At 37.8% G+C, this 141,856-nt stretch overlaps 13 protein-coding genes and 1 pseudogene across 27 annotated transcripts in view; 6 read left to right on the top strand and 8 right to left on the bottom strand.

The window, feature by feature from the left end:
- LOC116009657 overlaps positions 1-6,632 on the top strand; it is a 6,817-nt gene extending 185 nt beyond the window's left edge. The window contains exons 1-7 of the mRNA XM_031248769.1: positions 1-173; positions 1,124-1,356; positions 2,595-3,216; positions 3,745-4,102; positions 4,360-4,454; positions 5,060-5,254; positions 5,900-6,632. The exon at positions 1-173 is cut by the window's left edge and continues 185 nt beyond it. Coding sequence (XP_031104629.1) covers positions 1-173; positions 1,124-1,356; positions 2,595-3,216; positions 3,745-4,102; positions 4,360-4,454; positions 5,060-5,254; positions 5,900-6,472 — 2,249 coding nt within the window. The 3' untranslated portion in view covers positions 6,473-6,632. The remainder of the gene's footprint in view (positions 174-1,123; positions 1,357-2,594; positions 3,217-3,744; positions 4,103-4,359; positions 4,455-5,059; positions 5,255-5,899) is intronic.
- Positions 6,633-6,738: 106 nt separating this feature from the next.
- Positions 6,739-10,478, bottom strand: LOC116009658 (alpha-galactosidase-like). The gene is made up of 14 exons (XM_031248770.1): positions 10,153-10,478; positions 9,593-9,651; positions 9,429-9,485; positions 9,271-9,305; positions 8,843-8,946; positions 8,600-8,734; positions 8,446-8,511; positions 8,167-8,250; positions 7,890-7,954; positions 7,653-7,735; positions 7,410-7,500; positions 7,269-7,318; positions 7,007-7,147; positions 6,739-6,913 (listed from the first exon to the last, which is right to left on the bottom strand). Exons 1-14 carry the CDS (start codon positions 10,383-10,385, stop codon positions 6,827-6,829), a joined length of 1,290 nt encoding a protein of 429 aa, XP_031104630.1. The 5' UTR covers positions 10,386-10,478; the 3' UTR covers positions 6,739-6,826.
- A 23,911-nt stretch (positions 10,479-34,389) lies between these two features.
- Positions 34,390-35,298, bottom strand: LOC116010997. The gene has a single exon (XM_031250484.1). The coding sequence runs from the start codon at positions 35,296-35,298 to the stop codon at positions 34,390-34,392; it is 909 nt and encodes a 302-aa protein (XP_031106344.1).
- A 23,111-nt stretch (positions 35,299-58,409) lies between these two features.
- LOC116007007 lies at positions 58,410-63,088 on the bottom strand. Of its 2 annotated transcripts, none has more exons than XM_031247564.1 (7): positions 62,910-63,088; positions 62,609-62,795; positions 61,944-62,277; positions 60,647-61,360; positions 59,585-59,778; positions 58,815-58,938; positions 58,410-58,702 (listed from the first exon to the last, which is right to left on the bottom strand). In XM_031247564.1, exons 1-6 carry the CDS (start codon positions 62,962-62,964, stop codon positions 58,827-58,829), a joined length of 1,596 nt encoding a protein of 531 aa, XP_031103424.1. In that variant the 5' UTR covers positions 62,965-63,088; the 3' UTR covers positions 58,410-58,702; positions 58,815-58,826. The 2 variants fall into 2 exon arrangements, with proteins under 2 accessions (XP_031103424.1, XP_031103434.1); XM_031247574.1 differs by having other exon boundaries at positions 61,944-62,196.
- A 6,749-nt stretch (positions 63,089-69,837) lies between these two features.
- Positions 69,838-71,282, top strand: LOC116010439 (probable aquaporin TIP3-2). The gene is made up of 4 exons (XM_031249852.1): positions 69,838-70,004; positions 70,106-70,268; positions 70,374-70,624; positions 70,758-71,282. Exons 2-4 carry the CDS (start codon positions 70,133-70,135, stop codon positions 71,157-71,159), a joined length of 789 nt encoding a protein of 262 aa, XP_031105712.1. The 5' UTR covers positions 69,838-70,004; positions 70,106-70,132; the 3' UTR covers positions 71,160-71,282.
- A 308-nt stretch (positions 71,283-71,590) lies between these two features.
- LOC116010438 lies at positions 71,591-77,698 on the bottom strand. 3 transcript variants are annotated; one of them, XM_031249849.1, is made up of 7 exons: positions 77,590-77,698; positions 76,647-77,117; positions 75,534-75,653; positions 75,374-75,427; positions 74,557-74,720; positions 72,518-72,694; positions 71,591-72,014 (listed from the first exon to the last, which is right to left on the bottom strand). In XM_031249849.1, the coding sequence occupies exons 2-7, from the start codon at positions 77,055-77,057 to the stop codon at positions 71,801-71,803; spliced, it is 1,140 nt and encodes a 379-aa protein (XP_031105709.1). In that variant the 5' UTR covers positions 77,058-77,117; positions 77,590-77,698; the 3' UTR covers positions 71,591-71,800. The 3 variants fall into 3 exon arrangements, with proteins under 3 accessions (XP_031105709.1, XP_031105710.1, XP_031105711.1); XM_031249850.1 differs by having other exon boundaries at positions 76,647-77,092; XM_031249851.1 differs by lacking the exon at positions 71,591-72,014 and adding an exon at positions 72,042-72,293.
- A 7,658-nt stretch (positions 77,699-85,356) lies between these two features.
- Positions 85,357-91,023, top strand: LOC116010421 (mitogen-activated protein kinase kinase 3). 6 transcript variants are annotated; one of them, XM_031249823.1, is made up of 12 exons: positions 85,358-85,565; positions 85,789-85,823; positions 85,935-86,089; positions 86,170-86,424; positions 87,316-87,534; positions 87,627-87,764; positions 87,912-88,079; positions 88,446-88,559; positions 89,033-89,140; positions 89,298-89,389; positions 90,206-90,568; positions 90,677-91,023. In XM_031249823.1, exons 3-11 carry the CDS (start codon positions 85,988-85,990, stop codon positions 90,564-90,566), a joined length of 1,557 nt encoding a protein of 518 aa, XP_031105683.1. In that variant the 5' UTR covers positions 85,358-85,565; positions 85,789-85,823; positions 85,935-85,987; the 3' UTR covers positions 90,567-90,568; positions 90,677-91,023. The 6 variants fall into 6 exon arrangements, with proteins under 6 accessions (XP_031105684.1, XP_031105683.1, XP_031105685.1 ...); XM_031249825.1 differs by having other exon boundaries at positions 85,671-85,823; XM_031249824.1 differs by lacking the exon at positions 85,789-85,823 and having other exon boundaries at positions 85,357-85,565; positions 90,644-91,023.
- Positions 91,024-91,880: 857 nt separating this feature from the next.
- Positions 91,881-94,858, top strand: LOC116009689 (UPF0426 protein At1g28150, chloroplastic). Its single transcript, XM_031248809.1, has 3 exons — positions 91,881-92,041; positions 92,124-92,243; positions 94,254-94,858. Exons 1-3 carry the CDS (start codon positions 91,994-91,996, stop codon positions 94,428-94,430), a joined length of 345 nt encoding a protein of 114 aa, XP_031104669.1. The 5' UTR covers positions 91,881-91,993; the 3' UTR covers positions 94,431-94,858.
- A 2,802-nt stretch (positions 94,859-97,660) lies between these two features.
- LOC116010363 (phytochrome-associated serine/threonine-protein phosphatase) lies at positions 97,661-103,269 on the top strand. Its single transcript, XM_031249738.1, has 10 exons — positions 97,661-97,998; positions 99,622-99,768; positions 99,852-99,919; positions 100,258-100,315; positions 101,292-101,402; positions 101,497-101,547; positions 101,927-102,070; positions 102,145-102,240; positions 102,335-102,406; positions 102,802-103,269. Exons 1-10 carry the CDS (start codon positions 97,918-97,920, stop codon positions 102,883-102,885), a joined length of 912 nt encoding a protein of 303 aa, XP_031105598.1. The 5' UTR covers positions 97,661-97,917; the 3' UTR covers positions 102,886-103,269.
- A 7,812-nt stretch (positions 103,270-111,081) lies between these two features.
- On the top strand, positions 111,082-111,801 carry LOC116008586 (annotated as a pseudogene).
- Positions 111,802-111,876: 75 nt separating this feature from the next.
- LOC116008570 (NDR1/HIN1-like protein 6) lies at positions 111,877-113,031 on the bottom strand. The gene has a single exon (XM_031248695.1). The coding sequence runs from the start codon at positions 112,720-112,722 to the stop codon at positions 111,991-111,993; it is 732 nt and encodes a 243-aa protein (XP_031104555.1). The 5' UTR covers positions 112,723-113,031; the 3' UTR covers positions 111,877-111,990.
- A 508-nt stretch (positions 113,032-113,539) lies between these two features.
- On the bottom strand, positions 113,540-120,566 carry LOC116008544 (alcohol dehydrogenase-like 6). 2 transcript variants are annotated; one of them, XM_031248694.1, is made up of 9 exons: positions 120,277-120,566; positions 118,095-118,278; positions 117,659-117,981; positions 115,128-115,210; positions 114,958-115,033; positions 114,798-114,859; positions 114,504-114,599; positions 114,228-114,389; positions 113,540-113,903 (listed from the first exon to the last, which is right to left on the bottom strand). In XM_031248694.1, exons 2-9 carry the CDS (start codon positions 118,247-118,249, stop codon positions 113,784-113,786), a joined length of 1,077 nt encoding a protein of 358 aa, XP_031104554.1. In that variant the 5' UTR covers positions 118,250-118,278; positions 120,277-120,566; the 3' UTR covers positions 113,540-113,783. The 2 variants fall into 2 exon arrangements, with proteins under 2 accessions (XP_031104554.1, XP_031104553.1); XM_031248693.1 differs by lacking the exon at positions 120,277-120,566 and adding an exon at positions 118,876-119,198.
- A 737-nt stretch (positions 120,567-121,303) lies between these two features.
- On the bottom strand, positions 121,304-129,354 carry LOC116009883. Of its 6 annotated transcripts, XR_004096861.1 has the most exons (14): positions 128,996-129,354; positions 128,444-128,496; positions 127,784-128,066; positions 127,614-127,688; positions 127,473-127,531; positions 127,244-127,379; positions 126,054-126,150; positions 125,894-125,960; positions 125,138-125,236; positions 124,020-124,109; positions 123,204-123,358; positions 122,133-122,234; positions 121,699-121,888; positions 121,304-121,570 (listed from the first exon to the last, which is right to left on the bottom strand). XR_004096861.1 is itself a non-coding variant. In XM_031249061.1 (13 exons), exons 3-13 carry the CDS (start codon positions 128,034-128,036, stop codon positions 121,777-121,779), a joined length of 1,245 nt encoding a protein of 414 aa, XP_031104921.1. In that variant the 5' UTR covers positions 128,037-128,066; positions 128,444-128,496; positions 128,996-129,354; the 3' UTR covers positions 121,304-121,776. The 6 variants fall into 6 exon arrangements, 5 of the variants coding, with proteins under 5 accessions (XP_031104921.1, XP_031104923.1, XP_031104922.1 ...); XM_031249061.1 differs by having other exon boundaries at positions 121,304-121,888; XM_031249063.1 differs by lacking the exon at positions 128,996-129,354 and adding an exon at positions 128,583-128,912 and having other exon boundaries at positions 121,304-121,888.
- A 9,505-nt stretch (positions 129,355-138,859) lies between these two features.
- On the bottom strand, positions 138,860-140,205 carry LOC116011416. Its single transcript, XM_031250977.1, has 2 exons — positions 139,588-140,205; positions 138,860-139,292 (listed from the first exon to the last, which is right to left on the bottom strand). Exons 1-2 carry the CDS (start codon positions 139,628-139,630, stop codon positions 138,928-138,930), a joined length of 408 nt encoding a protein of 135 aa, XP_031106837.1. The 5' UTR covers positions 139,631-140,205; the 3' UTR covers positions 138,860-138,927.
- Positions 140,206-141,856: the final 1,651 nt, after the last annotated feature.

Below are 141,856 nucleotides of genomic sequence, written 5' to 3'. Positions count from 1 at the left end.
TCGTGCTTGTATTTATTCTTGGGGCGCTGACGGTCGTCGGAGTTGAAGCTGCGGCGGCCGTCTTTCTTATACGGTGGTTGAGTCGAAGACTTTCCCGAGAAGTAGATAAAGCCAAGGTCTCCGCAGAACTATCTTCCCCGCCGGACCTCGATCCCTCTTACTACAACAAGCAGGCAGGTTACTTTCCTTACATTATCGTTTACCTTTAGTGAATTGTATTTCTTTCTATTTTTATACTTAAATTCTTTAAAGTAAGTGCAATTCTAAGTGATTTTCGCATGATTTCACTATGGTGCTTTTGTTGGTACTTACATGAAAGTTACACATGATTAGACCCTCTGAACTGATTTATTGAAGAGATGCTCTCGAAAATATGAGATTTTGTTAAAATTTAGAATCTAATAGTTTGTAAAACTGTTTATTGCTTGCTATTACTTGTATCTAATGTCAAGACTTCCAGGAGGATGAACTATCTGCCATCCCTTATGAAACTGAGTATTCTTCAAGGTCTAAAGAGTGCTCCTGCTTTTATGCGGAATTGGGCTGACTGATTCCCAGCAAAAGTGGGCAACAATGACACTTTACTTTTTGTCAATTTCTTGCTCACTGTGTATTTCTCCTTCCTGACAACATTGTATTCTCCCTTATGCATGCAACTTTTGGTTCTCACTAACAAGTCACCTATCCCATTCTGCAAAAGACAAATGATTTCATCCTTGATTGTATCCATTTAATCTTTGTACCTGCACTGCATTTACATATTGGATTTTAGCCTGTATTGAGAAAATTCTATCTTGAGTTGCACTTCTTTGGGCCTTCCTCTCTGTTTTAAGTGTATTCTTTTCATTTGATTTTAAACATATTATAGGTATTAGGCTACTTTCTGGGTGGAGTGTACCCAAACATTAATTACTTACCAAAAATCAGATCAAAGAATGATTGTCATTGCCATTTCTTAAGCATGAAAAAGTTACTGCATGATGAACAAGATCTTACTATATCAAAAATGTTGCCACCCCAACCCCAAACCCCTGCTCAAAGGAAGAAACTCACAAGTGATTTTGCAACATATCTTTTTTTTTTTAATAGACAAGTTAATCATATTTTAATCTTTTGTCTTTAGGGCATAGTGTGGATTCTAGATTTAGAAAAGATTCCAAGAGCTCCTGTGGACAAAGCGTTGGGACAGAAAAAAAGCAAGAAAGACGTCTTGGAGGTTTCACCTATCCAAAAATATGCAAAAATAAAGGACCATTCTCTCTTCCTATTAGAATCTGATGGTTCCAACACAGAAATTCAACTTAGGGGTTGTACAATTGCAGCTGTTTCTGCAACAGTCTTGTCGTCAAGAAAATGGTAATGTATTATTAACACATCTTATGGTAACATGGACTATGATATTACTCCTGGGGCTGAGGCTTATTTTTTAAGTAGAGAAATGCCTCCACCTCTTGCTAATTTGATTTGTCTTTCGCTGCCTACTTGGAAGTTGAATGTTTTTGTGTTAAAAAAAATATTCAGTTAGTCCTTTTTTAAGATTGAAATATACTCTTTGTTTGTGTGTGTGTGTGTCTAGAGTAGAACCTGGGGCTATTGTAAAATCCTGGAGAGTGACCTATGTATTGCTTACACGCTAAAGCCCCTCCCTCTACTTAGTTTTTGTTGGAAACAGGAACTGATTCTTGCTTAGATTTGAGGTTAGTATAACATAAATTTTTTTTTTCAGAAGATAGAAGCCAAAATAATATTTTTTTTTTTTTTTTTAAAATAGTTGTCAAAAGTCCATGCAAGAATGAATATCTATGTTACTTGGGAGTCTTGGACAGTTGGACTATTCTTTTAACCCCCATGTCTTGATGTCATGATGACATCACCCTTAGATCTCTCTCAGACTAGGTTAACAGATGTCCTGGAGATGGCAATATTGGGGAGAGAGCCTTTACAAACAGAGTGGGAGAAGTAGGTTGAGCAATAGATTTTAGTTTTGACAAAACTGTAAAAGAGCTAATCTATATATATGGATACACCAGTCAGATAGAGAAAATCAATTAGTATGTTTTGGACATGTCTAAAATCAATTCCTGTAACACATGAACCAATATAAAACTATCATTATAATACATTTGGAGAGTAAATGTAGCTTCTTTAAATGAACATGATTGACCTTTAGCACCTACCTTTGGAACCAAAATGTTAATGAACACTTTTTTAAAAATAAAACCAGAAAGAGTGACAGAGTTTTGTTCACTGGGTATTGCATTTTACAAATCTTAAGTTCTTTAAATATTGTATGAATATTTTTCAAATATGGAGGTGGGGAACAAATTTTAGTCTTAAGTAAATCAATTGCTTTTAGAACTTCTTAAATAATATTTTGGGGGTCTATTGGAGAGAAGTATAACAACATTGGGCATTTTTACTTTTTTCCTATGCTCCATGGTATTTTGCATGTTATTAATAATTTAATTCATGTGTCTCTCTGTGTGTATTGAAATGTTGCTTATGAATCTTTTCTGTTGTATCTCTTTGAATTGTAGGAAATCAAATATCTATTTGCAGTGTTGGCATTAATTTCTTATTCTTTTACGGTTCAGGGCAAAAAGGTACCCGATAAAGGTAGAAAGCAAATCATCAGCAATATACAAAGGAAGCAGAACATTTTTCATATATCTTGAAACATCTTGGGATAAGGAATCCTGGTGTAAAGCTCTACGCCTTGCTGCCTGTGAGGACAAAGAGAAACTTAAGTGGTTTGCCAAATTGAACATAGAGTTTCATAATTACTTGACATCACTGAATGCAGTGTACCCTTCATTTATGAAACCATTGTCACGCATTAATAATGAACTTATAGATAAATCAATGAAGTTTGATGGCTCTTCATCAAGGGTTCGACTATTCCTTAAGAGACTTGCTAAGAAAACTTCTAAGACCGGTGTAGAAAATAAGGCAAACTGTGTTTCAAACTCTAGCCAAGGAGCATCAACTGGCAAGCCTCTTGATTGTTTGACTGAGGAAATTGTGGTCCATTCATCACTGTCAATGCCAGCTAGATCATCAAGCCAGAGTCATGTGCCTGTAATTTCTGAAGCAGACCCTGACGATAGGATCTGTAATGATGAAGGAACTCTTTGTTGGAATTTGTTATTATCAAGGCTCTTCTTTGATGCTAAACAAAATGAGGGAATAAGAACTTCCATGCAAGCTCGGATTCAGGTATGTGAGTTTAATTGATGTTCGACCATGAGAATGTGGGTATACTATGTCTAACCATTGGTTTTCTGGCAATGACAATGTTGTTTCATAAAACTATAATATCAGGTTTGTTTATATTTAAAATTTTAAAATTTTAAATTTAAAAATAAAACAACCCTGGCTGGATACCTTAAAGAGAACTATCAGTTTCATGTGGTAGTTTATCAAAATAATTTGGCAGTTTTAATAAACTTTATAGGGCTTCAAAAGTCTAAGCACATGATGCCACCTTACTTTTTAGATTTTTGGAATGGACAAATTTTTAGTGGTAAAGAGAGAATTTAAGATTTACACATGGATTCTTTGTTCTGAGGTATTTCTCAAACTTTCTATATTGGCAAATCTCAATGCATCATATTAATGAAACTTTTCTCATATAATTAAAAGTTTGAGTGCATCATATTAGCGAAACTTCTCATATAATTAAAAGTTTTATTTTGTTTGTAAGTGAGCCTACTACTAGAATAATTAATGAGCTCTTTTTAATAGAGAACCCTATCCAATATACGAAGTCCCAGTTACATAGGTGAAATCACCTGCACTGCTGTCAACCTTGGTAATCTCCCTCCTTATATTCATGGAATGAGGGTTCTTCCATCAGACATGAATGAGGTTTGGATAATGGAAATTGATCTCGAGTATTCTGGTGGTGCAATCTTGGAGGTTGAAACAAGGATTGAAGTTCAAGATCTAGATTTACAGGAAGGACAAGGTACAAGCACAGAAACAAGTGATGTGGATGAGGTCAAATCAGATCTGCTAGAAGGTTTTGAGCACCTTGAAAAACACTTGAAATTGTCCGAGACAATTGATCACTTGAATCATAGAGATGGAGATTGCAGAGGAGGTAGGTGGCTAACATTTTTATCTTTTATTTTAATTTTTTTTTTCCTTTTCCTTTTTAGTAATGTACAGACCATATGTCTCCATTGTCCAATTCAAAACTAACATTAATTTGGTCATGACCAATTTCTGATTATTCCACATTTATATGTGCAATGGTGCTCCAACTATTGTATTTAATTTCTCACTTTGTTCTAGGCGTGACAGTCTTGTTTTAACTTTAAAGTGACTTGAGATGTATCAGTCATGTAAATTTTTCAGATGAGGCCAAAAGTACTGGAAGTACGACAAGTGCATCGCCTCAAGTTTCTAGATGGAAAGCTATCTTACATTCTATTGCCAAGCAGGTTTCACAGGTTGGCGAAAGTAGTTTAATATATTCTGATTTATTATTATCCTGTTCAATTTGTGGCAATTGTAAAAGGAAATCTTTAAGGTTATTTTCCCCCATATAAATTAATTGCAAAATATTTATAAGCTTTATATATGATTAATGCTTTTCAAAAGATACAATACATGGAAGCTATTAGCATGCACCTGATTTATTGTTGCAACATTTAGAGTTACACCAAAACTTAATTGTTCATATCAGTCCTTCAATATTCTGGTGACTGGTGCTCAACAAATGATGCTAGCATTAATTTCCATGGCCAATCTTATCATGAAGGCACCTAATTCATGCAAATCGGATACTTTATTAGCTTTCTGGAACAGACATATTTTGGGGTGTCCACCAAATTAGATCTGATTCTCTATTGAAGCAAAAGAAAATAAACTACAATAAAATTAAGGATTGTCTTCTAAATTGGTGATATTTTGATTTGACGATCATCTACATCCCAATTTTGGTTTATTGCTCTTTTATTTATTTTTAACTAAAAGTAGTCAATGCATGCAATTGCAATCTGTTGGTACACAATGTGTCTTACCACATAACTAACTCTTCAATTTTTGTGTGAAGGTTCCACTTTCTTTGGGGATAAGGGTTGCATCTCTTCGAGGAACAATTCGCCTATTCATAAAGTCCCCGCCATCAGATCAAATATGGTTTGGCTTCACCTCCATGCCAGACCTTGATTTTCAATTGGAGTCATCTGTTGGAGAGCATAGGATTACAAGCGGACATATAGCTTTGTTCCTAATTAGTCGGTTTAAGGTAATATATAATTGGCTCATGTCAAGACAGATTTGCAATTTCCTTTGCAATCACATCCATGAAGTACTGCTACACACACACACATGATGGATGACTGTTCAGAGAGAATTCTTATGTGTAACTGAGTGGTAATATTGGATTCAAACTTTGCTGCAATTAATGAATTAGTAGAAGTTTCTTTTTACTATGCAGAAATAATGAAAAACAGTAGCATAGTTATTTCATGGTTGAGGGGGAACTCTATGGCTTGCTTGATATTGAATGTGTGTTTATTGTGTTGGGAAAATTGAGGGAACTTGAGGCGTACTTGCATGAAATTTGACATCTGTTCATGTAGTTGTTTGCTTTCTTTATTTTTCTTTTGTTGGGAGGGGGATGGTGGTTGGTGCAATGGTGTGTTTTACTTTTCCATTCCAATCTTTAGGTAAGAATATATTTGAAATTGATCCACGTGATAACCGAATGGGTAGTAGTTACTGATGCTTCTTTTTGACTCGTTCTAGGAACGTTACTGTAAAAGTTATAGCAAGTATATCATTTCTCTGTTGCTTAACATTTAAAATAGATCATCTTGGATGGAAATCTATCTGCATCCTTAGCTTTTTCTAAGTTTGAGTAACATTTATCCTGTTGTAACTGATGTAGACTGCAATCCGTGAAACTTTGGTACTACCAAACTGTGAAAGTGTAAACCTGGCTTGGATGCTAGCAGAAAAGGAAGACTGGGTCCCTAGCAAAGTTGCTCCATTCATATGGATTAGTAATCAAGAAGTGCCAAGAACTGAGCAAGAGGAAGCTAAACATTTGGATGAAGCTAATAGAGAAACTGGCAGCAGCGATCAAGAGGGAATACAGGAAGGATCGAACAAGACTGGATCACCTTTACAACAACCACCAAATGATTCTTTGGACCCACCTTCATCATCTGCTCCTAAAGACCAGTCAACGATTAACAGTACTGTGAAAGAATTGCAAGCCCCTTTGTTGACTTGTGAAGAACAGCAGGAGTGTCAACGCAGCAGCTCAGAGAAGCTGGAATGTTACTCACCATCTCGACCACTGGAGGAACATCATATTGCAGAACCAAAACGAATGGGATCGACCAGAGCAAAGATGCTTGGGCTGAGCAAAAAAATGGGGGAAAAGCTTGAAGAGAAGCGACGTCATATTGAAGAAAAGGGAAGGCACATTGTTGAAAAGATGAGAGGACAACAGTAAACGAAAGAAAATACAAAAAGTGGAAGGAAGCCCCTTGTATGTTATGAGAGCGCTAACACATCTGATCCGATATTTGATAGGTAAATTGAGTTGTAATGTTGCAGGAAATGATGATTTATATCAACTTAATAAATTTCTTTGATTTAGAGTGCTTGGTTCACTTCTGTCTGACTTTGATTCTCTTAAACTTGATTGTATTGTGTGTTTCAGTAATATAATAACTTTAAAATCCAAATTGTATAGGATGGTTGTGGTGAGCACGCACATGAAAACAAAACAAACTTTATTGGATAACTTTAATTTGTAAGTTGTAGATCAGACTAGAATAATGTGTGTCTGGGTACAATAATGTGATCATTGTGGAGTAAGGATATAAAATTTGCAGCCATGGGCATAAACAGTAGCAGATATTTTTTGTTGAACTTGTGCCTGAGTTGAATGCTGCAAAATCCAAGACAAACAAAAACATGAAATTATTCCCAGTAAAGTCATATATGCATGAATGAATGAGGGCAGGAAAAAAAGGAAACTTACATCCCACAAATCTCGTGCTTCCACAACGGCCGACTGTTGGAGGCCTAAGTCAGACCAGTAAGCTGTAATGGTCGCCTGTGATGAGCCTCTATTCCATAGTATCACTGCTACTCTGTTATTGCTCAGGGGACCCGCCCAAACCTGCAATATTATTATTATTATTATTATTATTATTATTATATTTATTTATTTATTTATGGAGCTGAACTGAGAATTGATAATTGAAATTGAATACTACTAGTGTGGATTGAAATTTAATTACCTCCAAATCCCCTTCCTTCTTAACTTTTTTCCCTTGGACACCAAGTGCATCTGTGTTGCGTTTTCATTTTCATAAAAGTTAAGTTTTAAGTTTTGCAGGAGTAAGCTAGCTAATTAAGGTGGTATTGAATTCAATTCATACCTTGATTCACTGCAATAACCTCCTTATTGCTTAGTATCTCTAAGGTGGTGTTGTCTATTGATCGAACATCACAACCAATTATCAAAGGTGCCTATATTTCAAAAACAAAACAATACCCATTGGATTGAGAATTGAGAATTGAGATAGATAGCCTGCCTAGCTTAGCTAGTCTTTAATTAATTAGCTAGCTAGCTGCATTATATATAAATAAATTGTATGAATGAGTGAGATGTTTATTATTACTTTGGCTAAAGCCCATATGCTGAAATGAGAGCGATATTCTTCAGTACTCATGCCTCCATTTCCAACCTCCAACATGTCAGGATCTAACCAATTCAAATTCAAATTATTTATTAATGAATAAATCCTTCAAGCTAAGATTAACTCACGTAACATTGCTATTGCTATTGCTTGCCATATATACTAAGACATCATCAATATATTTAATTAATACATACATATATATATATATACACTTACCATTCCATGCTCCTGGACCAGCATAAGCTGCCCATTTGTCATTGATATCAGCCAGAGTTGTCATGCTGCAGCATGCATGCCAATATTAATGTTACCATATCAATCAATATATGTATTGAATACATTACATGCACTTTGGCAAATAGAGGGTATGTATGTATTAGGAGATTTCAGAGCGATGATGAGTATAACATATATAAATGATACTGTAAACCAAGCAATTAATAATATTTATGGAGTAAAAAAAAGCACTATTTGATTTGTCTTGCTATGATACCTTTCCCATGAGTCCTTAATGTCTCCTGTGGTTCTCCAACTATTGCCGATTGATGGTGCCCAAGTGGCAGGGTCTTGATCTCCCCTGTTTCATCCAGATTGGGAAATATATATATAATTGAATGAATATTGAAATTAGGATTAGGATTGAAAAAAAAACATACATGTGCAATTTTATGAGATCACATTATTCTCACTTCACAAGATCAGAGTTACATTATGTTGAATGAGTTAGGTAGCTTAGCAATTAGCATGCAAGATGGATGAGAAAAGAACTGACCATTCACACAAGGAATAAAAGATGGGCCTTCCGGAGTCGAGTAGAGCTTTAGACATTTTAGGGTACCTATTTCCCATTCAAAACACAAGCGAGCTTATCTGCCAGCTTTAGAAGAATTATATTAAAGTAAACACAGTCAAGTAGAGCTTTATACCTTTCCTTGGGAGGTATATTGTTATTGTAACAGTTGTCATACTTCAAATAATCAATTCCCCAAGAAGCAAAAGTTTTAGCATCTTGGTCTTCGTATCCTAATGAGCCTGGCATTTGTTGACTACATGTCTGAGTCCTGCAGGTACGCCCGGCCCCCACAAATCAAATGCAAATTATCAGATCCGCCCACAGATACGTACTACTTCCATCTTTTCATATATATAAATTAAAAATTTAATATTACCCAGCGCTGGAGTAAATTCCAAGCTTCAACCCTTTGCTATGAACATAATCTGCAAGCGCTTTCATTCCAGATGGAAATTTGGATGCCTTTGGAACAAAATTCCCCTGGGATCGGAGTCGCAGTCACACACTTATATTCATTCAATTTAATTCCCTATATTATTTTATTATATTTGCCGGATCGGATCGGATCGGAAGCCTTAATTAATTAGTTTCATATTCGCAAATCATCAATTTTAAAATAAAATAAATACCAACATACTGCCATGCATGCTATGCTAAACTCCATCTACTATACATAACTCCATCCAAGCTAGTTTGTTTATAATCTACTACGGATCGGAGTAGAAAATAGAGAAGGAAAAATATTATTATAATTATTATAATACTAATAATAGCAGACAGGGTTGGTTGGTTAAGTTGGTGTACCTGGGAATCTCTGTTTAGTTCGGCCCAACAATCATCTGAAGGAAACATTTCATTTGAATTTAAAACATTAATTAATTAATTAGCCCGCCCAGCAGGAGTAGTGATACTAATAAAAAAACGTAACATAACTGATGGATCATCGGAGTTTGAGGGGTTACCTAAATTCACGTATTCATAACCCAGAGCAGAAAGCCCACTTGATACAATTGCATCAACTGCATGCATGCCAATGCCATACAATACAAATCCCCCAAAATTAATTAAATACTTTTATACATAATACACACTCTAATCTCAATCAATCATTTGAAGATCAGATCACCTGTTTCTCTGACTAATTTTTCCTCAATGTTGCACGCGAAGTGGTTCCAACTACTCCATCTGCATTATATGGGACACAAATTAGCTAGGCATATATGCATATACAATTTTCTGGCTTATATATCTAAATATATCAATGGCAAATTATACTATGGACCACGACCCACATTGCAACATAAACCATGATCCATGCTATTTCTAAATCATTCCTATATATCAACTCTATCTTTACATACAAAAGTGATCACTGTACCATTTGATTTCAAGTATGCTAATTAATTAATATATATTTAGTCCAAATTAAACTCAAAATTCTATATATGTTAATTAAGCTAAGTGTGATCCGGCCAGGCCACTTTGAAATATGTTTTCCGGGCAGCCGTACGTGTGGCCACTCTGTTCTGTTTGATTCCCATGGCCGGGGATGGGATGGGATGGGAGCAATAATAAATTAAAGAGATTGAATTTTTTTAACAAAAATGAAAAGAATAATCATATATGTATATATAGAGTTAGAGTAGTACATATATATATATACTAGATAGATAATTAGTAGCTTACCCCATCTGAGGAGTGCGACCAAGTCCGTTTGAGATAAGACTCCTCCTCCAGTGCAGAAGCTCCACGGGATGTGAAGAAGACAAGGAGGAGTAGTTTGTTTCATTCTTCATCTTCATCATCCGACCAGATATGCTGCTAATATTAAGGCAGCAGCTCCATAATATTATTGTTGTTATAAATACTACTACAGATGAACATGATGAACCCAGCACCAATCTTCCAGATTGCCTCATTATGCTACCTTAGCTTGTTTAATTTGCTTGGGTCACCACTTTCAATTCAATTCTCTCCTCTCCATCTCCATCCATTATATATATAGCAGCAGCCTGCACCCCCGGCCTACCAAATAGTGGTGCCAAAAATAATAAACAGCCCCGGCCCCTATTCTTATTATCATTTACGGAGTGAGTATTATTTTACTTTGTTTGAATTTTTTGCTTTTTTTTTTTTTTGCATACTACCAACTCTATTACATTGCAGTATCTTTTCATAAAAGGAAGGGTTTGATGCCACTGGACTACAAAGTCCTTGGCAATTTTTTGCTTTTAATTTTATTTTATTTATTGTTTACTTTATGGTAAGCATGACCTAGACGTTTCTACCAAGGCAATCCATTTAACTATTTTCTATATTTAGCCATTGCCAATTTGCCATACCTCAAACTTCAATTCAATCTCATCCATCTGATGCACAAAGCAAGTCAAATTTGTGTGCAGGGATTAATTTATTATTATTTTTTTTTCACACGACAACGGTATCATTTTTTGTTTTTAGTATAATATTGTATATAAATCTCAAAATATAATATTATCTTCACAAAAAGAAATGCCTACTTTTATCTAGTTACTATATCAATTCTGGAGAAATAATTATTATATATTATGAATGTAGTGCGTGCTCTCGTGAAAATGGAGAAATTAGGACATGTCGGCAGGTCTACCATAAATGGGTGTTGGTTGGTGGATGGATATTTTCATGTTCACCTGCATTAATATGCTGCCAATATCATTCGCCAATCCCTACAATATCTCCTTACTAATATTACTATGCCCTACATTAATAATATTACTATCATATGAGCATCTTCATTCAATTGTGATTTTTAATTTGATGAGTTTTCCAAATGTGACTAAGAAAGTGGAGATGAGAGGTAAGAGAAAAAGAAAGAAAAAAAAAAGTGATCACAAAAAAAAATAATTAAAAATCAGACGATTGCACAATTTGCCCATCACGTGTGACCAAGGCGCCCCTATTTCTCCATGCAGGCCCCATAATTTCATACCAAAAGCCCCTCCTCCTGCAAGCACCTCATTTCTTCTCTCTTCATTCTCTCTCCTCCACATTAGCCACTCTTCCTCACAAACCTCACAAAGAACTACTAATGTAGATGTCCTAAAAATTTCTACAGATCAGAGATTCCATATCACATTAATTTACTGCATATAATTAATTTGAATATTAAATTTGTTCACCTCAGACCTTTTATTATTATTATTATTATTATTTTTTTAAAAAATTTGGTTAGAATAAGTCATTACCTTTAAGCCCGTGCCATACTTAAATCAATTCATGTTTGCACCAAGTCGACTTAGTTAAGAGACAAAGTACTACCCATATTAATTTTCTATACAAAAATGACTAAGGGATGAGAGTGAACGACTACTCATGCCAAACAATTTGAGCAAACGTAAATAAATGACATAAATTAAGGCATACATATTTAATATATATGTACAGAAATTCAGTCTGACATTTACTGCAAATAATTAAATTGAATATTTAATAGGGAAAATGGCATTTTTAGTCCCTGAGTTATAGCGGTAGTGTAGACTCAGTCACTGAGTTATGGTTGTATGCGAGTTTAGTCCCTCAGTTATTTGCGAAGTGGCGAGTTTAGTCCCTGAACATTAAATTTGATGAAAAAATTAAAAAATATTTAAAATTTGAGGGGTAAAATAGGAAATTCACATTTTATTATTCTTCTTATATCAAAACAACTTTTACAACATTATTTTTCACTTCTTAGCCTAATTATTTTCAAGATTTTTCATTTTTAAAAGCATTTTAATAACTTTCAAGTTTCAAATGACTTGTTAGGAACCTGACTCTCGTATAACACACTTAAAACTTAGCACAAAATAAAGAAATGCATGATCATGTATTTAGGTGTATGAACACACTATCCTAACAAGTTTTTATTTTTTTACTAAGCAACAAATGTAATAAAATTAAAAATTTTGAGATTGTTTTACACACTATCCTATCTCAAAAGTTTTAATTTTATTACATTTGTTGCTTAGTAAAAAAATAAAAACTTGTTAGGATAGTGTGTTTCATACATCTAAATACAATGATCATGCATTTCTTTATTTGTGCTAAGTTTTAAGTGTGTTATACGAGAGTCAGGTTCCTAACAAGTCATTTGAAAGTTATTAAAATGCTTTTAAAAATGAAAAATCTTGAAAATAATTAGGTTAAGAAGTGAAAAATAATGTTGTAAAAGTTGTTTTGAAATAAGAAGAATAATAAAATGTGAATTTCCTATTTTACCCCTCAAATTTTGAATATTTTTTAATTTTTTCGTCAAATTTGATGTCCAGGGACTAAACTCGCCACTTTGTGAATAACTGAGGGACTAAACTCGCATACAGCCATAACTTAGGGACTGAGTCTACACTACCCCTATAACTCAGGGACTAAAGATGTCATTTTCCCTATTTAATATGTTTAAATGTAAATGAATGACATACATTCAAGCATACAATCTACGTAAGATGCATGGCAATATCAATTTTATAAATATGGAATAAATTATTCCTTTGTCTCAACTAATTAAGATATGTAGAAAAGTAAGAAAACCATGGGTTCAACTTGAACATATCACGTATGGAATTAAATATACACAAGTAAAACAAGTACGTATAGAAACGATAAGATATACGATGATAACTACTCTATCAACGGACAACTACAATATGTTGAAAATTGGAATTAGACAAAAAAATAAAATAAAAGGATCAGACAAAGCATGGGTCAATACATATTTATATGTATAAGGTTTAACGTTGATTTCTCTGTCTCATCTCTTTATCTTTGGTCGACATTCGACAAGATAAGCAAGTTGTTTCCCTTCCTCGATATGTGTATGTATACACTAACTGCCCAACATGTTTCTTACCATTCAATACATGCATGCATTTAATTTTTCATCTTATCCACCTAGTTTGTATATATATGTCTAAAATATCATGTTCTCGATATCCTAATTAATCATATTTCAATATTTTATTGATTTTTAAGGGGGAAAAAATTCATTACTTGAAATGAATATTAAGTGAGGAGAAAAAAAATAGCCAATAATTTTTTTTGTCCCTAAAAATAAGTGAAATATTAAAATGTAATTGATTGAGATATTGGTTATGTTTGATAAAATAGTTAGCATATTCGTCAATTTTAGCTTGTTTGATCACTATTAGCTATTTGGCTTGGTTAAACAACCAATATGAGTGTTTGCTTAATTAGCTTTTTGTAACATCACTCCCATGCACTAAAATTCAAAAAAGCTGTTCAAAGTAATTTTTTCAATAAACTTTTTGAAAAAGTCATTTTGTATGTACGGAGTATTTAACTATTAGTTATTTACCAAATATCTTTCTACAATCTGCTAATGCTATCAACTAGTCAAACTTACTAACTCATCAATCAACTAACAACTATTTACCAAACACCCCATTAAGTGACATGGTGCCCTAAAGCTATACACTCCCATCTCAAGTTTGGAATATTAATTTTTTATTAATATTTTATACTTTTGTCATATTTTTATTTAATTAATTTTAATTGTGTCCATTAATTCGATCAAGATTCAAAATTTGAATTATCTTGTCTAATATAAAAATATTTTTATAATTAATAATAATCACACTAAATGTTGTTAACTAAATTAAATATTTTAGCATCGTATCACTTTGTAGCTATGCAAATCTCATTTTCAACTATATAATATTGTTTATGAGTATTGCAATAAACAATTTCTTCAAATTACAATATGACGGGAAAATCAAGACATGACTAACCAAGCTCAAGATCCTTTGTAAATATTGAAAAATCCAATTACATAGTTACGGACCTCAAAGGCTCCAATAAGCTAAGCCTTAAATGAGCTAGCATATAATGGGTTTTAATTGAGGAAGGAATTGATTGACACCTTATAAGCATGATGGTGAAGATTACACGGTCATCAATTTGTTGGTACATACAATCTAGGAGGATCAAGTTGCAATTTGAACTTAAAAGAATTAGAAATAAGGGTCAAATAGGCCACTGAACTATGCACCAAAATGCATTTAGGCCATCGAACTAAAAAATAATGCAATTAGGTCCCTGAATTACACAAAATCATGCAATTTGATCCAAAATACTTGTTTTACCTGCTTTGCCGGTTACCAATTTTAAAAATAATATTTTAAAATAATTTTAAATAAAATATTAATTAAAATTAAAATTAAGAATTAAAAAAAAACTTCCGGTCGGCGACCGGAAGTTTTTTTTTTTAATTCTTAATTTTTAATTTTAAATTTAATTAATTATTTTATTTAAAATTATTTTAAAATATTATTTTTAAAATTGGTAACCGGAAAAGCAGGTAAAGCAAGTCTTTTTGGATCAAATTGCATGAGTTTGTGTAGTTCAGGGACCCAATTGCATTGTTTTTGAGTTCGATGGCCTAATTGCATTTTGGTGTATAGTTCAGTGGCCTATTTGACCCTTATTCCAAAGAATTATTATAACATACAATTTACTGAAATTTTGATTTACTGAATTTGCGAGTCATGTGCAAAACAATTGGCTCATCAGTGTAACCTAGGTTTGTGTGAATGAATAATGGACCACTTGAACTATAAAAGTGATGGTTTTAACGGATCGAGTGACTTGCCAAAGGCCTTGTGGTCAAGCGGCATGAAGTGATTCTTCCAAGTAAATGGCTGTACAGTTATTTACCTCGTTTGTTCAACTATTGGAAGAACTTCTTCAGGTGGTGGGTATTCCACACCCGGTCTATTGGGACCCTTTGCATCGTTTCCAATTTGTAAGTGTTTTTCCGAACCACCTGGCGAATCCTATATGGTCCTTCCCAATTCTGTGCCAATTTTCCGCCTTGTAGGGGTTTACTAGCTTCCCTTCTACGTAAGACTAGATCGCCCTCCTGGAGGTCCTTCGGTCGTGCTTGCGAATCGTGGTAACGTTTTACTGTTCTTTGATATGCAGCCATATGTCGACCAGCCGCCTCCCTCCTCTCCTCCAAAAAACTTAACTCAACTCTCATGCTTTCGTCATTTCGCCCAGAGTCGTAACGCCCACTCCTCTCGGTGGGTATGGTGGATTCTAAAGGATTTCGAGCCTCGCACCCATATGTTAGGGCGAAGGGTGTTTCGCCGGTGGCCTTCCTGGGGGTGGCAAGTCACTTAGCAAGCCCAGTTTTTCATGGCCCGTACCCAATATCCCCATCACGAGTCCCCCACTTCCTTTAGGTAACTTGTTCCTAAATGAAGTAAGAATAAGTCTTCGAATCAGAATCGGACTATTCATGGAATTCCCAGATTTCAGGAACTACCCCCTTATTTAAAGCTAATCCTATCCATTCATATACCACATCTTGAACCCTAAGTCTCCCATACATTCCCTAAACCCTCACGCATTACTTCTCCACCGCCGCCGCCTCACGCACAGTCATACCACCCCGCAGCCGACCGTCGCAACCCACCACCACACCGCCGCACGGCCGCGTCGCCCCGCCATCGCAACCGCCGCTCCGCAACTGCACGGCCGCACCGCGTCACCCGCGCGCCCGTGTCACCCTGCCGCAACCGCACGGCCCCCCCGAGCCACAGCCGCGCCTCGCAGCCACACCGCCCCCTCAGCGCGTCGACACACCGCCGTCGCCCAGCCAGCGCCGCACCATCTCGCCATGCAGCCGAACTATGAGTTATAATGTCATATTATTATTATTGTTATATTGTTGTTATTATTATTAGTTGTTAAGTTTGTTCTAGTCTAGTGTTGAGTCTTGTGGCTCTCAGGGTTTATCTCTCTCTCTCACCTATTCTCTAGGAGTTACACTTTGTATAGTAGCAGGACTCTCTTTGTAATGTTGAGTTTGTGAGAAACTGAATACGGTTCATTCATCTGGTATCAGTTTAGCGTTAGGTACCTCCACCACATGTTTTTCTTCCCTTCCTAACCTCACCATAATGGCCAACCACGTCAACCACACCGCCGCCGCTGCCGGCGACGCCGCCGTACCTCCGGCGATCCCCAACCCGCTATCTTCCGCGCACCACTTCGTCTCCATCAAGTTGAACACCCGCAACTTCTTGTTCTGGCGCACTCAGCTAGTCCCGTTCCTCCGGGGCCAAGGGTTGCTGGGTTACGTTGATGGAGACCTGCCATGTCCGCCGGCAGTGCTTCCGACGCCAGGCGAGACCGCCGCTGCCTCCTCAGCCGCTGCAGCCGCCGCCGTGCCCAATCCAGCCTACGCCGCTTGGGTGCAACAGGATCAATCGATCTTTTCTCTCCTCATCTCGTCGATCTCGGACAGTCACCCGCCCGAGCCACGCCACCGCCGACCGCCGCTTCCCCTCGGCCTCCTCTCGCCTCACCGCCGCAGGACATACCCCGTCCCGTGACATCCAACGAGCCCATGATGATCTCGCCTCCCAACACCGGTTTTGGATCCTTCGGGATCCCCCGCTCACCCTTCACCCCTATGCAACCCATGCCTACGATTATGGACACCCTCTCACGCCCCACCAGACCCCTGTCCAACACTCCTCTTCCATTTCCCACTCAAGGCCGGAGCTTAGATCCCACGGTGCCTCGTGGCGTTCGGTCAAGACTCACGCAGTCAGAGCTAAATTCCTTAGATGAGTGGCTGGGGGAAGGGGTGCAGATGATGGTCCCTCGCGGTACTCAGAATATGGTTGAACCCCCTGACACCCGGGTTATGGCAGTCCACTACCACGCGATCCAGGGGGGTTTACAATTTCCACCCCACCCTCTGACGTCGGCGTTTCTCGCGAGCCACAACATTGCACCTTGTCAACTAACTCCCAATGGGCATAGGTTCATCACATGCTTCCTCACCCGGTGCCGGGAGGTTAAGGTAGCTCCTTCCCTATCCCTCCTATTGCACGTATTTCATGTGAACCAGAGCGGGTCCTTCCTCCACCTTCAACCAATATCTGGGTATTCTTTCGTGACTTCCCTGCCATCCTTGATTAAGAATTGGAAGGAGAAATTCGTGTATGTGAGCTACAATCCCGGGGCAGCCGGATATGGCTTCAGCACTGTCTGGGTTCAATATATTGCTCCCTTCAGGCCACCTTCTTACGAGGGCTTGGACGCGGACCGAGCCAAATTGTGCGGGGATGGCCCATCCGATCATCGGAGATATCACGACCCCACGCTAGTGAATCAGCTCAGCGACGGCCCTCCTTTACGTAAGTGCTCTCTGCCCCCCCCCCCCCTTTTTGTTTTTGTCTTTTTTTTTTTGTTTTTGTCTTACTCATCTCGTGTGCCACGCAGCCCCTGTCTCCAGTACACCTAGTATGCTCCGGGTGTACAATACTCGTGGTAAGCCCACTTCTTCACACACGCATTCGGACGATGAGGAGTCCTCAGTCGGCGTGATGGCTGATCCTACGTGGGATGGCGTGGAGTCTGGCGCCATTTTCTCTCCCTCTCGTGCGGCACCACCTCAGGTCATCACCATCAATAGCCCCGATCACGTTAGGGTCGATCGCCCCTCCGGGCCTCCTGAGTCTCCATTAGTTGAATACGATCCCCATGATCCCCTATTCGCAAGGGGCAACAGCGGAACCTCTCGTCCTAGGCCACTCCGTCCTTACCACCCGGATCATATCGACTTCATACGTCGCGGGGTACGAGAAATGGTACCCGCCCTGTTGGTCCCAAGGGGATGGGGTACAAGTCTAGAGGGGGGGGGGGTGAATAGACTTGTATAAGATTTTGCAAATCTTTTCAACCTCTCGTGTGTATTGAACTTAGGATGTTTAGGTTCGATACCTCACGAGGTGAAGACAAAGTTTTATGCGCAGCGGAAATGTTATCCCCTTTTAGTTAGCACGAGTTTGAGTTAGTTCGAGAAGTGCGTTTATATGCAGTGCAATCGAGAGGTTAGCGAGAGATAAAAACAGTAAGTAAATGCAAGAGAGATTTTTAAGTGGTTCGGCCAACCCGCCTACGTCCACTCTTCTTCCAGAAACTCCCTGGAAGGATTGCACTAAAAACTTCCCTTTTTAGTACAATATCGAGCGCTTGAGCTTTGATCACGAAGCCCGCCTCAAGCCTCAGGTTTTTCGCCCCGCTTCTTGTTACTCCACCTCTCGAGCACTTGACCTTTGATCACCAAGCCCGCGTCAAGCCTCAGGATCTTCACAAGACAGCTCCCAGGTTACTCCGCCTCTCCAAGGTCTTTCTCCCCGCTTCCAGCTACTCCACCTCTCGAGCACTTGACCTTTGATCACCAAGCCCGCGTCAAGCCTCAAGTTTCTTTCACTCGGACAGCTGCCAGGTTACTCCACCTCTCTTGCTTAATCCAAAGCAAGGTGTTTTTGGTTGTCACAGTTGAATGTAACAGACTCCAATCTGACCACAAGCTATCGTTGAATCAACTTCGATGTAGAGCAGCTTCGGTCACCTTCTGGATGTATAACAGTTTAAGCTTTGTAACTCTCTTGAAACACTAAGATGTGTTTTCTCGCTGTTTTGAATATCAGGATGATATTCCAAGTTGAGCACTTGCACTTGAACGTTTTAGACAGACACTTCTTAAGAATTTCGAACCTCTTTTCTTTTTAACTCCTTTTTCTCTCTTTTTCCTTTTTTTTTTTCTGTCTTTACGTCCTTATATATGAGAGTAGAGGAATAATTCCGTTGGAGGGAAAATTATTCCGTTTGAAATTTGTCTCCCATGCTGATCATGGGTCTTGCATATTTTCAGCATATTTCATGGAGTGGTGATCTTGTAACTTGAACCTCTTTGTCTTGTAGTGAATATTCCATAGTTCACTTTTCTTGAGTCCATGCTCCACTTTCGTCTTTTGGTAAAAGTTACTCTTTTTATATTCCCATTATTCCTTGTTTGTAGGGAATCAGACCACTTCAGCATTGGTGCACCTTTTGACCGTTTGTGGTGGAAATCTGACGTGTCATCCATTTCCGCCCATTTTGAAATCTTCACGTTCGGCACCTCTTCATTATTCCATCTCCATGATATTCTTCTTCTCCAGACTTTAAGTATGACCGTCATTCAGCTTTGTTGGAGAATTGTTAGTGTATCGAGACCAAGGTTGATATCTTGATTGCTTGATGTCTCGAACTCAAATATCGAGAGGTCTATCAAATATCGAGAGGTCTATCTCTCGAACTCTGTTTATGTCTCGAACTGGATAACTGTATCGAGAGGTCCTACCTCTCGAACTCTGCTTATGTCTCGCAGACCCTTATTCCTCCAGTGTTGTCCCATGCCTTCTTCTGATCTGTCTATATGATTACAATACACGAGACTTCTAAATTTACCTCAAGCTTAAATATTTTCCGAGTTGAGCTCAAAGTTACTCGGTTGTATTTTCGCTCTTGGTTTACTTGTCGAACTTACAGCGTTTTGCCTATGCGTCGAGACTCGGGGATTTCTACTTAACAGTTGGTATCATCAAAACCTATTACATGATGTTCCTAACAATTTCCCCCTTTTTGATGATGCCAACACTTATACTTACTCTATATGGCTGATTTGATAGAAAGAATTAACAAGGATTTTATTTTTCAGCGCATATGGTAAGTTTGACAACATACTCTACTAAACTATGAATAATATAACTCACGCAACACCCCCAGCAAAAGATATATATGATTATAAGAAGGGAATGTTTACAAAGTAGAGTTTAGTAGACAGGATTGAAAGAAATAAGACCAAGAACAACATAGATATCAATACATTGAAATGAGATGGAGTTTGGACCATGAGAGCTTACTTCTTGTTGGCTTTCCTTTTCTTGTTAATGGCTTCTCGTGTCTTGATGGGGTCTTTCGGATTTACCAGGCTTAAGTATTCATCTGTGACATCTAGATGCCTGTAGTTCCTGTAGGCTTTCCCCACGAACTCACCATCAATTACTCCATCTTTCCACCAGGCAATGCATTCTTCTGGAGACATATTGCTGTGTGTAGATATCCCAGTGATTTTCAGAAGCTTGAATATCTCCAGAGTCAGAATTTGTTCAGTGTCTTCTCTGTTCCCAAACTTAAAGTTTGTCATGAGAAGATCTATCTTCCTTTCTTCTTCTGACTGTAGTTCTTGTCTTTTTCTTCTTCTTTCTCTGTCCTCTTCTCTCCTTCTCTCCATTTCCAGTGTACGCTGTACCCTTAGGTTTTCTGCCTGTTTAGCATCCTCCACTGCTTTGCTCATGATTCTTGGTATTTTTGGAGGTGGTCCAGCTGGTTCACTTGCTGCCCTTTTCTTGCCCGTTGTTTCCCCCTTCTTTTTCTCTTTCTTTTCCCCCTTGTTGGCATCATCAGCACGGGAGAGGAGGATGAACATACCTTCGAAGATTGCTTGAAGTTGGGCAGGCACTTGGTTCGACAGGTCATCGAGTATGGCCTTCATCACATCCTGTCGAAGTTCACTGGAACATTGGAAGGCTCGAAGCTCTGCTCGCATCTCGGCTAATTCAGCCCTCGCACTTGCAGCCTCTGCTCGAGCTACAGCGGCTTCATCAGTGGCTTTCCGTGCTGCATCCTCGGCCCATATTGCCTGTTCGAGAAGTTCAGCATGACGGCCTTGGGATTCACTTGTGCCAGCAGCAGGCATTGCAGCATTGCGGACCACAGCGAGTATTCTTTCGAGCTGAGCCATCTTCTGAGATTGATCAGCCATGAATTGATGCATTTCGCCAATGAAGATTTCTTCGGCCTGTTGATCATAGTCAGAAGTAGGAGATGAGGATCGAGATGTACCTTTTGTCGGAGGGGACTTGGGTGCTTCCAGATTTCCACCCATGACTTGCAGATGCGAGTCCACCTCTCGATTTATTGTCTGAGGATCCACAGGGACACAGGGTTCAGAGCTCGAAGGTAGCTCCATGTCAGGTGCTTCCCGGTTTCCACCTGAGGGATGAATCACTTCTTGCTCCTCACCTCTCGAACCTGGAGCCTCAGCTTCAGCGACTGTGGAGATAGGGTCAGCCAGAGAGGGTTCTTCGGTATTGGACGCTTCCCTGTTTTCATCCAATAGAGGTTCCCCCTTAGCATCACCTCTCGAATCAGTGCTGGGAACTGTGTCATCTGCTGGTGAGGTTGGAGACGCAGTGTCGACAGGTGCTTCCTGGTTTCCACCGTCGATGTTATCATCAGTACTCCTCGAACTAGCAGGACTTGGGGCATTCTGCTCAAGTTGCTCATTGTGTTGCTCTTCGGTCTGCTCTGATGAGTCTGGGATGATGATTATTTCAGGAGCAGTAGTAAAACCTGGCAGTGTGAGCAACGGAACTTCACCCTCTCGAATTATCTGTGCTTCATCTGTAGTGTTCGAGGGTGTGGACGCGGGTGGTGGCAAAAGTAGAACGGTGTTGGGTGCCACTTGAAGTGCTTCAGAGGTCTCGGATTCACCTCTCGAAGCTTCTACCTGTTCGTCCAGAGCAGAGTTGCTGACTTGGGACAGTGGGATTGCGGCTGTTGCGATATCATCGTGAGCAACCCCAGAGGTCTCTCCTGGACCTCTCGTGAACTCAACGTTCTGTCCCAAGGAGATGGCAGTGGCGAGCCTGATATCTTCTCGAAATTGTGCATCAAGTTCTGGATCCTCCTCAGGCTCAACCTCGGTTTCTTCAGCTATTCCTTTGCCCTTATCAGTTCTTCCACTGTTCAGTTTAGCCACTCTTGTTTCGTGGGCAAGGTCTAGGAGATGATGAGCTGGGATCTCGGAGATGCCCAACCACTGGAGTGCAAACTGCTCTTCTGCCTCCATTTCGGCTGCTTGACTCATCAATTGAGTGAAAGAACTGGTTCTCCAGTTGATCCACCTGATCACCCTGGAGAAGTCATCAAGAGTGGGTGCTTCCATTGCCAACTGAGTGGAAACTTCTTCATATAAGTCATCCCGCCCATCAGAGATGATTTCAGTGGCAGAGATTGCTTCGTCTATCTGAGCCGTGATCTCTCGACTATGCTCCAAGAGATCATCTCCCATCCTGACTGTGTAGTCTGTCTCTCGAACCATCTCACGTGGTTCTTCTGCACCCCCTTGTACTGGATCACTAATCCCAGTACCTTCAACCTCTCGAGCCATCTCTCGAGATAAACCAACAGAGTTAACATCTCCTTCAGCATCATCACCAGCGTACAGACCGACAGAGAAGGCTGCTGACAGGGACCTGGTAGGGGATACTCTCTCAACCTCAGTGGCCAGTGTAGCCTGAGGTTCCCCCTGGGCTTGTGCCCTGTCCTCAAACGGTACTTGAACAACAGAGGGTGTTACCTCTCGGATCTGGGTGACAACAGCAGTTTTGGTTTTCCTAGCCCTCTTTGGCAGATGAACCCTTTGTATCAGTACATCGAGAGGTTCATCATCAGAATTCTTTCCCTTGGTTTGGGCTTTCCTTTTGCCCCTTCCTTTTGGCTGTGAGGGAGAAGGTGCAGCCTTAACACCTTTAGTTTTGGGGACTAGAGATTTCGTCCTACCCATATAGGTATTTCGATGAATCTCTTTTCCCTCCCTCAGTTCGAAGCCCTTCAAGCTTAAGAGAAATTGCACAACAAAGCCGAAACCAACCTTTTTACTGATCGATAGGTTGGCGTTGGAGACTGAGCGCATCACTTGCTGTTGAAGGAAGTTGAAGATAATATGTGCCCAGTCCAGCTTGTTGTTGTTCCAAATGGCATGGAGGATTTTGAGGAGGTCTAGACTAACCTCGTCAGTTCCGGACACCTTGCCGAGCACAAACTTCATGATTAGGTCGGCAGCGAGAGCAAACCTCTCCTTTAGGTGGTACTTGCGGAGGGCAGAGGATGCTCTGGGTGGTGCAGTCGCTAGTCGGATTTTCTCCCAGAAGGCTTGCTTGTCCAAGTCGTAATCCGATAGATGCTTGACTGCTTCCTCCGATGACGCGAAATCAAATGCCGCTCTGAGGTCACCTACAGATGTTGTGATGGGAAAATCATTAAAGCGGCTTTCGATTTTACCCTTCGTGACCTTGGCATTTGCGAACCATTCTGTGAAGTCGAGGGGGTGAACGGTCCCGTAGTCGTGCGTCATGTATTTCATCAGTCCTGCTTTCTCAAACTTCTTCAGGACTTTTTCCGCCATTTTTGGATTAGGGGAGTTGGTGATGAAGCCATTTCTGTCAAGGATACTCCCCGCCTTGACTTGTTTGATCTGAGAGCGAATGTGTAGCAACTCCCTCTGATATGCGTCGGAAGATGAGGTTGATGTAGAGGATTCGGACGCCATTGATGAAGGTTAGATGTTTTGGAGGGAATGTGTACTGCGTTTAGGATTTGGGGATTTTGGGTAAACGGTTTTAGCTTGAATCCGGGTAAAGAAGAAGGATTTGGCTTTTATATCGTGTGGATTCGGGTTGGATATATGGGTAGGGTTGAGAGCTTGACCCAAGGAAGGATACCGGTTTTCTTTAAGGAAGTAAAAGGTCAGAAATACCCCTAGTAACGGTCAGCGTATATGAAAAATAAGGGTATTTTTGGTAAATTAACAGAGCGGTTTTAGATTCAGGATAGTGGGGTAATAAAGAAAAGTAACTATATGATCATGCTCCCACTAATCAAGATAACTCCCTTAAGTGCAGAAAACCGCCAGTAACCGATGACCACGTGGCTAGCATTAATATCCAAAGTTAGCCGTTCCCTTCATATATTCGTTGAACTTATCGGATTCACCTCTCGAAGGTGAATTGTCTTCCACATGAGTTTAAGGATCTTCCCCCTGAGTGATTGATCCCTAAACCTCCTTATTCCTCCGTCTTGATCTGGTTAAGGATCTTCCCCCTGAGTGATTGATCCCTAACCCTCCTTATTCCTCCGTTCAGAGATATCAGTTTGTTATCTTTCGAAGTGACCTCTCGAACTACCCTTCTTCGAGACATAACGTATATAGACAAACTGATCGGGTGACCTCTCGAACTACCTTTCGAACATAGATTGCGAGAGAGACAAGTTTGATTCATCTAAAAGATATCACTTGGAACATATCCTTAAGTTCATTTAGTGATTTCCAGATACATTACATATGAATCAATATCCTATTAGATTCCTTAGAAACTTTTGTTTGGCCTTGGTCAGCCTAATAGGAATCTATCGTTAAAGCAGAAACTAGCCATCTAAAGTCCTATTTGTCTAATAACAGAACTAGGGGTGGCTATTCCCTTTTCTTGTTCTCCTCTCCGGAGCTGCTTACTGTAGTTGGGAGTGACCATCTTCATCGCTAATCCTCTTAATGTCTTTGGATTAGGTATGATCATCCCTTTGGCTGCTGCAGACCTCAGAAAGTCCCATCTGGTCTTCCTCTCCATTTCCCTTGGTTCTCCATTTGGTTGAGGAAGGCCCTTTTCCAGAATGTGCAGCAGTAGGAGTCCCCCTTATGCAGGACTCTTCTCCCGATTCCAGTATCCCATCGTTGTGGATCTCCTCGTATTTGGGGATCCATTCACCTTGGATGGGAATAGGATTCTTGCTTGGATTATCAGGAAGCTCCGTAATCTGTTCACCCTTCGTTGATTCTGGATAGTTTTCTCCTTGAAAATCTTTGGACTTGACTGCCGGTTTCTTTCCTCTATAAAAGAATGGAACATCATCTTTTCCTTTCTTTTTCTCCATGGGAAGTTGATGATATGAACTTCTGAAAGAAACCCTCTTATTTATAGCCCAATAAGGTTACCACTGTTGAGTCACGGGATGCAATATGAATGACCATTCAATGCTTGTGTAACTCCAAAGCTGCCATAAAGTTGATGAAACCGCCCCTCACATGCGAAACAGTTCATGGCACTAAATACAAGAAGATAAGATTTGACCATTCATTCCAATTCTATCATTCCCAATTCTAACCTTAGTTGAGAGAATCTATTTTCACATAATGCTTTTGTGAAAATATCTGCTAGTTGCTCCTCCGTTGCAACATATTCCAAAATAATGTCCTTCCTCTCAACATGGTCTCGGATGAAGTGATACTTAATATCAATATGCTTTGTTCTAGAATGTAACACTGGATTGTGGGTGATGGCAATAGCACTTGTATTGTCACACATGATCTTAACCTCCTTACACTCAACCCCATAATCCAGTAATTGTTGCTTCATCCATAAAACCTGAGCACAGCAACTTCCAGCTGCTACATACTCTGCCTCAGCGGTGCTTGTAGCTATCGAATGCTGTTTCTTGCTAAACCATGAGACAAGTCTTCTACCTAGAAACTGACATGTCCCTGATGTGCTTTTTCGATCTATCTTACAGCCGGCAAAGTCCGCATCTGAATAACCCATAAGTTCGAAAGATCCACCTCTCGAATACCAAAGTCCAACACTTTGCGTACCTTTGAGATATCTAAGAATCTTTTTAGATGCATTTAAGTGACTTTCCTTAGGACTTGCCTGAAACCTAGCACATACACCTACTGCAAAGGATATATCTGGTCTACTAGCAGTTAAATAGAGAAGAGATCCGATGATACCTCGATAAGTAGTCTGATCGACCTCTCGACCTTCACTGTCGACATCGATACGTAGAGAGGTTCCCATGGGTACTTTGACTGAGGATTTCCCTTCTATATTGTATTTTCTGAGCAGATCCTTGGTGTATTTCTCCTGATTGATGAAGATGCCTTCCTTAAGCTGTCTCACTTGTAATCCAAGGAAGTAGTTTAGTTCTCCCATCATGCTCATCTCGAACTTCCCTTTCATCAATCTGGAGAACTTCTCGCACAAGTCTGGATTGGTGCTTCCAAAAATGATATCGTCCACATAGATTTGCACCAATAAGATGTGATCCCCGTCCTTAATTCTAAACAATGTTTTGTCCACTAGGCCTTTGGTGAACCCACACTGAAGTAGAAAAGAGGATAAGGTATCATACCAAGCTCTCGGAGCTTGTTTTAAGCCGTAAAGTGCCTTCTTTAATTTGTATACTTTGTCAGCTCCCACGTCCTTCAAGAAACCCGGAGGTTGTTCAACGTACACCTCTTCTTCGAGAAGTCCGTTCAGAAAAGCGCTCTTGACATCCATTTGATATACCTTAAAGTCTTTGAAGGCGGCATATGCGAGAAAGATGCGTATGGCTTCGAGACGTGCCACTGGAGCGAAGGTTTCATCAAAATCTATTCCTTCCTCCTGACAGTAGCCTTTGGCAACAAGTCTGGCCTTGTTCCTAACAATAACTCCATCCTCATTCATCTTGTTTCTGAAAACCCACTTTGTACCAATGACATTCTGATGATGAGGTCTCGGAACTAGTTCCCAAACATCGTTCCGTTCAAACTGATGAAGTTCCTCTTGCATGGCTTGCACCCAAACTGGATCACATAGAGCCTCTTCGATCACCTTAGGCTCTATTTGAGATAGAAAGCAAGCAAACATGCTTTCTCTGTATGCTGATCTGGTTTGAACTCTGTCACGTACATCTCCAATCACTTGATCAGCAGGGTGACTCTTCAACCATCTTAGGTTGGGTTGTGGCTCCTCAGTTGATGCTTCCGTTGAAGGTTGAGATGTGGGTTGAACATCTATGATCTGGATTTGATCAACTGAGTCAGGAGCTTTCTTCTTGGTAGACTCTTCATCATCTGATTCTGACTGGAGTTCCGCTACGTCTCGAACTATCGACTGCTTGTCTTCGAGAGGTAAGTTTGATCTCTCGATAGACTCTGGCTGATCTTCCTCAGCTGCTTCCGTTGTCTTTGATGGTTGATCTGTCGATGCCCTTTCATCAAAGGTAACATGTATGGACTCTTCAACCACCAAACTCCGTTTGTTGAAGACTCTGAATGCTTTGCTTGTCGATGAGTATCCCAGAAATACTCCATCATCTGCCTTTTCTTCAAAGGTTCTTAGTTGAGCCTTCCCATTGTTGTGGATATAGCATTTGCACCCGAATGTGTGGAAGTGGCTTACATTCGGTTTTCTTCCATTCCACAACTCATATGGAGTCTTTCCAACTCCTTTTACGATCAAGGACCGATTTTGGGTGTAGCACGCTGTGTTGATTGCTTCTGCCCAAAATCCTTGTGATATGTTGGCTTGTGAGAGCATGGTCCTTGCGGCTTCTTTGAGAGTTCTATTCCTTCTTTCAGCAACCCCGTTCTGTTGAGGCGTTCGAGCAGCTGACAGTTGATGATGAATCCCGTTCTCGTTGCAGTAGCTCTCGATTACTTGATTTATGAACTCTCCACCTTGATCTGACCGGATCTTTAGTATCGAGACATCCTTTTCAACTTGAACTTGCTTCAAGAGATTTGGCAGGGCAATTTTTGTCTCACTTTTCTTGGTTAAGAACACGGTCCATGTGAATCTTGTGTAGTCATCTACTACCACAAGAGTGTACTTCTTTCCCTTTATGCTGGGTGGATCCACTGGGCCAAATAAGTCCATGTGAAGAAGACTTAATGGTCTAGTGGATGATGTCTCGGCTTTGCTCTTGAAGGAGGATTTGATCTGTTTGCAACGTTGACATGCCTCACAAATTTTATCCTTTCGAAACGTCACTTTGGGCAGTCCTTCCACTAAGTTCCTCTTAGTAAGCTTGTTGATAGTCTTGAAGTTCAGATGACTAAGCTTACTATGCCAATCCCAGCATAAATCTTCCTTGCTCCTTGCTAGCATACATAGGGATGGTTTTGCAGACCTCCAATCCACTATGTACATGTTTCCTTTCCTTGCTGCTTCCAAGACGACTTCGAGAGATTCCTCGTTCATAATCTGGCATTTGCTTTTGGTGAAGACAACCTTGTAGCCTTTGTCACAGAACTGGCTTGTACTAAGGAGATTGAACTTGAGCCCTTCAACGTAGGATACTCCCTTAATAACCAGCTCATTCTTTTGAATTTCACCAACAGCTTTTGTGCGTCCCTTCTTCTCGTTGTCGCCAAATGTCACCAAGGGACCTTCGATAGGTTGGATGTTCTCTAGCAGTGTTAGATTTCCCGTCATATGTCTCGAACATCCACTGTCAATGAACCACATGTCCCTGGTGTCCTGCAAGGCAATTAAGCAAGTTTAGGTACCCAAACTTTGGGTCCTGGTGGGTTAGTGAGTTTAGGCATCCATTTATACCTTGTGCCCATTATTCCAGGCCTAGGCGCAATGTAGCCATTGTACGTTTGATAATCATAAGGAATACTAGCAAAAGTTTTAGGCCTCTTTGGTGCATAAATCAACTTAGGTAGAGACTTTTCGACCGGCTTATGCACCATGCCTTTCATACGCTGTTTGGTCATGTGAAATAGCTGAAAGTGAGGTTTCTTCCAGACATTGTGATTCGATGACCAATCCTCACTAGATTGATAGAGTCTGCCTTTCTCCATCCGTGAGTTCCTAACTATGTGGATCTCAGACCTTCCATATTTGCCTTGAGGCGCATTATATGGAATGTAGCTCTTTTTGTACTTGGAATGACCTTGCGAGAGATAGCGAGGTGATCTCTCGATATTGTTTACCCGGCCATTCTTCGTAGCTTTCCTATACTTTCCATTGCTGGTGTATAGGGACGGTTTATGAATAGCTACTCTGGTCTTTTCTGTTGGTCCTTTATGACCTTTATTTGGTTTGGGTTGAGATCCTCCATTTCTTGAAGTTCCCAAACCGTTGGTCTGTTTATTTCTCGAGAGATGGTCTCGATGGAACCCTAGACCGGTTCTATCACTTGTAGGTCTGTGATCATTCACCATTTTCTCCATAGCTTTGGAGGAATCAGTGTATGATGCTATAACCTTTCTAAGATCATTTTCGGTGATCTCTCGAGTTTTGCACTCTTCAGTCAGTTGGATTACTTTAGCTTCTAACTCACTTACTTTGAGAGTTAGCTCTGAATTCTCTTTCGAGACGTTCTTAAGCATATCTCTTTCAGCGGTTAGCTTGCTGTTTTCTTCCCTGATTTTGGCATGAGTGCTATTAGCGACTGCGAGATCCCTTTTAAATGTTTCAAGCATCTCAAAGGGATCTTCATCGCTTCTGAAAGAAGAACAACGAGAGGTAGAAGTAGAGCAGCGAGATGTGGAAGTAGAGGTTACCTCATTGTCAATGGCCATTAGGCATTGATTCTCTTCTTCCTCGGTGTATAAGCAGATGAGCCCCCTCTCATCCTCTGAGCTGCTGCTGCTTTCACTGGAGCTCGACGTCTCGGACTCCTCGATTGTTCTCTCGAGTTCCTCAGCAACAAGCGCCTTTCTGCGCAGATGTTTCTTTGTATCTCCCTTGAAGCCACTTTGTGCTGGCTTCTCTTTAGGTTCCTCCTTTCTCCTGGAGTTCCTACATTCTAGGCCTTGATACTTGCTTACCTTAGGGTAAGGACAGTCAGCCTTGAAGTGCCCCGGTCTCCTACAGTTGTAGCATAGACCTTGATCTTCTTCCTCCATTCCTCTGGATGTGTATTTTTCATTTTTCCTTCTTGAGGAGGAAGGTGAACTTGTATTGCTTTCCGGTGTCTTCTTCATGAACTTCCTGAATTTTCTTATGAAGAAAGCAAACTGTTCGTCAGATAAAAAATCAGTGGGATTAGGATCTGACCTTGAGGAGGTGGTTGGTTGGTCCGCAACCAGTGCCACATTCCGTCTGTCCACCACGTCCTCATCTCTTGGAAACATCTCAAATTCGAAGGCTTTGAGATCTCTGAATAGTTGGTCGGTTGTGGTGTTCTTCAAATCCCTGTGATCACGCATTGTGATCACCTTCATATCCCACTCCTTGGTAAGGCCTCGTAAGACCTTCAGGTTTAGCTCCTTTTGTGGAATCTCCTTCTCGAGATCATTGATCTCTATTGATAGCTTCATGAAACGAGATTCCATGCTGTCGATGCTCTCCCCTGGCTTCATCTTGAAGTCCTCGAACTTCTTCATGGCCACGGTGAGCTTGTTCTCCTTCTCCTGTTCGTCACCTTCACCAATTAACATCAAAGTATCCCATACCTCTTTCGCCGTTTTGCACTTTCTTACTTTTGGAAAGATGGTTTCGTCTATAGCTCTGAAGAGAATATCCTTGGCAATGTTGTCCAAGTTGTTTCTCTTCCTATCATCACTTGTCCATTCTTCCCTAGGTTTGGGGACATACTTTGGTGTATCTCTGGTTTGCTCAGCAGTCGTGTTTATCATCATGATCTTGACTGGTCCAGATGTTATTACTTCGGCCATCTCATCATGGAGGGCTGATAGATACGCAAGGATGCGTGTTTTCCAGTCATCGAACCTGCTAAGATCAAAGAGAAGATGTCTCGACAACATGCTGTCCATTTTTAAAATTTATCTCGTGCTTTGAAAATATTTTCAAAAGATTTTTCAAAGAAGGATCTCTAGGCAATATAAACAAAGGTTTATATCGATCAGAGAACTTGCTCTGATACCAATTGTTGGTCCCAAGGGGATGGGGTACAAGTCTAGGGGGGGGGGTGAATAGACTTGTATAAGATTTTGCAAATCTTTTCAACCTCTCGTGTGTATTGAACTTAGGATGTTTAGGTTCGATACCTCACGAGGTGAAGACAAAGTTTTATGCGCAGCGGAAATGTTATCCCCTTTTAGTTAGCACGAGTTTGAGTTAGTTCGAGAAGTGCGTTTATATGCAGTGCAATCGAGAGGTTAGCGAGAGATAAAAACAGTAAGTAAATGCAAGAGAGATTTTTAAGTGGTTCGGCCAACCCGCCTACGTCCACTCTTCTTCCAGAAACTCCCTGGAAGGATTGCACTAAAAACTTCCCTTTTTAGTACAATATCGAGCGCTTGAGCTTTGATCACGAAGCCCGCCTCAAGCCTCAGGTTTTTCGCCCCGCTTCTTGTTACTCCACCTCTCGAGCACTTGACCTTTGATCACCAAGCCCGCGTCAAGCCTCAGGATCTTCACAAGACAGCTCCCAGGTTACTCTACCTCTCCAAGGTCTTTCTCCCCGCTTCCAGCTACTCCACCTCTCGAGCACTTGACCTTTGATCACCAAGCCCGCGTCAAGCCTCAGGTTTCTTTCACTCGGACAGCTGCCAGGTTACTCCACCTCTCTCGCTTAATCCAAAGCAAGGTGTTTTTGGTTGTCACAGTTGAATGTAACAGGCTCCAATCTGACCACAAGCTATCGTTGAATCAACTTCGATGTAGAGCAGCTTCGGTCACCTTCTGGATGTATAACAGTTTAAGCTTTGTAACTCTCTTGAAACACTAAGATGTGTTTTCTCGCTGTTTTGAATATCAGGATGATATTCCAAGTTGAGCACTTGCACTTGAACGTTTTAGACAGACACTTCTTAAGAATTTCGAACCTCTTTTCTTTTTAACTCCTTTTTCTCTCTTTTTCCTTTTTTTTTTTCTGTGTCTTTACGTCCTTATATATGAGAGTAGAGGAATAATTCCGTTGGAGGGAAAATTATTCCGTTTGAAATTTGTCTCCCATGCTGATCATGGGTCTTGCGTATTTTCAGCATATTTCATGGAGTGGTGATCTTGTAACTTGAACCTCTTTGTCTTGTAGTGAATATTCCATAGTTCACTTTTCTTGAGTCCATGCTCCAATTTTGTCTTTTGGTAAAAGTTACTCTTTTTATATTCCCATTATTCCTTGATTGTAGGGAATCAGACCACTTCAGCATTGGTGCACCTTTTGACCGTTTGTGGTGGAAATCTGACGTGTCATCCATTTCCGCCCATTTTGAAATCTTCACGTTCGGCACCTCTTCATTATTCCATCTCCATGATATTCTTCTTCTCCAAACTTTAAGTATGACCGTCATTCAGCTTTGTTGGAGAATTGTTAGTGTATCGAGACCAAGGTTGATATCTTGATCGCTTGATGTCTCGAACTCAAATATCGAGAGGTCTATCTCTCGAACTCTGTTTATGTCTCGAACTGGATAACTGTATCGAGAGGTCCTACCTCTCGAACTCTGCTTATGTCTCGAGACTTAGTTGATGTCTCGCAGACCCTTATTCCTCCAGTGTTGTCCCATGCCTTCTTCTGATCTGTCTATATGATTACAATACACGAGACTTCTAAGATGTTCAAACAAATTTACCTCAAGCTTAAATATTTTCCGAGTTGAGCTCAAAGTTACTCGGTTGTATTTTCGCTCTTGGTTTACTTGTCGAACTTACAGCGTTTTGCCTATGCGTCGAGACTCGGGGATTTCTACTTAACAGTTGGTATCATCAAAACCTATTACATGATGTTCCTAACACGCCCCTACTCGGTTCTGGATGGACAGCAGTCCCATGGACGCCTTGAGTTCGCACTTGGTTGGAGATTTGATGAACGTGAGTACCTTTTGTCTGGTTCCTTCTGCATGTCTTTTTTTTTTTTTTTTTTAACCCCCACTCTCCTTTTTTATATATGTATAGGCCCATTTTTTGGGTTTAGGCGCAGGTTCTTTTGCTTCATGATCTTGAAGCACTTGGCTAGATACTCTGGATGGGTCGAGGCCTCCTTGCTTTTTACTAGCATATCGTCAACGTAGGCTTCCATGATGTTGCCAAGTAAGTCCTTGAATACTTCTACCACCATGCGGGTGAAGGTGGCGCCCGAATTTTTTAAGCCGAAAGCCATGACTCTATAGCAATATACACCATCCGGGGTGACGAACGCCGTTTTTTCCTCATCTTCCTTCGCCATGAATATCTAGTGATACCCCTTAAACGCATCCATGAAGCTGAGTAGTTGTCATCCAGCGGTTTCGTCTACCAGCTGGTCGGTGCGGGGTAGGGGGAAGGGATCCTGAGGGCAAGCTTTGTTGAGATCCGTGTAGTCTACGCACATTCGCCATGTGGGGGGTTTTGGGGCCAACACGACGTTGGCTAGCCATGCCGGATACATCACTTTTCGGATATGACCTATCGCCAACAACGTGTCCACCTCCGCTTTCACAAAGGCCCTTCGATCAGCCGACAGGTGGCGGCGTTTCTGCTTAATGGGTCGGAAACTCGAATCCACCGCCAATTTGTGTGTGATAATGAAGCGGTCTATGCCCGGCATGTCCTCTGGGCCCCAAGCAAATACGATGGAGTATGCCCTTAGGACGACCATCACCTGCTCCCGTAGCTCGGGGGTGAGTCCCTTGCCTATTCTCACACACCTGTCAGGGCGACTAGGGTGTAGTGGGATTTCTTCTAACTCTACTGCAGGTTCTGGTCCGGTACTTTTCTCCCTCTCCAGCTCCACGGTATGGACCGGCAGGGGGCCTGCCACCAGTTTCTCGCATGCCGTGCTATAACATTTTCGGGCTAAGTGCTGATCTCCCCTAACGGTCCCCACTCCTGCCACCGTATGGAATTTTAGACATAAGTGCTCCATCGAGATGAGTCCTCCTAAACCGACCAGCCCTGGTCTTCCCAAGATGAGGTTGTGGGCACACGTCACCTTGACTATGACAAATTCCATGTGCATTTCTAGAACCCGGGGTGGGGTGCCCAGCTCGACCGGCAAAGTTATCGATCCTTCCGTTTCCACCGTGTCTCCAGTGAATCCGGCCAACGGGGTTCGTACGTGTGTAAGCTGGTCCTCGCTGAGTCCCAGCTTCAGGAATACGTCATGGTACATGACATTGACGCTACTTCCGGTGTCGACTAGCACTCTCTTTACGCAAGCGCCGTTAACCACCATAGAGATCACAAGGGCGTCCTTCGGGGCCGTCGACCTCGCAGGAAGGTCTTTGTCCGAGAACCAGATGGGCTCCCGTCGGGGCTTCTTTGTGGCCAGGCGGTCATCGACGGCCCCCACGAAGGCCTGTTCCCCCAGGGCCCCCAAGGCTTCTCCTCCAAATATGACGTTAATTACCGGTCGATTGGTTTCGTCCGTGTTTTTCTCTTTCCCGTTTTGTGGTATTTGGGGTGTTGCGCCCCTTCCCCGCGTGTCCCTTCTAGCCATCCTGTCCCAATCTATAAAGTTACCTAACTTGCCGGCCTGTATCAGTCTCTCTATTTCTTTCCTCCATGCTTGGCAGTCGTTCGTGTTGTGCCCATGGCAACGATGCTATTTGTAATATTTTGACATGTCCGCCCCTAGGGGATCGGGGCGCGGGTCTGGTGCTCTCACCATGTGACATTCTTTGGCATAGGCCAATATGTCGTTTGGTGGGGCTCTCAGAGGAGTGAACGGTACCAAGTGAGGCGTCCTGCCCGAGGGGGGTGCCGTTGCCCAAGGTGGAATGCGGGAACCCGCATGGGACTTGTTCCCTGTGTTGGTTTTCTTTCTTTCTTCCCCGCCCCGCCGGGGGTGGGAAGTCATGCTACCCCCGGACTTCGAGGACCCTTCCGTTCGTGACCTCTTGCTCCCTTCCTCCTCCAGATATTTCAGGCGGTTCGCTTCCTCCGCCTCCGCATAACGGTCGGCTTTTATCATCAGCGACGTGTAGGTCCTCGGCGTTTTGCGGCGTAGGCTTTTATATAGGTCCCCCGCTCTTAGGGCAGAGATGAACATGGCAATGGCCGACCTATCATCCATGTCATCCACTTCGGCCTCCTCCGTTCGCCAACGGACAAGGAATTCCATTAGGGTCTCATTCTTCCCTTGCTTTAAGCTTGCGAGGTGTGTGAAATGTTTTTTACTCCTCCTCCCCCGCATGAAGCAGGTGATGAATTTCATCGCCAATTCGTGAAAAGAACCTATCGGTCCACCGGGTAGGTTGGTGAACCAACGCTGAGCTCCTCCTGCCAACGTGGAGAAAAAGGCTCGGCACATGGCTGCCTCGGACGACCCCATCAGCATCATGGCGGCCTGGTATGGCAATATGTGTTCTTGCGGGTCACCAGTTCCATCGAACCTTCTCACGTTGGGCGGGAGAGGTTCGCCCATGATCTCCGGGGTGAATGGCGGGGTGATTGTTATCTTGGGTACGACCGAGTGGTCTCCCAATTCTTTCCACCGGACTAACTCTTCCATTTTCGCGTCGATTCTGCGGATCCAGTCCTCGCGGGGGTCGGTCCGTCGGTTAGCCCAACGTTCCATCGAGCGATAAACACTTTCGCCCTCTCCTTCCAAACTAATATCCCCCGATACGTGTCGCCCTCGCACGTCTGTTTGGGAAGGTCGAGGGACAATGATGTCCTATCGCCTTCCATTAGGGGGTTCGGCCGCACTAGGTTGGCTTCCTTGTGCAGCGCGATCCCCGTGTCCTCTACCCTCCGGGAGGGTAGGATGCTCCTCCGCTTGGACCGAAACCAACACTTCGTCGCCTCCTCCGTTTCTTCCAGGGGCCGGGCCCCCTGGCTGTTCAGTAGGTGGGACAACCATTGTACAAGGAACCAACTCAGAAATATGGCCTGACTTGAGGAACTAACCCTTGAGGGGTTGTATAAAGGACACGTACTTTCAGTATCAGTCCCCACAGATGGTGCCAGTGATGGTTTTAACGGATCGGGTCCACCATAAACAGGATAGGGAGTGTCGGGTCTAACAAACTAGAGCCCAGGCGATTACAAAGTGACTACGAGAATCGAACCCGCGACGGGGGGTTGAAGGTAAGAAGCCGGTACCACTAGACCGTAGTACCTGCCGTGTTCAGATGTGTCCCTTATGACAACCGCGCCCCCTATTTATACCGAGCCACCCCCATCCTAGCCGTCCACGTGTACGCTTCAGAGACCTCACCCAGCCTCTCGCGCCACGTGGTCCACGTGCACCGCATCGCATGCCACACCCCCACTCCTCACACCCATCGGCCGCCCGCGGTGCGTGACACGGGGCGCAAAGGGGGTGCCGGGCCGCGGCGCGGCCACGCACCCGGTGCGCTGGCCGCGCCTTGGCCGGGCGCTGCCAGCGCGCCCCCCGGCGCCACCCACGGCCGGTGGGGGCATGTGGGCTTCCTGGACCTGCCTTGGCCTGGCCCACCGACCCAAGCCCAGTTTTTCCTGGCCCGTACCCAATATCCCCATCAAAAAGGTTTCTTAGGCCTTTCCTAGTTGGAGATGGAGTTATAAGATAAACGCATCTCAAATTTAGAGTAGAATTCTATTAACATTTGAATTTCAAATAAGAGTTTTGTTTCTAGCCTTATGCATATTTAGTTGATTTTGTGAAGCTCTTGTTTGGCCTTTGTTTTGGCTGATTATGTAGATAATAGGCTAGGGTATATATAGCATGTTCTGTCTTTTTGTAGTTCAGATAATTTTGATGAAAGAAATCTTTGTTTTGCATGATGCAAAATATGTTTCTCCGTGTTGAGTTACATGCGATGCCTTACAACATATAGGAAAACCCTTCCTTGTGCAGTGCAACGTTTGTGAGGTCGTAGGGAACTTTAAATCAAAATATATTCTCAAAATTCTAGTTACGGTAATAACACGAAAAATTCAAGGCTTGTGTCACGCATAATTTTCTTAAACTGATTCGCTTACTCTTGAGGATGCTAGGAACGTTGAAATATCGATTTCTCATGATACAATGATTTACTAACAAAAATATTTAAACACACAATTTTTTGAACACTTCAAATTTTATAAAAGTGTTGGCAAAATTTTAGAGGGTAGAGAGTAGAGAGTATGTAGGAGAACCCAATGGGGTAGCTCAAGTGGCAAGTGAGCTCTCTGTGACGATTCCCCTTGGATCATGATTAATTCCTAAACTAATCAGAATTAACTCACTAATTTCTAGTACATTACGATAATAGTAATGCGATAGGCCAATTGTAAGGCATAGACAATAAGATGCCTCAAAGTATTTTGAAAATTTGGCGAAATCTTATTTTTGGACGAGCATTTGGCACCCCTTAGTTTAAGTTTTTTGAGCTAATTTTGATATTTGAAGCTAATTTTGATATTTGATTCGCACAGCCCCGCCCGTGTTCATGAGAGAGAGGGATGATATACAATTCAAACTCCTTTAAAAAGGAGAATTGCGTTCGTGAGAGAGGGGGGTGGTATACAATTCAAACTCCTTTGAAAAGGAGAATTGTATTTATAAATGCTTTCCCATAGTGGGACAAATGTGCCTGACTCTAATACTACTTGTTAGGATAGTGTGTTTATCACTTACATCAAAACCTATACCTAGTAGCGAAGATGCAACTTTATTTTCTTATACTGCCACACGTTTTCAAGACGCTAGGTGCTGCTAGACTTGGCCTTTACCGTCCTCTACCCAACAAAATGCTACTTAAAAGTCTTCGCAAACTTTATTTTCCCAATTTTAACGGGCGCATTTTAGTGTATAATATGTTGGAAATAATTCTCGAAAAACCCAAGAAAATGGACGAAATAGAAGATCCACAAAAAACAAACAAACAAATAAATAATTCCAGGAATTTAAACCTACACAAAGGTTAGATAAACCTGGAATAACACGGGGACGAATATGGATGAAGTTGGGGGTAGTTGGAAGCACGAGTCGAGTTGCCTCTGTCCTTAAAACCTTATTTACCGCCTCCCAGGGTGCTGGAGCGTTGCGGCCTAGGTTTCCCAGGATAAAACGTACTACGATCCCTGTGTTTGAGCACACAAACTTGGGACCCGGCGAACGAGAACGTGGGATGAACACAGGTGGCTTGAAGGAAGGTTGAGCAGATTTTTCGAGGTGGAAAATATGTATTTCGTGTATATGTATATCACGTATATCTTGTGTTCTTGACACTTAGTAAAGCTGCTGCTCACCTAGAAGAATATATAGGAGATGAATGAGTAATGGCATTTATCATGACATTCCTAGCATTGTAACCTCCTCCCACTAGTAAAGCATTAAATCTGCTACTAACTCCCCATTTAACCACCCACTAACAAGAGACTTTAATTCTACCCTTTAATTCTAGATGTAATTCTAGATGTTATGATCAAAACTAATAAGAATTAATTCTGTAACATACTGAATTAGTCTCAACGATCTAGATTATAGCATCTCTTGCAAGCCTTTTTAGCCTCAGTTTGGGATTTGATTTGCACCCCTGCACGCGAGAGAGAACATCTATGCTATACAAGTTACTTAGTTATAAAAGGACCTTTGTATATATAGTGGGTGAAATCTTCATTCCCAACCAATGTGGGACAAAAGGCTTACACAAAGCTTTTTCCTCACAAATTCCATCTCAAATGGGTTACCTTGAGAACCAATTTTCTCATTCACCCATTATCCATTTTCAGCGTATAATATATCGATCTCTTCGTCTCACTACGAAGAATCCGAATCCACTTTGACCCGACCCAAATCGGATGTGGACCCTACATATATTTATACCACAAAATGGCCACTTAAAATGCCATTTATTGCCATTTTCCCAACATAATATATATCAAATTCATCATCTCAACTAAGAGAATCTGAATCCACTTTTATCTGACCCAAATAAAAAGTAAACTCCACTGAAATTAATATCTCAAAATGATCTTTTAAAATGTCAATTTTGCTAATTTTTCTAATAGTGTCGACCATTGTTCTTATCTGTCAAACATTAACGTGATGTTTGGTTAGTGTAATAAATTGGAAATATAATGTCATTCCGTGGAATAGGTCTATTATGCTGTTTGGTTTGATTTTTACCATAAGGAATAGAATTCCATGGAATGGGCTATTCCCATTGCCATGGAAATAGTCATTCCCAAGGCTCCTTGGTATTAACTATTCATAGCCCATCAGGAATATGTATGTTTTATTAATTCAAAAATATTCTTAAAAACTTTATAAATACATATATTCTTAGATCTCTTTCAAGCTCCTATGATTAATCTGTCGGCTTTCACCATCCTTTAAGGTACAATGTTTTTTTTTTCTCTAAAGTTTTATATATATGTATTGCATAAGGATTAAATAACACCATTTACAAACTATGTTCTTCTATCTAACCTTATCTTAGCAATTGTGACTTCTTTTTCATTTTGAAGTTGTTTTAGTAGTTCTGGTAGTCTTTGTTCAACTTCATTCTTTTTCTTGATCAAAATTATCCAAGTGTACCTGAAAAATTCATCATCAATAACAAGAATATATTTCTTACTATTTACACCTACTAGATCAACTGGTCCAAAGATATTCATGTGTAGTAGACTTAATGGTTTTGAAGTTGATTCATGTGACTTGAATTTGAATGACAATTTGATTTGTTTTCTTTTTTGGCATGCATCGCAAATCTGGTCCATTTTTAACACAACGTTGGGTAGTCCTTCAACCAATTCCTTTCTACCAAGCTTTTTGATAATTTTAAAATTCAAATGGTTGAACTTTCTATGTTATTTTCAACGAGTGGAGCTTGAGTTGCTAACTATTAGACAAATATACTTCTTGATAGTGTTCCATTCTACAATATACATATTTTTTTTTCTCATTCCAACAATCACTATTTCTTTGGAAGTTTCATTCTTGACTTGGCATTTATATTTGGAAAACTCCACAACATACCCTCTGTCACAAAATTGACTTGTACTAAGTAAATTGAATTTCAAACCTTCAACAAAGGATACGTCTTTGATCTTTAATCCACTTTTTATTATTGCTCTAGTGCCTTTTGTCAACCATGACTTTCATTTCCTCAGAAAATCACTCTTGGTCCTTTGATGCTTTTTAAATCCACTAGACATGCTTTGTTGCTAGTCAAATGCCATTGCATGACCATCAACTATCAAAGTACCAAATTATTTGCAAACAAAATTAAGTCCTTTTAGGTACCTATACTTGCTTGGGTTCTTTAGTGTTAGTAATTTTTAACATCCAAATCCACTTAGATCCCATTAATCCAAGAGTAGGTAGCTTGTATCCATTTGGTTCCTTGTAATCAAAATGAAATTGAGAAAAAGATTTGGGTGCATTATGTTGAAAAATTGTATTATAAGTTGACACCCGGGAATTAAATTGTTGTTTAAGCTTATGAAAAGCAACAAACCTAGACTTTCTTCAAGGTTTGACTTCACTCAACCAATATTGTTCAATGGAATAAAGTCTCTCAGCCCCAATTCTTGGAAATCTTCCCATTTTCCTATGGGGTCTTGCACTCGACTTATTGGCGAGCCTCTAGCGCTTGGGCACAAACCCGTGCTGTTGAGGTGCAAACTTTTGTTGTCTAGACTTGTGATGTCCAAAACTTTGCTACTTTGAAATTTTGTTGTTAGGCTCAAGCAAAAAAGGTTTTGTAGCACTAGTTCCAGCTTTACTTTGACAGCCAAGTCCTGGTCTCATAGTGTTGTCCTGACTTTTAACAAATTTTACTGATTGCACTTTATTAGTTAAAGGAACAATAATAGAATTAGTCAGTTTCTCTGGGGTTTGAGAACATATGGTACTAAAGCCCAACCTGACCTTAAGTCCTAAGGGTTTATACATGTATAAGAAACAATTTAAAATAGAAATTCCTTCTCCACACTTATTTCAAACATTGTCCTCAATGTTGAGAACAAAATATTATAAGAGTGAGACAAACATGATAATGCTCATCAATTTATTGAAATGACATAAACAAGCAAAATAAAAATAAAGGAAAAGGGAAAGAGAATTAGTTTGCCTCCCAATAGCACTTCAGTTATTGTTTGTAGCTAAACAAGGGCATTCATAATCTTGCCACTCTACCCGTTCAACAATCTAGGGTGATGGTTCACCCTCAAAGTACTACTTTAGTTTTTAACCATTTACCTTAAACTTTTCGTCTGTTTTTGGGTTTTCAATCTCACAGGCATCGTGAGAAAACACTTCACGTACCACAAAAGTCGTTGTCTATCTAGATTTGAACTTACCTGAAACAATCTTAAACGAGAGTTAAATAACAAAAAATTTATTCCATGTTAAACTTTTTTCTTTAAAATGGACTTATCATGATAGGCTTTAGATCTCTTTTTATAAAATTTTGAGTTTTCATAGGCCTCATTCCTTATTTCATCCAATTAATTCAAATCCAAATTTCTTTTTCCACCAGCCCTCTGTAAATAAAAATTTAGGAATTTAATAGTCCAATAGGCTTTGTGTTCTAACTCCACTGTCAAATGACAAGGCTTACCAAATACCAACTTGTATGGGCTCATACCAATCAAGGTCTTGTAGGTTGTCCTGTAAGCCCATAGTGCATCGTTAAGCTTTATAGCCCAATCTTTCTGGGAAGGATTCACTGTTTTTTCCAAGATTCCCTTAATCTGCCTCTTAGTTACCTCTACTTGGCCAAAGGTTTGTGGACGGTATGGAGTAGCCACCCTGTGAGTAATGCTATATTTTTTCAGAAGACCTGCAAAAAGTTTAGAGTTAATACCCATTTTGGTCCTCCGACTATTAGCTAATACTTGATTTAGTCACAAACTATTAAAAGTACCCAATTTAGTCCTCTGACTTTTAAAATCACACCCAATGTGGTCCTCCGTTACAATTGTCATCTATCCACCGTTATTTTGAGAACAAAGTAGTCATTTTATTTGGGTAAAACCCGTTTCTTCATATGGTCTCTGACGTGACTCCATTTTACTATTTCTCGCTCGCTTAAACACAAATTATCTGCCCTAGTTGAGGAAAAAATCTTGCCAACTGTATGAAAATGGTAGAAATCAAAGCATAAACTAGAACTCGACTCAAAGTGGCACTAAGATTAGCTAGGGTTGGCCGATTTTGCTTCAAGAATGGGCTATAGTAGAAGGTTTGGAAGCGGTGAAATCCCAAATTACGGTATGTGATTCTTGACCTTGCTTTTTTATTGTTCGACTTTTTTAATGCCAAAGTCAGTGTAAATTAGACGTCTTTGGTATATATAATACTCAAATGGCAGTGTAGGGTCCATGGTGTGTAGTTTACTATAATTGTTTTGAGTTGTATTCTGGTGGTAGTGGTAGGGACGATGTACTTTCCTACTTTGTTGCTTTATTGATTGCTTGAGTGTAGGTTGTGTAGATTCTTTGTTTAATACCTCAAAATGGTGCTATGTAAACACTGCCATGTCCTTTGTTGTCTTTATTAGGGACCATGTATATTTAATTATTGTTGAGGACCACATATTGAATTGAGTTATTGGTGTTTTCTCATGTTTGTTTGTTTATTTTTTTTTTGTTTAACTACTGAAATCAGGAGAAGAAAATGAACTATTTACAGTTAAGAATAGACATGGGGGAAAGTTAATTAAGTCATTCTGAACCTACTACCTATGTGGGAGGCTACAAAGATTACTTTGACAATGTTGAAGTAGATGACTGATATTTTATGACTGTTAAGGATCTACTTAATGACTTAGGGTACAGCATTGAGGATTGCAATTTATATGCATTGGTTGGGGATAAATTGACTAAGGTGATTTCATATTTAGAGGCTTGGGATTTAATAGATTTTAAAGGTAAAGGCAAGATAAGTTGAGTTATGGGTTTGGTTTGGGTGAATTGGATGCAGTGAGTGAAGAGGAGGTTAGTGAGGATGTGTTGTATGATTGTAATATTGATTACAATGAAGAAGAGGATGGTAGTGAGGATGTATTGTATGATTGTAATATTGAATACAATGAAGAAGGTGATGATGATTGCAATAGAGGTAGACTTGATGACATTGAATTTGCCAAATCAATTGATCCAACTATGGAGTATGTTGGTGTATTGGCAAGTTCTAAAGGTGTGGGTGAAGAACAAGTTGCATGGCAAAATATTGACAAAGAGGTTGAATATTCCGATGAAGGGTCACCATAGGGCTAGTACTGACATAGAATGCCCTGTATTTAGTATTGGATTAAAATTTGCTACTAAAGCTGATTTTAAAGAGGCCATACTACATTATACTTTTACGAATGAGAAGGATTTAAACTTCTACAAAACTGATAAGGTGAGGTGTATGGCGAATTGCAAACAAAATGGATGCACATGGTTAATCACTCTTAGGTTAGACCCAAATTCTAATACTTTGAGGGTTATAACCTTTAATGATTCCCATGTTGAGTGTCCTTGGATGAAAGAAAACAAAATGGTAAAGGCAAGTGTGTTGGCAAAAAGGTGGAAAAATGAAGTAAAAAGCCATTCTACATGGACAACCAAGGAGTTTAGGGCCAACGTTTGTACTAATGAGCATTTTATTGTAACCAAGAAGCAAGCATTAAAGGCCATGAAACTTGCTAGGGCTGCAATTAAAGGAGACCTTGAAGATTATTTCAACAAGTTTTGGGGCTACTACCTTGAAATACAAAGAACTAACCCAAACACCACTTCTAAAGTCAAATTGAGTAATGTGGTTGAAGAAGAAGGGAAGAAGAGGTTTATGAGGTGGTATATATGTTGGGAGGCATGAAAAGAGGGATTTAAGTATTGTTGGAAGATTATAGGAGTTGATGGTTGCCATCTGAAGGCTAAGTATGCTGGACAGTTGCTCACTTCCACAACATTAGATCCAAATGATGGTATTTTCCCCCTTACTTATGAAATTGTTGAGGGAGAAAATAAAGGCTCTTAGGTTTGGTTTATGCAATTACTAAAACATGACTTGGGGATTACTGAAGTTGGTGAGCATTACCTGTTTACCTCACTGTTGTTTCTGACAAACAAAAAGGCTTAATTCCTGCATTTCAATAAGTTTTCCCAAATTCTAGCCATAGATTTTGTGTTAGAAACTTGTGTGCAAATATGAAGACAACTGGTTTTAAAGGAAAAACTATCAAAGATACATTGTGGAGTGCTGCTAGGGCTACTATAGTAAATCAGTTTACCACAACAATGAGAAACATGAAAAAATGGATTTAGGTGTGATGGTTTTATTGAGTCCGGGTCCACTTTAAATCGGGTATAGGGGTACAGAACATTGGGGGGGGAGGAAAATAGTAGTATTATTGATTGGGGCGCTAGTTCCAAAAGAATACGTACAAAGCCTGAGATATTGGCCCAAAATGGCAACCCAAATAATAAACAAATAATACAAGCTATAGCCCAGGGAATGGACTAAGAATAATACCGTAGCTACTAGGAATCGAACCCTGGTATATGGGTTGAAGGTTAAGAACCCATACCATTGGACCATGGGGATTAAGTGATTCCCAAGATGATGTCTTAAAGGGAGGGAAGGGTGCCTTATATAGTGTAGAGGCTCTTTTGGATTGTTGACAAGTGTACGGCATCAGTTGGCCTTCCCTATCTATCCTCCACATGTCCCTGCATGCCCTAGTGTCTTTACACTACAAAAAAATGTGAAAATAGCGACGGACTTATTCCGTTGCTACATTAGATGTGGAATAGCGACAATTTAGTGACAGATTTTAATTTTTTTTATTAAATGGACATTTAGAGACGAATTAGTGAGAGATTTGAGATGGATATAGCGACGGAAAATTTATGTTGCTAAATACGTAGCTACTTTTAGCAGTAAATTTTGGCGTAAAAAATAACGACGGATTTGCGACAGATTAGTGATGAATTTTTCGTGGGTTGATTCCATAATTCTAAGCGGGATTTTTTTTACAATTTAACGACGGATTTCAAAATCCGTAGCGACGGAGCTAAATATACTAAGCAGGATTTTGTTTTTTTACAAGTTAGCGACAGATTTTCGAATCTGTAGCTAAATATACGAAGCGAGATTTTTTTTTTACAAGTTAGCGATGGATTTTCGAATCCATAGCCAAATATACTAAGCATGATTTTATTTTTTTTACAAGTTAGCGACGGATTTTCGAATCCGTAGATAAATATACTAAGCGGGATTTTTTTTTACAAGTTAGCGACGAATTTTTGAATCCGTGGCTAAATATACTAAGCAGGATTTTGTTTTTTACAAGTTAGCGATTGATTTTTGTATCCGTAGCTAATTATACTAAGCGAGATTTTTTTTTACAAGTTAGCGACGAATTTTCTAATCCATAGCTAAATATACTAAGCATGATTTTTTTTTTTACAAGTTAGCGAAGGATCTTCGATTCCGTAGCTAAATATACTAATATGATAATAATATTATAATTATAATTTATACTAACCCTAAAATCTAACCTCATCTAGATTCCAGACTTCTGTCTCCTTCCCTCCACTGCGAGGAACAGATGAAGACACCGATGAAGACACCTCTCCCCTACGACTCTGCGAGCAGCTATAGTGCTCATCAACAGCCTTTGGTGACACACCCTTATCCTTGTCTTTTCTAATACTACTACGACGAACAGCAACTCGGCGAAAGGTATTTTGTGAGTTTGTAATATGTGATTATCAGTCACTTATACTATATTTGTATCAAGTTTGGAAGGTTGCTTCTTAAGCTAAGTAATTGCTCATTCCAAAATTCTGAGAAAGAGCATTTAAATAATAAGATTATTATTCATTCCAAAGTCCATTGCACTTGATTTTTACATTCAATAGAAATTCATTCTTAATCAATGCCCATGCTGATTACCCACTTTCCATTGTATACAATTGGCATCGACTTTGTATTTCTGCAGGAAGCTTGAAGGAAATGTATTTCTTGTTAGTATCTCTGTTAAATGGCCTTTGGAAATTCAGTTAAATGTATTTCTGTTAGTATCTCTGTTAAACACTACATTATGCTTAACATTCTCAATGTTTCACCTGCAGAGATTTGTTATACAATGAATTATCTAGGAGCTACCCTTCTTGGACCAATGGACAAGTTTTACAAATGTAAGTGTGAAGAGACAACAATGTCACATGGTGTTCAATATTCCTTCCAATACTGTCTTTTTTGTTTCAATATTTTCATTTTCTAATATAGTATGAGTTTTTCGATTAAGAGACTAGATATATCATACATGTTTAAAGAGAGAGTGAGGTAAATTGTCCGGGGGATGGATGGAAAGTGGTATCATTGACCCATAATCTAATGGTGGCAATTTAATTTCATCTATCATGTGCATTAAGTTTCTCTCTAAATGAAGTTTTTATATTTTGATTTGATTTTAAAGTATGCAGTTTCATTTCATCTATTATTTATGTTAATGATCAATGTAAATAAAGCTTTTACATTTTTTTTTTTGTTTTTAAATTATAAATATTGTATTAGTGTGTCAGATTTCTGTTGACTTGCCAGTACGACATTATTGAGGATCAATTGAGTTTTTGAAAGTTAAATCTTATGAATCCAGGAGGACCAGAATATGGCTACTAAATTGGTTACCAAATTGTACACTTCGCTGAAGGGGGGGACCTGTTTTGGTATAACTGAGTATAACTTTTATTTATATGATTTATAAAATAGATTTTTGAGTGTAACACAATTATCGTTTAGGGTCGGATATTTCAAGGGAAAGAGCCACCCCAAATGGCATCCATTGCAACAAATAGAAACAACTTAGCGACGAAATTTTTCGTAGCTAGATTTAGCGACGGAAATATCTGATGCTATTCCCTTACGAATTTCATCATTTAAATTGTCGCGGAGAGGAAATATCCGATGCTATTCCCTTACAAATTTCATCATTTTCGTAGCTCACCAATGTTTAGGTTTAGCGACAGAAATATTCGTCGCTAAATTTAGCGACGGAATTATATTGCGTCGTAAACTTTTAGTGATGAGGGTTTTAGCGACAGACCACTTCCGTCGCTAAACCCATTAGCAACAGATTTTTCCCTTTCTAGCGACGAAAAATTTCGTCGCTATTTTCGCATTTTTTTTGTAGTGTTACCCACGTCTTCAGCTTCTAACCCACCCTCTTTACCCCCTACTACCACCCCCAGCCGGTGAGGGCACTGATGGTGCGCTGGGGGTGCATGGTCCCCGCTAGCCACACCATGCCATGGAGTGTCTAGTAGGCTAACCTTGTTGGCCATGTTTCATCGAATAAGGAGGGTAGTGGGGGTGTTGTTCGTATGTGTGAGGTGAAAGATGTGTCCAATATTCTCATCTTTGGGGTGGATACCCATAAGGAGTACTATTCTCATACATTGGTGAGCTTCTTTGGTACATGTTAACAAAATTTCTTGTAGACAGCTTCACAAATCCAATGTTTTGCAACTAAAAGTAGTTGCAAGTGAGCCACAAGATATGCAAAGAACAAATATGCCACTTTCAAGTTCAAGTAACTAAAATGACAGAAAAACTATAACAAAATTAAATTAAAAAAAAAACACACACACACTAGATCTCTTGTAAGACGCTACCTATGAAAGCAAAGTAAAAGCACTCAATCAATCACCGTTTGCCATCCCCGGCAACGGCGCCATTTTGACAATGTGTAGTTAACGGTGTGATAAGCGCCAAGAATAGTCGAGTTTAGGGTCAGTTTTAGGACGTCAATGCGCGGTTTTGTCACACATTTGTAATCATTTCATGCATAAAAGACTCTAATGTGATCAAATCGGCAAACTCAGCTTTACATTACGTTTCGAAGTCATTCCCGCAGGACAGAACAAGACCCAAAGCTGAAAAGAAGGAACAAACAGAGAAGCAAACTGGCAGGGGTTGATCCACATCGTCCCCACGCGTAGAGGTGGCGTGGAACATTTCCAGTAGGGTTCCACGCCATGCCTCCACGCATGGAGCTGGCGTGGACCGGGCCATTAAGGGCGATTTCGGGATTTTGACTTTAGGAAGACTATTTAAACCCTTCCCTTGCATTTTTGAGGGGATCCCCAATTTAGCTTAGATCTGATTACAATTTTTCTCTCCCCTTTGGGAGAATTTCCCCACAATTCCTAGTGTTAGATTTCTTAGTTAGAGGTAGATCTAGCTAGATTGGTGCACAATGGCAAGGAAGATGTAATAGATCTATTGAATTGATTAGGTATCTCTACTCTACTCTTGTTTTTATTAATTCCATTGTTATTTCCATTTAATTTCCTTGTTGTTTTGTATTGATTTAATCTTTGATTTGAATGATGCTTGAGTAGATTAGTTGAGGGGATTGATTGCCCTATATTAGCTCTTGTGATTGATGATTGAATTCTTTCATTTGATTGTGAAAATGATGAAGTAGGGTGCTAGTCTTGTGTGGTTGATATCCTTCATGATTTGCTTCTATTTCCGACCGGGGTAGATAGTAGACTTAGTGAAAGTGAGTGATTGCGCGATAGCGGGTCCTCACGAGTCCAAATCATCTACATCCCCGCCCTCTATCCGGAAGGATGTAGTCCGGGAAGAGTAGTAGACCACGTGTTCGACGAAATGCCCCAACCGAATGAGGACATGGGAATCTAAGTGTGACGCCACTCGGTGATGGTACCGTGGGCTCCCGTGATTATGCCCGAACCTCATTTTCTACAATCTCCATAATGCGGTCAATTGCATAGGCTAGTTAAGGCATTCAACCCCCTTGTTCTTTTAAACCATTTTCTTTAGATTCACCCTTGCAACTCTTCACCCATGATTCAATTGCCCCCTAGTAATCCTTGTAACTCTTATCTCCTAACCTCCTAAATGCCACACTACTTCAACTCCAATTTGTCATCCCTGAGAACACGACACTCGGGGATCTCTTTCCGCATTTTATCACTTTCATCCACCTCACACTATACTACACTCTTTCACGGTGGATGGAAAGTATGGGTGGAGAATGAAGATTCTCCTGGATGTCGTTCTCAAAGGATGACAAATTGGAGTCAATCAAGTGAAATGCTTTCAAAGAGAGAGTTTCAACAACAGATAACTAGGTGCTAAGGAGAACTTGTGTAAGCATTTGAAAGCAAGAAAGCAAATGTAAAGAAAGCAAGTAACAAAGCAAGTAAAATGGGGGGTTGGATTGGATTCAATCACTAGAGCTATGCATGCATTAGGCTATGGAGGACTCGATATGATGCAAATCATGTCTAGACTTAAGGGAGAGCAAGGCACCAACACCAAGTTGCGTAGAACTTGGACTGCTAATTCCTCATTCGGCTAGGAAATTTCATCGAACACTTGGTCTACCACTCCTTTCGGACCTAGTCCTCTCATATTGTAAGGCGGGAATGTGGACAAGTAAGACTACATGGAAGAACAATCTCTTGTCACTACCACTTTCTCACACTCTGCACTCATCCCGGCCAGCAATGAGCAAGAACCACTCAATCAACATCATCCACACAAAAGCAATTAGGTACAACTAACAAGAATCTCATCTAATTGACAATGGAAGATCAAACATGCATAATATCTAGATCATCAAATCCAACTCCTAGGTGATCTTGCCACAAATCATGGTGAAATTGAAGAACAACAATTAAAAGAAATCAAATCTAGCAATTGAATTGAATGAAATGGAAATGGAGGAATACCAAACTTGAATTCTTCTTTGCAATCTCCAATTACACCATTAAATGAGCTAGTTGCTTCTACTTCTAGAGAGAAAATTTTAACCTAATCTAAAAGTGCTTGAATGTAGAAATGAAATATGAAATTAAACTAAGTTCACCTAAATGAAGTCCCACCATTGCCTTTTATAATTGCGTCGCCTGGGCGGCGTGTGAGCGCATGTACGCTCGTAGGCCCCCGTGTACGCTATGACTTTTCTGATTAGTTCTCCGTCCACGCGTGTGGATTGGGCCGTGGGACTCTCTATTTCCTTTCCACAACCCATCCACGAACGTGGATAGCTTTGTGGATGGGGATCTCCACTGCACTTCACCCGAGATGCTCCGTTTTAAGCCTCTATGCCATCCATTGAGCTTCGAACCTATGTAGACACTTAAATATGCCTCTTTGGAGGGCTTTGCAACATATTAGCACATCTAAGCAATTTAAGACCATAAATCAACCACAAAGGATATCATTTAAGCATAGAATGACCCCATAAAGACCCTTAAATATGAGTGTCTTTGGCACTTATCAAGTTTCCACACTTTATCTCTTGCTTGTCCTCAAGTAAGTTTTCAATCATTTCAAAATCATTTAAATGCCAAAAATACTCCAAAGATAACTTAATCAATCCAATGGTCAATCAAGAATGAAGGTGCAAGAAAACGGAGAGGGTGAAATCCCTCATCCTATCTAACAAGGGTGTTAACCATGTGCCATATAACTGAAGGAATATACAATGGGAGCAAAAACCCCTTATGGATCGAATTAAGCTTAGGGAGACACACTTTTCACACCACTTTGCCAAGCGTTCAACCAAATTGGATTCACCTCCTATTTTGCAAGGGCCTTCAAGTCGATCCCACTAGTGGGAACAATGTACACACCTTAACCAACCCATCCAATTCAAACGCCAAAGCCCAATGCATAAAAGTAAAGTGAGGGCATGGCATAGGCCTCTTCCCGCCAATGGCTTAGGCGAGTTTTCTTTCTTCTCAACCCCCAAGGGTAACGTCATTGGGTACTCGACTTCACAAGGAGCTCCATGCTTGTTTGAAGATCGGTGCAATGGGTATCCGAATCCTAGCGGGGTGGCTCACCTCCTCTCTTGTTTTCTCATCTTCTAGGATAACGACGTTGGGACAATCGACTTTACGTAGAGCTCTACGCTTTTTCAAAGACGATGCAATGGTTGCCCAAATCCTAACAAGACGGCTCGCCTCGGTTTTTACCTCTAGGAGTGGCCATTTTAGGTCTCTTTCTCTCTTTCTTCATTTCAACCCCTATTGCCTTTTTTTTAGGGATAATGGATTTACTCTCAATACTCACCATAGGCTCATCTTTTGCTCCATGCCTTACCAAGATTAGTTCAATTACGGGCTTCACTTAGCATTTATCCTTCTCAAGTTAAGGGGTGCACACTCCCACTTTGAGAGATCATTGACTAAGGTCATAACGAAATAAGAGGTGAACAACATGCAAGCACACAAGAATTTAAACCTACTTGGTTCTAAGCATTTCACTTTTGGTGCAAAAGGTAACTTCCAAAGGATATTCCGAGAGTAAAAACATTATTGGCACATGATTAAAACTCTTCATAGATAGCATGAACAATGACACACTCTCCAACATCAAACACACCCATCAATCAAGACCAATTGACCAATTAAGCAATAAAAACAATTCAATCACAACGTGCATCCTTTCCATGATTTAAACCAAACATCGTCTTCGATGTTGCTTTGAGGACCAAGTGGAATAAAGGAGCACGGGTCTACGTAAAAGTGCATATCCCTTTCCACACTTTAGAAGTGTTCCGGGGATTTGGGTGTCAAATCAGAACCCTTTGTGGATGAATGAATGGAATATGCTTATCATGTGTGCAAGGAATGTGTAAAAAAGCTCTTTTTCCACACTTTAGAATTGAAAACGGGGCATCAATTGAAAAGGGATTAGAGTTTACAACCATATGAAGAACATCCATCTTTTCCACACTTTTAGCTTCCAAGAAATCCTTGCCTATGTCATCAAAGTTACACACAACAATGTTAGTGGCATATGGACAATCAAAAGATATAAGTGCAATAGATTAGCGGGACTACTCCAAACAATGAACAATTTTTTTTTTGGATTTTTATAGAATGCTTGGGGTGCCTCCCAAGAGTGCCACGTTTAACGTCTTTAGCCCGACTCAAATGTAACATGATAAACAAAATGAAGTGCAACAATATAACTATTGAAAAAAACTACAACATCTAATAGGAAAGGTACTAAAAACTCTAGAATAAAGCAATAACTAGAATACAGGAAAAATAAAGAAATGTAAAACAAGATGGGAGATGATTCTTGGCAAGGCTAGACTTGGGAGCTCTCAAAGATTGGAAGAAAAATAGCAAAGAACTTGTTAACCTTCGTGGAGAGAATGTTTTTCATGGTTTGGGTGAATGAAGTAGAAGAATGGGGCTTTAAAAGATGATTTCCACGATCCATTTTCAGATCCCTGTCAATGACCCTATCCACGTTCATGGATTGGGTTGTGGATGTTTCTGTTTCCAATCCACTTTCGTGGATGGTGGAGTGGAAGTTTATGTTTCCTATCCACGATCGTGGATGGGTTCATGGATGGGAAACATAATACTCCCCTGCACTTTGCCCTGTTTTCCATTTCTATTTTCTCCACTTTTGACCATTTGTTGCTCAATTTTTTTCATGGTGCCCTAAGAAGATCACCTACAATGTTCGCTCAAATGGGACCATACAACAAAAACAAAAAGAAAACAAAGGAAACAACTATGCTATTCACTTGAACCTTGGGTTGCCTCCCAAGAAGCGCCATGTTTAACGTCCTTGGCTAGACGCAATGATTGTCATCCAACAAAACATACCAAGATCGGGACCACACCATCCGTCCCGTCTACCTTCGCTTTGAGGTATGCCCATAGATGCCGGGCACTCTCAAACTCAAGCACAACTTTAAGAAGTTCAATTTGCATCATCAACCAAAGAATATGATTGCACATTAGGCTTACTACCTCAAAGATAGTTTGAACTTCCTTTGTCTTTCCTATCTCTCTTCTACCCTAAATCTTTTTGTCACTGAACGCACACCTATGAACAAACACTTTCTCGTCCTCCATCTTCTATTTTACCATTTCATTTTCACTTAAAATGCCCTCAATGTTGTTGCCAAAAGAGACAACTTCACCAATTTGCATAGCACCCTCACTACCACCCTCTATGATGTTGCCAAAAGTGATAAATTCACCAATTTTTATAGCTCCCTCATTATCACCATCTACCATTCCCTCATCCCCACACTCACAATTCTCACAATCATGGAATTCATCACAATAACCAATAGAATCATTATCCAAAGAATGTGAATAAATATTGGCACAATCATTAAGAGGATCCATAGAATTAGGGTCGTCAAAGCAGGCCGGCCTGGCCCATTAGGCCTGGCCCATTAGACCTAGCCCTCTACGGGCCTTTATTTTCGCGGGCTTTTGCAGGTCGGCCCGCGAAGCCCGCGGGTTGGGAGATATACAACCCGAAGCCGCCCCGCGCGGGCTTGCGAGCTTCGCGGCTGATCCGCGGGCCTACCAATAAATTTTTAAAATTCTAAAATTAAAATTTAAATACTAAATAAAGATGGAAAGTATGGGTGGAGAATGAAGATTCTCCCGGATGTCGTTCTCAAAGGATGACAAATTGGAGTCAATCAAGTGCAATGCTTTCAAAGAGAGAGTTTCAACAAGAGATAACTAGGTGCTAAGGAGAACTTGTGTAAGCATTTGGAAGCAAGAAAACAAATGTAAAGAAAGCATTAAAGCAAGTAACAAAGCAAGTAAAACTGGGAGTTTGATTCAACCACTAGAGCTATGCATGCATTAGGCTATGGAGGACTCGATATGATGCAAATCATGTCTAGACTTAAGGGAGAACAAGGCACCAACACCAAGTTGCGTAGAACTTGGACTCCTAATTCCTCATTCGGCTAGGGCATTTCATCGAACATTTGGTCTACCACTACTTCCGGACCTAGTCCTCTCGGATCGTAGGGCGAGAATGTGGACAAGTAAGAATACATAGAAGCACAATCTCTTGTCACTACCACACTCTCACACTCCGCACTCATCCCGGCCGGCAATGAGCAAGAATCACTCAATCAACATTATCCACACAAAAGCAATTAGGTACAACTAGCATGAATCTCATCTAATTAATTGACAATGGAAGATCAAACATGCATAACATCTAGATCATCAAATCCAACTCCAAGGTGATCTAGCCACAAATCATGGTGAAATTGAAGAACAACAATTAAAAGAAATCAAATGTAGCAATTGAATTGAATGAAATGTAAATGGAAATGAAGGAATGCCAAACTTATATTTTTCTTTGCAATCTCCAATTACACCATTGAATGAGCTAGTTGCTTCTACTTCTAGAGAGAAAATTTTAACCTACTCTAAAAGTGCTTGAATGTAGAAATGTAATCTGAAATTAAATAAGCTCACCTGAGAAGCATACATGATAATAATATGTCGACTGCTGAGAAGCGGGATAATAATGTATCGACCGCTAAGAAGCGGGGTAGTAATGTGCACTAACCATGACTGTGCATGTATGTCGTGTGCATGGGCCGCCTACCCTGCCCTGCAGACCTAGTACGCGCATGTGGGTTGCCTCTAGAGCAACGCAAGCCTACGCCTACCTTGCCATGCAGTTCCAATACGCGCATGTGAGTTGCCTTTGGAGCAACGCAAACCCACATGCCTAAGCATGCATAACATATATGAGATTTGAGCAAATAATTTGGGAAATAAACCAAGCTTTACTAAACTAAGTTTTGGTGTACTCACGATGGAAATCTCTTCTCTACCCTTTTAGTATATAATAAACCAATCAATCTCAAATAATTTGGGAAATAAACCATATATGTTTTTTCCTTCTTTTTTGCTTTTAGCATGCATCACCGTTTGCTTGATGCTTTCAATCCTACCATAATTATGATCATAGCCAAAATCTCTTCTCTACCCTTTTAGTATTATTCTGTTGTGAAATGCTTCCAAATCAAAGGCTAATCTCAGCCATTTATATCATTAAATTGGATGGGTATGATTAGTACTCATTGTCCTCTAAATATGGGTGTCCTCATATGAATAAGGGCCTATATATATATATATATATATATATATATATATATATATATATATATATATATATATATATATATAGCGCACTCCCATGCGAACTACCGCCCAAGTAGGAAATGAGAACGCTCCACAGCCGTCCACGTGTCTAGATCAACGAATCAGATGCAATTTTAAAAAAATGATGTGATGGCATTTTCGTATATAACTATAACTTTGGTGCACCTAGTTTCACTTACAAGTGCACCAAGTTTCACTTACAAGTGCACCTAGTTTCACTTACAAGTGCACCTATTTTCACTTACAAGTGCAAGTAATTTACCTTGTTAAAATTCATGAACCTATTTTCGCAAATATTTTCACTTACAAATGCAAGTAATTTACCTTGTTAATATTCATGCACCTGGTGCAACCTAGGTGACCTAATTATAACATTAGGTGCACCTAGTTATAACATTAGGTACCTAATTATAACATTAGGTGCACCTAGTTATAACATTAGGTGCACTATTATAACATTAGGTGCACCTAGTTATAACATTAGGTGCACTTTTATAACATTAGGTGCACCTAGTTATAACATTAGGTGCACTTAGATAACATTAGGTGCACCTAGTTATAACATTAGGTGCACTTAGTATTGATGCTCAGTGTACAATTCACTTGCACCTGTAATACATTTTACTTGCATCTACAATACATTTTACTTACACTTGTGCAAGCAATTTACTTTGTTAACATTCATGCACCTGGGTGCGACGTAGATGCACCTGGGTGCGACGTAGGTGCACCTAGTATTGATGATCATTGTACAATTTACTTGCAGTTGTAATACATTTTACTTGCACGTGTGCGCCTATTTTCACTTACAAGTGCAAGTAATTTACCTTGTTAACATTTATGCACCTGGGTGCACCTACTTATAACATTATGTGCACCTAGTTATAACGTTAGGTGCAACTACATTCTGGACACATGGCGCGCTGCGATTCGTCCGCAGTTCTCTCCTGGGCGGCCCGTATGCACCTGAACGCGGCGTTTCAATTCCCTTGGGATATGATTGAAGGAGCTTGGAACACAGTCCTGAGTGGCGTCACACTCAAGCTCCTAATCCTCAGTTGGTTGGGGAATATTATCGAACACTTTGCCTACAAGTTCCATCCGGATCTCATCTTTTCAGATTGAGAGCGGAAGATGTGCATAGTGGGCTTTCATCCCTTTGCGATATCTCGCCAAAGGGATGATCCTAGATCCTTGAAGAGATCGGGGCCCTCGATCCAACAAGAACGTCCAAAACATACACACAATTTCAACAATAACCCACGAAATCAAAACTCATTCAATAATTTAAGATCATGAACACAAAATCTCTATCCTTCCTAGCCCCTATCCTAAGGTTTAGCCCTTCATAGGCTTCAATAACATCACATCATTCATATAGAAAAGCATATTTACAAGATCAAAGCAAAAAGCAAATATCTTTAGGAAAAATGAAAGTTCAAGGAAGAAATCCGAAAGAGAAATCAAATAACAATGAAAGAGTTTACCCAAGAGGATTCCCAAGCTATGGGGATCAAAGATTCTCTCCTCCAAGAAGTTCTTCCTCCTCTCACTAATCCTATCTAACCTAATCTAAAAATTTTAGAGAGTAAAAATGTAAAAGTCCTTCTGCCCTAAGCTGAAATGTTCCTTTTATACTGAAATTTCGCGCAGGGTTCTGGTGCCAGTCCACGCCGACCACACGCGTGTGGGTAGGCGTGGATGCATTCTGGAATCAGTCCACGCACGCCCACACCCGTGGTGGGGGTCGTGGACGGAGGTTTTTCTTCGTTCGCATCTCCTTTGTTATCTTTGGCTTGGTCTTTTGCGCGTCTCTCGTTTGGATTTGTTCTTCTCTTCATTGTTCGTGCTTTCCTTGATTGATTTAAGTCTTGGATCCTATTGAAATCTTTCAAAACATACCACGCAAAGCTCTTTTGCAATTGTTAGCAAAATATTATGAAAATACATAGATTGCATCTTTCAAATCTTTGTTTTGGCAAGAAATCTACTTAATTAATTCTAAATAGCTAGGTACTTTTGGCGTCTATCAGAAGGATTCAACACCAATTTTGGGCCTTGTGAAAATCATTGCCCAAGATATGTATAAGGTAATATTCTCTCTTTACCTCCATGTTTGATGGCGGTGCTCTTTAGCACTGCATGGCTTCCAACGTAGATATCAATGGTTAATTGATATCCTAACCCAACTCTCCAGTCGGTAAAGGCTTTACTAAATCCAGTTTTCAGTGATTTCTGTTACCGACTTTCCAATGTCGGTATTCACTTGTGCCAAATCCGGTTTTTGCTGCCTACTTGCTTAAGAGTAGGGATACTACCCCAACCATGTGGAAACCAGGCACCTGGTATGGTTTTTTGTATTGCCTCTCTTGGTATTATGTTGACTCCCTTACGTAGTTTGCCTACGCTTTATTCACTCTTGGGCATTTTTCCTTGGAGCTTTGTATTCAGTTATTTCCCCTAGAACTTTTTTGACTCCCCTACGGAGTCTGCCTTAGCTTCTTTTTGATTTAGGAATAAAACTTTGTTCTTTAATTCCTGAAGTTTCTCCCATCCTACTTTGCGTAGACGGGGGTTATTTTGAATTTATACTCGTATCTGCTTCCTTTCCCAATTTGTGCATTTAGCTCACTCATTCATCGGCATTTTCTCATTCATGGGCATTTTCCTCCTTGGACTTGCTTTTATACACTTGTCGACTTGTCTAAAGTTGGGATGGTAGTAGGCTACCCTGTATATACTAGCGAATTGCAATATACTAGCTCGACTTAACGATGATCCAGTAAATAGCTATTTCAAGTTCGTTTAGAGTTGCCCACTGGCTAATAGTGGGAATGGTAGTACAGAATACCCTTGTCTAAGTCATCCGGGGAACTTGGATTAGATTTACCGGGAATTATTTGTTGTTTTCTTTGAGATGTTGCTTGGCGTACCAGTTCGGCTCTAGCAAGTGCGTAGTTTTCCCAATATGATCCCTTGCTCTTCTCACAAAAATTAAGAACGGCTGCTCACGTTTTTGCTCTCATTGGACTGTCCAACCAATATGTAATTTGGTGAAAAATTTGCAGAATTATTGAGCTTTTAGATGCTCGGAGTGGATCTGGTTTAGGACTTCCATTTCTCATCTTGGATACGCTGGAAATGGCCTTCTTCCAATCTTCCTAATGATCTTCTATTTGATCCTTCTCTCTATTGCTCTTTTATATTGAATTTTCTATTGTTTTCAGTTATTCACATTTTCATACAAGCACATGGTTTGTACTTTGTNGAATTATTGAGCTTTTAGATGCTCGGAGTGGATCTGGTTTAGGACTTCCATTTCTCATCTTGGATACGCTGGAAATGGCCTTCTTCCAATCTTCCTAATGATCTTCTATTTGATCCTTCTCTCTATTGCTCTTTTATATTGAATTTTCTATTGTTTTCAGTTATTCACATTTTCATACAAGCACATGGTTTGTACTTTGTATTATTCAACGGCAAATTATTGCATGGACCATGGTCCACATAGCTGTGTGGACCATGGTCTATGCAATAATGATTGTCATTCAACTTGCTTTCTAGACTTTCCATTATGGACCGGGGTATGTCACGTGTATTTGTATACTTTTGAATACATATATATCATTTACATTTGCCTGTAATATACAAATTACTCATAAATTTTCTCTTTATTTTCGTAACACTACCAAACAACACATCAGAAAAATATTATTTAAAAGAAAAAATTTTTCGATGGTCATTTCTTACCAACAAGCCATGTATTAAAATACAAATTAAGAAAAACGTTCATATCTACATCTCATAAATCAATACGATTTACATATCTTCACCTTCCATGGAAGCATTCAACGCATCCCAGAAGTTGCAATTTCTGGTAGATTAGCAATTTAGCATGAACCAGATAACTCAGCAAAATTACAGTGCCATTCTAGTGAATATTGAATGAACCCAATTTCTCCATCCCAGTACATTAGATCTATTTCTACGTCAAAATCTTGATAGCTCTGAAAAATAAAACAGCTAGTATCTGAATTTAGACAGGAAAACTAGCTCTAAAGAACACAAATACTCCGTATAATTTAATTATCAAGTCTTTAAGTCAACAATTAAAGCTACCTGAACACAAGTTTACAGTTTCCTCCAAAAGCTGATAATCCCATCTGCAAAAGATTTCAGATTTTGCCATACAGAAGGCTGCTCTTTTTGTTTCACACCATCCTTCTTCTCATTAGGTAATTCCCTACAAGATGAAAAATCATGTATCATGCCAGGAGTAAACTAGAGGGAAAATGCATACCTAGTATCATGTATTACAAAACTCAAAAATGAATGAGACTATTATCAGTCTAAGTTTCTTCCTTTCATCATGTTTAATAAGTTCAATATAGTAGCTTTTCCAAATATTAAGGGATTGCAGAAGGGAGCACAATGGTGGCAAAGAATTTGGAAACCTTTTCCAGAAAATCTCAGATTAAGTTAAGTGGAATTAAGCCTCTCAATGTAACATAACTATGGTAAGTAAGACCTGGGACTTCTTATCACCAAAGTCCTAAAGGAGAAAATAGAAAGTTAGGTTATTCTTTCAAAACTGTATTTTACACTTACAAGTTTTAATGATATGATAAAAGGCAAATCGTATAATAAACACTACATTATATCTCTTTGTAGTTCAAATAAAGGTCCATTACCCCCATTTTGAAGTTGATTAATAAGATCTGGGGTTCATGACCAGTGCATCAATTTGTGGAAACATTTAAAGGTCACACACATTCCACTTAAAGCTTGTTAGCAATACCAGATACAATTATTGCACTCCCATGGGTAATAATGGTCATAGCACATCATTGAAAATACTTATTACACCAAATCAAGTAGTCTGTAGTTACCTGGTATGTTTTCGCATTTCAGATGGTTGTTGCTCCTCAACCAGGGGCTTCCATCCATCAAATTTGAGCTCATTCGAAGAAGATATTTTCTCATTCAGGTCATCCATTAGTTTTTCAGGATGTGAATCCATAACATGATTAGCCTCCATATCTTGGAGATGACTTTCTCCTGTAGCATATTCAGAACAATACCCCTGCATTACAAACTTGAGTCTTTACAGGTGCACAAGACAGAAGATGTATTTGACTGTCATATAAGACAAAAAAATAACTACTGGAGAAAAAGGCATGAAAATCAAAGAATCTCTCTTTTAGAGTTTACAAACACTGAAAAATGTTCAAATGTCAGAGTGATGGAAAATGAAATGGGAAGCAAAATAGCTTATTGTGGCCTCTTTCCCTTCATTTTTCTTTTATTTTGACCTAAAATACCTATAGTTTCCTCACAACATAATAGAAAAGAATTGAAGGAAGTCTGTATTTTAGTTTAGGTTTACTACATAATTACATATGGTTAAGTCTTAATTAACAGGTAAAGCTTGCTTGGCTTTATACTTGGCCCTTAGAAAATATCAGAAATCTAGATCTTTTTGTAGACATCATGAAATTGATGCAGCATCTTGGACAAACCCCCAGAACAGAAGGTAATAAATCTAGTATGATTAGTAAATCTAATCCCTTAAAGACATGGCATTGCACATGTCATCCTTAATTGTTCCCTAAATTGGCTATTTTTATCCCCCATGTCATGGGGGTCGTTAGTTCCATCTTAAATTTTGTGCTGTTCTAATCCCACATGCCAAATATAAAAATATGGGTGACATGATAAATTACAATACATGCGAAGTTTAAAGACAAAACTAATGACTGCTGAGACATGAATGAGGAAAAAAGTCACTTTAGGGGACAATTAAGGAAAACATTTGAACACTGTATAACTTAGAGATTGGATTTACAATTTGATACTATTTTAGGAACTAAAAAGGTAGCAAGGACTCCTAAACAAAAAAATTTTAAAAAAAATCAAAATAGTGATGCTATAAGGACTTGCTTGATACTTACCGAAGCACTTCTTATATCATTGAACGGAGTCTTTTCAATAGGAATCGAAGTTTCTGGCCCTAGCTCTGCCTCATGACATTGGACATTACAATCCCCCAAGCCCATTGGGACAGTTCCTGTTAACTGTTGTTGCTGATCCAGGGGGTTCGTGCTATCAAGTTTCAGCCTATCCTCAGTAGAGGTTACTTCATTCAGGTTAAGCTCTGCATTCTGAGCTTGTGAATCACAAAGATGCCTAGCTTCTATTGCTAAGTGATGGCTTTCTCTTACAGCATACTCAGCAGCAATAGAAATTTTTGGCCCTAGCTCTGCCTCAATATGTTGAATACTAGAATCCAAATCATTAACGCCTGATTGCTGCTGTTGGTTAGCCAGTGGCTTCAGACCATCAAATTTCAGCTCATCTTCAGCAATGATTTTCTGTTTCAGATTAACCTTTGCTTTCTTTGAACCTGAATCCAAAATATGCTTAGCTTCCACTGTTAGGAGATTTCTTTCTCTTGCAGTAAATTTCGAAGCATTTGCAATATCATTCAACGTAGTCTTATCAACTAACATTTCTTGCCCTAGTTCTTCCTCAATATGTTGGATATTGGAATCCTCAAAATCCACTCTTGTATGCTGTTGCTCAGCCAGCAGCTTCAGATTATCAAACTTTGGCTTATCTTCAGTGGTGGTGATTTCCTCTTTCAGATCGACCTCTGCTTTCTTACACTGTGAATCCAAAATATGCTTAGTTTCCTCTGTTTTTGAAAGTACAATCCCATATTACCACAAGACTTGTTTATGAGCATGCAGTACAGTAGGAGACTTTTGAAATATGAGGCTAAAAACTTTGTTATCATCATCTAATAATAAGAAAATTACAAGCGCAAGGCAGGATTGAAAGATCCCACACTAAAGATACTCCATCTCAATTCATTAGTCATGATGAGGGTTAAACCGACCATAAACTGGAAGTATTGTGAAAGCTCAAGAACCTATGAAAAAGGTACTACTGCTATCACTGTAAAAAATTGCAGTGTGAACCATAAATATGTGAAAGAATGCAATCAAGAGTTTGGAAGCAAAGCAGAATTTAAATTTACAAAAAAAAAAAATATTTTTTTTTAATTATGCACCTTAATTTGCAAAAATCACATGCAATGAGAAAACTCTGAAATGTATTTGTCCATGTCTTGTATCTGCAGTGTGGATGCTTCATATTTTTAGACCCAGAAATTCCAATGCAGAAAGTATAATTGTAGACCACATTAATGAAATGCATTATGCATAGCAAGACAATTTTGGAACTCACCATCATTGAAGCACTCTCCATGCCATGTAACAAAGTCATTTCACCCACATCCACTGCTTCAATATCTTTGAAAGTTGTGCCCTTTATTTGAGCACCTGTAGATTCCATATTCAATGGCAAGTGAGTTTTTTTAAGCTCTTTGATATTACCGGTCAAGTCATCATTGATAGAAACATCCTTCTCTTGAAGAGTATCTCCCTTCACTTTCAGGGATGACATTTTACACTCGTACTCAAGTTCTTGAACAATACTCCTGACAAAATAGTAAGAGCCCCCAACTTCATTCTTAGCAATAGAAGGAGTTGGAAATTTTCCTGAGTTCATGGTTCTATACCTACAAATCAACATTGAATAGTTTACTTGTTTCAGTTCCAATCACTATAAGATTCAAGGATTAACTGTTCAATCTTCACACAAAGGTGAAATATGTTAGAACAGTTTGGAACTCAGAAGACCTCATATGTAAAACAGAGGAGAATGTTAAAACTGAAGAAGCATTCCTACACATTAAGTTTAATATGTCAAAAATATTTTTTCAGATGTATCCCAAAGTACTACAAGCTCCAACTAAGTGCTGTGTACAGTGTATGCATTATACATATGTAATAGATAGACATTTTTTAAAGGAACGGCAACCAAGCCGAGGAGAATTACAGTATGATTACTTGGTAACAAAGGCTTGAACCATAGCTCTGCGCTCGTCTTTGGAGACCCTTTTGCGAGTCTTTTTTGTTTCGGGTGAAGTAGATGCCGGAGGAGTCGGAGAAGGAGCCGCGGAGGCAAATGATATTCCCCTCCACCGCGCACTCGAGGCAGACGCACCACGAACAAACTTGGATGCATCCAATAAGACTGCCATAAAATATGCAATTACTGTTGATCACACAGGAATTCAAACTAAAAAAAGAAGGCAATTGGGGAACAATCCATGTCGAAATCAAAGAGGAGACAACTGGTAGAACATACCTAGTTTTGAGACTGAGACTGAGACTGAGACAGATAATCGACCAACGAACTTCATATTCAAATCCCTGAACCCTTTCTGTTGGTCGTTGGATTTATACAACACTCCTCCTCCGTCTCTTCTCTCGTCATTGTCATCTCAGAGAAGGGGTTTAACAGAAATCAGGACAAGGGTTTTTGGTCGAAATTTGGGCTGTTCTATGGGGTGATACTGCTAATTATTCTTATAAGGCCCATTGAACTTTATTAAAAAAGTTAATTAGGTGCCTAGAATTTTAAAAAGTGTAATTAAACCTATTAATATTTATTTTGAGACAATAAAGTCCAAAATTTGGTTAATAACCTGCTATTATAGGTCAGTACGATTTGAGCAACAATTCGACAATCTTCGGCGACGCCTTCCCCATCAGTGGCGACCACTTGAAGGCAATCGGTGACGCTTCGGCCATCGCCGATCATTGATCTTAGTTGTCGAAGATGGTTGGATTGTTGCCGAAATCCAAGTGACATATAATAGCCGATCATTAATTGGGTTTTTAGTTTCATTACCTCAACATAACATGTTGATGGGCTTAGTTGCACTTTTTAAAAGTTTAGGCACTTAATTGAATTTTGACTAAAGTGTCATCTAGCACCATGAACTATATCCAATTATTCATGCCGCACCCTGAACTTTTATATCGTATATATCGAGCCGCAAACCAAAATAAAAAATTCACCTAGAACTTTTAGCAGGTTTTCAGGTCTTCTGCTGACATGGCGCAGGTTTTCAAGTGATGTGGCATTTCTTTTAACCTTATGTTGTCCATGTAAGCATTTACATATTAAAATTTTTAAAAAAAAATAAAAATAAAAAATACAAACAAAAAAAATTAGCATTTCTATAAATTTGGAAAATTGAAAAAATACTAAACAATAAATTAGCCAAAAAATATAAATTTTCTGAAAAAAAAAATTGAAACATTGGAATTGCAAAATTGAAAAGTATACATTATGAAAATAAAGAGAATAAAATTCTGGTTATTTTAATATAATAATTCTTTTTTTTTTAATTTTAAATATGTAAACGTTCACATATACAACATAAGGTTAAGAGAAATGCCACATCAAACGCCATGTCAGCAAGAAGACCTGGAAACCTGCTAAAAGTTCTAAGTGAATTTTTTATTTTGGTTTGCGGCTCGATATATACGATATGAAAGTTCAGGGTGCGGCATGAATAATTGGATATAATTCATGGTTCCTGATGACACTTTAGCCTTGAATTTTTGAATTAAGTTTATGAGTCTATTTAATCATTTTTCTTTCTTATAATAATAAAAGATGTTTTTATAGGAGCATTTTTATTGAGTACTCCGTATTAAAAAAAAAACAATTTATTATGAATTGTATTACTACGTCATTATTACATTTTGATATTCTTTGAATGGTAGTAAAATTGTATATTTCAAAAATGTATATTGTCTAAATCTCTCTTTATGAAAATTAAATATTATACTTTATATTTGATGGGACCGAAGGCGCGACCTAGAAAGCGTTAGAGTAAGACTAAGAATTTGGGCCAATTAGAGTGATCCAATAAGGCAAGGGAATGTGAATTTTGTTATTGAAATGTATAAAGGGTGCGTTTGGCAACATGGTATAGAGCACAAACTTACAAAATACTAGGAAGCACGAAGGTGGTCTAACTGGCTGGTAGGGTGCCAATCAGCATCGTCAATCCTAATTCCCAGTCTGCCCAAGGTAGCGGCCAACAACTAGGTTGGGGCAAGGTTCCTACGGCAATTCCTCGCCTAATCAACCAAGTTGACCATGGCGGATTGTTGGGTGGGCTCGGCCTACGAAAAGGCAATACAAATAAACATGGGCGGACCAACTAGGTAAGTGGTGTACTCGTCGGGTTTTTTTAGTGACATGTCGTGTGAAGGGCAACTTAGGGAGAAATTTTGCCACCTTGCAAGACACGTGTGAGGTTGGGGATGTCATAGTACTTTGGTAGTCTTGACCACTTGTTTTCCCACGACTTGTGCCCTACAAATAGTATAAAAAGAGGAGTGTTGTCTAGTTCATACTATCATCAAAGTCTTCTCCGATCCTTTTCACTTTGACTTATTTGCTTAGTCAACAGCACAATTGGACTTATTGGTTAGCAATGTTGAGTGTCGGCCGAGTTCAGCCCCTGCTCCAGTCAACCCCTAATAAAAGTGTTAAAAAATTAGTTCAATTTTTAATAATCAAATTTTAAAAAATTAAAACTTAACTCCTAATTTCAATTTCGAGTTAATTCTATGAATGATCTGTTAGGAACATTTGTATTTTAGATTTTGATGATACCAAAAGTAAGGAATTTTAGTCCCCAAAGTATTCCATCTTTTAGACTTAGGAACTCTGTTCTCTTATTCAAATAGTTTGAATGTTAACCCGAGAGGTTATGTTTCAGATAGTCAAGATAGTCCGAATGGTTACGTTTCAGATAGCAAGAGATAAAGCTTCGGGGAGTTGAATATCAAGAGTGTTTGAGTCAACGAGACGAAGAGTAGAAGATTTCAAAACCAAAAGGTTGTAAAGGTCGAATGGTGGAGAAGCCTACCTTTCGAGTAAAAGGGAATGTTATAAGGAACGAATGGTAAGAACAAACATTCATAACCGAAGTAGCAAAGTATTAAGGTTTGAAACGTTAACTCGAATAATGTCAGTTAACCATTCGAAAAGAACTACTTGAGACATTCTTTGAGCCAACAGTTCGAAACCTAAAAACGCTAATGCTTTGTAGAAGAATGTGACCAAGGCAAAGAGAGTCCTAGGTACACATCCTAAGGGAGATTTTCCTCAAAAAGCCTAGACATTTGTGCGGAACAAAAAGATATGTTCAACGCAAATTAAGTGGTCTAATAGCTGAAAAGTCTAACACGCAAAAGCTACTTTATAGAAAAATCGTTAAGTCTCTACCTGCTGGTCAATAGTCATTTGAAATGACTTTCCCTTCAACGAACACATTTCTAAACGCCTATAAATATCTTCATTTAAGACTAAGAAAGTGTTGGTCAATTATGTGAAAATTATACAACTTCTCAAAGCTTTCAAGCTCTATATTTCGTGACTAGTTAGAGAGAGACAAAAGCTACAAAGTCATATCCAGATTTAGAAGCTTGGGCTGCTCAAACGTGAAGATCAAGTTCATCATTCAAAACCAAGATTTCTCGTTGGAGATAGAAGAATTATTTTCTTCAAACCTTTGCAACTCTACTTGATAAAAGTATAAAGGGGCAGAGTAAATACTTGAAGAAACCCGAGAGTAATTGATATAGATAAGATATTTTTTAGTAGGATTTAGAGGTTAGATTTTACTTGTATTATTTCATTTTCAATTGTATCTCTCTAGCTACTCAAGAACACTCTCAATTTGTAGAAGAACTTAGGTTTGAAGGAGACTTGACAACTTTCTTGATTCCTTGGAGCTTTGGATTTTTCATTGTAGATTGAACTCAATCGTGGATTGAATCGTGGTAATCTTTCTGATAGGGATTATTCCCTGATCACCGTACAGTACCCTCTGGTCTATTTTCGTTGACTGATCTTCTATTTCTCGACCAGTTTGACCGATCTATCCGGTTAACCCATGAGTCGGCTGGGGTCAAGCCCGATTAAGCCACAAAGCTCAGTACGATCGGGTGCCCAGCCGTTCTTGGACGTCCCTCCTCGGAGTGTGAACCCTATGATTTCGCGACACTTGACTCCTGAGTACGGGACCCGCTTTTAGGCCGGTGCATGCCCGCCACGCGACCGCCATGCCGCTGACCCAGTACCTGTCTCCTGACAGTCTATAAATACCGCATTTAATATTGCGAAAAGGACTTTTGGTTGTTTCTGATATATAAGAGTCAAAGAGCTCGGGGACCCCTGACCTACTGTCACGTTGACCAGACTACCTTAGGGTATAAAAGCCTTGTACCGGTCTATTCATTAATAAAAGAGTATTTTGTATGTACACGCGTATTTTTTACTATCACTTTCAATTTCCGATTTCAATTTCATGTTTTCTTTCAATTCATCTTGTGTTCAATTTGCTAGCACGAGTGGGTATACATTCTTTAGGGATTGAATGGTGAAATCATTGCAAAATGCTAGTGTGAATTCAATTGCTAATTAGGATTTGTGATTTGTGTTTATTGTATCTTCTTGTTGGAAGTGGAAGTTTTTAATGGTTTCTTGTGACTTGTGAGCTAGGGCCAATTCACGAGATGATTTAGGAACCTTCTCCCGGAAAGAGATTGCTAGGGCAAGGTAGACTCTTCTCCACTTGTTTTCCTCACCTTTGATCCGAGAGCACATAGTCCGGGATGAGGCATAGCTAAAGTGTTTGATAAAATGACTCATAGGGATAGGTTGTCACTTGCGTGCTTCCTTGAGCTATGACAGGCCGTTAAGACCAAAATGACGGCATTGTTGTAAGCCTTGCTAGAACACAAATCCTACCTAAGAACACTAGAACTCTAGAAGTATAGTTGCAATGAATGAGGAATTCAACTCCCTTTTCTTTCCAATTTGTATCTTCAATTGTGAATACCTTGCTCTCTTGTTACTTGTGAATCTTATACAACGATACTTTTCTTTAAATCTTGTATTTTCAAGATTGGATTGATTCCCTATTACACCCACATCTCAACATGCTCAAGTTGTCATCCTTAGAGACGCCAATCCGGGAATATCCATTCCTACTATTATTCACTCACATTCTCTCTTCTCATCCGTACACAAAATAAGTGCCATCACGCCACCAACCACCGGTAACTCAGTGTCCACTTCTCATACCCTCTCCACCATCCATAAATACACTATAGACAGTCCATCACTTTGTATCCATAAAATGTACATCCTCTAATTATTTATTCTAGAAGACCCAGCTCGTTCCGTTTCATCATGAGCAAGATCTTAGTGGTTACGTAGATGGCACATTCACGTGTCCAGCTTCTTATATTAAGGATTTGAATGGATCTTCCATAGTAGTCAATTCTGGAGCTCAAAATTGGGTACATCAAGATGCATCTATTTTGTCCATGCTCATCTAGTATCTATCTAATGAGGTTATGTACGTTGTTGTGGGTCGTACCACATCCCGGGCCCTGTGGTTTGCTATTGAAGCTGCCTTTGAGTCCTCCTCTTAGGCACGTTCTTTGAGCCTCCTTAGTCAGCTATAGTCTTTGTACCAGGGAGACTCCACAACAAGTGGGTATCTTGGCAAAGCCAAGATTTTAATTGGACTACTTGCCGAAGCTGGGCGGCCAATTGGATTAGATGAACATAATCTCTATTTGTTCAAGGGCTTCTAACTTGAGTATCGCGCGATGGTTTCATCGTTGACTACAAGGAACCTATCACCATTGATCAACTCAATGATTATCTCACTGCACATCAATTTATCTATGCTGATGATGTCTCTTTAGTTGCTCCCCCAGCTCAATCGTTAGTACTTGTTGCACAACAAGGACCAACCACTGCCTCTTCGCAACAGCATAATTTTACTCAATATCGTGCCATTATGAACGTGGTAATAAAGGAGGCCGAGGTCGTAGACGCGGGTGGGGTTATGTTCTAAAGTGTCAGATCTGCAACAATTTTGGTCATTCTACTCTATAGTGTTACCAGATGATACTCAAGTGCTCCCATTTCCTAGGCAAATTTGACCTATGCAAATGATCTAGCCGACGCTCCATTTTCTCAGAACTGGCTTTCTGACACTAGAGCTACACATATATCATGCCACTCCAGACTCCTCTTTATTGCAACAAGTGAAAACCTACACCGGCAATGACACTCTTCAAGTCGGTATCATATGGAATTGATACGATGCAATTTATAACTTGGAAAGGATTAACTCAACAATTTAAAGTACTAAAAACAAATGTCAAAAATATAGATCAATTCAAATGCAATAAAATTAAGCCAAAACTAGTAAAATAACATGGGAAAATAAAATAATTAAAAACCAAGAAAAACGAGATAGCAAACAATTTATTAACTAACAAGATAAACAAAGTTTTAGGAACATGAATCAATCACCACTACTAGTTTTGCAAGTTAGTTTAATTTTGCCAATCATTCAATAGTTCGTTATGACAACTTCATATGGCATCCGGGTAAATCACGTGCTTTGAATGCAAATAACACAAATCTCATACAAGATCATTGTGTAGTATCATTGAATTGGTTAGTCAAACTATTTAATTAAATTGGGTGATGCAAATAACACGCCTCATACAGATCGCGTATTCTTGGTTAGTCAAGCTAGCTATACGGTTAGTTTTAGGCTTTTAGTCATATCTAGTACGTACAGTTAAATTATTTGGGGATAATAATTTAAATTTAAATTGGTCAAAGTATGGTGAAAAAACATTGACCAAGCACTTTGTGCTCAAATAGTATGTAGTAACATCTCTTATATAAAATATCATGAGTTTGAGTCTCAGGCGAAAATTGACTCTTTGTGCTTCAACATGTTGAATGATTGATGGAGTATAATAAAACTATAATTAATTAAGTTGTTAAATAATAAATAATATGCATGCATGGATGCATATATTGTACGTGTAGCATGTAATATATATATATATATATATATAGATTAATTAGGAAAATTTTAGCATGCATATATGTATACCAGTTTTTGTAATTTAAAAAAAATAAAATAAAAATTAAATGGTGTGAAAAGTGAAAAGTAACGTGGTGTATTAGTCTTAAATGGTACAGTGCATGTAGTTAGATAATGGGTTAGGGTGATGTGACGACGAGCATATCGATGAGATGAGAGAGGTGTGCCAACGCATGTAGTACGTGTCACATTTCCCGCGCTCCTTCTCCCAAGTGTCCAAACCCCTCATTTTGTCTACTTATGCATTCGCATGCACTCTCTCCTTTTTCTTCTTCTGATCTGATCTTCTCCATCCATATCTTCAGTTCTCACCTCTGATATCTCTCTCTTTCTTTCTTTCGCAATTTTAGTTTCAAAGTTACGTTGTTAGAGATCGAAATAATCAGATACATATAATACCGACGGACTGATCGAACTGGTTTATCAAGCTAGCTAGCTAGCTAATTAAGGTAGTATTTGTTCAATTAATTTTTGGTGATCGATCGGTGGAGCTACTGTACTACTTATTATAAATAAATAGTTACGTTACGTTGTTGGTGCACGTCCTTAGCTTATATTAGGTTGTTGATTGGAGAAGATGGCGCCACCGCGTAGATACGCGTTCGGGAGGGCGGATGAGGCGACTCACCCAGACTCCATGCGTGCCACCTTGTCTGAATTCCTCTCCACTGCTCTCTTCGTCTTCGTTGGTGAAGGCGCCGTTCTTGCCATAGGTAATAACATCATATCATATCATACTAACTAACTGAGCTAGCTAGCTAGCTAATAATATCATATCGCTTATCTTAATTAATTGAAATGACCATATATATATATAGACAAGTTGTACCGGGATTCGGCTTTAGGTGCGTCGGGGTTGACGGTTCTGGCACTTGCTCATGCACTCGCTCTTTTTGCGGCGGTTGCATCCTCACTCAACGTGTCGGGAGGACACGTTAACCCTGCCGTCACTTTCGGTGCACTCGTTGGCGGCAGAATCTCCTTCCTCCTTGCCCTTTACTACTGGATTGCTCAGCTCTTGGGTGCCATAGTAGCTTGTCTCTTGCTCAGGGTCTCCCTCGATGGAATGGTATGTAATATCCGATTATCACTTAATTAATTAGCTTCTTCCATTCCAATTTACATGCATCGATCAATCTGATCTATAGTACGTGTTTAAATAATTTAATTATTTGTTGATATGTATATGGCGGCGCATACAGAGGCCTCAGGGATTTTCTTTAGCGGCCGGAGAAGGTTGGGGGAGTGGGCTTCTGCTGGAGATAATAATGACATTTGGGCTGATGTACACAGTTTACGCAACCGCCATCGATCCAAAGAGGGGAAGTTTAGGCACCATTGCCCCTCTTGCCATTGCTTTCATAGTAGGGGCTAATGTTTTCGTGGGAGCACCTTTCACTGGAGCATCCATGAACCCGGCCAGAGCTTTTGGGCCGGCTTTGGTGGGGTGGAGATGGAGGTACCACTGGATCTATTGGGTCGGCCCCTTTATTGGCGCAGGCTTAGCCGGCCTTATCTATGAGTTCGGCATACTACCACCCGCCGCTGACCCTCCCCACACCCACCACACTCATCACCAGCCTCTTGCTGCAGAAGACTACTAGACCACCACCTTCCAACTTACTACTATACTACCACCCAGCACCTTCTTTAATTCTGTTCTGTTGTTATTTTATATATGTGTGACCAAAGGATGTTACGTTGTTGAAAGTCGTCCAGTTTGATGATGTTAGTTGTTTCCATTTTGTAAGCTTTTCATAATATAATAATAATAATAATAAATAAATAAATAATTCCAGGGTTGCCTTTTAAATTAAATTCCCAAATTGCTTTATTGTTCCTTCACAAAATACTTTTCCATTATAGTCATTTTCTGATGAAGCCACATTCTAATCTTCTATCCTCAACTGATAACCAAAAACCTTCACATCAGTAATTTTACTTGGGCTTCAAGGTTTAAACTGCGCAGCTTCAACCCCAAGAAGCTAACTAGCTAAGCAAACAAGGATGGATACACAGCTAGCTAGCTAGCTAATCAACCCAATATCAGAAATTACATAAACTAAAAAGAATACTACTATTATCGGTCATACTGGACAAGGAGAATATACCAATTCTGTTCGGTATAAAATTTGGTCATGTGGCGACCAACCAAATGTTGAAACAACAATACTGCTCCCTAGTAAATAGATAGGAAGAGGATACACATACATACATACATACATATATTTTCATTCGTAGAGAATTAAGATGATCTGCGATAAAATCTAGCAACCCAAGGGGCAAGTTCAGTAATTTCAGGAGTTCTTGGATTGGCTGCATAGTAATCAGACCAATAGCAAGGTAACACTTGCTCTGGGAATTCTCCGCCGGAGTAGATGCAATATGGCAGCCATTCTTCTCCCCCATTCATTCTCCTTTTACGCTCTCTTGGATATGCTAATGGCGCCTGCACATACCTGCATTACAATTTATAAATGCATGTCATACAATTTTAAAAAGAAAAAATGAGAATATCTTTATGGCAATACTACAGCTTATTAAAAAAATTTCAAAACTTTAAGGCAAAAGATATCCCAGCTTTAATGCTTAACATAGAGGAAATGGAATCCATGTAATTTAATAATTTATCCCACTAATATTTGGAATAAGTTGAGTATCTTCCCTTCTTTATAGCAAGGCCATCCCATCCATAAGCAATCCAGTCTTGTTCTTTGATTGATTGACTTCTTGTGTCACTAACAAGTTTCATTTTAATCCATTTAACGAAAGGAAAGAGAATATCAATGTTGTGGTTGCATCTTTTCATCATAACTTCAAACGCAACTCATCATTCCATGATTCCACAAGAAATAGAGGCATTTTACTTTGAGATTCTAATTCTTTATCAGCCCACAAGCTCATCATATAAGCAAAAGAACATTTATCGTTTCATAATAGGATAGCATCAAGGACAGATTACCTGATACCATCAAGGACAGCATCCCAGCAGAAATGTGTATGACCAAACACGTGACACGCAAATTCACTCCCTTCAGCTCCATGGATGTGTCTTATTCTAGCCTCAAGAAAGTCAGATCCAGCAATTTTAGGGAGATTGGGATAGAAAAGCATTCTCTTTTCTGGGCAGAGCTCTTGCCTGCGCAATAGAGTAAAAGACAATACTGTCTACTAAGACTGCAAATAAATAAAGGAGTAGCAGAAAATAAGATTATTACTCTTTTATCATTAAGGCTATGGTGAAGTAAAGATGTAGCAAAGATGCAACAGTTTAAAGTAAATCATTACACTTGTCTAGTAGGAAAAGGTTTGGCTGATTTTTCTATTCATTTTTTTATATGCAATATTTTATTCACAAAAGGAAGCACCCATTAGTGCTGACAGTAGACTACAAAATCTGTAGACAAATCTTTTGCTAGACCCAAAATATAGGGTTATCATCCATGATCCATGTATTTCAAATATGCACAGGACAAATGAATTTTTCTTTCAACTTATTGACAAAAAGAAACAAGGAAAAATTGTAATTTATGCCCCTCCATAATATGTTAATTATCAATGTCACCCCTGAATTATTGTGGTGTAAATATTGCCCCTCAATTTTCAAAAATGGTACATATATTGCCCCTCCCGTGGTGTAAATATTGCCCCTCCTTCGTTACGGGAGGGGCAATATATGTACCGTTTTTTAAAATTGAGGGGCAACATTTACACCACTAATAATTCAGGGGTGACATTGATAATTGACATATTATGGAGGGGCAAAAATTACAATTTTCCCAAGAAACAATTTGAACTGTAATTGTAGAGCTGGATATAAAAGAATGGAAATTTGTCAACCCCCAGCAGGCAGCAGCCCCTTCAAAAATCGAAACAAAATAAATAAGGGCTCTTTTGGTAGGGATGGTACAAAAAGAAAAAAGAACCAAGCAGGGAAATCAGACAATTATTAATTCAATATTCCAAGTCTTTATCCGACCCCATGAACTAAACCAGTCCGATTTCAGTTCAAATTTGATATTTTCTACATAGTTCAAAGAAAAATTAAGACATAAACAAGATTAGTGAGAATTCAATAAACTTGGGTTGAACCCTAAGAACAATTTTGTTTTTGTTTGTGTAGGGATGGATCACAAGAAACTCCTCCTATACACTATACATTGTGATCAGGTATCCAATCTAAGTACTGAAAATTATACCATAAGAGCATCCCCATAGGTTTGAAGATTTTCTTGGGTTTTTGTCAGATTTGGGAGCAAAGGTGGAGGAAAGAGATAAGAAAATTTTAAAAATAATAATAACACCCCAGAAAAGGCAAGTAGTGCAGGTTTCGGCAACGCAACCTCCTCTCTTTTTTCTCCCCTTTTCCCTGGCAAAAAACAGGTGCAACCTTGGATTTTCTCTCTCCTCTCTCCTCCATATCATTTTTTTTTTAAAAAAAAAACCCTCTAAGGATGCTCTAAGAGAAGTTTAGAACAGTAGAACCCCCTTCCATAACATATTCCTCCAAAAAAAAAACAAAGGGGATTAAGAAAGCAAGATAAGATTACAGACGGGAGAAAACTGAGATTCAGTGCAAAAATTCTAACCAAGCTAGATCTCATGCAAAACCAATCACTGTGTACAACTCAGATGAACATATGTTAAACATTCCTAAACTTGGAATTTTGGTATACTTATTAAATGGAACCTTTACATCATCCAAAAAAGGCTGGCACACTGCCCATCTTGAGCACTCTATGGTTGCATGATGGATCATTTAGACAAATGTGTCAAAATTGAGGGACGGAATTTGATGATTGAAAACTGAGACCAAATAGTGCATTAAGTTAGACGGTGACCATGCATTGGGATAAAGTGAGGGAGCATTAACTAGTGCTGCTTTATCTTTTTTTGCTTTCTTCTTCTGTAGCTATTATTTGATGACATGATTTAAGGCCATAAACCTAAGAAATGAAGCAAGAAGAACTAGCATTGAAGACAGAGTGTGCATTCACTGACCTGGGAACAAAGTGTGAGAAAGAAATTATTTGATGGCATCTACCCTGCATCTCCCTGACTTTCTCCTGATTCTTGTCATTCATGGCATCAAAATATAGAGCAAGGGAAGTATCCCCATTTATGAGACCAGCAGGCCATCTGCATGCATTATAGTCCTTGCATGCCTACATAGAAATAGTTACAATGTGGTAACTAAAAATATCAGTAACATAGATACCAAAGGTAGATCCATCACGAGGAAATCTAGTGAAAAATACATATTTGAAGAAAAATAATATTTTCAGAAATTCCTACAAAAAAATAACATAGCATGATGCAATCAGTTAATATAGAAAATTATGCATGCTATACATAAATACATTATAGAGCAAGTTAAATGACACAAGTTATACATACTGCAGAGTGCAGAGGACAGGAGTAAATATATCATCACAGTCCAAAAGGTTCAAGTTAAATGGAAAGTTAATCAGTATAGAAGTCAAATATTATGTTGGTTAAAGTATAAACAAATTGCAAGATGGTGAATGTCTCTTATAAACAGAAATGTTTCGCTGTGTCTCTGAGTTTTCTTCCCCTCAATCATTTAAGCTTTTTATATCGTTTCATTTTTTGAAGGAAAATAAATGCTATTTGCATTTTGCACCAAATATCTTACAATCTCAAGAAACATCAGATGGTATAGAATTTGATGCAAACGATTTGTGCCAGTAGCATCGTCCTTTTTCAATTATTTTCTCCCTAGAAGGGAAAGCAGTTGACATATGAGGACATTCATGGTAAAAGATTTGAAATCCTTACTAGAAGGAAAGTGAATCACCAGCTCCAGCGACGGAATTCGAATACTTGTTATGTCCATTTCCCTATCAAAGCTCTGGCAAAAGAAGAGCATTGTTTGACAAATAAGCCTGATGAACTAGATTAAGCACAACTAACTTTCTATAGAAGAGAGAAACCCTTGATAGTTGTACAACAATTACCTCATGATACCATGAGAACAAAGGGATAATCCCCAAACCATCAACCACTGTAGGATTAGTTTCCACTCCGATCCTTTGACATGCATCAAGCAATTCATCAAGTTTTTCAAGAGAATTAACCTAAAGACAGTACCAGCATAATAGTAAGTTATTGATAAGCTGTAATAATTTGATAAACAAATACTAAACATTGGAAAAAGAATGTGCTTCTCATTAGGAAAAAATAGCATTCTTGAAAGCCAATAGAAAAAAGGTCTGCCCCTTTCAAGCAAAAACAAATGAGCACATCAAAGAAGCAAAAAGTGTCTTGGGGTCTAAGGCTACTGCAAGCAAATAGTAGTAGAGCCTGGAAGTATCCAAGTAACAATGAGCAAAAAGCTGGGAACAACTGCAATAGAAATCCAGAGAAGCAAGAAAATATACTTTTAATCCCTACCCTCAATCCCTTTGTTTTCCAAGATTGAATATTACCATGTTATTGCTTGTTAAACTTGATATTTTCTCCACCTCCATCAAATTTCTTACTCAATTGGTTAATAAGAGAGTTAATCCCCTCAACAATAATCCAGGACTATAGATCCCCCACCTCCAACCAAGGGATTCATTTTGTCCTGGGATCCATGCAATCCCAAATCACTTATTTTCATACCAATCCAATCAAGGCCTTAGAGTCAAGGTGATGATTAGCATAGTTTACGAAAATGTGAAATATTATGGAGCAAAATCTGGAGTGTTTCCTGGAGTGTTTCCCGGGGTGTAGTTAGTGTATTTTTTTCAGGAAAAGTGTCCCCATTTGTCTCCATCCTTAGATGTATATATATGTAATCAGTGTGTAGTGAATCAAGAAGAGAAATATATACAACATACTCTTATTTCAGAGAAAACACAAGGGAATTATAGCCCATAACCGATTTCTGAACCACAATGGAGCTGTTTGCAGCTTTGAGAGCATAAGGGTATAAAATGGGTATGGGTTCTATGACTTCTATCCTTTTAGAGAATGTTAAAGTCACTACATCTTCACCCATACAAATAAAATGAATACTACATTCATATTTGGAAGAATTGGATCCATGGCAACAACAGTAAAATTTAAAGAAATATGCTGCTTACGTTGTTATCTTTCTCCCTGCGAAGCCATAGGTCATGGTTTCCAGGCACAAAAAAAACATGTGCAAACCTATCCTTCAACAAAGACATAGTTAACACAAAATTGTTGCGAGTCTCAGCTACATCTCCAGCAACAAGGAGAACATCTTTGTTCTGCCCCACAGTTCTTGATAAGCCCCTCACCCAAGTCATGTTCTCAGAGTAGTCTGTGTGCAAGTCTGACAGTACAAAGACCTGTAAGCCATTAGCGTTCGCCTTAATACAAGGTATGATCCGAGGCCTTATGACTTGAGCCACCTTCATCATATATCTTCCACAGTTCCAGAATCTAATTTCTTGTTGAAGACAGCCTGAATCAACAAGTTGTTGAGACATTCGTAGACCCAAGCAGGAAGGAACTATGCTGAGAGACATGTGATCTTCAGCAGAGACTGCACCAATTCAGAAGCCTACAGAGTACACAATGAGCCAATCCTACATCAAATTTTACTCCAACATTATCATCAAAGGTCCCATGAAACTAAGAGCACCTGAATACCATTTATAATCGAAGCAAAATTTAATTCAAACCTAATCAGCAAGAAAGCTCCGCCATTCCTTGACAAACATAAGTTGTACCAAGAAAAAATAAAATAAGAAATAAATCCATAATGGCCATATTACAAATTCTCCCTGTCTCCACCAGAGCGCCTCTGGAACTCAGCAAACACAATATCCACAAGCATGGAATATTCCCAACACTAAAAAACTTATGCAACTGAATTCGCAGGATAACCAAACAAATTCAATGTCCAAATAAAAGAATACATATACAATCGAAAGTGCAACACGACAAAAAACATAGATAATTAATGTACATGATTTTAGACCAAATTTAACAGAGAAATGCAAGGTATATTGAAGAGCATGCCCAGGTTAACAGGGAAAGCGTACTGCTATAACTTACAGATTGCGCGGCCACCGGCCAAGTCTCCCGGAAAATGACCGCCGGGAGGAGAATTAGTTTCAATTTATTAGTGATTTACTTCTACAATTATTGACTACACGATGTCGATTCATCCGAAGGCTGGTTTTATTGTTATCTACTCCGTACTCATCTTCTTTTATTTATTTTGTAAAGTCAACAGCTTGTATGAAACTGTCTTAGGTATCATTGTGCTGATATGAAAATATAATACTTATATATTGAATAAGCCAAAGACCTTGTGGTCCAGTAGCACTCGATGTTCCCGGTTACACTCTCACATAGGTTTGAGTCTCAGTGGAGGTAATTATTGACTGAATAATGTAATATTAAATTGTAATACTTTTAAAAATATATAATAATTTTATAATTTTATTTAAAAATAATACATTTTTCTTCAAAAGTATTAAAGTTTTTCATTATAGGTCAAAACAATTTATTACTGATTAGTATTACATTTTTTAATATAAGTATTACATTTACATCTTGATTTGATCTGTCTTACGGATAAAAATTCGTGAGACGATCTCACAAAAGAGTCACTCTTTTATAAATAGTTCATTTCACTTTCTCAATTATTGTTATATTATAACATTTATGTTGGACGAATACCGGTAAATGCCAAGTCTAGCATTCGGTTGTTGAGGGATTGTTGAGCGGAGGACGGTAAAAGGTCAAAGCTAAATATAGCACCCAAATGTCGCAAAAATTTGATGGCGATCTATAGGAAAATAAAGTTACGCCTGCTACTAGCTATAGCTTTTGACGTAAGTGGTAAACACTTATCATAACAAATAGTATCTGAGCTAGGTTACGGGTTCGAGTCAGTCAAGGCCATAACCAGGGCCGATTTGCGTGGCCCTGTGCTAGTAAATAAATGAGGCCCTATCAAAATATAAATAAACTGCGAATTGAAGAAATGTGATTCGCGTGAATATTACGTAGTAGAATTTTTTTGAATAATACGTAGTAGAATTTAGATCAGTCATGAAAACCTAATTTTGAACAAATATTAATTATTGAGCCAAGGCTAGACTAGGGGCCCCAAAATTTTGGGGCCCTGTGCTATTGCCCATCTTGCACGCCCTAAAATCCGGCCCTGACCATAACATAACATAGGCTGGTAGCGCAAGTGGTAAGCGCTTATCCTAACAATTTAGTTATACTATTTTAATTTTGCTACCTTATATTTTTATCTTTCATTTTCTTTATTACAATTACTATTTCATTTAGATTCATGTCATTCTACTCTTAATAGAGAGAGCTAGCAACATATAATTTCATCATTCAATTTTCTTTAAATATATATGTAGGAAATCTTTGTGCTCAGTTAGCACCTTTGTGGTTCTCATTGAGATAAAGTTATAGGATCAAATCCCGGTAGTGATGTATTGACTCTTTGTGCTACAACAATAACAGTTATAGAAAGTATATTGAACAAATACTATATTGTAATAGAGTCTCTTTGTGCTACAACAATAATAGTTATAGAAAGTACTAGTTTTATACGTGCATTGCGCGAATGGGTTAATGCCCAATGTTTATATTTAAATAAATATTTGAAAGTATATCAATGCAAGATTATGTAGGAGAAATTTATACATGGGTAATTGAATGTCGAATTTTTTTATTTAAATATCTAACTCAAAGTATATGAATCCAAGATAATATAGAAAATTCATTATAATTATTACTAAAATAAATGTTTGCAACCTTGTAAAATCGATAGTCTAAAAATGATAGTCTAAATAAATACTACTTTTAATTTGAATTTTTTTAAGTATTCTTAATTCTCTTTTGAGTAACATTGTCATTGTCTTCCTCTTTACTATTTGTTCTCTTCCTTTTTGTTGGTAGTGTGCTATTTGCAATTCGGTTATTGTTGGTAGCATAGATGACAACGTCATGCAATGAGATTATGATATAGGAGCTATGGACTTTTCTTTAGGTGTTCTACTTGGGGTTCATTTGGTTTAACCATTATTGTTGAATGAGTTATTGTGGATAAAGAAATCCCTAGTTTAAGAAAAAAGATTAAATAAATTAATAAAAATTTAAGAATTTAAAATATTATGTATTCTAAAGATATTAAAAGGTAGTTTCTCGCATCAATTTGCTGGGTAATGGGTTATTTGAGTACTTTCATTGTCAACAAATCCCCCAAGTAGTTAATATGATTGGTTTCAAAGTATTCTTTTTTATTTTTTCATGGTATTAAAGAAATACATATGTATCATTTTTTGGTGTAACTACTAATTTATTTAATTGAATAAGAGTAAAAGAGAGTGATTCTGCTTCAATTTGTTGGTTATTATTTGAGTACTCAAATAACCTAAGACCTTTCTTATAGAAATTAATGGGTAAGTTAAAAGTTAACGGAATATTAACGGAGAAGAGAATATTTAACGGAAAACTTAACGGATAATCATAAAAGTAAGGTTAAATTAGGTAATCTCTATTAATAATATTTATCTGAGTTATCTTAACCATCTATTCGATTAAATAATTCATCTGAACCATCCATTTGATTAAATAATTTGACCGCCATTTTTTCTACCCATTTTAGGCCTAACTCTCTTTGGCTCTTATTAGTATAGTAGATATTGAACAAATACTATATTGTAATAGAGTCAGTACTTAAAAAATATATATGTACGAAATTCATAATGTAAAAAAAAAAATACTTGAATAATGAAATTGCATGTTACTATCTTTCTTTGATAAGCGTAGAATGATAGAATATAAATAGAAGACCAATTGTGTGGGTGTGTGTGTATAAGGAGTTAATGATGTAATGTGACTAAATTAAAATAGTAATAATAAAATAATTAATTAAGCAAATAATCATATATAAAAAATGTGTTTATATAAAATAAAAAGAATATAAGGTTACACTCCAAAATTAAAATCACTCTAATATGCACTATTATTATGTAAATTTTTGTATACATGTACGGTGAAATTGATTAATTCACGTGTAGCTAGAGCCATCAAAATGAGTTTTGCCCACCGGCCCGTCCCAACTCAGCCTCTACTTAGGTAGAGGGTGAGTTTCGAAAATAGCTGCCAGCTAAGGAGCAGTTTCTTTTTTTCGCCCCTTGCATAGGCCTGCGGACTTGGCGAGGCGGGCCTGGTTGGCCGCAGGCTGCCCGCCACACACACACACACATACACACATATAAAGTATTAAGTATTAAGTAATTAAGTAATATTCTAATAACCATAGGCTCCCTTCACTCTTCACTCTTCCAAACTTCAGGCCGCCTCCAGCCCTCCACTCTCACAATTTGCATATCGCATCTCCACTCTCTAGCACAGCACGACAGTAGGCAGCAACGTTCTTCTGCTCCGGTGGTCCAGGTCGTCGGTCTCTATAAATGTTGATTACGCTATCTCTGTTATTGTTTCCCTCTAAAATGGAGTCTTTTATTATATACCATTACTAACAAATGAACAAATTAACAATTTTAGAGTTAATAATAACAAAAAAAAAAAAAAAAAAANGGACTTTTCTTTAGGTGTTCTACTTGGGGTTCATTTGGTTTAACCATTATTGTTGAATGAGTTATTGTGGATAAAGAAATCCCTAGTTTAAGAAAAAAGATTAAATAAATTAATAAAAATTTAAGAATTTAAAATATTATGTATTCTAAAGATATTAAAAGGTAGTTTCTCGCATCAATTTGCTGGGTAATGGGTTATTTGAGTACTTTCATTGTCAACAAATCCCCCAAGTAGTTAATATGATTGGTTTCAAAGTATTCTTTTTTATTTTTTCATGGTATTAAAGAAATACATATGTATCATTTTTTGGTGTAACTACTAATTTATTTAATTGAATAAGAGTAAAAGAGAGTGATTCTGCTTCAATTTGTTGGTTATTATTTGAGTACTCAAATAACCTAAGACCTTTCTTATAGAAATTAATGGGTAAGTTAAAAGTTAACGGAATATTAACGGAGAAGAGAATATTTAACGGAAAACTTAACGGATAATCATAAAAGTAAGGTTAAATTAGGTAATCTCTATTAATAATATTTATCTGAGTTATCTTAACCATCTATTCGATTAAATAATTCATCTGAACCATCCATTTGATTAAATAATTTGACCGCCATTTTTTCTACCCATTTTAGGCCTAACTCTCTTTGGCTCTTATTAGTATAGTAGATATTGAACAAATACTATATTGTAATAGAGTCAGTACTTAAAAAATATATATGTACGAAATTCATAATGTAAAAAAAAAAATACTTGAATAATGAAATTGCATGTTACTATCTTTCTTTGATAAGCGTAGAATGATAGAATATAAATAGAAGACCAATTGTGTGGGTGTGTGTGTATAAGGAGTTAATGATGTAATGTGACTAAATTAAAATAGTAATAATAAAATAATTAATTAAGCAAATAATCATATATAAAAAATGTGTTTATATAAAATAAAAAGAATATAAGGTTACACTCCAAAATTAAAATCACTCTAATATGCACTATTATTATGTAAATTTTTGTATACATGTACGGTGAAATTGATTAATTCACGTGTAGCTAGAGCCATCAAAATGAGTTTTGCCCACCGGCCCGTCCCAACTCAGCCTCTACTTAGGTAGAGGGTGAGTTTCGAAAATAGCTGCCAGCTAAGGAGCAGTTTCTTTTTTTCGCCCCTTGCATAGGCCTGCGGACTTGGCGAGGCGGGCCTGGTTGGCCGCAGGCTGCCCGCCACACACACACACACATACACACATATAAAGTATTAAGTATTAAGTAATTAAGTAATATTCTAATAACCATAGGCTCCCTTCACTCTTCACTCTTCCAAACTTCAGGCCGCCTCCAGCCCTCCACTCTCACAATTTGCATATCGCATCTCCACTCTCTAGCACAGCACGACAGTAGGCAGCAACGTTCTTCTGCTCCGGTGGTCCAGGTCGTCGGTCTCTATAAATGTTGATTACGCTATCTCTGTTATTGTTTCCCTCTAAAATGGAGTCTTTTATTATATACCATTACTAACAAATGAACAAATTAACAATTTTAGAGTTAATAATAAAAAAAAAAAAAAAAAAAAATGTGGTCTGGCAGGGGCCCGTTTTGCCCGCGTAGTGGTTTGGGCCAGTAAAACCCAGGCCTGCCAAGGAGCGGACTTTTTTGGCCTGCCACCCCGTATTATAGCTCTACGTGTAGCCAATGAAAAAAAAACATCACATCAATTAATAAACAATATGTAGTGCTTTTAGTATGAATAATACATTTTTCTATCAAGAACAAATGTAAAAGTGCAAAGTGGAGGGGCACCAAAGTTGTTCGCTCGCTACTGTGACACCTCATAGCAAGCCATTGACCGTGGTGTGGGCGCAGGTGATTGGTCGAGGCAATGATGACATTGGGCATGGTTGGTTTGGTATGGTGGAGTTGGGGAACCAGAACATGGTTGCCTAGTGAAATGGACTGAATTTACGCACAACTTAGCCAAACTCGAAATCGCCCGGCTTGCCTATAACACAAGGCAATCAGCCGTTGCAACACTTTATTTCATAGGCTTAGTGTATAGGGGAAACAAGGGACAAACACACTAGGATGGACACACAAGTTATAGCCGAAGCCAACCTTTGTATTGCTAAGCAACTTAAGCAATTACAACAGGATCTCAACCTCACGCGCTCTCGACTGCTATCTCAAGTTGTCAAGGGTGAGTATTTATACATGGTAGCGATTACAAGCTAACCGGCTAGCCAAAACTAATAAAATTGGTCTAGACCACTCACTAGCAAAATTGTCTAGATCCCACATAATCAGCCCGCTAAAGCTTGCTTTTAGGAACCCTCCAACCGCACAACATGTGCCAATCTCGTGTAAGGGACACCTAGCAAACCACTCCCAACCATCCCACATGCCTTAGCATCTTTCGAGGGTAGTTACCAACTGTCTGCTAACCGTCTTGGTCGCACGCTCAGACTTGGTTAATCACAGCGTGTCAAGTCTCGCACCATCCCAGTCAAGTCATGCACCAACACCGTCTCTGCATGCTGACCAAGGCCGTGCCCAGCTTACCTTGTCCAAACCAAGCCCACACTTGCGCCCATGAAACCAAGCCAAAGTCCCATCGTGCCAAACCAAACCAATAATGACCTTGTTATTATAACATTAATTATATTATAATTAATTAGTATTAATGAATTTTGTATGTTTGTCTTAATTATTGATAGAGTAAATACGCGAATACGGGATAAAGGTACTCGGGACAAAATATGATAGAAAGACTCTTTATTAATGGACAAACGGGTACAATGACATAATACCCTAGGGCAGCTCGGTCTACATGACAATGGGTTAGAGGTTCTCGGGCTACTTGACTATTACATAGAAAACAACCAAAAAGTCATCACCACAACATTAAATGCGGTATTTATAGACTGTCAGGGGACAAGTACCGGCCCTACGGCATGGCGGCCACGTGGCGGGCATGTACCGGTTTAAAGGCGGGTCCTGTACTCGAAAGCCAAATGTCGTAAAGCCAACAACCTCGACCATATATAGGGGGGAACTCCCTATGGTTCAGTGCTCGCCCCTGTCAATCCGAGCATAGGCCCGGGGACCGTAAAATGACTTCTCTACGGCTGGAGGTCGGGCACAGGGCGCGGGTAGGTCAGGATGGGAAGCCGACCGACCAAATGTATAGATCGGGAAGAAATACTTGGGAGATCGGGGAATAATCCCTATCAATTATGTTGCTCGTATTAGCTTAAATTTATAATTATAATATTTTCAAATGATGTATGTTCTTTTTTACATTTATTTTGATTCCGACATATAAGCACTAATTTGTTAGAGAAAGACAAATAAATGAAATACTTTTTTTAATGGGTAAAAATGTCAATTTAGCATTTAAAAAAAAGGAAAAATTATATCTTTTAAAATAATTAAGGGGCTAATGTGAATACATAATTGATAGGGAATATTCTATAGATATACCTACCTATACATACCGCATACCTGCTCGGTATCAAGTCAATTCATCATGAGGAACCATACCCACATAGTCTGACCTTATACTAGACCGAGGATGTGACTTATCAGCATATACCTTCCGCCTCACCTTGCAATCGGAACCGTACCCAATGGGTTTGAGATGATCAACCCGACTGGGCCACATGACCTTATTTCTCTAGTTCTACCCAATCGCGGAATAAAGATGGACGTCAAGAATCTTCGCACACGTGGGGGAAATTGACCACGCCTCCAATCGGCCATGTGCATGAGTCACACGTGTCACACATGTCAACTCCTGGCATGTGCTCCCTTCACACCCTTATAAATAGCGTATTTAATACCTTTATGGAGGACTTTTGGGCATTTCCATCTAACCATAATCAGTTCGAGACTCTCGGACTCACTGTCATCTTTCCCAAGCTTAATCACTTATATAATCTTACAAGTCAAATCTGAATTCGCAGACTTATCCATATATCTCTTATATTTACCGCATCAATAATAATTCAGAAGAAAAAAAATGCTATAATTTAGGAAGAAAAATGTCCATTTTCCCCTGAAAAAATTTAGCCATGTACCTAATCTTTAAATAAAGTACCTTAAACTTTAATTTATTAGATTTGTAATCCTTAAACTCTAAAAATATTAAAAAGGACTCAATAAAATTGAAATCTCAAATCTCACCCACAAGTATTTAAATCCATGTGGCGTGTGCAATTACTTTTAATATACTTTTTAAAATTTATTTTGGGTGCATTGAATATGTAGAAAACGACATACACGGTAGAAAGCTTGTTATTAGCTCTTATACACGTCTTGACGGTGGAATCGGCAAGGCATGAAATTCCATGCGGAGGTTTCAGGGTTTATGCTCGCAGAGTAGATGAAGAAAGGACTAAGGAGCGCATCGCGACGATGTAGTTGTCATTAATCCCAGAAATTCACTATATTAACGTTGCTAGAAGGTAATTCAAATCCACTGATTTTGCATCATAATTTGTAACGGCAGTTTCTTGCGTAGGCAGCCATGGCCATCAATCAGCTCATAGAATTTGTGAATACTTTATCAGATTTGCATGATATCGGTTCTCTGGAAGAATTCCTTTTGTTGATCAGTATTTGCTCTGAATCTCCTAAATTCAATTAATGAATGAGTTCCCCTTTCTTTTATGCATTCATGCATTGAAGCGGTGGGATTGTTGAACTGCATTCTCGACTTACAGGTTTAAAGACTGAAAAGTTCCAATCTTTGCAATTGGTGTGACAGCAACTTCAAGAGACTCACGAAGTCTTTTTTTTTTTTTTTTTTTTTTTTTTAATGTTTCGTTGGCCAGGGAAAGTTGATTTTGTTGTGTATAATACTTTTTGAGTTAAAGTTCAATAGGCCATGGCTGGATTGGAAGAATTAAAAAAGAAGCTTGTACCACTTTTTGATGCTGAAAAAGGATTCTCATCTGGATCAACATTGGATCCTTCTGACTCATACATGGTAAGTCAATCTCTGTATGCTAACCTTGATTTTAAAATTTACGAGTAATATTTAATGAGTAACTCTTTCTTTATACACAGCTTTCTGATGGGGGTACCTTGAATTTGTTGAGTCAATCATACGGTGTGTACAACTTTAATGAGCTTGGATTGCAAAAGTGCACTTCATGGCCAGTTGATGATGCTGATCATGGTGAAAAGACATATAGGTGTGCTTCACATGAGATGAGGGTTTTTGGAGCCATAGGAAGTGGTGCAAGCAGTGTTGTACAGAGAGCTATTCATATACCCACTCACAGAATAATTGCCTTGAAGAAGATTAATATCTTTGAGAAGGTTCCTTCGTGTTACTTTTCTAAATCTTGGCTGGTGCTGTAACCTGATCTTAATTTCTTGTTGTCTCTGATTATTAGAAAATTTGTCACATGAACTGTATTAGGAAGTAAGCATTGTTATGACATTAGCAGTTTTCAATAATGTCATGAATGTATACAATATACATGAGCTATTGCTTTCACTTAGATAGTCCTCATTGACCATCTTTCTTTTTCCTTCAAGAAAAAGGGTGAGTTTCTAGTGAATGACTCCTAAAACAAATATGAGAAAATTGCACTTTTCATACCTAAGTTATAGGGTAATTGTAGAATTCATCCCTGACGGTTGATAATGCTCACTTTTCGTCCTTAAGTTGTCATTGGCGTTACACTTTTCGTCCTTAAGTTGTCATTGGCGTTACACTTTTCGTCCCTTAGTTGTCATTGGCGTTACACTTTTCGTCCTTTCGTGCTCACATTTCGTCCCTGAGTTATACTAAAATTGCAAATTTCATCCCTAATGTTTTATTACTAAAGGGATGAAAAGTGCAACGTCAATGATAACTTAGGGACGAAAAGTGAGTATGACCAACACTTAGGGACGGATTCTATAATTACCCTATAACTTAGGGACGAAAAGTGCAATTTTCCCAACAAATATTTTATTAGCAATTCCATATCTAATTAGCTTCTAATTAGGCATGATAAATGTTGTATTGATAGAGTACTACAAATGCTATTGCAATATCCATCTGTGTACTGATCAATGTTGAAAGTCCTGGAGCATGTAATGAATACATTACAAACAATATCTAAGAGAAAAGGTCATGCATTCTACATTTTAAATATAAGAAAAGGCAATTCTGCCTTGTGCATTATGTATCTCACACAGATGTCCACTTTTGCACATTAGGAGAAAAGGCAACAGCTTCTTACTGAAATAAGAACCTTGTGTGAGGCACCTTGTTATCAAGGTCTTGTTGAATTCTATGGAGCATTTTATACTCCAGATTCTGGGCAAATAAGCATAGCTCTAGAATACATGGACGGAGGGTCTTTAGCTGATATCATAAGATTACGTAAACGCATACCAGAACCAATACTATCTTCCATGGTTCAGAAGCTTTTACAAGTAAGGCTTTATCTTCATATTTATTCTTCTGTTTTACTGTATGCCATATGCTCTTTGCAGCTATATTTATTGGTGTTTCATTCTTTGTTAAGGGGCTTAGTTATTTGCATGGAGTTCGCCATTTGGTTCACAGAGATATAAAGCCAGCAAATTTACTTGTCAATCTCAAGGGGGAGCCAAAGATAACAGATTTCGGTATAAGTGCTGGTTTAGAGAACTCAATGGCAATGGTTAGTGGATTAACACTTAAATATTCACCTAATTAGTCCTCAACTTTCCACCAAGTGAAAATAAAACAATAAATTTCATGTCTTGGAAGATGAATTAATGTTTTGGTTGTTTTGACTAACTTAATAATCTCTAAACTTTTCCGACAGTGTGCTACCTTCGTTGGTACTGTTACATACATGTCACCTGAAAGAATTCGAAATGAAAATTATTCTTATCCAGCTGACATTTGGAGTCTTGGACTTGCACTTTTTGAATGTGGCACGGGTGAATTCCCATATTCAGCTAATGAAGGGCCTGTTAACCTCATGTTGCAGGTTGTACTTTAAGTTTTCCCTTGCACTCTTATAATCATCCTATGTTATGAGATCATCATTAGTTCTTTTTCAATTCTGCCTAAGATTATTGCTACTTCTTATATTCAGAGTTTCAGACTTCTAAAAGAGTGTAATTCTGTGCATACGTGACATGCCAAATCTGCATGATACTAGATATTCTCTTTCCCGTGTTCCCTTTTCACCATATGCTTGTAAAGACTATAAATAATAATTCAACTGTTCCATATTTTTGTATGTTACATTACTATTTATATTTCACTTCTATTTTTAAACAAAAACTATCATGATATGATTTTGCATAGTTGCATCTCTCATCTGTTTTTCTGATGCATCCTTTGATGACAGATCCTTGATGATCCTTCTCCAACACTATTGCGCCATGAATTTTCTCCAGAGTTTTGCTCATTTGTTGATGCTTGTCTTCAAAAAAATCCAGATACCAGGCCAACAGCAGAGGAGGTGAGAAAAAAGTTATATCATATGCGTGATGTAAATTAGATATTTGCCATGCTAGAAATGCTGTTGTTTATACCCTTCCTGTAAATGTATTTGTATTTGAAAGTTTACACCATCTTTGTATTCGCTTTTGCTACTATTTCTTGGCTAGCTTTTTTAAGCTAGCATTGAACAATCGTACTTATTCCCTTCATCAAGTGATTTAGAACTATTCTGCATAGGAAAGTCTTTTATCCATCCCTTTTGTAGATTATTAATTTTGACATATGAGAAAGCCATTTATGGTCATGTTATGTTCTGGTTTTTGTTAGATCGAATTAGAGTAATCATATCCTAATCATCTCCAGGTTGAAGTTGTTGGTTTAGGCTGCTGGTATTCTGTTCTGGGTACATTTTTTGTTTATTTTCTAGTAATTACTATCTGTGAAATGAATGCTTACTGTTCGTTGCTCTTTTACTTGCTCATATAATTGTAGCTTCTTTCACACCCATTCATTACCAAGTATGTGGATTCTGGAGTTGACTTGGGTGCATTTGTCAGAAGCATTTTTGATCCAACACAGAAGATGAAGGATCTGGCAGAGGTGAGTCGAATAGTTTTCTGTTAGTGGTCCTATGTTTACCTATATGCACTCATATTGTTTTTACTAGTAACTAGCGTTTAGTTAATGCACATTCATTTCATGTTGTTGATGTTTATTTAGCTTATTATTTGTTTTGGTTTGTATTGTCTTCTTCTAGATGTTCACGATACACTACTATTTATTGTTCGACGGATCAGATGACCTTTGGCAACATACTAGGACACTATATAGAGAATCCTCCATTTTCAGGTAAGAGGAATGTGATATGATATCTCCCATGGCATTTTATTCTATAACCTCAAGATTTAGCCATTGCAAAAAGAAGAAAATTGAATTAATTTTAATTTGTCTTTTGAGTTAGTAATACACTAATACAGGTCCTATGACACTACTATTTTCGAAGCATGTTTGAGTGAGTAAATTTTACTTTTGACCCTATTTCAATAGCTAAGTCACACTTTTGACCCTGATCTTGAATTTGCACCGAGTTCTATGAAACTATGATAGTAGTGCTCAATAGGTTCTTGAAGTCCTTGTGGGTCTAATTTCAGCTATGTGAGTGTTTTTACATGGCATCCATCATTAGCATGGTGTCTCAAATGGTAAATTGGTTATCCAATTTCCATTGTGGGCCATCCCAAAATGTTGACCTTTTTATTTTAAAAGATATTGTGGCTGTACACCTGAAGTTTAAGTGACAAACTTTACACTTTGGAAGTCCAAACAATTCAAAATACGTTAACTTACTTTTTTAGCCAATTTGTTCTTCTTCTTCTTCTTCTTCTTCTTTTTTGTTGCAAAATTAGCCAATTTGTTCTCACCCAGCATTTAGTTGACTCAAACGTAATGAACTATACAATATCAATTCATTTATCTTAATAGACATGTCAAGTAAACTTAAGATAATTAATTTAGCACAGGTGGATTAATAAAAACTATGATTTCTTTTTTAAAAATCTGTAAATCTACTAACTTGTCTTGTACTCTGTAATTGTTGTACAAAATGAATCTCAGAAAGGAAGGATAAGAATTTTCCCTTTTTTGCTTGTACCCATCATATTACAGTTTTTCTGGGAAAGAATCTGTTGGGCCAAATGATATACTTACAACATTATCAAGTATACGAAGTACACTGGCTGGTGAATGGCCTCCAGAAAAGCTTGTGCATGTTGTGGAGAAACTCCAGTGTCGTGCTTATGGTCAAGATGGAGTTGCGATTCGTGTTTCGGGATCATTTATTGTTGGTAACCAGTTTCTCATATGTGGGGATGGTCTACAAGTTGAGGGCATGCCGAATTTTAAAGATCTCTCTCTGGATTTACCCAGCAAGAGAATGGGGACATTTCAGGAGCAGTTCATGATAGAACAGGGAAGTGCCATTGGGCGCTACTTCATAACCAAACAAGAGCTTCATATTGCTCAATAGAGGTAAAGCTGTAAATTATATAAACATGGTTTAACATAGTTCTTGTGACAGCAGTCTGCTGTTCCTACACATTGCAGTTACAATTACTTGTCTATGAAAAATCCATTCAGGATGTGACATCATCTCGCGGTTCTTGCCCTGTTTTTCCCAATGAAGATTTCCCAGATGACCATCTGATATCAATCTGTTGCTGACAATTGTGCCAAGAAGCAAATGTAGGTTTTGGGTTGTACTGGTTGATAATTACCACATCCGTCCGCATAAAATAACTACTCTCTGCATTACTAATGTTATTTCTCAAATTATGCCGTGTGTTGTTGTTGGTCCTTTTTGGGTGGGCTACATTGTCATGTGATGTTTGTATCATTTTATGCAAAAGGGCATTGCCTACTTTAGTCCCAAACTCCCAATTGTGTACATCTTTGGTGAAGGCTAATAAAATCTAGTAATTGTAGTAGTTTGCTGGCTCCATAGACAAATGAGCTATAGTTTGAAACATAAACTATCGAACTTTTTTGTTTGACCTGGTCAACTATAAGCAATATAGGTTGATTTACCTATTTGTAGTAGTTTGCTAGCGAGAGTTACAAGATGGAGTTTATTAGTGTACATTTTTAGATAGTGACTCCAAGTTTCTCTCATCACTAAAATAAATATCTTCATACCAAAGTTGTGTTGGTATTATTTATTGTTTTCAACAAAAATTGATCTAATTAACAATTAATTAAATATTTAAGTTATCATAAATTTAGGGCAATCACAAAGATCTAATTTTTTTTTCTCTAAAGTGGAACCCACCCCAAAAAAACAAACTCTTCCCAAATTACGTGAAAAGCACCACAAGTAACCAGTTGGGCACGTGCATTACACAAGCGACCAGTTGGGCGCGTGCATTCCACAGATTAACCTTCATTTGTTTTTTGTTTTTTTTTTTTCAAATTATGTTTTTCCTCTTTTGTTTTGTTTTGTTTTGTTTTTTTTCTTTTTCTTTTTCTTTTTCCCTTCCCTTCTATTTATCTTTTTTAGCCACACTTGGGATGCTATTAATACTGAACCGATAACAATAGCATAATGCAATGATTATCAGGGTCACAACTCACAACTCAACCGTCCTTTTTTGATGGGATTGTTACTTAGGCTAATTCTACACATTTCGGTTGTGCGTTCAATCGTTTTGATGTTTTTCGTTGATTCGATAAATATAAAAGACCAATACAGTGATCAATCACAACATTACAAAAAGAGTTTTTTTTTTTTTTTTTTTTTTTTTTTTGCAAGCTACAAAAAGAGTTAATATGACGGTTTAGTGGTTTACGTGTAACTGATAGCGGTAATAGAATACAGTAAATGAGCAGCAATAGAATTAGAGGAAGAGAGGGAACAAACTCACAAAAGAAAGGAGGTGAATCTCAATCTCCATTTCCGTCATGTCTATCGTACTCGGTTGTGTTTCATCACCGTTGATTGTAGCGAATGTGAGTTCAGTTCCTTTATTCTCTCTTCCTTATTTTGGTTTGGTTTTGCTCTTTTGTTTATGTGTCACGATATCATTCTCAGCGAAATCTTCGCCAGAATTGGAAATCTGGTTATGCCGCAAGAGGTAAGAACTCAGTTGGGGTTAAAGCTTGTTTCTTCAACCCAATCCAGGAACAACCTATTCTCAAAGAAGCTCTAAAGGTACTTTCTAATTATGCTGTGATTCTTTCTAATTCAGCCCGCCCTTTTTCTTGTTCCTGCAACATGTGCATTAGTTGTTACTCTGTAGCTAAGATGGGTTTCCATTAAACTCTCTTCAAACGGCTTGTAACTTTAATTATTATAATTTTATTTTTTTTTGGCGTTTCTTTCTCATAGAATTTAACAGACAGATGTTGTTTCTTTCTAGTTCTTGTAGATCTATCATCATTTTGAATGCCCAATCTTTGTATAGGAGTTGATTGTTTCTATGAAGCTATTCAGTAGAGCTGGCCAATTGTACTTCATGTATTGGCTATTGAATGCCAGCTGATTGAGGTAGATGCCTCTTTAGATAGAATGAAAGGAAGTGGGCATGCAAGCCTTGGTTGATCAGCACTTCCTTTCATTCTTAGTTTGCGTGGTTATGGGGATCGGGATTGAGGCTAATGGAAAGATAAGTTCTTCCCTATGCATTAGGGGTGGTTTCTATTTCTCCATCCCCTTCTATACATCAACAGAGAAAGATAGTTGTCCTTTGCCTTAGGAAATGTAATCACCAGGAAGGATCTTCCATGGATCCCACACACCTGCACTTGTGTTAGATTCTGTTGATATAGGTTCCCCGGGAGGTTTTGGAGAATCTGTGTAACAGAGGACACCTTAACACAAATTCAATTAATTAACCAAGATCAATTCTTTGTAAAATTTAAAACTCAGCTTAACTAAGAAAAGAATCCTCGCCAAAGACCTTGTGGTCTAGTGGCACCCGGTGTCCCGGTTTACACTCCCACATGGATGATGTGAGTGGGTTCAAGTCTCAGTGGAGGCAACTGTTAACTCTTTGTGCTTCAGTAAGTTGAGAAAGTAGCTATGAACAGATACTACATTGTAACAGAGTCAGTAGTACTCAAAAAAAAAAAAAAAAAAAAAAAAAGAATCCTCCGCCAATGGTGGACCCCTAGCAGGTAAGGAGATTGAACGGGTTAGCTCAATGCTTAGCTTTAGGCAAAATTCAAAATTTTACTGGGAAGCTGATGGAGAGGGTATAACCCCATTGAGGAAGGGGAGGGGGGGGGGGGTCTTGAAAACACTCCTAAGATCTTCGATTATGTGGATAATGGGCTACCTGATATTTCTCTGGATGAGTGTCAGACTGTGAGGTGTAGAATTAATACTAGGTCATCGCTGAAAAAGTAAAATAAAATTATATATCAAAATAATCTCTACCTATTTATGTGGTTGACAGGAAGTGTCCTGCAGCTTAGGCAACTTAAAAGCCATCCTCCACTGCTGCAAATATATGTTAGGAGGGATAAATCCATCTCACTAAGGAATTAGTGGAAAAATGCTTTTGAGAACTAAAATAAGGAAAACATCAAGCAAGCACCTGATAGATTAAGGAGGTGCTCACCTGAAAAGATCCGATTGCTAGAATAAGAGTTTGTGCCGTCAAAGTGGGCAAGTGACTATATGGTGGAGAGCTGTGTTGGTTTGCCTGCAAATTTTGACTTACAGATAGAACAATGATTTATTTTTTAAACTTACTTTTGGCTTGGTTTACCAAATTTGCTCTATGGGTTTGTCTTGTTTGATTCACATATTTTAAACCAACAAGTGGCTGGAAAATATTGCTGGTCACAAAAAACATTTAAATTCATGACTGAATTGATCATTAATAAACATTTGAAATGAAATCATGATTAAACTAAAGCTTTTTATGATTTATAAGAAAGAAAATTTACCGAGTAAAGAAGTTTCATTTTTCTCAGTGTGCTTATAATAGGTCAATAGGTTCAGTTCCCATGAATAAACATTGCTGGCGTTACTTGATAAGTGGTTCTCAAATAATTAGGTTTCATGTCTCTCATGGTGAATTGTTAGAAGTTGTCTTCATGGTGTATGGAGACTATTTTGAATTTGCTTGGAAGAACTCACTCACACTCTCTCTCTTTAGTTTTAAAATTTTGTGCAGAGCTGGTTATCTGATGTCAAGTTTCTCTTTCTTTCCAGGAGCCCATAGCCTTCATGGGAGGGGTGTTTGCAGGCCTTTTAAGACTTGATCTTAATGAAGATCCTCTCAAGGAATGGGTTACTAAAACTGTGGAGGCTTCGGGAATTACAGCTGAAGAAATTCAGGCCACTGAAATCGAATCAGAAGAAACCCCACAACAGATAGAGATTGAATGATTTCATTCCAATTTACGAATAAAGCATTATTGAAACCTCTTATAATGTAAAGGGTAGACTGCTTCTGGACATGTTTTTGGTATGCTGTGTTAGAGATTACTGCATAAGATTTACAGCCATCAACATTGATGCAGTTCTGCTCACTTAAGCAGTATGTAAATTGTGTGAAAGTATCTGGTTTTCCACTTCAGAGCATAGATTTCAGAGATGACACAACTTTGTGCATCCTAGTTTTGATGCCTTCTCAAGTTTCTGCTCTAGATTTGCCAAAATGTTTGCACATTAGTCCCCAGGCCTCTCATGACTGGGTATGATTACTACGATCACACTTATGGAAGAATTCTTCGGCACAAATGGCACAAATGATCTAAAATGTATATGTACAAATGTACGAGACTTTTGAATAGAGTAAGGGTGTGTGTTTGGTTTATGGGTTTACACATCATGAATGAGAATCAAAATCATAGTTAGTGTTTAGTTGATAATTTTTTTTTAAACACAACTATGAGATTTGATTATTCCTTCAATTAAAAATTTCATTCTCTAATTAAAAACGTGTATCATTCCATTTTATTAGTAAATAGTAATATGATTTTTAGGTTAGGATTAGTGCTTTTAGATTTTTGTTTTGATTTGTTTGTTCATGTTGGTGCTTTGGATGTCATTACATTATAATCAATAGGTCACACTTGTGTGAGACCGTCTCATGGATCCTTATTCGTGAGACGGGTCGGGTCGGGTCGAAGTATCGTGCGATTGTCATACTTATATGCTCAAATATAATACTAATCATGAATACATTTTTTTTTATTTATAAGAGAAAAAGTATTAAACCTCTCTGGAACAATATTGCAACTACTTCACAAATTTCTGAGGTGAATTTTGAGGATTGGCTATTCCATGTTTTGGAGTCAAATTATTGCTATCCTATGGACCATATGGTTAAGCAGGAACAATTCTCTTTGGAACAACAAAGATTGGCAGTATAGGAGTGATCTACAGAAGGTTAAAAATTCTACCATTTCCTTGAGGGAAGCCTCAAGGAACCCACAGTATGGATGCTAGCTGGGTATACTGTGAAGTTGATGCATCGGTCACTGAATATGCTGCATCTTTTGGTGCAGTAATTCGTACATATACGGGCTCCTTTCTTGCTGCTATCTCCGGCCCATTAAGACCCGTTAATGAAGCCTATTTCGCCGAAACTCTTGCAATCAAGGAGGCACTTTCTTGGCTAAAAGAGGAACAGTGGTAGAAAATTTGCATTCGAACCAATTGTCAACAAGTTTGGCGTAGCTTCAATGATCATATTCTTGATTTATCTTACGCCAATATTGTGATTAGAGATAGTCTTTCTATTTCTTCTAATTTTCAGGCTTTTGCCATTAGATATATCAATAGATCAGTGAATGTGTGTGCTCATACCCTAGCTCAGGCAGCACGTTCGGATACTGGTTTTTGTAGTTGGGTTGGAGTTCCTCCCTGTTGTATCTCTCACCTTATTAATTGATTTTGGTTCTTTAAAAAAAAGTATTACATTTTTCATAATAAATAATGTTGGCAAGTGGCCCTTATAAGAGAAATATAATACTTTTGGGAAAAAATGTAATATTTTTAAATCCAGATGTAAAAGTATTACATTTACCCTTATAAGTGGGAATTTAGTGGGAAAGGAATTGTAATTCCCTCCAACCAAACACCCAGTAAAAGTATTACATTTACCTTTATAAGTAACAAAACTTTTATTCATGATTAGTATTACATTTGAGCATATAAGTATGCCATTTGTACATATAAGTATTACATTTCCATCTTGAACCGACCCGACCTGATTCACAGTGAGACGGCCTCACATAAGTTTTTGCTATAATCAATTGCCTTAATATTTTATTTATATATTTTAAAAACCTATATTTCATTATTGTGTCAGTGTAACCAAACATCAATATTGATAATCATTCCTGATAGAGTAAATACCAACCGTATACGATAGCAAGGCGACGAATACCGACAATATATAGTAATTGATAAGCAGATCGGTTCGGGATAGGTAATAATAAGCTAAAGGGTTCCGAGCATATTAGTATTTATGAGAAAACAACAAAAAAGTCCCCCTCATGCATTAAATGCGGGTATTATAGTACAACATGGGAGCAGGTTCCATGCCTTCGGCATGGTAAGCACGTGGAAGGCATGCACCGATCGTGATGAATCTAGGCCGTAGCCGTACACATGGGGTGAGATGGAGTTGACTGCGAAGGCTGCAAAGGGCAATTGATTATGACCGGGACTCATACATCGGCGATGGAACTTTGATGTGAATGACGAGGTGTTAGAGATTCGGGAGGTCGACCTGAAGGGATAAGGTCGGGAGGTGAGCGAGGACCGGGCGAATAAGATTGAACGGAGGTATTTTCGGTTCTTTCCTTCTTCCCGATCGTATTTGGCTCGGGCCGACCATATAATTGTGGTCTTCGGAGAATATTCCCTATTAATTCAAATTCCACCCTACTACCAAACATGCAAAATACTTTTACCAAAATCTATTATCATTACCAACTATTTGATTCTCATTCCGATTTCGATTCCATTGTACGAATCAAACACACCCTAATAAATCAATAAAACCCACAGAAGTCAAGGATGACGTACTTTTGCCGTTGCCCACATAATGCAAGGTAAAATACCTTTACCTCCGGCTTAACAGGATAATAGAGAGGTAAATGATGGTGACTCAGTTGCTATTAGGTGGAATGAGAGGACTAGTGCTTGATGTTCACGAGGAGTCTACCACATTTTAAGTGTAACTTCGCATTACAACTGTAAGGAACCAACTGAGTTGTCCATTCACGTATTCTTAACTCGGGTGAATAATTGTTTCGTTCTCAACATGAAAAAGAGAACCAATAGATCCCCACGAAGTGACTGTAAAAAGATAATCTGAATTAAGTTGTCCGACTCAAAATCATAAAGTCAATAAGGAAGAGTGTTCTACGTAGTGTTCACATTTAAATAAATAAATAAATAAATACAGTACTTTTTTGTTTCCTTTCATTTTGACTTTGATTACAATAAATAACTTGATTTTAAATTAATCAAAATTAATATGTTATCAAATTTTATAATATTAGATTATTAGTCATAGGTGATAGCCACTGATAGGTGGTAAAGTGCAGGTGCAGTAATATCTCAAATTTGAAGGGAACAAATTAATGTTTTTGAAAAGCATGGGGGTCTAAGTAAGAAACAAGAGTTGCATCTGAAGAAGTGAGAGGGGGAGGGAGAGGAAGAGACACAAGGCGAGCCAGCCAGGGTTTCAAAAATTCAAGGAATCTACAAGCTCAAGTACTATTGTCTCTGCTCTCTCCTTTCGCTTCCTGCAACTTGGCTTCTGATCTACAGGAGACGGAAATAGTGACTGGCGATCAATTGACTCCTCAAGTGAGCTGGTAGGGATTGAAGAAGAGGTACGATAAATTCTGGTAAAATGGATTTGGACCAATGGATAGCGAAGGTGAAAGAGGGTCAGCACTTAGCCGAGGACGAGCTTCAGCTTCTATGCGAATATGTATGTTTTTTTCTTTTTTGTATCTCATCAATCGATTAGGGTTTCTTTTCATTGAATTATGTTTTCTGCCAATATGATACTTGGAATGTGACTGGTGGTTTGAGGCAGTAGCTAACCCGACAGGAAAATAAAATATTATGCAGTTTCCATTGGATTTTTTAAAAATAATTTTTCGGGGATTTATATTTCGGGTACATGGTACTGAAATTTCGACTACAGAACAGATTTCTTGAGATTCCTTGGTACCACAAGATGAAAGAATTACTTTCACTAATGTATTCCTACGTTGAAAGACGATTTATGGTGTTAGAAGGATGTGGTTCAAGATGGGAGTTCATGGTTTAATGATTTTTTTCTTTTTGAATTGGATTTGTTGTATAATATTTGCAAGTAGGGAGTATTAGATAGTGAATAGTTGAATACACAGCAGACTTGTGAAGTCTGTTCTTAATTACTTTGGATGCCCTATGATCCCTCCCTTTCTAGAAAATGATGTTCCAAGTCTCTTCTTTGGAATTTCAAAGAGCCCGATTGTGTTAAATTCCAAGCAAAATTTCAATCTTCACCAATTTATGTTCCAAATTCTTTGCCAGAATTTATTTTTGCATTCTAGGGTTTAGCTAGACTTTTCTTAACCATGATCTGAACAACCTGCAGTATATGAAAATTGGTATATCACTAGATCAATTCTTGCCAAGACTAGGACCTCTGAAAAGCATAATTTGCCTCCGATTTCAAGCAAAATGAAATGAAACTAGTTAATATAACCTACAATTCCAGGTTTTTTGGCACCCAGGATTTCAAACTAGTGGGGGTGGATTTATAAATATAAATATTTTTCTAAATTTGAATGGGAGCAATTACTATAAAGAATAACATAATAGTGTTGTTGACATTATACTCTGTAATATTTTTCCAATGTTTAGTGGAGCAAGTGCCCCCACTTGATCTTTCTTTAGATCTGCCCATGCATAAAGAATTGGATCATAATTCATACATAGTCCTTCTGAATCCATATAATTAAAGTTGCTAGAAGTGGCTATAAGAACTAATGGAATGGATTTTTACAAGCCTGGAAAAAATGGTGCAAGCAGCCTAAACTTGGTTTTCAGTCAAGCCACTCTATTTTATTCAAGGAACACTCTAGTATGAACCTTAGGATTTCCTGCCATCCCTTTTCAAGCTTTTCTGCAGTGTGATGCAATTTCTGAAAATATTTGTAATTTCTAATTGAGACATTGTTGGCTTACAGAAATTTTGTTTATGGAGATTTTTGACTGAGAAAATGTTACATTTCTTTCATGTTTCTGAATTGAATATGTAGCACAGTAGCAGGAAGATTTGGGCTGTTAGTAAGGTGGCATTAGTTGTGCTATACTGGACTCTGTGTTGACTCATTAATTATGTCATCAATATCTTGGCCTGTTGCTGGGCTCTACCTTGTAGATGTCACGGGTTATTGGTTTGGCATTTAGTATGTCTTTTGCGCCTATTCTAGACTGAAGTCATTTTAGGGATTTCTATTGTTTTTGTAACAACAAATGAACAAAGTGCTTAATTCTCAGCATCTGTTTTGGGTTTGCGCATCTGCATTGCCCTATACACACAAAATTACCTTTTCAGGTGAAAGAGATCCTGATTGAGGAGTCAAATGTGCAGCCTGTTAATAGTCCAGTTACAGTTTGTGGGGACATACATGGCCAGTTTCATGATTTAATGAAACTTTTCCAGACTGGAGGTCATGTACCAGAAACGAATTATATTTTCATGGTAAGTTTTATGTCCTCATTCTTAAGAAAACTATGATAGTGTACTAGTGTTAGATATTATCTTTAATTTCTTCTTCTTGGCAGGGTGATTTTGTTGATCGTGGATATAATAGTCTAGAAGTTTTCACGATTCTTTTGCTCCTTAAGGCAAGGTAATATTAGTAGAAGGTTATGACTGTAAAATTTTATCTCATGGTATGTATGCTGGTGCGCACATTCTCCCTTGTATCAATGAACTGTTTGCTTGGACTGACACTTTTTTAGAAAATGAAATGTATTTTTATTGTAATATATTTCAAAAAAGTCTTGGCTTGAAATGTGACCAAACTTAAGTAGATGTCTTCCTAAGTTTGTTGTTAAATTGCAATATCATTAGTTGTGATTACCAATGCCATTGGCCTTTATAGCTGTTTTGCTATGCTTCCTATTTGTCATAGTTATTCAAACCTATATGCTACTCAGTATTTTTCCTCATTTTATTTGCTTCCAGATATCCAGCTAATATTACTCTTTTACGTGGAAATCATGAAAGCAGGCAACTAACACAGGTAATGGACATTTAACTTAATTCAGTTCTGGTTTCAGGATAGCTAACTCTGTGAAATGTGGGTTGTGCTTTGAAGTTTGTACCCCATCAATCAGATAACACCAAACAATCTTTTATCTGTTTCTCAGAGACGCAATGAGGTTGTGCTCATTTTTTGTTTTGTTATTGTAATTATTTTTAATTGCAATACAACTATACAAGAACTAGAGCAGGAAATCCTACATCTTTTAAAAGTTTATTTACTCTAGGTTAGTGTATATAGAAATAAATGGAAGAGAACTCAATTAAGCCTTCTTCCAATTAAGTTGGGAATTTGGGATCAGCTGTCCATGAATTGTATCTTTCCATTCAATTCTATGAAGCTCTCTTAGTGACTTCAATCCAAGTATCAGTCTTCCTTTAATATCTTCTATTTGCAACCAAAATTTGCTGTGATTAACATCAGTGATTGCTGTACCATTCAGGGATGGCTTGATTTGTTATTTTGTCTTTGACAGAATCAAAATATCAAATACATATCCTTGGTTTACGCCTTGCTGAATCACAGTGAAATTTGACATAGTTTTACAGCTTTGTGCCTTTGCTTAATGTACATTATGCTTCTCCAGGTTATTTTTGGAGTGAAGAGAGTAGCCAGGCTGGCTGGAACATTGCTGTCTTGTATGATTTAGATTTTGAGTAAAATAACCTAGTTGCTTTTACTTTTAAAAAAAAAAAAAACTAATATGAGAGTACTATTATCCACTTATCATAGTGTTCAGGACTTCCAGCAAGTCATAGGCACTAAATAAGAAGGCATTTTAATCTACTTTGCCATAACTTTGCCTCTTTATCATTTAGTGCTTGATTGGTGTTATTTTAATATATTTACCTGTTTTCTCTCATAATAGGATGTATTTACACAATAGAAAGGAAACCTTTCTGAGTTTCTAGTGTCTAATGAGCATTATCTTTGACTTTTCTTTCCATTAAAATAGGTGTATGGTTTCTATGATGAATGCCAAAGGAAGTATGGAAATGCCAACGCTTGGCGGTACTGCACAGATGTTTTTGACTATCTAACTCTATCAGCAATTATAGATGGAACGGTATGCTGTCTCTACCCTCCATCAATTTCTTTGTTACAATAGTAATTGTTTTCGGTATCTCTATACTAATAAGGCTGCTTCTCATTATTGCCAGGTCCTATGTGTTCATGGTGGCCTTTCTCCAGATGTTAGAACTGTTGATCAGGTACATTTCATCTTAGACATTGATGACCCTACATTATGCTTCTTTGTTATGAATGACTTCTTGAATTTGTTCATGCACCTGTTCCCTGTTGTAGCTGAATTTTGAATGGGTTGGATCCATTGCTTTACATATTATCCATTGAACCATGAAGAATACATGCTTGCTCTCTTGTCTGTTGAAGGGAATGAAGGCTGAAGATTTGGACATTTATTAGCATAATTGAATTTTAAAATTGACTTTGACTTCAAGAAAGATTATATATGCTTTTCCTTTTAGATCTGTTTCTTTGTCACACAATGATCCACCTGTAGTAGTTCTTGGTTAAACATTCAATGTTCAATTCTTTCTGCCTTTAAAGGGTTTATATCTGCTATTGCAGATCAGGGTCATCGAGCGTAATTGTGAAATACCCCATGAAGGGCCCTTCTGTGATCTCATGTGGAGTGACCCTGAAGATATTGAAACATGGGCTGTCAGTCCTCGAGGAGCAGGGTGGCTGTTTGGTTCAAGGGTTACATCTGAGGTACATGACGGCTATGATATGTAAAATTTGTTACTTATCTTGTTTCCACCATTAATACAATTTTATTTGGGCAGTTTAATCACATCAACAAACTGGATCTCGTTTGTCGGGCCCACCAGCTTGTCCAGGAAGGCCTTAAGTACATGTTTCAAGATAAAGGACTTGTGACTGTAAGCTATTTGTAACTTTGGTTAGCTTGATTTTGTGCTCACTCTTTGTTGGCATGATATATTGATATTTGAATTTGCTCATTGTTCCCTGCAGGTCTGGTCTGCACCTAACTATTGCTATCGGTGTGGAAATGTAGCTTCCATATTGAGCTTCAATGAGAATATGGTACAGATGCCCTGTTACATGAGTGAACTAATTAGCATCTATCTCTTTTAGTTTCTGAGTTAACATTAATGTTGATGTGTATAACTTATTATATACAGCTAACTGCTGCATTTGAGTTATTTTCTTTTGAGCATAACATCTTGGTGCATATTTAAGAAGGCATGGGGGACATATGTGTTTCATTTACCTACTGGCTTCAGATTCATATCTAGGTTAAATGATTGGAAAGTGACAGCAGAATGACAATTGGAAGACATAATAAATGCATTGCACATTTTATTAATTAGAAATTCTGGGAGAACTCATTTATTTGCTACATTTTCTCTATCTATGTAATTTGGATATTGTTTTCCCCCGAAGTTGTAATGTTTGCATATTGTGTGTGTGTGTCACAGGAGAGAGAGGTGAAGTTCTTTACAGAAACTGAAGAAAACAACCAGATGAGAGGACCCAGAACAGGAGTTCCTTATTTCTTATGATCTAGTTGACAGACATGCTTGCCTATTGTTATTGACTGCAATACAATCTCCGAACTTGATGCTTCCCCTCATGGGTGGGAAAATTGTTTGCTCGGTATATGGGGGGCTTGCTTGCTTGCTGTTCTAACAAGATACCCACCCACCCACCCTAGCTAGCTAGCTCATTGTGCTCAACAACCTGCTACTCTTATTGAGTTTTGAATAGTTTGTGCTGTGTATCTAAGATGAGATGATAGCCGCCTTGGATGTTTCATAATTATTTTATACTGTGTTCTATTTTTATACTCAACGGACCGATTGATTTGGATTAAGCGATCTTAAAAGAATTATTTGGCAGCCATTTTCTGACAGCTGAATTTTGCTATTGAATACTGATTTTCGTTAGGGGCCATTGTTATGTGATGCTATAAAAATTGCCAATTTTCGATGCCGGAGTCTGAAATTATTACACTATTGGTGTAAATCAATTCATAAAGTTAGGAAACTTTGTTTTGGTTCAGTCACAATCTGTAGATGTTATGATTCCAAACATGTAAAATGACTGATTTTTGGCATTTAAATGGAAAATGATAGATGATGTATTTCCAATACATGCTATGTCTACATGGGTGGGTATAGAGTGAGTAAGAAATAGGAGTTTATGTAATATTAATAGGAAGCAGGGTGGGTGTAGACTATAGAGTGAGTAAGAAATAGGTTTATGTATTATTACTACATTTAGATGATAAGAGAATAGGAAGCAGTGTACTGTGTAGTGCATTGGGTTTTATACAACTTCAACAGATTATATCGTGGATTATGATTCATATTGTAATGTGAGTAATGGATAAATGTTCATTTTTTTTTACCTAAAAACAAATCTTCAATAAACAATAAGTGAACCCTTCAAAAAAATTTTTTTTTGAAAGAACCCTTCAAAAAATAAACATCCAATATACTAATAATGAATTTTATGTTGGTATTAAAAAAAATAATGAACTTCATGTAAATTATCTATCCCGTAAGGTGGACCATAGTCAATGATTGTAGAGCTTCCTCCAACTCCCAAGTTGTTAGACTCTTAATTCATATTTAGTCTATGGTTGGTTGGCCTTGGCTGATTATGGACTCGTTGGATTCAGGCAAGGTCAATGGGCAAGGTCTCGATTGGTCTCGCCGCACTTGTACACAGATGGCGGGTTGAGACGGATTTTCCTTGGTGCGTTTTGGCGTGACCTTGGCGCGAAAGAGGGCAACGTTGCTGATTAGAGCGAGACAGTGTCTGAGATGCCGTAGCCAAGTCCCGGCGCGGCTAAGTGTGAGACAGACGTGAGATGGCGTGGTCCAAGTCTCGGTGTTGATCTTGTAGTTCCGGTCCCAAACAAATTGACGATTAAGCAGATGGATAAGGTTTTGATTTTGAAATTCAAATGTATTCTTATCTAGATTGGCTAGATGGTTAGCATGTAACCGTTTGTCCCTCTATATATACTTTGCCCCAGGCATTGTTGTAGTCATGACTCCTATGAGTGATTGGTCGTGAGTAGGCCTGTTGAGCGAGAAAATCCTTTGTATTTACTGAGCATTGAAATATAAGGTTGGTCTTCAGACCGTATTGTGTTGTGTTGATTTATTGCTTTTACATTGAGTGTAAACCCACGCTAACCCAAACAAGTCCCGTGAACTAAGTGTTGGCTAACTGTTTAAGAGATTTAGATATGCCGAGGGGGATTTTGCAAAAAATAAATTCGGGCTCTCACAGTTGGTATCAGAGCGCTAGGTTAGCGTTCGTTGCATTATTGTTGCGTGAACCATGTCAGAAACGAGCAAAGTGATTGGGGATAGGAAGAGTCCTTGGGTTGATGACCCGATTAGTTCAAATGTCCCTGTAGAGGACACACGTAATACGTCCCAAGGGGAAGAGGATACTGATTCGGAGATCGAGGGTATCACAACTGAGGTGTAATGGATGTGTAAAAAGGTGTTGTCGCTGTGTAGGCATATTGACCAGCTTCAAGCAGCGATCAAAACCGACTTTAATAGTGCTCAGGCTGAAGTAGATGTTTTGAAAGTGGATATCTCTCTTCTTAAAAGGGTTGTGCATAACGAGCCCTGGGCTACTATTGATTCCGGTTTGTCAAAGATCAAAGCACTTGAGCCTAAGGCCTTTGGCGGAGCCCGGAATGCCAAGGAGTTGGAAAACTTTTTGTGGGACATGGACGAGTATTTTAAAGCTGCCAAAGTGGCTGATGGTGAGAAAGTCATGATTGCGACTATGTTTCTAACCAGTGATGCCAAGCTTTGGTGGAGGTCCCAATTGCTTTAACTTCTAGGCTATTTTTTTTTACCCCCAAAACCACTTTATTAGCCTTTGTGGTCTTCAACAAAGTTGTATCCCTTTAAGTTGGCTTTCTAATGGAGCAAAATCCACCTCATTTGAACATTCCTAGGCTGAGATATGGTCAAAATACCAAACAGTGGAAGATTTGGACAAAATCTGTACGTTTGGACGATTTTGACCCCTTTGGCTTCCTTTTTAAGATGTATGGTCTTCATGAGAGTTGTATCCCTATGAGTCTTCGTTTCAATGGCACAAGAATCACTCAATTTGGATATTTGTAGGCTGAGATATCATCCAATTACTAAGATGTCGACGTGTAGTGGAAGAATTTCAACACATTGACCTTTTGCTTCTCTTTTGTTTTAGCTTGCCCAAATGACCAATACCATTGAAAATAAAACTCTTAGGCTCCCTTGGAAGCGTTGCACTCATCTCCATAGCTTCTCCTTGACTCCCATTGACTCCAAATGCATCCAAAATGCATGAAAATATTCAATATTTGCTTCCAAAGCTTTCCAAACCAAAATTCTTGCAAAATAACCACAAATTAGTCCCAATCTCATTAAATTTGAAATGATCTATAAGAAAAATAGCTTAGTGAAAGGGAGGAAAATATAGATAAATGAGCACTTATCTGTCTGAAGATGGGTTGGTAACTTGCATGGAACCTTTCGTTTGCATGGCGTTGAAAATTGCTTTCTTGGAGATAAATGTGTGTGGGTAGTGTGCATTTAATCACTTATTGCGGCTGGAGTTCAAATTTGAATAAAATTCAAATTCTAGTCACTTTATTGCCTTTTCTTGGAAAATATGAAGCAAAACATGCTTGGTGTGTGAACGGCTTAACCTTGGAATTAGTAGCATCGATCTGAATTGGTTTGTGGTCGATTCTCAACATTTCCGAATGCATAGATTCATTTTTGGGCTGGGCAGGAGTAGCAGGACTCACATCGAGATCCCAAGTTGGGTTGAATTTCAAAGCTGACATGGCCTCAAAATTTAGATAAAATGATTGGCAGATTGCAATTTTTATTTTACTATGGAATTTGTGGAAAATGTGAAATGTGAACACATGGGCTGATGTCATCTCTCATTGGGCCATGACCACATGACTTATTTGTTGGACCGATCTTAAGCTGCTAAATTTGCAGTTCCTTGAAATTTGTTGGGCTGGGCCGTGCATATTGAAGACATGAACTTATGGAATTTTTGTTGGATTGCTTTAGCTTGAGAAAACATGGATTTATTAACAAGATTGGTGGGCTAGCAAACACTTGGTTTGATTGGGCTGGAACTCTCTCTAAATATCTCACTTAAAGTTTGTCTCGGTCTTGGGCTAGCTCGTGTTTGCCCTTTTTAGGCATTGCTTTTTTTTTTTTTTTTTTCTTTTAACCTCTATTGAGGTTAATTATCTCTCCGTGTTTGTACTCAGGGGATGCCTCAGTGGTATATGTACTAAATTGTCTTTTGTTTTAATTTACATTCCGATTTATAAAGAATTGTGGATCGACACCGGTGCTAGTCACAACTTCATGGCTAAGCGTGAGGTAGGCAAGCTGAAATTGAAGCTGGAAGGTAACAATTCTAATGTCAAAACAGTGAATGCTTTGGCTAAAAGTGTTATTGGATGTTAAAGTGTCATTCCACACCATGAACTATATTGGATTATTCATGTCACACATTGACCTTTCATAACATATATTTCAAACCACAAACTAGTAATTTTTTTTTTTGCCTATAATTTTTTGCAGGTTACCCATTTACCATGATGACATGGCATCGGTTATTAGCTTATGTGTACCTTTTTCTTTGTGTTTTAGTGGACCCTATATTCCTAAATAAATCATCTTAGACCGGTGTCTTCATTTCTTCATCAAGAACAAACTTCCACTAGGCGATTACGCTTGCTTTTTTTTTTTTTTTTTTTCTCGTTCTTGCACAATAATTTGACCGTGGCGGGCGCGACGGAGGAGACTAGAAGACTTCATGGGGAATATGGCCATTGGAAGAACAAGTTGAGAGGAAGAAGATGGTACGTGGATTTGCAGGCAAACCATTTGTTGCAGCGACTTCCACTTCTGATGGTGGCTGTAGTTGCATAGCTTCAAAAGTCTTGCTTGCTTCTAGAGATGGACGAGACCGAGGTTTTAATCTTTTTGAATTACCAAATGCGTTTAAGGTGAAAGCTACTGAGGCGATGGATGTTCAATGGAATGTTGAGCAAGCTAAAAGCTTAGCTGACAAACATGCTTGACTTTCCATTAATGGTATTTCATTTTCTTGGCAAAAAGTACATTTCAGATTCATAAAGTTGTCATTTTTCGCTTTGATATACGCTTGAACAGTTTATTGGATAATATTTTACACTCTTTAAAGAAAAAATAGGTTTACTTATCAGATGAGCATTTACTCATTTCATTTTGTGCTTATCAATAGAAAATTCTTTTTTTTTTTAAGGCAAGCTCTGGGTGCTTAAAAATGTGCATAAACACCTTTAGCTCTCATGTGGTTAATGAAACATTGTCTAACCATTCTGATAAAACTATTTAGCATGAATATTTCCATCATTGCATGAATATAATCCATGCAACCTACGAAAGATTGCCACTGCATGAAGAAGAGCTGCCGTCAGTGAATGAAGCCACCGTCGGAAGTAGAAGCCGCCGCAACAAATGGTTTGCCTGCAGATCCACCATCTTCTTCCTCCTTCCCTTTATATAACTTACCTCTCAACTTGTTCTTCAATGGCCATATGCCCCACGAAATCTTCTGGTCTCCTCCGCCGCCATCAAATTATTGAGCAAGAACAAGAAAAAAAATCAAGAGTAATCGCCCATCGAAACTTTGTTCTTGATGAAGAAATGAAGAAACCAGTCTATGATGATTTATTTAGGCATATAGGATCCACTAAAACATAAAAGAAGGTACACATCAACTAATAACCGGTGCCATGTCATCATGGTAACTGGGTAACCTACAAAAAATTCTAGGCGAAAAAAATTATTGGTTTGTGGTTCGAAATATGTGTTATGAAAGGTCAAGGTGCGACATGAATAATTTGATATAAATCATGGTACGGGATGACACTTTAGTCTAATTTTTTTTACACGTTCTTCAATAAATTAAGATAAATTGTAATAACAATTTAAATTTAAATAGCATAAAATTTTCTATTAATATACTAATTTTTTAAAGTTTATATATATATATATATATATATATATATATATATATATAGCCTTGATCATGTGCGGCCCATTTGCCCCATGCGACCATGCGGCTAATTACATCGCATTAGATTAGATAGATCTAATGAATCACGTTGATCAAAACTCCAATATTTCCGCGCATGTTCTCCTTCCACGCGAACTACAAGGGTAAACTCATCATAGGGCACCGGAATAGGGCGAATCACATTGTTGTGTGTTTTATTTGTGTAATTGGTGGATTATTGGCCTTACTTTGGTGTATTTGTAGATTCCTATTGGTGCATTGATGATAGTTGAGTTTGGTGCATTTTAAAATTAGTCTATTTGTTGTGCATATACGAACACTTGTGCATATTTATGCACATAGTGGTGTATAATATGATAACTTGTTGTGCTTTAAATACGGGTAGGAAACTAGACAATATCAATTTGTGATGCATTATTATTCAGACTCTTGTGCATTTGTGTGTATATAGTTATGCATTATTACAGTGTTCTTGTGCTTTTACACAATGGGAGCTAAATCTTAAAATGAATTTGACAGTTGTGCATTTCTAAATACTTATGGTGCTTTTTATTAAAATAATGGTGCATAATTTGACAATCTGTTTTACCTTTAAGTACTGGGTGAAAATTGCATTGTTAGCTTTACAGTTGTGCATTTCTAGACCCTAATGGTGCATTTTCATGTGCTTGGTGGTGCATAATTTGATATAATAAACTTTGACGGTCTATCATGCACATAAAACACATCATAAAATTACCAAAATACCCCAACTTAAGAAACGCAACTTAAATTTAACAAATATAGAGAACAATATGGAGCCATTGGATGCAGCTGATTGGACGATGAAGATTTGGCCGCATGGCCGCACCTGACATGATGACCGCATTTGAGCGGATATATATATATATATATATAGTCGAATATATTTGAATATAGTCAAATCAAATATATTCTGATTTGTATTCGAATTCAAATAAAATTTGATTTGAAATATGTATTCATATTCGTATTCAAATAATTCGAATTCGAATTACGGATCGAATTAAAAAAATATTTGATTTGTTTACACCCCTAGCTACCCGTCAAACTCCAAAGAGGACGTTGGATTCTCCTGGTAGGGGATGTATGTTAGACCCTTAATTTGGATGGTTTAGTCTATGGTTGGTTAGCCGTGGCTGATCATGAACTCAGTTGGATTCGGACAAGGTCAATGGGTGAGGCCTCAGTTGGTTTCACCGCATTTGTATGCAGATGGCGAGTTGAGACCTTAGCGCAAGAAAGAGGGCAGCGTTGTGGATTGGTGTTGGACGGTGTCTGAGATGGTGCGGCCAAGTCTCGATGCGGCTAAGTACGATACGGACGCAAGATGGCACGGTCCCTCCCATGCAAATTGTTGGTTAAGCAGATGGATAAGGTTTTGAGTTTGAAATTCGAATGTATTCTTATCCCAGATGGCTAGATAGTTGGCTTGTAACTGTTTATGCCTCTATATATACTTTGTCCCATGAATTTTTGTAGCCATGATGGATTGTTTGGTTGGATGTAGTTGTAATTGATTTACAACATAATTCTTTGACATACGAAATTACAATGTTTGGTTTGAGGAATTGCAATTTCACGGAATTGTAATTCCCTCATTTTGTTGAATTACAATTCATGGGTACCCCCTATGAATTGCAATTCAATGGGTATGGGAAATGAAAAAAAAAGAAAAAAAGAAAAAGAAGAAGGATGCAATGACACTACTACCCTTGGTTGTTGTTGTTATTATTATTATTATTATTATTATTATTATTATTATTATTATTATTATTATTATATTACTACTACACAATGATATTTTAGTCTTTATATCGCTTCTTCTCTTTCTATTCCCAATAATTCTATTCCTCCATATCAAACAATGTAACTTGAATTCCTACTTTATTCCACCTTATTCTTTTTCCACCAAATTGTAATTCTTTTCCCTCTTAAATCCTAATGCTGAAAGTTGGTCTTCGGACTGTACTTCGTTGTGTTGCTTTACTATTTTATTTTGAGTGTAAACCTATGCTAACCCAAACACGTCCGGTGAGTAGGAATGACCACGGTTCGATTCGAACTGAACCGAACCGAGCACTGTTAGAACCGGATAGTTTCGGTTCCAAACCAGACAAACTAAAAAAAAAAAAACTAAAAGTATTATTTATTATTTGGTTAAAGTTTAAAGTTTAAATAACATTTTAAAATTCAATTATAACAAATTTTTTTTTAATATAGCTTACCTTTGAAGTTTAAATATTTAATATAAATATTTTAAAAACATTTTAGAACGGAAACTTTTCAAAAAAAATATTAATTATTGTATTTGGACAATTTTAAAAATAAAAAATTACAAACAAAAATAAAAATCTGGTTCTAATCGGAACCGTCAGTTTCAAAACCGTACTTGAAACCGTGATAGAAGATTTGATCTGATTTTGTCGATTTCAGAATCGAAAACTATCGGTTCAAAACCGGAACTGAACCGGGACCATGACTACCGGTGAGCTGAGTGTTGGCCGTCTAAGCGATTTAGACAGGCCAGAGAGTTGGATTTTGCGAAAAATAAATTCGGGCTCTCATACAAGTCTAACAAACAATTTCCAGTAAAGCCCAATGTGTACTAGCCCAATTGATAAACCCTAATACGAAGTTCCTAACCATCTCTGATATACTCCTCCCTTTTCCCCATATTGCTGCTGCAACCTTGGGAATTGGGAGTGGGGTAGGTTAGGGTTTCGTAGGAAGGAAGCATGGCGACAGCAGCTGTGGAATCGGTTCAGTGTTTCGGACGGAAGAAAACGGCGGTGGCGGTGACTCACTGCAAGAGAGGGCGGGGGTTGATCAAGATCAATGGAGATTCTCCGGTTCAAGGCCTTTGAACCCATCCTGCTGCTAGGGCGGCATCGTTTCGCGGGTGTGGACATGCGCATCCGCGTCAAGGGCGGAGGCCACACTTCGCAAATCTACGCCATCCGACAGTCCATCGCCAAGGCCCTGGTTGCATTCTATCAAAAGTACGTGGACGAGCAGTCGAAGAAGGAGATTAAGGACATCCTTGTTCGTTACGACAGGACCTTGCTCGTCGCTGACCCAAGACGGTGTGAGCCCAAGAAGTTCGGCGGTCGTGGTGCTCGTGCCAGGTTCCAGAAGTCTTACCGTTAGTTAACAACAAAACCCCACCGTATTTATACACTTACTTGTTCATCATCAATATTGAAGGAATGAATGCATTCGTTTATAGTATTGCGCTTCTACATTTCTCGACCTTGAATTGATGATTCAACTTCATTTAAGTTTACCTGTTACTCTCTTCTTCTACTTGTAGCTATGTTATGTCTTTACCCCTTTAGGCCTCAGGGAGTCAACTTTCCAGAATTTCAATGATAATGGAAAAGGTGGAGATTATGAGAGAGAGAGAGAGGGTGCAAAAATAAACTAATCAAAGAATAGCACCTCTTGATTAAGACTTCCAATTGAAAACAACAACAATAATGATATTAAAAAAAAAAAAAAAACAACAACAACAGTATACATAGATGTTTTAACTAAGGCTTAAGCTTAAACTTACAAGTGCTGGCCTTAATGCTAATGAGACTATTAGTAGATAAGCTATTAACAATGAGCATGCAGTCTCCTAATATCCTAACCTTCATCAACTTCAACCTCCCTACCTTGATTCTTACCGGCACATCAATCTTCAGATCTAAAGGAACTCTTCCAGTTTGTTGCGCTTCTTGCAGTGCAGACAGCAAGGTGTTACCGTACTGCGACTGCCCCGACAAGGCCACCCCTAGCACTGTTGTGTTCTGGTGCCCTTGGTACAGCTTCGGCAGTGATCCCTGGCACAGCTTTGTGGTCTTGTACCACACGCTCAACCGGCTCCCTCTCTCGTAGTATATCCCGATTTTCTTGTTGGGATTCTGGGCTGTGATTCTGACGTTGAACTTGGCGTAGAGGCTCATGTCCAGGGGGTTCACTCTCAAATCTGATATCCTAAGGTTGTCCACCGAGTACTTGGGGATCTTAGGTTGGAATACGAGGTAGAGAATGCCGGCGCATGCTGCTATAATGATGAAGAGGATAACAATCACACTAACTGTCCAGCACATGCACTTGCAACAACAGCTTCTTCTTCTGCCCTTTTGGGGATGCCATGGTTGAGTAGATGGGTCGCCCTTTTCCGACCGGAAGGATCCTCGGGGGACTAAAGGCCGAGTAGGCGGAGGTGGTGGCGCTTCCACCTCGGGGTGAATTCTTATTCTCTGATGGTCACCCATATCTCCTCCCGCCCAGCCGGCAGGCAATTAAAGATACTACTACTTGACAAATTGTTTTGCTGCAATGTGTACTACAAGAAGAAATGGGGGCTCCCTCCCTCCCTTTTGCACCTCACCTATATACTGTTTGTTTAGGAATACAAACAATAACGTTATTGTTTGGCTTTGTTACGTGGAGAAAATATTAGGTGGTAAAGTTCAGAGGTTCTCCACCTAATAATGAGGCAAAACTTGAGTGGGGAAAGGGTGGTTGGTCAGCTATATATTACATACTCCATTGACTTACACTAATTTCTTTTTCCCTACTGTTTTGTTCTAATTTAAATATTTTTCCCTACTGTTTTGCTCTAATTTAAATGTTTTTCATAATTTCAGTATGCATTATTATCATTATTATTATTATGATGTTCATTTTTACTTTCTATTCATTTGACTTGCCTTTGTTGACCTAACTTTGTTTCCATTTCAGCCTTCTTTTCTGTTGTCAAATTAATCAATGGTGACTCATGCATGCTCCATTATCTCATTGGTATGGATGACATCCAGTTTGGTTTTGAGGCATCATCATTAATATTATGCTTACCTTCTACCCACATCACATGCCTACTTACTTCCCTAAATTGTCTTCTCATTTCTTGCAACATTAGTTTGTTATACACGTGCAAAGTCAAACAAAGTGTCTTCCAATGGGCATCACCACCCAAGTCTGTCTTCATGTTAACTTAGTAACTACAAGGTTCTTGTGATCATTTATCGGCAAAGATTACAAAACATAATTTACCCAACACACACCAAGTAATGACCGAGGCTAAAAAAAAATAAAATTTCTTCCTCTAATATAAACAGAACAGAGGTTCGACTTCTTAAATAAAATAATGTTGCTTTAACTGATTAACTCGCAGTGGAGTCGATCAATTCTAAGTTAACCAATAAGTATGACAAGTTGAGACATTTATCTGCAACCAAATCCCTCATTTAGATGAAAAGTAGCAATTCAAGCCCTAATTTCGTATTCTCATTGTCAAAATAGGAAAAAACAAAACAAAACAAACAAACAAAAGTTACTTGGGCGGCATGTGGATAACGCAGCGCAAACATTTTCCTTGTATCATCAAATCAAAAGCTTTGTTTATGTCTTCAAATGGCAGATTGTGTGTGATCAGCTCATCAATCTGGATTTCCTGTACGGTACCAAACAAAAATAAATAAATAAATAATCTAGTAATTTCGCCAGTTCATACACAACAATGAACACTCTAGTAAACCAGAGCTTCCAACAACAATGTCACATGGATGTTAGTTCCATTTACACAGATCAAAATAAGAGATTACGGGTGAGAATTCGATAATTCTTCTAACAATTGTTTTCAGAAACCAGTTTGAAATTTAAGGCTGATGTGGGTATCATTTCATTGTACCCAACCCAAAGCCAACGGGTTTCAAGTAGTCCGTCCATATAATTGAAGCGGTTTAAGTTCAAAATGCAAGGTGGCAATCAATCAAACCTTGTTCATGTACATGTCAACTAATGATGGAATCTCGGACTTGGGTTTCCAGCCACCAAAAAGAGATCCTGTTAATTTTCTGCCCATAAGAAAAAATCGAAAGTGACCACTTATCTCTGGCTTTGTCTTTGGCACTCCAAGAGTCACCGTCAAGCCCCATCCCTATGAGAGATAAAATGGAGGAAACTTTGAGCGGGAATAGGAGGAAAGTAATTATTTGTGAATGTCGTCATTCCTCATCAAGAGCACATAAACTGATATTATTCTGGAACTTACATCGCAACAAGACTGCAAAGCAGTGGTTACCATTTCCGTGTCTCCTATACATTCAAACGAGAAGTCTGCCCCTCCATCAGTCATACGTTTTATTACCTGAAAAGGAAACAAATATCTTGCATTCATTACTGGAAGAAGAAAAGAAAGTACGCACCAAGGATAATCTGCATTAATTAAGGGAGACTGCACAAGTAAGTAGTAACCAAACACAAGCTCGACGAGCTTATAACATAACAAGTGTTGCTAAACTGATCTTCTTTGCTACATATCAAATCCAATATGGAAGTAGAATACCTGATGAATAGGTTCATCAGAGTCATTTGGGTTCAAAAAATCCGTTACTCCAAAATCCTTGGCTATAAATAAATCAGGAAAAGAAGTATAGTGGTCAAACCAGAGATACTTTTCACCGTGCTAAAAGTAGTATCAGCGAATGGTATCTCATAAGCCATACCTATGTCTCTCTTGTGTGGATTAGTGTCCACGCCAATTATTTGAGATGCTCCCCGTAGTTTAGCGCCTTGGGCAACCTATTAATGAAAGAACGCCATCAACTATCACTGTTCAGTAAAGGTTAAAACTGTAAATACTACTAATATGGCATGAAGAAGTTACTGAACTCACAGAAAGTCCCACAGTTCCAAGACCAAAAATAGCAACTTTTGATCCTTCAGAAACATTAGCAACCTTCCAAGCAGCACCAAGACCTAATAATTGGGTTCCAATTGCAAGATTATCACAGCAAGACTTTATGCTAAGTGGCCACGGAAGAGATGGTTAGGAAGTACAAAAAAGAAAAAGTACAACACAAAATGTTTTTTATTCTCCATTAGAAAGTTAAATTATTTTCCTAAAATTATTTAAAATATCGGATAACCTAAAAGCCAGTATGAAATTGCAATTGAAAGCACAAATAAACTTTTATGTTATTTAAATTTCAAGTTGGGTAGTTTCGTATTATCCAAAAATTGCATATCCAGCAGCCCTTGTAGTGGAATTGTGGAAGTGGTGGCGAACGCATGCGTGTAGGAAGGCCGAGGCCTACATAAACTCTTGGATGGTTAAAAATTAGGCCCCTTGAGGGGTATTTATACCCATTCCACCTCCTCAATGGATGGTGGAGATCTACTTAATCCTACGGCTAGGATTTGCTCTCTAGAATCCTCTCAAAATCTCTATACAAGCTTGAGACTTCTCTAAGGTTCTAGAATGTTCAAAGAGTTACTATGAGATGTTATGTACAAGTGCAAGAACATCCTCTGCCCAAAAACGTTGTGTCTTTGCCGCTTTGCGCCAACTTCACGAACTCCTTAGCCATTGGGTCATGTTGAAGTCCCTCCTTAATCCACTCAATCACATCCCCTTTGGCTTGACTTATGGTTGCAAGTTCGGCTTTCATACTTAAGGCATTGGCAACGATGTTGGCCTTGCCAGGTTTGTATTCCAAGGAGTAGTCAAACTCTGCAAGGAAGTCTTGTCATAGTGTTTGCTTTGGGGACAACTTCTTTTGCGTTTAGAAATAACTTGTAGCCATGTTGTCCGTCTTGATGGTGAAGTGTGCTCCAAGTAAATAATGACGCCATAATCTAAGGCAAAATACCACGACCGCCATCTCCTTCTCTTGCACAATATAGCATTGCTCGGCATCATTCAGCTTGCGGCTTTCATATGCTATTGGATGCATATCTTGCATCAAAACCCCTCCAATAGCGAAATCATATGCATCTGTGTGGATCTCAAATGGCTTGCTAAAATCGGGTAAGGTAAAGACGGGCTCTTGACTTACCACAGCCTTTAAGTCATCAAATGCCCTTTGACAATCCTTGGACCAGTCCCCCACATCTTCCCTTTCTTGAGTAGATTTGTTAATGGTGCTGCTCGCTTTGAATAACCTTCAATAAACCGTCGATAATAATTTACTAAAGCAATGAAGGATTGCAATTCCGTTACCTTTGTTGGTGCCTCCCAATCTAAGATTGCTTGGACCTTGGCTTGATCCATTTTGAGCCTCCCATATCTGATGATATGCCCCAAGAAGTGCACCTCTTCCGTGGCAAATGTGCACTTTTCTCACTTCATGTACAGCTTGTTCTCGCAAAGTACTTGGAAGATGGTCCACAGGTGCTCGGCATGTTCTTTGATCGAGTTGCTATAGACCACAATGTTGTCCAAGTATACTACCATGAATCAGTCCAAGTACAGCTGAAAAATCTTATTCATTAACGTGCAAAACGTCGTTGGCACATTTGTTAGTCCGAATGGCATAACAATCCATTCGAATGAACCATAGCCAGTGACACATGCCGCCTTGGGCTCATCTCCTTTGGCAATTCGAACTTGGTAGTAGCCCTTCTGCAAATCCATCTTTGAATGCCAAAGCAATGCCGACGATTTCAAGCAAGGGGTTGATGTACATCGAAGCGCTGGTAAATGGTAAGTCAACCAAAGCCTTGGTAGATACCGATGCCACTCATAACTTCGTGACCGAGGATGAGGCTAGAAGGCTCACTCTACATTGGACAAAGGGGAAGGTTGGCTCAAGACCGTTAATGCAAGAGCCCAACCGCTTAGGCGTAGCCTGAGGCATCGAGTTACGGTTAGGCACTTGGAAGGACCAAGAGAATTTTTCTGTGGCGCCAATGGACGACTTCAAGGTCTTAGATAGCGGATTTTTAATTTCCCGATCAGAGTTTGGTATCCGGTCTTTATCTTTAGCCAATTCCAGTTCAATTGGGACCCATTGAAGACGAGTGTAAGGTATAACAAGGCTATTTCTGTCCCCCGCCCTTCTCACGGAGCCTTACACACATACGTTATCGCTCATACAGCTCCCCTCTTTGGCATATGATATAGAACTGGTTTATTTGATACTGCTCCTTTAGTGATGTAGCAAACCTCGGAATCTCGTAGGAAAGCTGTACGGGTGCTACAATATGTAACCTTTTGACAATCTAAACTAACTAACATGTTCACTAGAAGAAGACTCTATTTCACTTTAATACATGTTTGTGCACCTTAATGTGTGTGTACCACTTGCTTTGCTTTAACATTTGTGTTTGAAGTTACTTGTACATAATTTATTATATGTTGTGGACTAATTCATTCATATGCATAAAACACAGATAAGGGCAAAGAGATTATGATAGTGAAATTACCTGCGGCTGCACCACAACTGAGGATGCAGATTTTGTCTAGGGGAGCAAGTGGACTAACCTTGACAGCACAACCAGCATGCACAACCGTATATTCACTAAAACTCGAAACTGCACAATAATGATACACAGGTTTCCCTTTTACAAAGAAGCGTGTCTTCTGGTCACTATGCATAACTCCTTTGTGTTCCAATCCAAGAACTTGGCAAATGTTGCTTTTGCCGGAAATGCAATGTTTGCATCTCATACACTCTCCAGTAAACAATGTAAGCACATGGTCCCCTTCAGCAAATTCTGTCACTCCTTGCCCGACACTCTCCACAATCCTGAAAACATTATTTAGTAGCAGTAGAAATAAATAAATGTGTACAAGCATTCAAGCAAGCGAAGAATTTATTTGGGGGAGCAATTAAAGGAAGAGAAATATATATATACAAACCCCGATGCTTCATGGCCAAAAATCCGAGGATAAATAGACGTGTGCGCCTGAGAGAGCCAGGCAGTGACATCACTGCGACAGAGGGAAGTGTAAACGACCTTAATCCTGATTTCCATAGGCTGAGGAGGACTCACCTCCACCTCCTCAATCACCATTGCCTCTCCTGGGCCCCATGCCACTGCAGCTGCATATATACCAATCATTATACCACTGATTTAAGATTCAATGAAGGTTTATTTTTAATACATTCAATGTCCACTTTTTGTGTACTAAAGATCTATTATTTAGTATACCACCAAAAAATGAACTTTCGGTAAAGTTCATAAAAAATGAACATTTATGTATGCAATGTGGACCATGGTCCATAGTATAATTTGCCCATATATAGTTTATAGTTTCAAGCAAAAGCCCACATTTTTAATTGAACTGTTCTTGCAAAGTATAATTAAAATAAATAAATAAAAAGGAGAGAGATTACTTACTATCACAAACCAAACTCAATTAGCAGACGGTTGTTGCAATTAAATCAAGATTATTGACTCCCACAAATCCAATTTAATTAGCGCAATGAAATTACTGAATATCTACTACAGTAAAGGTAACCACTAACCAGTATAATAAATCAAACAACAAAAGATTCTGGACTTCCACAATACAAATGATCTGATGGGGGCACAAACAAGATCCTACCCCTAGGTTGTTTCAAGCAACATACACTACAAGAGATGGAAGGAAAGTGAAGAAGAAGAGGCAAAAGTAAATTACTGTATCAATTACCTACCTTTGCAGGTGATTACACCTGGTTGAGGTTTGGTTGATGAATCAAAATGCGACATTATTCTTTCTACTTTCTCTCTTCTATTACTGAAAACACAAAAATCAGTGTGTTTACTCAATTTCCTTTTTCCTGCTCTGAACTCTGCAATGTTGTGATTTTTTTGTTTTTTAAAGAAATTGAGATTTATTAGGGTAGGTGGTGGACTTGCGACAGCGGTTGAAACACACACAGACACACTCCACTCGTGGTAGTTGGTGGACTTGCGGTTTGTTTTGTTTGACCGAACGACCAACCAACCCCCAATTCGATTAAGGCCTTCCTCAATAGTAATGCCTTTTTAAGGGGATTTTGCAGCCTTGCAGGTGTGATTAGGATATTAAAGTAAGGAAAAAAGAAAAAGAAAAAGCAAAACACAACAAAAACTAATAAAAAATATTTAGGTGCGGTCACTGCACCTCATACACGTAAGGCACAACGACATTTCCTCTCGTGGGGCCACCAAACCTGCAAAAACTCCATGTTTTGCAGGAGAAAAACGGCAAAAACATCTACTAAACACCCCTTCCCATTTGTATTACTCCCAAGTTTTTACTATTCCAAAATCACTCCAAAAGCTACTACTGGGGATAGCCTAAGTAATTCTACATGTACTATTAATTCCTACTCTTATTTTCTACTCCATATAATTTGGTTGATTGCTCAATTTAATAATGGGTCATGATATTTATCCATTCATTCTTTTCTTCCTCCAATCAAATTTGAACACAAGTAAAAGTAATTTTTTAGAGTACATGAATTATTTTTCAATTCGATTAGATGAACGAGTGCAGGCACGCACCAAAGGCGTGCGTGTCCCCACTAATGCCACTCTCACTTGTTTTTTTTTTAACAAATTAATTAATTGCCTTAAACGGTCAAACGACCGTTGAGGGTGAGGCATCAATTTTGATTTTTAAAATTTCTTAATTTATATGCATACCCAACTCTTCAATTTTTGCCTACACTTCTATTTCTTCTCAAAAAAAAATTATATTTTTATTTCTATTCAATTTGCAAGTTATCTCAATATGTCTTAAAAAACCCCAAGGAAGAAGAAAATTCAAATGTCAAAAATAATATGAATCAACATTATCCATATCCACTTCCAAATTATCAATACACGCATTATCAATACATATATATTCCTCCATTTCCTAACCATGATTATCTACCTCCATCTCCACCTCATAATCAAGATTATCCACCTCCACCTCATTATCCATATCTTTATCCTAATTTTTATTTCCATCCTCCCATTTATAACCAGCCTCCAAGTAATGAATCAAGAAATAGTAGTATCGATATGTCTTCTAGAAAGTGTGCAATTAAAAAAATCGAAGACATCGTCATCCAAACAATGCATACCTACGCTGATTGATGATAACACTGTTGATTTCGACAGCGTGAAATTAGCTCACATCCTACTGGTCAAAAGCTACAAAGAGGAAAGGTAAAAGCAAAGTGGAAACTTTCGAACAAGATGTCTACAGGACAAGAGAATAATTTGAAAAATATGCTGCGATAAAGGAAATGTATGCTGCAGCAAAGGAAATGTGCATTGCGGCAAAAGAAAGGTGCACTGCTGCAAAGGAGTTGCAGTTGTTGTATAAAGATACTTCACAAATGACAAAAGAACAACTAATAATTCACGAAAAAGATTTGCGAGTATATTATGAAGAAAATATTTCGAAAATAAATTTCATTTTTTTTCATTTGATTTATGTATTCGTATTTAAATTTAATGTATTTCAAAATTGATTTCAAATATTATTTATTTAATATTTTTTAGTTGTTTCCAAAATGTTATTTGTTTCAATTTAATATTTGAATTTTTTTAATTGTAAAATTATTTTATTTATTTTGATTTAAAATGAAAAATTGAAATTATAATTATAAATTTGAAATTAAAAGTATAGTAAAACAAATAAAGTAATAAATGTCTTAAGAAAAGGGGACTCACAAAATGAAGAGAAAAGATGAGAGTAATTAGAGAGAATAAAATAAGAGATTGAGTGGTAATATGAAAGAGTTGGACACACAAAATTAAGAGAAAATGAAAAAAGGGAGAAGAGAAAATGAAAAGGGATAAAAATGCCCTTACATGGAGAGTTACATGCATCAACAACAAACCTTTTTTTTTCTTTTTTCTTTTTTTTCTTTTTTTCTTTTTTTTTGCATAAAACCAACTACCAAGTATTGTGTCATACACTCGTGTGATTCAAATCCTATCAAGGATAAATCTATCCAACAAAACTATATCCTGTGATTTACTCAATCTATCAATAAATAAATAAAGTCATTTAAATATATAAACCAGAGCAAAATGACATAGCCTGAGCTGGAAAAGGAAAAATTAAGAAGCTAAAGATGAATGTGCATATGAGGAGGGGTCTACAAATCAATCAAGAAGCATACTGTTTTAGATATATTATTTGTATAATAATCTTCTCTATAACAGTTTACACACAATTGAGAATTTATAAAGAAAAAAGCTTTCCTATCAAACAATTGGACAATTGTACTTCCTCCCCTTAAATGAACAACAGCCAAATGAAAATCTTTCAGTCCACTCCCAAAGATACATCAGTTTTCTCCTTTTCCTTCATTCCAAGATTACAAGCAAACGCGACTTGTACGTACAAAGGACGAAACGATAAGTCTGACATGAAAAGGGATCAAAGATGGAATTAACAGAAAGGGAGAACGTTAAAGGCGGGCACAGTGAGTATGGACCTCTCTTATACAGCAAGAGCAACGTTGTTCAAGATATCAAGAATGGTCGGTCACCTTACAGTCTTAGCCCGCTTGTGTTCAGAATCTGAATTATGCAAAAACGTCCCTTTAATTTTTGATGGATCCCTATAGTTACTTGTTTGTTGCTTCGCGATTCCAAGATGCATCCACAAGAGGAAGCTGATATTCATCAGGTTTAAGGGCTAATGCAAAGTCGGGCAATGTTGGTGCAGTCTCCATAATTCTATAGCAACATTGTTGAGATGTGTAAGTGATTGTGCATAAAATATGCAAATCTATGTTTTTCCCAACTGAATGGATCATGTACAGAAACATTCCACATCAATGGAAACAAGAATGCCCATTTCAAGTGTAAAAAGATAAAAAGGGAAAATAGAAATATTTAATATTGTCTCGCATATATACTCAGTGAATAAAGAGTATTTAGCAAATATAACCATTAAGATGAAATCACAAATAGCACTTACTTTTCATGTGAGTATAGATCCCGGTTGATTCGCACCTTGCTAGAAGTGTCCTTTGGAATCTTCTCGGAGAGGTACTTCATGGTCCCCCAGAGAGGTGGGTTTCTGCATGAAAAAGAGAGCTTGGTAAAAGCGTACTATTTTGCATTTCCTCACACTCCACCATTCAAAGAGACCCATAAAGAGATAGAGATCAAAAGTTTCAAATTACTGTAAAACTCATTATACCCTTTTTCTCTTAGCATTTACTTTTAAACAATGCCAATAATATCTGCAGACTGCAGCTCCTTTGCAGATAATGACTACTTTTATGCAGAAATGTCAAGAGTCCATTTTACACTACAACAAGCTCCAAAGACAATAAACTTTATACCCAGGGAAACACTTTGTCTCAATTTTCAAAATGGCCAACTACATGGTCTGGATTCTGGAACTTCCATTTCAAGTTATCAAACTATCATACTGATGGCCTATTACAATGGTAACAATGCTCAAACTCGAACTCTTTATTTGTGAACAGTGCCATACAACCCAACAAGTCTTCCCCCTTTCCCCAAATACTGCCTAGTGCCTACTGAACAAGTGAGCTAAGCCCGTGCGGGCAAAACCCAACCAGTCTAGTTGGACTCTATGATGTTCTATTCTATTAAGTTATAGTGATTTGACTTCACAATTTTGATATAGTAGTTATATGACTATTTTCCTGTACCATGGACCATGGTATAGAAAACAAGCATCATGTGGTAGAACACTGCAGGTAAAAATAATGTCAATGCATAATATAGTAGAAGATAAGCACAAGTCTTTGAGTATATGGCATCATCCTCATAAGCTATGCTTTTAGATACAAAGCAACACAAAAGGCAAAGAAAAAATTTGAAACTCTAATTCAAGCCAACCACCTGTTAAGATGGCCCAAAAGAAACATCCCTTAATTTCTTGGAAATGTTTATTAACGCCATAGTAGAACTCTAGCATTGCTAATTTGAACAATAATGACAAAGAAGAAATACAAATACAAGAAGTTGATCAAAGTACAGGCTGAAGTTTGAGAGTGGGGAATTTGAAGATTACCGGGAGAGGGGAACAGCTGCATTGAAATCTTCACATGCCTTTTTACTTTCTTTGAGATACTCATCTGCTGCTTGCAAAGCAGCTACAGCCATTCCATGAGATTTTTCTGTATTTCCTTCATCAAGGATTAGGCCATGATAATAGTATGCTGCAGCCTAGAGCAAATATAGGAAAATTTGGATCATTTCAAATTCAAGTAAAAACAGGATTAGCAGTATACTACATTGTTACTCATAAAAGAAGGAAAGTATCACTTCAATTGGATAATAAACATCCAGGATGAAAAAGTTATGGCACCAAACTTAACAATGGCCCAACATTCAACAAAAAAGCATCTCAATTGTACAATGAAAAAACAGTATTGCCTTTCACTTCAGTTGCAAAATCTCTCCTCTGAGCATATTGACAAAATTATTGATCACAAGTACTGTTACACTACAAAGAAATTGCAGTATTTTTATTTTATTTTATTTTTGATAAGTGTAAATATATTGTAGTACTGCACAAATATAATAGCAGAATTCCTTACTTGCCTGAGCTTTAATTTAATGTCAAAATCTTGGAACCAGTAGAATGAAAAATAATTTGGATTTATCAATGAAGAAAACTTGATTAGAGTAACAATAAAAGACCAGGTACTTCAAAACCAGGAGTACAGTTTCAGATTACATCACATTGGAGTGTTAAATGCTAGAACGTTCATTCAGTAAAGAAAGATGATTCATCAAACTTCCACAATTCAGATGTCCAAGTAATAGATCAAAAGAAGACTGATAAATACAATTGAAATTGTGAGTATCAAGAATCACAATATACCTTAGCTTCAATGTATTTCCACTTCACGAAAAGCCTATGCTTTTCACCCCATCCATTGGATAATGGAAGATTCATGATGTTATCTTGGGCCTACAAAAGCGGCAAAATATAAAGCAGTCAACATCATAAAATCTGGAGAAAATGAAAAAGTGAAGATAAATGGAGGAATCAAGATTTTTTAAATTTTCACTTATGATGATATGGAGGCCATATCTTCATATTCCAACCAAATCCAACTCAACATGACCAATTTTCTTTGAAATGTCACATGATCCTTGGATGCACACTCCTAACGGCCAACTGATAAGGAGCACTACTACCAACTACTTGGGAAGATAAAAAGGCTTCACCATTACAAATATAATATTTTCATCATACAAAGTCAGATCTTATCTTCTTTACTCCCTATGTGCACACTATGCCAAACTTCAAGTTTCAAGCTATCAATCCTCTCAAGACTGTGTAAACTAACAATCACAGTTTCTGTGTTGGGAAGGTTGCAGATCTATGCAAATATCCATGAGTGTGTTCTCTCTTTCAACCTTTTCTTTTTGCTTTGTTATCCTCTCATTTTTTATTTAAAGAGATGGGATCAGGTTTGGAAAGGAAGGTGAAGCAGATGAACAGTTGAAATTCTTTAATAAACCTCAGATATAAAGTAAAATAAGAGTTGGAAAAAGCAGACTTCAACTAAGAATCTTTTAATTGCCAAAAAACAGAGACGACATTTGAATAGATGGACTGTTCATTATTTAGTAATAGTTGTTTATGTTCAGTCAAGAAGCTACAAGAAACCAAACAACTTTCTCCTATTATCATAAAGCGCCCAATAAAATGAGTATGAATGATAAGATTGATGTTAAGAGTACACATCTTCACCTGTTAAAAATAATAAATAAATTGTTGCTCAAAAAAGACATGAAAATGAAGCAGATAAATACTTATACAATGAGCATGCTACAGTCTAAAAACATGTAGATGTTGTGAACAGATGATAAGGGAGTTAGTCTGTTAATTTAGCACACATTTTCTGCAAACCACTAGATGATTATATGTGCAAACATGTGCTAATATGCCACAGTATCCCTTTTTAATGAGTCATGAAGTGTTGCCACTACCTGCTGCCAGTATTTTACCATCTCACAAGCAAGCCTTCTTTTCACTGCTAGAGTGGCCTTAGTACTGTCAATTGCAAGTCCAAGTTGTATATCAACAGCCTAACCAAACATCAGAAAAGAACATGTATGCCAAAAAAGCAAGTTAATATACAAGATGTAAAGGCTCTTGCATTTATAAAACTTTTTTGTAATTTCGTTTGCATGCTGAGTAAATTGGACAGGTATAGCCTATGAAACAAATTAAAGAGAGCTGAAGTTGTTCATGGCTTGACCACAAAATTGAACATCATAAAATAAAGAATGTCTAATATATTATAAAGAAGTTAGCTCATTAACCTAGAAGGCTAGAAGAAAAAATAACAAATGCTCCATATTTGGGATTTTTGGAAATAACTACCAGCTCTGAGTGTGGTGAAATCAAATTGCAGTTTTGCCATTTCAAATGTCATTTAGTACACAATTTATTCTGTAGGGAACTTTGGATACAGCTGGCATCCTTATTTTGCCTAATTTATGGATAACTTGACAATTGTTTAGTGCCTTGGGTAAGTAACTTCTCATCCATCAAATAGGGATACCAGAACCTTTTTTTTTTTTTTGAATAAAGGATACCAGAACCTTATGTTCCCTTCCAACTAATAGTAATGCATTTTAATGTAATTACATACAAACTTTATGGGTTTTACTAGTACATCCTGTCTGTATCCAAGAAATGTTATAAACTTATAAAACAAGATAAATTAAATGAAACAATACCTGCCCTAATGCTTGGAGGCATAGTGCTCGCAGCACTCCTTCAGCAAGGTCTACTGGTAAATTTCTCCTGAAATTAGAGAATGATTATAAGAACGGGACCATATATAGGAAAAACCATTCAATCACATATCATGAATTAGACTACCAATCATCTATTTACCTTTGCTCAGTGGGCAACTGAGGGAGAACATGTCTGACAGCACAATCAAGGTATCCAGCTGCCTTGAGAAAAATATCAACCGAAGATCGTCGGCTTTCTACAACATTCACATAGATAATATTTAGCTTAGAATACGAAATCCATTGGAAGCTTATTACTCAACATAGATAAAGTTCCATGAAAAAATTCTTGAGAGATAGATCAATAAAAAAAGCAATAAAGAAGTAATGAGTGAGGGAAAAGGGGGGAAAGGTTGCAGGAGGTTCAAAGTTTGGTTCTTCAATATTTTTGCCAAAGTTGTCAAGCTTAGTATACAAGTCAATAAGTTTCATTTACAAGCTTGGTTCCATAATGTTGAAATACAGTTCTTTCAGTGCCAGTGTTATTCTTCTAAAATAATATACTCTAGATTTCGACCCATCTCGTTGGTTTAGCCACAGCCTTGCTTTATCAAATCTATTGTCATGCATGAAGTCAAACTAGAACACAAGTAATATGCTAAACTGGTGACATTAACACAGAAAGGAAACTGTAGTAAAATTCCAGAAACCTTCATGTGCCATTTTGGCAATATGGAATGTGCAAAAGACACACAACAATAATGAATTCTAATTTTAGATTTAACAGACCACTATGTTTCAAAATTGCTGTCCCATAACTTGTTTTGTAGGAAAAAAAATCATGCCAAGGCTTAACACATAGCATTCGAACTCGGTCAACAAAACATTATAGCAGAACAACCTCACCCACTCTCTCCTCCACCTCATAACAACTCTGACAAGTTCAGGTTTTGGGCACAGTTTTTGAGATTTAAATATAATAAATAAATAAATAAACTGAAAAGTCATTGGCGTTAGCAAAACGTGCGTGCCCGTTGGGCGCGTGAAAAGCTGCTGACAGCTTCTTCTTCTTCTTTTTAAAATGTTTTTCTGTTTTTTCCCTGTCTTCTATTGGCAATGTTTTTTCCTGACAAAAACCCACACACACACACAAAACCAATGGGTTTGCTCTTATGAGAGCAAGCGCATTCCCTCGAAAGATAAGTATGCTAATGCTTACATTTGAATTTTCTCAAACTAATCAACTCTATCAAGTGACATGAGACATGACAGAACAATTCATGCTTAATAGACAGCACAGCATGCTATAGAAAGAATATGTGGCATTAGTTTCCCAAATTCAGTGCTCACCTTCTGATACCTTTGGCTGATAACCATCAAGAGATGTTCTAGGGAGTAGTAACAAGTTAGCTTGAGATAATGAAAGCATTGCCATCAAGTGCAAAACGGACAATACTTCATACCAAGCACTAAACATTGCAGTTTCCTGAAACATTGACAATATAAAGTAGGATAAGTGCTCCTCACAGCATAAAGGATCTCTCAAATAAAGAAGCAGGCAATTCAATCTTAATCCGACCTCTGCATCATCCTCTTGGTTAACCCAATCAAATTGTACTTTATGTTGTAGAGTGCTCCCTGCCATGTCCAGCAAGCAACTGATCAGGACTAACATTGATAAAGAAAGATACTAACCTCAAAAACACCCTAAATTGTGTACCATCTTTAACCAGTCCCAGAAGAACCGGCAAGTAATCCTCAAGAGCCTGCAGAAGATCCCCTAGTGTTGAACCTCCTGCAGAAAACAGCTGCTGATGCATCAATGTCCCATTCTTTCGAAAATTTAAAAAAAAAAAAAAAAAAAAGTACAATGGATCCTTTAGAACTTACCATGTTGAGTGGCAGTTTTCCTTCTTGTTCGTGTAATTGTTGGAGCCTCTTGCCCTGCCATAACAACGATTCGGGTTCTGAGAGCAGAAAGGCGCTCTACCAGGCTTTTTGACAGGTGGTCACCAAGTGCCAGAGAGAAATCCACTGGCTTAGGAATCCTTAGTCCAGGGACAAACACAGAAACATCCCCAATGTTTGCTGGCCGTCTCCTATTTCCACCAGTGTCCATCGGCGTTGACACAAAGCATCCCATGTCTTAAACCTTTCCTCTATCTCCCAGTCGCTACCACAAAATTAATTTTGGTTTTAGACCCAAAAACATATCAAACGAACCAGGAAAAATGCTTCTTTTGTGCCACAATGATACATATCCAGGCACAAATTTGCATAAAAATATAACTGACCCTTGAAGAACATAGAAAATCATCACATGAAAGCTTGGAATAAAATGAGCTGCTAACAAGTCATAAAGTGACAAGTTAAATAAATGAGCAACCAACAAAACAGTTGGCCACTCACGAGCATAACCCCATGAATTGTAACCAGAAACATCAGCCAATTCAACAGACTACATACATAATCTCTAAATACATGTGTACACACGTAAAGTTATACATCCAAGCATCGCATCTGAAAGGCGTATAAATTAAATTAGCTTACCGTGTATTGGGTAGTTAGCAGATCAACAGATCAGTCAAATTTCCCAGCACTTTCTGCATGATAAAAGAACTATTATTTCATATATATATAAAAATGAATTGGAGAAAATAAAGAAACGAAGTGACATCAATATGATCACAGGAAATGCATGAAAGCTGACAAATGATGTGAATTCCTTTCTTCCCACCCAAACTTGTGATTCCTTCCCATAATTCCTGTCTCAGTTTTAACAAAATTCCCAAACAAGAAATTGACTTTCTACTAAAATCCTAATCCTTCCTTTATTTCCCTTCTCCTATTTTTTTATAGGAAGAAAAACAAAGACACTTTTGATTCACGTAATATTTTGAGTGAAGCATCACAAAACGCATTTAAGCCAGCAAGCAAGCAAAGAAACCAGACAGGTAAAGCAAAGGTAAGCTTCACAATTCCCCAAACTAAAAGAAAATTGTGAAACTATAAGAATTATTGCTATTCCACAAGTGGGTTGCAAGTGGAAAGCTAACTAACCAAACCCAAAACGGGAAAAGTGAGAATTTTTTTAAAATATACCTATTGCAAAACAGAGGAGCCAGTAATTCTCATCAAATAAAGAGGAAACCACCAAAAAAAAAAAAAGAAGGGTCTTCTCTCTCTCTCGGAATTGATTCTGTTAAAAAAGTGCTTTTGCGAAAAGTGTTTTGACACTCAACCGAATCACATCAGAAACCCCAAAATTCTCAGCTCAATTTCATTCGGCTTTGGAGTCGAAACTGTAGATGATTCAAAAGATGAGAGAAACGGAAGGAGAAATGGAACAAAAATAAGAGAAGGAGAGTCCAGAAAAGAAAATGGTATGAACAGAGTTGAGGTTGAATTCAATCTTCAACGCAAATTAGAAATTGGCGACGAGTTAGTCGTACGGGGTAGATAGATGAAAAAAACACTTCATTATTATCTATCTTTAACAGAAACTATTTTTCTTCCTTTATTTTAATAAACCATTAATGCATATTCCTAATTCCAGTCCTCCAATGAAATCATATACCTAATTCGCTATTTCCATTAATTGGATAATCCTTTTGATTAATTTGTGCCAAAGTCGGGTCACTTATTACAAATGGGATAAGTAAATGCAATTCATAACAAAAGATTTGGTGGTCTAGTGGCACCCAATTTACATTCACACATGGAAATGTAAGAGTGGATTTGAGCCAGAGGTGTAGTACTAAAAAAAATGCAATTCATATTTAAAATGTAAAAACTTTCAGTGCAAATATCTCTGAAATATCTTCTTTACTTATATACATAACTTCATCATACAATGATCCATATACATATCACATAAATAAGGTTTGCATTTGCTACTTATAGTATATTTTGCATATATTTATAGTTCCTAATCACTGTGTATCTATTTTCAAAATTCTATTTAATTGATTGCTATAATGGAGTAAATAAATATTTTTTTTTCATTTTATAATCTTGGTAGTTTTAATTTTCATGTAACTGTCAAATATTTTGTACTCAATTGGTACTTCTATCCCTCCTCCTAAGGAAAGGAAAAATATAGTAGAAGAGGTAATCACTGATTAACTGGCCTATGAATATTAAATGTTTGTATACTAATATTTACAACAAAGTTATTACATATTGTTCCGAAATGAGTGGCCAAATGAGTGAAGTATAATTTTGTACCTAAAAGTCATATGCTCTATTGTTACCAATATTTTCTTTTTATCAAACTCATCTTACAGAATTTTTCTCACTTTTTTAGTATATTTGCATGTATCTAACAACTTCTAATAAAGCAAAACTATTACGTAGTATAAAATACAAGTTGGGTGATTTAGCTAATAGGAGATTATGTTCTTCATTTTTGGACAAAACGATGGTTGGGAAAGTAATTAGGATTGGAAAATGGGCAGGTAAGTTTAAAATTTAAAAAAAAAAAATTACTATCCAGAAAGGGAAAGGTGTATTAGGGCCATTACACAAGAAAGAAGGATTATGGTCATACTTGAGGCATTTCCCTTTATTTTTTTATTGGATATATTCCCTTGCATTTTGGCACCTCTTAAGGGTCCCTAAAGCAAAACAACTGGTTTTTTGGACCTTTGCACAATAGGTTAAAAAACCAATGATAGTACAATAATAATCTTTGATTGAACTTGTTGAATAAAATAAGAATGGTAGTACAAATGATAATCTATTTTAAACTCCAATTTTTTAAGTTGGTGGCTAATAAGAATGTCGTATATATTGAGCTTTGTGCACTGCCAATATCCCCCACAAATTATATACTATCCTCAATTACTTAAATATTTAACTCACAATACAAACAAAACAATTACTAATAAAATTATGGCACTCGTAAAATAAAATATATTACATTATTCATTTTGAATTTCGTAAACAATGCATGAACTATTTGAGTTGTGATTTGTCTTATTTATCTTCCATACAATTGTACATACATCACAACAAATAATTTGATTATTGCTATTAACTTTAGACAAATTAACATAGTACTATTATCAATACAAAAAATTAGTAAATGAATTAATAATATGCATGGAGTATCAACTTCACTGTTCCTTTGTTAGTTTGAATTAGTAGCTAAACTATGATAGGAGAACAATTATCAGTTGGATTTTTTATTATTAATAGCGAGGGAAGAGAAATGAGAAAAAAAAAAAAAAAAAAAAAAAAANAAAAAAAAAAAAAAAAAAAAAAAAACCTCGGCATATTTTTGCATGCTAACTAGACACGCAAATCACGTTCACGTGGGTACCGATGCATCTCTGTTTCTTTTCTCCATGCGAAAAGCTTCCATAAAATTTCACATTAACATTAATACAAAAACATTGTCTCTTCTCTATCTCTCATCAAACTAGGAAAAAACTCATCAAAATCTGCTTGTTGTGATGCTAGTAGCTCTAAGTAGGTTGTAGAATTTCCAAGAGCTCTACAACTCTACATGTCAAGTTGTGTTTTATGGATGAATGTTATGAAATTACAATATTATGTGACATTGCATGCCACTTAATATTTAAAAAAAAAAAAAGAAAAAAGTTCACTTGTTTTGAAAGTTTGCAAAGAATTTCAAACGTACTTTTGTGGCCCAAATTGTTTTAAAGGGTAATAATAATAATAGTTAATTTCATTAATGATCTATTGACTTTTACCTATTGTCATTCTTGACTTTTTAATTTAATCATAAATAGTTCTGTGACTATTATTTTTGTTCCAAATTTGATCATCATATCAAGTTAAATATCTATTTTGTAAATATTAAATTTAAGGGTAATAACGTAAAATTGCTTGTAGTTGAGATAAGCAAATATGGTTCATAAACTTAATGCATTGAGTTCATCATTAGAGATGTGAAGAATTAATTTTTTATCGTATTATTCTTAAATTTAATTTTCAATAAATGAATATTTAACTGGATGACCAAATTTAGAACATAATCAATCGTTAATAAACCATCTATAGTCAAATTGAAAGTCGATGATAAATATTCATAAATGTTAGTGTTTAATGGACCATTTATGGTACGGGTCCAATAGAAAATCAAGAATAAAAAATGATAAATGTCAATAGTCAATTAGTCATTATAACCTAATGGGGTAGCTCAAGTGGTAAGTGAGCTGCGACGATTCCCCCTGGGCCAGCTCACTTGGGTGGACCCTCGTTATTGTTGCTCTAAGAAAAATGTCAACATAAAAAATTTGAGTGGGGGAGTAAAACTAGGGAGTAGTATTTGGAAGTCCAAGTAGTATTTTTCATAGAAAAAATAAAGTATATATTGCAATGATGTAGATAGGCCCGTAGTAAATAAAAAGGAAGTTTGTTTCTCTTTTTGTTTTTTTTAGGTGACAAAGAAAACTTGCAACCAATCCCCTATTGTGTGCACGAGATAAACTCTACATACACTAGGAAGACCCTATGCAAAGAGTCCACACATGATCTTTGTGTACAAAAATCATGTTCCACCCATTTTACTACGACATATAATTTATAGAAATGAATATTCGGTATACAACAAATGAACTTTCAGAAAATGAACATTCAATGTATTAAAAATGAGCTTTCAATATACTAAAAATGAACTTTATATTAATGACCATCATGGTCCATAGTATAATGATTGCTTTACCACCGCTTTAAGGACTTTTTATTATTTTTATTGTTTTTTTTCAATGACGAGGGAAACCGACAACTACTATCCAAGAATGTGCATGGAATAAACCCCACTCTTGTGTAATACTCCCTCTGTCCCATTTTATGTGTCTTACTTTCCTTTTTAATTTGTCCCAAAATGTTGTCCTCTTTCTAAAATTAAACATCACCATCATTTTACTTTTCCCACTTTACCCTTATGACTTTTCATTTCTTTATTACTTTTATTTTCAAAAGTGAAAAAAGTTGGGGGCATAATTAGAAAGCACATCACATTTACTTTAATTTCTTAAAAAACGTGCAAAAAGCAAATGAGACATCCATTTCGGGACGGAGGGAGTATAATAGACAACAAACCACACATATAGGAGAGGTAAACCACGGAAAATACTACTCCTACTCTCAAATTCTACTCACAACTTTTACCCCACCAAATTTTGATGTTGATTTTTTTTGGGACCCACAGGATGAAGATAGCTAATTATTAATTGTCACATCAGAGAGTAAAAGTGATATGATGGAGTAGAAATAGAAAGTACATGTAGTAGAACTCGTAAACCACAGTAGGAAAATCATGCGCAATGGGCTCAACCGATAAGTGATTGACAAGAATCGGACTCGTAATTTTCATGTACGAGAATCATACTTTACTGTATCAAAGCCCCTTTTCTTTCGTGTTATCTTTTATGCGTGTGTCACAAAACTATTGCGACCTTAAATTACATGGCCATTCTTAATTAGAGCTATGGCAATATCATAACAATAATGTATATTTGTATATACACGTATATTGTTAAGGTAATGTTTTTACCCCAATAAATTACACTCACAACGTTATTATTCAAACCATTAATTAAGTCTAAATTTATCAGTGAAAAGGTTTAATCCATGACTTCGATAATAATACGTTGTACTATTTTACCTAAGAAGAGATCTCAACAAAGGCATGCATGCATATAGAACTATATATAGTTATTTTTACAAAAGGAGAAAAGGGAGAATAGTTGAATGCATCATAGGTTGCTTGGTGAGTAACATTAATTATTGAGATTGTCATTGTCAGTTGAATACACGTATACTTCCCACACCCAACCTAATATAATGACAACAAAGTTGTACTCTTTTGCATGAAAATAACAATTCATCAAACCCTTAACCTTTTATTAAAATATCTTATTTTCTAGTTGACCCCTTAATGTCTACTTAAATTATTGTATTTACCTTAATTTTATAGTATATATACTTCACTTATCCATAGCTAGTGGTAGTATTCAATTACCAAATTTTTTGCATGAAACACAAATTAAAGCCGTACACAAACAATTATATCCATCTCATGCAGTATGCTTAATAATATCTGATCGAAGTCGGTTGATGATGCTCCACACCAATACATATATATACACATCCATCTATATATAAAAACAATACTTGAAGAAGAATATATATACCTATCATTATTATATTCATTTGGCAAGATTATAATATATATAATTTGGGTGAGAACAGTCTCCCTGTAAAAAATAAGGACCCATCCACATCATTCATCTTAAAAATATATATAAAATGGACATCGCTCTTATAATTTTTCAAAAATATAATTATAAAATTGATTACATATTCTTTTTACTAAGGGGGTGTATTCAATCAATACTTTTAAAGACACATAGATTTGACCCTCAAAGAAACATAAGACAATAATCCAACAACAACAACAAGATTTCACTTTGTCATTCTTTTCCCCCTACCTATGATGTAGGCCAATAAAAGATCCGGGAAAGAATTGAAAATAATAATATTTTTATCAAAAGAATTGATCGGCCTGAGCGTTTTTACTTTTTATTACAATCTTATTGAGTCATAAAACGCTTCATATGACAATATTTCGTAATAAAACTATCCGCAATCATTTCCATATGGCTGACTCGAGACTATTGATCCAATCATGCGCCATCACCCTACTTCAATTCTTAAACTTTATATGTGTTTTACTCTCCTTAAATTTTGTGTAAAAAATCCAACCCAATCTGACAATCTATCTTGTTGTAATAAAAGATTTACCATATCTATCCAACCCCAAATTTTCTTCTCAAATATCCTCCCCAATTTGCTGCACATAGTGAATACTACTATCTAGCAACTAGAGAACCAAATCGACCTTCTTAGCCTTAAACATCCCTCTCCAATCATAGTGTCATTCTCTATGTCTTAAATATCCTTCTCAAACCACAGTACATATATCGATCTCACTATTAACACATTATCATTAAATGCTACACAAATAATTAATAAATGGAGATAATTTCACATCAAACTTATAATGGATCGGAAGTTTTGATGTATATATTTTATGTTAGGTATAAGGACTCATCTTTTTCACAATGGCCAGGGCCCTCTTGATTTCCTTTAGAATATGAAGTGTGCAAAGGGTTTGCATATTGCAATGAGCTTTTAATTTGTCTTTCGTTTTCATTAATTTGATTTTATTTATTTATTTATTAATTTTTAATCATTTCCTTGATACATGCATTTAATTAATTGATTGGTTTTCTTTCGTTTTCAATTATATTCTTTTTGGGATATTTCATCCTCATCTATAATACCATGATGTTGTGTCGCCCCAAAATGTGTGAAGTTTGCATCTATTATTAATGTTGCAATCTATTATACGTACGATCCAATGCATGCGGCAACGTAAGTACGTAACCGGACTTCATTAAATTTAATTTAATTTATAAGTGCGTGCTTTGATCTCCTGTCTCCGAAGACTCCGATCATCTTAAAAATGGTAAATTATATTATAGACCATAGTTCACCTTACATCATGAACTATAATTTGTTATCATAATATCACATGTTTATTAAAAACATATCATTGACCATAATTCATTATTATAATATTGTGGAACAAGTGTCATATATGTCACTAAACTTATTGTTTTGTGCAATTGAGTCACTGAACTTAAAAATTGTGCAATCAAATCATCAAACAAGCAAAACAAGTATAGGACATTTTTATGATTTCTTTTAATGCAATTTAAGTTGAAAACATTTCAATATTTCATTTTAACTAGTATGACAGAAGAAATAGTTATTCATAGTACATGCCCTGTAATTAATTAATATGATCAGATTTTACCATTAAAAATATCTCAATTGCATATATTTTACTTGTTTAATGGTTCGATTGCACACTTTTTAAATTCAGTGATTCAATTGCACAAAAATAATAAGTTTAGTGGTCTATTATATTTGACACATTTTCCTAAAAGTTCATTATTATAATATTGTGGAGTTTATTAAAAATTTGTGTATCAAATATGAGTGTATGTTCATTAAAATGACATAAATTCACCAATTATCTCACCAATTTTTTTTTATAAATAAAATCAATGTTACAAAAGATATTATTAAAAGTATTTCTTTGAGATCGTTTAAATGGTATTTATATTAATATTTTTTTCAATTTATCTTTACAATAGTTATGCGATGAAATTATAGAACTCACCTAATAAATTTGTAGTTTTGAGATATGCAATTACTTAGAAGTTAGTTTCTTTTCCATTTGAACCTTACTGTTTACTAATAGACTTGTAGTATTTCAGTATTGTGTTGAATTGTACATAATTATATTTTTTTATATTGTAGATATAAATATTTAGCACTGTATAAATGAACATATCTTAGCATTCTAAAAATAAATTACTCCGTATTAGTATTGTCAAATTGAATATGTAGTGTTTCATTAATGAATCTATTTGAGATTCATCATTATAATGCAGTTGCACTATAGTTGTGAAAATGGACATGCAATATTTTGAAAATGAATTTGTAGTATTATTAAATACATATATATATATATATATATATATATATATATATAATATATATATATATATATTTATTTATTTATTTATTGTATTTGATTAATAAACTTATTAATATCCATCAATATAATTATGTATTTGAACTAGTATTGTAGAAATGAGTGTACAATATTTTGAAAATGTATATGTAATATATTAAAATGAGTATGCAGTGGTGGCTTAATGTAACTCTATATTAATTTAAAACTTTAAAAAAAATTAATATGAGTGTCATTTAAAATAACTCAATTAGATCTTTTTAATGATATGTTTTACGCATTCATTTTATTTATAAAATCTAAAAGGAAAAAAATAAGTTTAAAAAAGATAACTTGGTTTATCTTGTAAAGTGTATTATGATCTATAATATAACATGCAATTCCTTGAAAACCAATGCAAGTATGATGGTCTACTGACATTCTTAGTTTGAGCTGGTCATATGTAATAATCAAGGATAATTTACTTTTTTGTAGTGTTTTGCCGACTATGATCATAAGGTCGGATTCACCCAGTGGACTCTTACATGTGGCAAATGTGAATTTTCTCGTAAATTAAAGTATTATGGTTAATTCAAAGCCACATAAATTAATGTTTTGTTCAAGTAATGAGAATTTCATAATTTCACATTTTATCATTTGTTTAGCAACTTTATACGAGTTGGTCGAGTAATTGACTTGACTTTATTGATTTGAATTAAAATTTTGAATAATCTAAATTGATTTATTGTATCTCATTGTAACTTATTGTCAGTTAAATTTATTGTGAGTCAATAATAGTTGTGAGGTTTTTGACTTTTTGTACCCAAATCAAGATTTTATGATTTTTTGAACGTGGAACGTGACAGGTTGGCACCTTACAATTATCAAAGAGAAGAGAAACATATGGGATATTTTGGGTTCCTCGGCGTGCTCTACCTCTCTTGTTGGCGGAGACATCGAAACACATTTCAACGAGGTGGGCCCCCACCATGATTGGCGCTACGTGTCAGGTCAATCCATCAGGCAACAACGATTCGCCTGCACACGTGGCGACTAGCTACCGGTGAACGCATAACCGAATGATCTAATCCGATTATGGCGAGGCGGCAACTTAAAGCCACTTACTTACAAATACGCTTTTTAACTTTGCCCAGAAATGGCCACATCACGTGCCGTCCAAGCCAACCCTCGTCTATACTAATTTGACGCGTGTCCCCTGCCTCTTGTAATTCTAGATTTTTCAATTGTGGAAACATAATTTTGCGTTGATCAACAATCATTAAAATACTTGTACACCTCATAAATGAATATGAGAGATTTTGATATTTATATTTAGAAAAAAATGTAATTTATGTCCATCATGTCAATTATAAATGTCACATCTTAATTTTAACTGGTATAAATATTGTCACTGAATTGTCAAAATGTGACCATATATTGTAATAAGGGCAATATAAGACTATATTTTGATAAATCAAGAGCAATATTTATACCACTTAGAATTTATGGTTGACATTTATACTTGGCATATACATAAGTGATGGGTAAATACCCCCAGGGACTACTGTAGAAATACAATGTGTATAGTCCGTGTATTGTTGTACCCATAAAAGGTCGGGTGCCCCTTAGAAATTGTTAAAGGGCAAGTGACCTTTGGGGAATATTATATTCCTGAAGGGTCAGGTCCTATTTCTATATAAAGGACCTGACCCTTCACTGTAATGGCACTCTCTCATCCCTTGCCTCTGGGGATCCTGAATCCATTCATCCTTTCGCCCCTTCTCGGAAGGAAGCCATGGCTTTCTTTCCCTTTCTTCTTACATTCATGTTTACACACGCTATACACTAAAAACACACAATCAAACACAAGTGGTGTAAATCCGTATGCCCGTTTACATTTACACCATCATTGGCGCCGTCTGTGGGGAATGCGACGAAATGCCGTGTTCCTCTAAGCAACCGGTTGGTATTCACCATCCACATCACCGTCACAAAGCTCACCGAAAATTACAATGTTCCGCCACCGCCTCCGTCGTACAGCGTTCCACCGCCGCCGACCTCCTCCGCTCCAATCTTGAGCGAGTCTTGAAACAGGTCACCAATGACCGCCTCCTCGATAGAACCGCCACCACTGCCGCGAAAGACACGGAGCCCTATTGCAACATGACTGCGTTTCCACGGCTGTCGAGCTGGAGAGAACGACCACCACCGCCGGCACGAACCAAATCCACCCACTACTGTGACCGCCAAGAAGAAAAGCTGTATTCTTGATCGGATCCCCATCATGAAGATCACCATCATGATAATCATCGTCATGATTCTCACCATCATCAACAAACAAAAACGAATTAGGCCACCCTGGCTCAAAAAAAAAGGAAGAAAAGTTCGCTGATGCATAAACGGGAAGATCTCGACGCGTCGAGACGTCGTTTTTCTTTTTCGCCTATCTCCGGCGGGCAGCAGCAGCAAGTGGAGATCAAGACACTATAACCACCGCCATCACTTCCGGCCATCGATCATCGTCCATCACGGTTAGCCGCAAGTCAAAGAAAATGGTGCAGCCTTTGCCACCTGCCAACCATGCAACCCAGCTGCCGTTGCCACCGCCACTGGGGTTCTCAACCGCCGCCGACACCTTTCTCGCTCCATCATCATCGCCGCCAGTTTCCGTAAATTGCTCATGAGGCCAAGCTGCAAAACTCCGTGCCTGTTCGGCGAGACACCGGCGACCATGGAAAGATTCTGGGCCCCGACGAGATGATGGTGACGCGGCAGTAGCTGACCGGCTTGTTGATGATGCCATTCTCTCTCCTTCTTGGTCTTTTCTCTCTCCCTCACGGACTGTCGAAGAAGCAGAGAAAATGGTGAAGAAGACAAAACATGGTGGTCCTTTTCCCTCACATTGTTTGTGAGATTATATTTTTATTATTATTGTAATTGAAAGTCACGCATGGGGGCTTGAAATGGGGGAAAGAACATGGTTTTGTCTTTAAATGGAACAAAACAAGATAAAAGAGAAAACGACAAAAATAGAAAGGTAAAAAAAAAATGGTTGATTTGAATGTCTTCCACATGAAAAAAAATGGTGGAGGAAAATTAGTGTTGTCGGCTGAAGAAAAAAAAGATGGCAGCTCACTTTCATAGCAGTAGCGTTGACGCCGGAGACGTCCGACCACCATCGTTGCTCATCACACTATCACACGTCACAACCGCCGCGACCTCCACCGCGACCGCCATCATCATTAAAGTGCTTCACCATGCCACCTAGCTCCAACTCCAAGCCTTCCTTGGACAACCATGGTCACCACCATCCGCCGCGGTTGTCGCTAAGTGAGCCGCCGCCGCTCGTTCGATTTTCCATGCAAAAGCTTGGTCGCCGACTGGGAAGGAAATCAATGCCGGACCACCACCTCATCATCACCGTTCTATTGCAACCACCGTACCGGTAGAACTCCGGTAGCCTGTGCCGGACTCGGATTTTCATCAATGAACCCACCTCCTCCGGCCACCGTCGCCACCTTTTTCGGCTCTCACACCAAGCCACCAGGATTCATAATTCTATTTTATTGTTTTCTTTGTAATGGCTTTGGAATGAGGGAAATAAAAGACAAGTAAAAAAAAAAAGTAGAAAGATGGGAGTAGTTGTCGACAAAAATAAGGGAAAGGATGGAGTTGTTGGGAAAGAAAGAATAAAGAAAGAGAGAGTGGAAAGAAGACAAAAAGAAAAAGACGAAATGGTGGAGGAAAATGGGGTTTAAAAAAAAAAGGGAAAACCCCATGAAAATTGCATAAAGTGGGGAACAAACGTTACATAAAAAAAAATTATAATAATAATAAAATTGTATAATGTAATGGGAGACAAAATATTGTTGTTTAATCTTCCCAATATAGTTCCACCACCATGGTTGCTGGAAACGGAATTAAAAGGGATATTTCTCCAACATGTTCCCATCACCACGCTCCCACGAAAATTATTAAAGACGAAGACTCCATAAAAAATCAGAATTGTTGAAGATGAAGACTCCAAGATGAAGATTGTAGTCTCTCATTAGAAATGATAGATTTTTGTATCCCGAATTTTTGTAAGGAGACTCTTGTAATAAATAAAATAATAAAAAAAAAGCTCTCCGACTCTTCCGTTTGGGGTTTGGCCAACCTGCACGGATTTGTTGCTTGAGTGTGCCCATGCCTCGTCATGGCACTTGAAAAAAAAAAAAATCTCCGGCTCTTCCGTTTGGGGTTTGATCAACCTGCACGGGTTTATCCGGTTGATTGTGCCCATGCCTCGTCATGGCACTTGAAAAAGGACCATTGTGGTCGCAAAAGGGCTATTGTGGTCGCAAAAAAAAAATATAATTATAAATAAAATCCCGCGCTCCCGCGATGAGACCAAAATGGTCGCCCAAATACCGTATTGGTGAAAAAGATGCCCTTGGCACAAAGAAAAAAGGACCATTGTGGTTGCAAAAGGACCATTGTGGTCACAAAAAAATAATTATAAAAATCCCGCTTCTCAGCGATGAGACCCCTGTGGTCGTTAAAGCACCAGCTCGGTAAAAAAGATGCCTTTGGCACAAAAAATCTTACGCAATATAGTGGCTTTGGGTGCCCGCATAGCCCCAAAGTGGTGCATTAAGTCGTTAGGTATCCCTCGGAGTGAGGGTTCATTTTTAGTTATAGAAGTGGAGTTAGGAACTAACTTAGGATTTGCATATCAGGATAGGCATGCATTACATGCATATTTGCATTTTTTATCTTATTTTTTGCAGGATTTCTAAAAAGCTCACGGGACATGAAGAATCACTAGAGGACATGAAGAATCACTCGAGATTCAACCTAGAAAAGCTGATCAAGCTGCATAAAACCAAGACAGCCCCCTTTATAGTCTTTAAATGATTACGCCTTTTTGGTTGTACTCTTTTTCCCTTAGCTAGGTTTTTTCCCATAGGGTTTTTCTTAGTCTAAGGTTTTTAACGAGGCAACCAGCGTAAATCATGCCCCTCATGCTCAACTCAGACTTGAGGGGTTCATCACAGACGCCCCTCATGCTCAACTCAGACTTGAGGGGTTCATCACAGACTATCCTCATGCTCAACTCAGACTTGAGGGGTTCATCACAGACTATTAAGGCATTCAGACCGGGGATGAGGGGTTCATCACAGACTATTAAGGCATTCAGACCGGGGAGACTTTGCTTGTAACAAGTTGGCCGCCCGGAGCACTTTTTACTTCTCGAACCTGACGACTCTCGCAGATTCAAGAAGTGGGGGACTTGTGATGGGTAAATACCCCTAGGGACTACTGTAGAAATACAATGTGTATAGTCCGTGTATTGTTGTACCCATAAAAGGTCGGGTGCCCCTTAGAAATTGTTAAAGGGCAAGTGACCTTTGGGGAATATTATA

Source organism: Ipomoea triloba, chromosome 2 (assembly GCF_003576645.1).
Source record: "Ipomoea triloba cultivar NCNSP0323 chromosome 2, ASM357664v1".
NCBI lineage: Eukaryota > Viridiplantae > Streptophyta > Magnoliopsida > Solanales > Convolvulaceae > Ipomoea > Ipomoea triloba.
Note: the sequence above shows the minus strand (reverse complement) of the source record. Positions and strands in the feature narration are given on the sequence as shown.

Bases quoted from the DNA above. Each gene is read 5' to 3' on its own strand.
- LOC116009658 (XM_031248770.1), bottom strand. From the start codon at position 10,385: ATGAGGCAATCTGGAAGATTGGTGCTGGGTTCATCATGTTCATCTGTA. The intron at 8,512-8,599 runs GTATAAAGCTCT...AATGGGAAATAG, and splicing joins AATATACCTCCCAAGGAAAG to GTACCCTAAAATGTCTAAAG. The intron at 6,914-7,006 runs GTAAGTTTCCTT...TGGATTTTGCAG, and splicing joins AAGCACGAGATTTGTGGGAT to CATTCAACTCAGGCACAAGT.
- LOC116010997 (XM_031250484.1), bottom strand. From the start codon at position 35,298: ATGGAAGAGTTAGTCCGGTGGAAAGAATTGGGAGACCACTCGGTCGTA.
- LOC116007007 (XM_031247564.1), bottom strand. From the start codon at position 62,964: ATGAAGTTCGTTGGTCGATTATCTGTCTCAGTCTCAGTCTCAGTCTCA. The intron at 62,796-62,909 runs GTATGTTCTACC...ATTTTATGGCAG, and splicing joins AGTCTCAGTCTCAAAACTAG to TCTTATTGGATGCATCCAAG. The intron at 61,361-61,943 runs GTGAGTTCCAAA...TTGGATTCACAG, and splicing joins TGGAGAGTGCTTCAATGATG to TGTAAGAAAGCAGAGGTCGA.
- LOC116010439 (XM_031249852.1), top strand. From the start codon at position 70,133: ATGGCGCCACCGCGTAGATACGCGTTCGGGAGGGCGGATGAGGCGACT. The intron at 70,269-70,373 runs GTAATAACATCA...ATATATATATAG, and splicing joins AGGCGCCGTTCTTGCCATAG to ACAAGTTGTACCGGGATTCG. The intron at 70,625-70,757 runs GTATGTAATATC...CGGCGCATACAG, and splicing joins GGGTCTCCCTCGATGGAATG to AGGCCTCAGGGATTTTCTTT.
- LOC116010438 (XM_031249849.1), bottom strand. From the start codon at position 77,057: ATGTCTCTCAGCATAGTTCCTTCCTGCTTGGGTCTACGAATGTCTCAA. The intron at 74,721-75,373 runs GTGATTCACTTT...ATTTCTATGTAG, and splicing joins GAATTCCGTCGCTGGAGCTG to GCATGCAAGGACTATAATGC. The intron at 72,695-74,556 runs GTCAGTGAATGC...TCTATTGCGCAG, and splicing joins TTCTCACACTTTGTTCCCAG to GCAAGAGCTCTGCCCAGAAA.
- LOC116010421 (XM_031249824.1), top strand. From the start codon at position 85,988: ATGGCTGGATTGGAAGAATTAAAAAAGAAGCTTGTACCACTTTTTGAT. The intron at 88,560-89,032 runs GTGAGAAAAAAG...ATATAATTGTAG, and splicing joins CCAGGCCAACAGCAGAGGAG to CTTCTTTCACACCCATTCAT. The intron at 89,141-89,297 runs GTGAGTCGAATA...GTCTTCTTCTAG, and splicing joins AGATGAAGGATCTGGCAGAG to ATGTTCACGATACACTACTA.
- LOC116009689 (XM_031248809.1), top strand. From the start codon at position 91,994: ATGTCTATCGTACTCGGTTGTGTTTCATCACCGTTGATTGTAGCGAAT. The intron at 92,042-92,123 runs GTGAGTTCAGTT...TATCATTCTCAG, and splicing joins CACCGTTGATTGTAGCGAAT to CGAAATCTTCGCCAGAATTG. The intron at 92,244-94,253 runs GTACTTTCTAAT...CTTTCTTTCCAG, and splicing joins TTCTCAAAGAAGCTCTAAAG to GAGCCCATAGCCTTCATGGG.
- LOC116010363 (XM_031249738.1), top strand. From the start codon at position 97,918: ATGGATTTGGACCAATGGATAGCGAAGGTGAAAGAGGGTCAGCACTTA. The intron at 99,769-99,851 runs GTAAGTTTTATG...TCTTCTTGGCAG, and splicing joins AAACGAATTATATTTTCATG to GGTGATTTTGTTGATCGTGG. The intron at 100,316-101,291 runs GTAATGGACATT...CCATTAAAATAG, and splicing joins AAAGCAGGCAACTAACACAG to GTGTATGGTTTCTATGATGA.
- LOC116008570 (XM_031248695.1), bottom strand. From the start codon at position 112,722: ATGGGTGACCATCAGAGAATAAGAATTCACCCCGAGGTGGAAGCGCCA.
- LOC116008544 (XM_031248693.1), bottom strand. From the start codon at position 118,930: ATGTCGCATTTTGATTCATCAACCAAACCTCAACCAGGTGTAATCACC. The intron at 118,279-118,875 runs GTAGGTAATTGA...GTATATATGCAG, and splicing joins AGGTGTAATCACCTGCAAAG to CTGCAGTGGCATGGGGCCCA. The intron at 117,982-118,094 runs GTTTGTATATAT...TAATGTTTTCAG, and splicing joins TTTGGCCATGAAGCATCGGG to GATTGTGGAGAGTGTCGGGC.
- LOC116009883 (XM_031249061.1), bottom strand. From the start codon at position 128,036: ATGGGATGCTTTGTGTCAACGCCGATGGACACTGGTGGAAATAGGAGA. The intron at 124,110-125,137 runs GTAGTGGCAACA...CCGCTTTTGTAG, and splicing joins TGGTAAAATACTGGCAGCAG to GCCCAAGATAACATCATGAA. The intron at 123,359-124,019 runs GTATATTGTGAT...TATTTGCTCTAG, and splicing joins GGAAATACATTGAAGCTAAG to GCTGCAGCATACTATTATCA.
- LOC116011416 (XM_031250977.1), bottom strand. From the start codon at position 139,630: ATGGTGGTCGGACGTCTCCGGCGTCAACGCTACTGCTATGAAA. The intron at 139,293-139,587 runs GTGAGCTGCCAT...CTTCTTCGACAG, and splicing joins TCAACGCTACTGCTATGAAA to TCCGTGAGGGAGAGAGAAAA.